Source organism: Hyperolius riggenbachi, chromosome 2, assembly GCF_040937935.1.
Source record: "Hyperolius riggenbachi isolate aHypRig1 chromosome 2, aHypRig1.pri, whole genome shotgun sequence".
In the NCBI taxonomy this organism is placed as follows: domain Eukaryota; kingdom Metazoa; phylum Chordata; class Amphibia; order Anura; family Hyperoliidae; genus Hyperolius; species Hyperolius riggenbachi.
Genome location: NC_090647.1, coordinates 213,948,209 through 214,092,387, shown reverse-complemented (window position 1 = coordinate 214,092,387; position 144,179 = coordinate 213,948,209).

The window sequence follows — 144,179 nt, the reverse complement described above, 5'->3', positions numbered from 1 at the left end:
GGAGGGTGGCTGCGAAGGTGCAAAGGAGAAAGCGGCTGAAGATGCTGCACTTGAAGGAGGAAGAGGAGAAGGAGGGTGGCTTTGCTTTTGTGTGCTGCTTTTGCTCAGGTGCTCTTCCCATTGCAAAAACAAATTTTCAAAGCACTATAGCCAACTGAAAGGACTGGTCACTTTTCAGACCCAACTGACCCTCAGGATGACCTAGAAATAATACTCTGTGATTCCTTTACCAGTACTGGCTTTGAATCTGGTCAGCCACAATTAACGACACACACAGACAGTTTGTGGTTGACAAACAGATTGATTGTATTGCCTTCGAATCATTATATTTATGCAGTAATTTGTACAGTCTGCACAGCCGCAGTAGACATAGAAATTCCAGCAGATTTACATGATACTGATTTACATGATAGGACTTTCCCAGCATAACATATGACATATCTCTGCAGGTGTTATTTTGACAGTTAGGGTGGCACATTAAAAGTTTCCTGTAAATTGAAGAGATAGACAAAGATAGAACAGAATTGGAGAAGTGAGAATGCAGTGTTGCATGACAGGTACAATCTTCAAGCTCTAGCTAGCTAGAAACTTACTACTTTATACATGGATTCTAAGATGGCTGCAGAAGAGACAAAATGGCTGACAGTGTATATGCTTATATACTTATGCTTATGCTTAAAATTCCTTACAATTCCCTCCTTTTTAGACATTTTCCAAAGGAAAAATGGCTACACAGACTATGCTAGTGTTGTCCCCCAAGGATTAGTATCCTGGGGGATGCCAATTCTTGCTTTTCTTGATACAATCTAATTGTATTTTCATGAGAAAAAGATAATCATATCAATGTCAATTATTTAGCCTTATACAGAACTAACATATCAGTGGGCAAAATTCTGGTCACAGTCCTCCAATGAGATAATGGACATAACATGAAAAGTTGTTTGCAAAATTAACTCTAGCACAGTACATGATTAGCAAACTAATCTTGAACAACCACTTAAACAATGGTCAACCAACTCAGACTAATCATGAAAGAACCAAATCAGAAAGTACCTCAGGAAAAAACCCAACAATTATTTTTCCTGATGCAGATCAGACCTAAGAACACCTCTCTTTCCTGATGCAATCTAACAAAAATCTTATGCGTACCGCAGGCGAGGGTACACTCATGTGTATAACCTAGCCTGCGGCAGGAACACTTCTCCCAGATCAATACAAGAAAGAAACTGTCTTATATCAGCACTTACTCCAAGAGAAGCTTCCATCTGCTCCTGTCTAGAAAAGAGCTTTTCTAAATACTAGGCCTTAGGTAGGCCAAGGTCAAAAACCCTTATGATGGCAACTAACTCATGCATAAGGTGGCTATATTTGGGAGATGGTGGTCTTGGCTCGACAACCGTTTGTGAGGCATGGCAGACCACTCATCCTCCATCAGCCACTGTACTCCAAGCTATCTCTGTATCCTTTACTCTAAGTCACACACTCCTGTTAACCCAGTGGGTGGAAACCAACCCAACTACAATCATACTCAGGTCTTAATGCCCAGAGTACAGAGGCTGAGATCAGAAATACAGGAGTACTGCCAGAACTCACCAAACAAATCAAAACCGTAGCTACAGGCCTCAGTCCAGGACATATTTATGAGAGGGAATACAGATCACAGCAGAAATCTAGGGAATAAGGCTACATGAGACCCTCAACATCTCTGGCCTTCCAATTATCCCATATTAAATATACCAATAAGGTTGCTCCTCATCTTCATTTTTCTGTTTTTAGATGTTTCTTTGCTCCAGTTCTTCACTAGTGGGCCTTTGACTAAGTCTCCTGACTAGTTTTGTTCCAATCTGCTGCCACATCTCACGTCTCTCCTCTTCAGAGGTACGTGGTAGAATGTTCTTGTCTTCAAGGTCCTTTTTAGAGGGTCTGTTCCCAAGCTTTATAGCAAGTGTGTCTTTACGACGGATTTTACTAGCCAATGCACTTTCTGTGCTGTCATCATCATCGTCATTATCGTCTGTGTAGAGTATGGGCCCATCTGAGTCAGAGTCACTTGTTTGGCTCCCTTTGCCTTCACTATCTCCATCTGGAATGACGGAAGTGTCAGAAGGCTCATCTGTCATTTCTTGGCTTCTTAGGCTTGAAGTGTCATCATTGCTTTTCAATGGAACATCACTCTGTGTATTTTCTTCATTCACACCAGTTGTATCTAAGCTCTTTTTCAAATATTTTTTTTCTCTTGTACCCACTCCCAAGGTGCACATACCCTGCACATTTGGGGTATGTAGCATGTAAGGAAGCTTTACAAAGCACGAAAGTTCGGGTCCCCATTGACTTCCATTTTGTTCGGAGTTCGGCGCGAACACCCGAACATCGCGGCGATGTTCGGCGAACGTTCGCGAACCCGAACATCTAGGTGTTCGCCCAACACTAGGGAGAGCCCGTGAGAAGACCTCTTTTTGAATATAACCAACTTGGACATGTGAGTGTGATTTTATAATAAAAGTGATTTTAAGGAGACAGTATCACGCTATGTGAGGTTTTTTCTCTGAGGTCTTGCAAACAACAGGATAACGATACAGAGCAGCATTTTGCACCAGGATCCTGAGGCGCCTAGGCTTCCTGGAATCGTGCATGATTGGCCAGTCTAACAGTGGCCAATACGTCCAGTGAGTCCGATCACTAGTGGGTGTCTATGGTGGAGGTGCTGCTGGTATTGATGCAAGACTATGGACAACATGCTGGAGATTTTACAGATTATCTTTTGAAGTTTATTATTTAATGGCGTGCGCTAAACATAATATATACTGACTTGTGAAAGGTTTGCCTAGACCTGGTGGTGGCGCACCCTGGAGGACATTGTATAACTGGCTATAGTGCTTTTGAGAAAATTGATTGTAAAGTTTCAAAGGAAAAACTGTCTTTTAAATGTGGAAAATGTCATGTTTCTTTGCACAGGTAACATGCTTTTTGTCGCCATGCAGTCATAAATGTAATACAGAGAAGAGGTTCCAGGAAAAGGGACCGGTAACGCTAACCCAGCATAAGCAGCAGAACACGTGATGAAACAGGAGGAGGCGCAGGAGGAGAAGGCCACGCTTTTAGAGACACAACATCCCAGGCCTTGCATGAGGACAAATAGCGTGCGGATATAGCAATGCTTTTTGCCGCCATGCAGTCATAAATGTAATAAAGATGAGAGGTTCAATAAACAGGGACCGGCAACGCTAACCCAGCAGCAGCAGCAGCACACATGATGGAACAGGAGGAGGCGCAGGAGGAGAAGGCCACGCTTTTTGAGACACAACATCCCAGGCCTTGCATGAGGACAAATAGCGTGCGGATATAGCAATGCTTTTTGCCGCCATGCAGTCATAAATGTAATAAAGATGAGAGGTTCAATAAACAGGGACCGGCAACGCTAACCCAGCAGCAGCAGCAGCAGCACACGTGATGGAACAGGAGGAGGCGCAGGAGGAGAAGGCCACGCTTTTTGAGACACAACCCAGGCCTTGCATGAGGACAAAAAGCGTGCGGATATAGCAATGCTTTTTGCCGCCATGCAGTCATAAATGTAATACAGATGAGAGGTTCAATAAACAGGGACCGGAAACGCTAACCCAGGCCAGCAGCAGCAGAGGCACACGTGATGGAACAGGAGGAGGCGCAGGAGGAGAAGGCCACGCTTTTTGAGACACAACATCCCAGGCCTTGCATGAGGACAAATAGCGTGCGGATATAGCAATGCTTTTTGCCGCCATGCAGTCATAAATGTAATACAGATGAGAGGTTCAATAAACAGGGACCGGAAACGCTAACTCAGGCCAGCAGCAGCAGCAGCACACGTGACGGAACAGGAGGAGGCGCAGGAGGAGAAGGCCACGCTTTTTTAGACACAACATCCCAGGCCTTGCATGAGGACAAATAGCGTGCGGATATAGCAATGCTTTTTGCCGCCATGCAGTCATAAATGTAATACAGATGAGAGGTTCAATAAACAGGGACCGGAAACGCTAACCCAGGCCAGCAGCAGCAGCAGCACACGTGATGGAACAGGAGGAGGCACAGGAGGAGAAGGCCACGCTTTTTGAGACACAACATCCCAGGCCTTGCATGAGGACAAATAGCGTGCGGATATAGCAATGCTTTTTGCCGCCATGCAGTCATAAATGTAATACAGATGAGAGGTTCAATAAACGGGGACCGGAAACGCTAACCCAGGCCAGCAGCAGCAGCAGCACACGTGATGGAACAGGAGGAGGCGCAGGAGGAGAAGGCCACGCTTTTTGAGACACAACATCCCAGGCCTTGCATGAGGACAAATAGCGTGCGGATATAGCAATGCTTTTTGCCGCCATGCAGTCATAAATGTAATACAGATGCAGTCATAAATGTAATACAGATGAGAGGTTCAATAAACAGGGACCGGAAACGCTAACCCAGGCCAGCAGCAGCAGCACACGTGATGGAACAGGAGGAGGCACAGGAGGAGAAGGCCACGCTTTCAGACACAACAACCCAGGCCTTGCATGAGGACAAGAAGCGTGCAGATAGCATGCATTTTGCCGCCATGCAGTCATAAATGTAATAAAGATAAGAGGTTCCATAAACAGGGACCGGCAACGCTAACCCAGCAGCAGCACACGTGATGGAACAGGAGGAGGCGCAGGAGGAGAAGGCCACGCTTTCAGACACAACAACCCAGGCCTTGCATGAGGACAAGAAGCGTGCGGATAGCATGCATTTTGCCGCCATGCAGTCATAAATGTAATAAAGATAAGAGGTTCCATAAACAGAGACCGGCAACGCTAACCCAGCAGCAGCACACGTGATGGAACAGGAGGAGGCGCAGGAGGAGAAGGCCACGCTTTCAGACACAACAACCCAGGCCTTGCATGAGGACAAGAAGCGTGCGGATAGCATGCATTTTGCCGCCATGCAGTCATAAATGTAATAAAGATAAGAGGTTCCATAAACAGGGAGCGGCAACGCTAACCCAGCAGCAGCACACGTGATGGAACAGGAGGAGGCGCAGGAGGAGAAGGCCACGCTTTCAGACACAACAACCCAGGCCTTGCATGAGGACAAGAAGCGTGCGGATAGCATGTTTTTTGCCGCCATGCAGTCATAAATGTAATACAGATAAGAGGTTCAATAAACAGGGACCGGAAACGCTAACCCATCACAGATGGTCATTGTTCATGTTACTTGGTTGGGGTCCAGGAGTGTTGCATAGTCGTTTCCAATCCAGGATTGATTCATTTTAATTTGAGTCAGACGGTCTGCATTTTCTGTGGAGAGGCGGATACGCCGATCTCTGACGATGCCTCCGGCAGCACTGAAACAGCGCTCCGACATAACGCTGGCTGCCGGGCAAGCCAGCACCTCTATTGCGTACATTGCCAGTTCGTGCCAGGTGTCTAGCTTCGATACCCAATAGTTGAAGGGTGCAGATGGATTGTTCAACACAGCTACGCCATCTGACATGTAGTCCTTGACGATCTTCTCCAGGCGATCGGTGTTGGAGGTGGATCTGCACGCTTGCTGTTCTGTGGGCTGCTGCTGCATGGGTGTCATAAAATTTTCCCACTCCAAGGACACTGCCGATACCATTCCCTTTTGGGCATTAGCTGCGGCTTGTGTTGTTTGCTGCCCTCCTGGTCGTCCTGGGTTTGCGGAAGTCAGTCTGTCGGCGTACAACTGGCTAGAGGAGGGGGAGGATGTCAATCTCCTCTCTAAAGTCTCCACAAGGGCCTGCTGGTATTCTTCCATTTTGACCTGTCTGACTCTTTCTTCAAGCAGTTTTGGAACATTGTGTTTGTACCGTGGATCCAGAAGGGTATAAACCCAGTAATTGGTGTTGTCCAGAATGCGCACAATGCGTGGGTCGCGTTCAATGCAGTCTAGCATGATTTGAGCCATGTGTGCCAGAGTCCTGCCAGAATCCTCATCATCCTCTTGTGAGCGTTGTGATAGTTGTTGTGATGCATCATAGTTGTCACCTTCTTCCTGGTCTGCTTCTGCTGACCATTCGCGCTGAATTGTGGAAGTCCAACGTGCACCACTCTGGCCCTCGTCAGTGGTGGCAGGAAATTCCTGCTCCAACTCCAGCTGTTCCTCCTCCTCTTCTTCGTCATAGCTGCTGGGGCCAGTGTTTCCTGAGGCGGATGGCCTGATGTTGGTACCATCACGCTGATCGTTTTCTCCTTCAGATTCCCCCAGTTGCATCATGACATCTGTTTCCTTGATTTTCAACATTGACCTCTTCAGTAAACACAGCAGTAGTATGGTAATGCTGACTGAAGAGTTGTCACTGCTCACAAGCAACGTGGATTGCTCAAAATTTTGGAGGACTTGGCAGAGGTCCAACATGTTGGCCCAATCGGATCCACAGAAGCTTGGCAGCTGTCCGGATGCGCCTCGGTACTGCGCCGTCATGTACTGGACCACTGCACTCTTCTGCTCGCAAAAGCCGGCTAGCATGTGCAGCGTAGAATTCCAGCGCGTAGGGACATCACACAGCAAGCGATGGTGGGGGAGATTGATGCTCCTGCATCTTGGCGAGTGCCCCCGAAGCAGTACTGGAATTTCTACAATGTTTGGCCACTCGTCGCACCTTCAACAGAAGATCGGCCACGCCTGGGTATGTCCTCAGGAACCGCTGAACTACTAGGTTCATCACGTGCGCCAGGCAAGGGATGTGTGTCAGCTTAGCTTAGCTTACCTTAAAGCGCAAATGAGATTACTCCCATTATCACACACAACCATGCCCGGTTTCAGGTCCAGCGGTGCCAGCCACAAATCCGTCTGTTCCTTTATTCCCCTCCAAATTTCCTCCCCTGTGTGCTGCTTATCCCCAAGGCAGATCAGCTTCAGCAACGCTTGCTGACGCATGCCAACAGCTGTGCTGCACTGCTTCCACGATCCTACTGCTGCTGGGTTAGCGTTTCCGGATGAGGTACAGCTTTGAGATGCGTTGGAGGAGAAGGAGTCAGAGAGGTAGGTGCTGCTGTTGTTATCCAGTGGGAGGGACGGCGGTGCAGCTGTTTGCGGCGTGGGCAACACCCGCGCCGTAGCAGGTGAGGAATCGCTGCCAGGCTCCACAAGGTTCACCCAGTGCGCGGTAAGGGAGATGTATCGACCCTGGCCGAACGCACTCGTCCATGTGTCAGTGGTGAGGTGAACCTTGCAGGCAACGGCATTCTTCAAACTTCGGGTTATTTTGCTGACCACGTGCTCATGCAACTCAGGCACTGCAGAGCGCGCAAAGTGGTAGCGGCTGGGAACCACGTAACGTGGGATGGCCACTGACATTATGCCCTTGAAGCTGTTTGTCTCCACCAATCGATATGGCAGCATTTCGCAGGCCAGAAGCTTGGCTATGCTGGCTGTTACCGCCACGGCCCGGGGGTCATTTGCTGGCAATTTCCTCTTGCGCTCAAACATCTCCGAGACAGACAACCTAACCGTAGGGCTGCACACTGAAGGGCTGTTGGTTGTTGTGTTTGATAAACACTGGGAGACCTCAAGAGCACTACTCCGGAAAGTGACAGTGTCAGCGTCGTCTGATGTTTGTGAATGTTGTGAACCACGCAATGGCTGGGCTACTGCTGCTGCTGAGGCGGGTCTGGTGGTGAGTCTGGTGACCCCAAGGGAGGCAGTGTTGCTGGTACCCTGTCCTGCCGCGTTTGCCCACAGAGTGGGATGTTTGGATAGCATGTGGCGGCTCATGCTGGTGGTGGAGAGGTTGTTAATACTTTTCCCCCTGCTCAGGCGGGTCTTGCACACCTTGCAAATCGCCATAGTACCATCCTCAGTGCAGTCTTCAAAGAAAGCCCAGACTTTGGAGCACCTGCCTTGCTGGCGATTTCTGTTTGCGCCTCTTTTGCCTCTCACTTGAACTTCCATGCTTGTGGTGCCTGAAATTTCGTGCCGCCTACCTTGTGGCACAAGGCGAACTCGTGCAGCAGTGGGTTCTTCAACAGACTAATCTGCGCTGCTGCTACGACGGCGATGTTCTCATTCACAAACAAAATCTGGGTCTATGTCCACATTGTCCATACCCTCCTCTTCCATCTCCTGAAACTCGTCATATGTCATTGTGGGGGGCCGCCGCCGTGGAGTAGAGCTCCACAGAACAACCTCTGCGCAGCTCACTCCAACGTCGTCTTCCAGATCTTGTCGGCCGACCTCCTGCAATTGCAACCTCTCCTGCCCAACTTGCTCTGGGATTTGGGTTTCCGAGTCCTCCTCGGACTCGCCTTGTATTTCAGTGCGCGGTGCATTTCCCACAGTTAATGGTTGTGAATCCGGGCACAACATTTCTGGCTGTTCCTCCATTGACCTTTGAAAGGTGGAAGTTTGTTGGGCTGGGAATAGCTCCTGCGAATACCCCATTGTGTCCTGAGGTAATTCATCGGACTGGTTATCTGGCAGTTGTGTGCGTGGTGTCGTTGCCGGTTGTGTCAGCTTTGTGCCCACTGGCTCCTTGTAACTGGCTGAGGACTCGGACCTCGTGCGTGATGTGCTGCTTAACTCACTGCTGGACGCTTGAGAGGTCATCCAAGTAATTATCTGGTCCTGTTCTTTTGGATTTGTGAGGGTTGTTGTCCTGGACAACATGGGCGGTATTGAGTGGGTTTTCTTGGGTGCTCCCCTGTGGCCTGTACGTGAACCGTCAGGGGAAACACCTCTTCCCTTGCCCCTCCCTCTTTCACCGGATTTCTTCCTCATTTCACTTATCCTTAAAGTACACGCTGACTGGCAGCAGTACAGTGGCAGTACAGAAATGCTATACAGTGGTGGGTGAGCGGTGTACCACTATTCCCAGCAGCGACACAGAGCACAATGCTATACAGTGGTGGGTGAGCGGTGTACCACTATTCCCAGCAGCAACACAGAGCACAATGCTATACAGTGGCGGGTGAGCGGTGTACTACTGTTCCCAGCAGACACAGAGTGGCAGTAAACACAATAATGCTATATAGTGCTGGGTGAGCGGTGTACACAGAGTGGCAGTAAACACAATGCTATATAGTGTGGCTGAGCGAGCGGTGTACTATTGTTCCCAGCAGACACAGAGTGGCAGTAAACACAATGCTATATAGTGTGGCTGAGCGAGGTACACAGAGTGGCAGTAAACACAATGCTATATAGTGTGGCTGAGCGAGCAGTGTACTACTGTTCCCAGCAGACACAGAGTGGCAGTAAACACAATGCTATATAGTGTGGCTGAGCGAGGTACACAGAGTGGCAGTAAACACAATGCTATATAGTGTTGCTGAGCGAGGTACACAGAGTGGCAGTAAACACAATGCTATATAGTGTGGCTGAGAGAGGTACACAGAGTGGCAGTAAACACAATGCTATATAGTGTGGCTGAGCGAGCAGTGTACTACTGTTCCCAGCAGACACAGAGTGGCAGTAAACACAATGCTATATAGTGTGGCTGAGCGAGGTACACAGAGTGGCAGTAAACACAATGCTATATAGTGTGGCTGAGCGAGCAGTGTACTACTGTTCCCAGCAGACACAGAGTGGCAGTAAACACAATGCTATATAGTGTGGCTGAGCGAGGTAGACAAAGTGGCAGTAAACACAATGCTATATAGTGTGGCTGAGCGAACGGTGTACTACTGTTCCCAGCAGCGACACACAATGACTGGGGGGACCCTGGCTAGCGTGGCTGGAGCGCGAACTACCCTGCCTGCCTACCCAAAGCTAAACCCACAGACAAATGGTGGAGATATGACGTGGTTCGGGTATTTATTTACCCGAACCACGTGACAGTTCGGCCAATCAGAGCGCGTTCGGGTCCGAACCACGTGACCCGTTCGGCCAATCACAGCGCTAGCCGAACTTTCGGGGAACGTTCGGCCATGCGCTCTTAGTTCGGCCATGTGGCCGAACGGTTTGGCCGAACACCATCAGGTGTTCGGCCGAACTCGAACATCACCCGAACAGGGTGATGTTCTGCAGAACCCGAACAGTGGCGAACACTGTTCGCCCAACACTAGCTCTCCCCCGTTGCCAGGCTGGGCATGCTGTTGGGCTTGATTTCCACTACCGTCTAGCCACCACTGCACTGACTCCTGCACTGCACTGACTCCACTCACAGGCCAACTCTCTTATCCTGGTACGTCCACCTGAGCCCCCCTGGGGTGATAGCACTATGGTGGCATCAGCAGCTGACGTTAAAGGGCATGTTGGCTGGCGCAAGACACTGCCACCAGCTGTTTCTGATGACGAGCTCCCCCTGCTTCTTTCAGCAACTCGTCTCCTCCTACTCCTCTCTGGCTCCCCCTCTGAACTGTCCCCTTGGTCATCTTGTCTCTTAGGATCCCACGTGGTATCCTTATCATCATTATCATCATAATCATCCTACCCAGCTTTGCTTGCCTAGGCTCAGACACCTCCAAAACTGCACCAACAACAGGTACTTCATCATCCTCCTCCTCACACGTTACGTCCATAGTGTCCCGCCTAACTCAGACATATGAGGTGGTGTAACTTGCTTAGCACCTTCATCTGGTTGTAACAATAATGGCTGTGAATCAGTTAATTCCCCATCAATTAACTCCTGCGAAGTGTCAAATGCAGTGGATGTGGTGCTTGTAGTAGCGCTGGGGGCTGCGGAAGATGAGGTGTTCTGTGTTAAATAGTCAACCACGTCCTGACAATTTTGGGAGTTGATGGGACGTGCCTTCTTCTGAGCACTGTACTTTGGGCCAGGGCCGCACGAAATCACATCAACGTGACCTCGCACAGACCTGCCGGGTGGCCTTCCTCTAGGTCTGCCTCTACCTCTTCCTCTACCTGTTTTGTCCGGGGCCTGCCTCTGCCTTTTGTTTTGTCCATATTGGGAGGGATGAAGTGAAAGGTATGCACTGACTTTACTAATACAATGTGCAGTCACACAGGTGCAGTTAACAGGTATGCACGGAGTGGTATATCACACTGCGTGCACTCACATAGGTAGGTGGGTGCACTGTGAACAACAGGTAGGTATATGCAGTAATGGATATTAAAATGTGCACCTGTCACACACAGACAGGTAGCAGACAGGCACAGTGACACTGCGTGCGCTCAGCTCACATAGGTAGGTGGGTGCACTGTGAACAACAGGTAGGTATATGCAGTAATCGGTATTACAATGTGCACCTGTCACACACACAGGTAGTCACTGAATGTGCTGGGCCTGGCAGTGGCACACACAGTATGAATTATAAAGGCTGTCTATGCAACACAAGTGTCAGTGGGACACACACACAAAAAAACAGATCACAAGAACAAGATTAGCTCTCAAAAGAGCTGTTGAGGGGTGCTTTTTTAGCAATAAGAATCAGCAAGGAGCAAGCTAAAAAGCCTACAAGAGCCTAACTAATCTTTTCCTATGAGAGTCTGCAGCAGCTGTCCCTTCTCTAATTACTGCAGGCACATGATTGAGTGAAATGGCCAGTGCTGCCTGCCTTTTATAGGGGGGGGGAGTGGCTCCAGGAGGTAGTGTAGCCTGATTTTCTACAATGTGCCTGCTGACTGTGATGTAGAGGGTCAAAGTTGACCCTAATGATGTACTATGGGGGCGAATTGAACTTCTGGAAAAGTTCTCCGCGAACGCGAACCACGGAAGTTCGCCGGGAACCGTTTGCCGGTGAACCGTTCGGGCCATCTCTAATCCGCATGTGTATCCACCAACATACAGGGTCTCACAGGTCCTCACCAGATACTATGGCTGCCAGATCACAGACAGCTACAGAGCGCTTTCACCAACAACCATGTGCATATTTTCCTCAAGATATCCAGGTGTCCCCACTCCCCAGCAACAAATGAGGACTCTCACCTTATTGATATGCTCTCCAGATTATAAGACAGCAGATGCGCTTGTTTTGTCACAGAGAATGCTAGCAGCAAACTCACAGCAGAAACTTTCAGCAGATGGATCCTCACAAGAGCAACTTCATCATATCAACCTAGTAACTGAAAAGCTTCTCATAGCATAAAACCATAGGTTTATTAAAATATAAAAAAGCAGTGCACTCACATGTTCAGAATAATAACAAGCATAGTATAAAATCAAAGTCCTCCATGCCAACTCTCCACGCCTCGTAGCGCCACCCTACGCGTTCATGCATGCGCACTCATCAGGGGCTGGAGGCGTGTGGTGAGTCTGCATCTTAAATCACATTACCTCTCGTCCTGATCACCCAATAGGCTGAAGTGCCCTTTGCCAAAATGGCCACTGCTATACTTCCGCCCGTTCCTTGCCAGTGCGCAATTGGACTACTGCCGATCGGACCTTCCTCCAGTCAGTCCCTCCTATGCTATAGCGCCACAACAGAGTGTGCGGGACTGATGTACATCCCATCGCGGTCTCCCACTGGGTTCCATTGGACACCTGATCTCCATTATACGAACGGCAGGGTCCCCCCATCAGCATCACCTCGTGGTGCTTAATATCCAGAGGTTTGCCGATATTTCAGCCCTACGATTGGCTAGCCGCTGTCGGCATTCCAAACTTGAGATTGGCTGAAGCTCGTTTCCTTACCATACCCACAATTTCATAATCACATAAGTGTGGCGGACGCATGTGTACACAGCATGTGAATGGGTTTATGGAATTATTTTCTATGATTGGCTGTGAAACTTTTTTCTGCTGTGTCATATGTTGTGATCTAGCAACTGTAATGGTGGGTATCTATGGGTAATTGAATTGTATTATTACTATTACCTTTTAAATTATGTTAATTATGCTATGGATCTGGATTCTGTAAAGATGTATTGCCATCAGGGGTTTGAGGAGTGTGTACTTCGTTCAAATTTATAATCCTTTTTTTCTATAACCTTTTACATTTAAGGATCTAAATCATATGAAATTGTGGGTATGGTAAGGATATGAGCTTCAGGCAATCACAAGTTTGGAATGCCGACAGCGGCTAGCCAATCATAGGGCTGAAATATCGGCAAAGCTCTGGATATTAAGCACCATGAGATGATGCTGATGGGCGGGACCCTGCCGTTCATATAATGGAGATCAGGTGTCCAATGGAACCCGGTGGGAAACTGCGATGGGATGTACATCAGTCCCGCCCACTCTCATGTGGAGCTATAGCATAGGAGGGACTGGCTGGAGGAAGGTCCGATCAGCAGTAGTGCAATTGTGCACTGGCAAGGAACGGGCGGAAGTATAGTAGCGGCCATTTTGGAAAAGGGCACTTCAGCCTATTGGGTGATCAGGACGAGAGGTAATGTGATTTAAGATGCCGACTCACCACACGCCTCCAGCCCCTGATGAGTGCGCATGCATGAAACGCGTAGGGTGGCGCTACGAGGCTTGGAGAGTTGGCGTGGCGGACTTTGATTTTATACTATGCTTGTTATTATTTGGAACATGTGAGTGCACTACTTTTTTATATTTTAATAAACCTATGGTTTTATGCTATGAGAAGCTTTTCAGTTACTAGGTTGATATGAGGAAGTTGCTCTTGTGAGGATCCATCTGCTGAAAGTTTCTGCTGTGAGTTTGCTGCTGGCATTCTCTGTGACAAAACAAGCGCATCTGCTGTCTTATAATCTGGATGGCATATCAATAAGGTGAGAGTCCACGTTTGTTGGTGGGGACACCTGGATATATTGAGGAGAATATGCACATGGTTGTTGGTGAAAGCGCTCTGTAGCTGTCTGTGATCTGGCAGCCATAGTATCTGGTGAGGACCTGTGAGACCCTGTATGTTGGTGGATACACATGCGGATATCATTTACAGCACTGGGTGTTGTGGGAAGAGGCAATATATTTATTCAGTATTACGCTATGCTATATCTTTTTCTCTTTTTAGAGTGACATCTTGGAAGGTAGGATGAAGTGAAGTTGTGAGCGCAGTGTCCTGGAGGAACATTGGAACTTACATCCTATGCTTGATGATTGATACTGCGATCCAAAGGACATTTAGTTAAGTAAAAGGACTAAAGTTGAAATATTTTTGTATATATTTATTTAGTTTCTTCTCCGTTGTTGGGGGTGCCAGTTTGGGGATACTGATTGTGTGAGCGCACAGATACATTGCAATTTGTAATACATAAAAATTGGTCTCTTAATTTTATATGTCAACTGCATTTTTTTTTTTATGGGGAAAGAAACACTGGATTTTTTTGGCATAACAGTTGCACATGAAATGTTCTCTTAAAAAAATGGTCAGTTAAAATCTGTGTACAAATCAAAATAAATATGAATGCATTGAACAAACTGTGCGCAAGCCACCTTGACCCCCTTTATGCTTCTCTCTCTTGATATAAGAAAGGCTTTTGAAAGTCTATCCTGGCAATACTTGTTCCACCTCCTTCCCCACTGGGAATTTGGGCCCCACTTCTTGGCATGAGTTTGTACTCTATAGGCAACCACAGGCCTTTGTTCAGTACTCAGGCTACAGATTGGATGTTTTAGACATCTCCCGGAGAATGAAACAGGGCTGCCTTTTCTCTCCAATCCTGTTTGCTCTGGCAATGGAATCCTTTGCACGACTGGGGCAGGACTGTGGTGATGTGACTAGACTGGAGATGAGGAGCAGTCAACATAAGCTATGCCTATTTGTGGACGATGTCTATTTGTATATTACAAACCCTTTTCAAACATTACCTAACCTGTCCACTATACTCACAATGTTAAAAGATATGTCAGGATTACAGATCATTAGCAGTTGAAAGCTCTGGACGTTACCCTTCCCCAGTTGACCTTAGATGGACTTAAACACACCTACAACAGGCTACAAGTTTAAATGGGAATCAAGCAAGCTGCATACCTGGGAATGTATCTTAGTAGCAGCTACCACTCATTTTGCAAGGTTAACTTCCCTGTTCTTTATAGTTTCTTAAAGCTTTAATGAAAAGCGGGAAGCGCTATCAGATTTTGTGGCTTGGTCATGTGGCCTCAGTGAAAATGACAATCCTACCAAAGTTGCTGTATGCCTTCCTTCAGGCATATGCAGAGGGGGGTGCTCTGAGTGCCAAGGCACCCCCCGTTTTTAAAATCTTCAAAAAAAAGGTCCCTCTGGCTGTGAAAAACAATTCTCATCGTGATAAGCCTCACCCATGGGAAGCTCCACCCCCGCTGTGTGGGAGCAAGTAAAATGGTGTCTAACTAGCTGCACCCACTATGACCTCTCCCTCCCCCAGCACCCGCAGTTACCTCTCCCTCCACCTAGCACCCACAGTGATCTCTCCCTTTGCACCTAACACCCACAGGGACCTCTCCCTTCCCCAGCACTCACAACCTCTCCATCCACCTAGCACCCACAGTGACCTCTCCATCCACCTAGCACCCACAGTGACCTCTCCCTCCACCTAGCACCCACAGTGATCTCTCCTTCCACCTAGCACCTACAGTGACCTCTCCCTCCACCTAGCACCCACAGTGACCTCTCCCTCCACCTAGCACCCACAGTGACCTCTCCCTCCACCTAGCACCCACAGTGACCTCTCCCTCCACCTAGCACCCACAGTGACCTCTTCCTCCACCTAGCACCCACAGTGATCTCTCCCTTCCCCAGCAGTGACTTCACCCTCCACCTAGTACCCACAGTGACGTCTCCCTCCACCTAGCACCCACAGTGACCTCTTCCTCAACCCAGGACCCACAGTGATCTCCCTTCCCCAGCACCCACAGTGACCTCTCCATCCACCTAGTGCCCACAATGACCTCTCCATCCACCTAGCACCCACAGTGACCTCTCCCTCCACCTAGCACCCACAGTGACCTCCTCCTCAACCCAGCACCCACAGTGACCTCTCCCTTCCCCAGCACCCACAGTGACCTCTCCATCCACCTAGCACCCACAGTGACCTCTCCATTCACCTAGCACCCACAGTGACTTCTCCCTCCACCTAGCACCCACAGTGACCTCTTCCTCCACCTAGCACCCACAGTGATCCCTCCCTTCCCCAGCAGTGACCTCTCCCTCCACCTAGTAGCCACAGTGACCTCTCCCTCCACCTAGCACCCACAGTGACCTCTTTCTCAACCCAGCACCCACAGTGACCTCTCCCTTCCCCAGCACCCACAGTGACCTCTCCCTTCCCCAGCACCCACAGTGACCTCTCCCTCCACCTAGCACCCACAGTGACCTCTCCTTCCACCTAGCACCCACAATCACCTCTCCCTCCCCAGCTCTTGCAGTGATCCTGCCTTTTCCAGCACCCACACTGACCTATCATTCCCCTAGCACCCACAGTGACCTCTCCCTCCAGCTAGCACCCACAGTGATCTCTCCCTCCACCTAGCACCCACAGCGACCTCTCCACCTAGCACCCACAGTGACCTCTCCATCCACCTAGAACCCACAGTGACTTCTCCCTCCACCTTGCACCCACAGTGACCTCTCCTTCCACCTAGCACCCACAGTGACCTCTCCGTCCACCTAGCACCTACAGTGACCTCTCCACCTAGCACCCACAGTGACCTCTCCTTCCACCTAGCACCCACAGTGACCTCTCCCTCCACCTAGCACCCACAGTGACCTCTCCCTCCACCTAGCACCCACAGTGACCTCTCCCTTCCCCAGCACCCACAGTGACCTCTCTCTCTCCCTTCCCCAGCACCCACAGTGACCTCTCCCTTCCCCAGCACCCACAGAGACCTCTACCACCACCCAACACCCACAGTGACCTCTCCCTCCCCAGCACCCATAGTGACCTCTCCCTTCCCCAGCACCCACAGTGACCTCTCCCTCCACCTAGCACCCACAGTGACCTCTCCTTCCACCTAGCACCCACAATCACCTCTCCCTCCCCAGCTCTTGCAGTGATCCTGCCTGCTCCAGCACCCACACTGACCTATCATTCCCCTAGCACCCACAGTGACCTCTCCCTCCAGCTAGCACCCACAGTGATCTCTCCCTCCACCTAGCACCCACAGCAACCTCTCCACCTAGCACCCACAGTGACCTCTCCATCCACCTAGAACCCACAGTGACTTCTCCCTCCACCTTGCACCCACAGTGACCTCTCCTTCCACCTAGCACCCACAGTGACCTCTCCGTCCACCTAGCACCCACAGTGACCTCTCCACCTAGCACCCACAGTGACCTCTCCTTCCGCCTAGCACCCACAGTGACCTCTCCCTCCACCTAGCACCCACAGTGACCGCTTCCTCCACCTAGCACCCACAGTGACCTCTCCCTTCCCCAGCACCCACAGTGACCTCTCTCTCTCCCTTCCCCAGCACCCACAGTGACCTCTCCCTTCCCCAGCACCCACAGAGACCTCTACCACCACCCAGCACCCACAGTGACCTCTCCCTCCCCAGCACCCATAGTGACCTCTCCCTTCCCCAGCACCCACAGTGACCTCTCCCTCCACCTAGCACCCACAGTGACCTCTCCTTCCACCTAGCACCCACAATCACCTCTCCCTCCCCAGCTCTTGCAGTGATCCTGCCTGCTCCAGCACCCACACTGACCTATCATTCCCCCAGCAGCCACAGTGATCTTTCCCTTCCCCAACGACTAACCTCCTGTCCCCTGCAGCACCTCCCATCGCAAAAGCAGCACCTATAGTGACCCCTCCCATCTCTAGCACCAACAGTGACCTCTTCCATCACCCAGCATCCACAATGACTTCTCCCTCCTCCAGTAACCACACTGACTTCTCCCAGCACCCACAGTGACCTCCCCTTCCTCCAGCACCCATACTGACCTCTACCTTCCACAGAACCCACAGTGACCTACCCTCACCCTAGCACCCACACTGATCTCTCCTTCCCTCAGCAACCACACTGAATTCCATCTCCCCTAGCAGCAACTATTCCAGCACCCACAGTGACCTCCCCTTCCTCCAGCACCCATAATGACCTCTACCTCCCCCAAGACCCACAACCCACAGTGACCTCCGCCAAAGGACCCACAGTGACCTCCCTTTCCTCCAGCATCCATACTGACCTCTTCCTTCCACAGCACCCACAGTGACTGCTCCCCCCAGCACTCACAGTGACCTACCCTTCCCCCAGCACCCACACTGACCTCTACCTCTCACAGCAACCACACTGACCTCTACCTACCCTAGCAGAAACTATGCCATTCATATCAGTACCCACAGTGACCTCCCACCCCCTGCACCCACAACAATCCCACCAATATTCAACACCCTCATTACACTCAACAAGTAACCCCCACTATAACAAGCACCCAGTACTTGCAACAAGCACCCTGCACCCAATACTCACATCTGGCCTCCATATGGCACTTTAGCACTTACTGCAGTTTTGCACCTACTAATGCTTAGCAGCCACTTCTTCTTTGCCTGAAAAGAAGCTTGGGTGCTGATCAAGAGGGACAGAGGTTCCCAGTAATGAAAGGTGAGTCCTTGCCTACCTCAGGATCCACTGTGCCCACTCTAATAGTGGGCACCTATCACTGCTGATTTTAGGGTGGTGGCGCCAAAAGACTTGGTTGGAAGGAAACACAAAGTCTGCCTGATGCTGCTATAAAGTTAGGTGTGTGTGTGTGGGGGGGGGGGGGGTTAAGACTGTCTAATACTGCTTTCTGGGCAGGGGGTATTACATAAACAATTTAGCATGATTGATCGATTAGGGCCCCTTTTTCAAATTTGAGCACCCCCCTTGAGGTTCATCTGCATGGCCCTGGTTGTCATAGCATTGCTGCTATGATGGCACCAAGCTTCGGCGCTCAGCACTGAGCGCCGTGCGCCGAGGTAACCTGCTTCAATTGTTGGCCCCTAAACCACGCTGCGGGGAAGATTCATTGAGTAGTTTGTGATTACATTTTCATCTATGGATATCATATATGCCTCATAAGCTATCTTTCTTTGTTGGTATTTCTAGATCCGAGTGGGCACGACTCCATGCTAGCCTTTTTGTGCCTAGCTCCAGATCTGGGCAACTGGCATGGAACCTACCAAAACATTCAACCCGTTAGTTTAAGTAAAGAATATTTTTACATGACGGTAGCTTTGAGTTCAACGCTCATGTGCTTGAGCTTGTTTTATGCTCTTAATCTGTCATTAGAATGGTATGACTGTTTACATCTGCTCCTTCATGTTGTATTATTCTGATATTTTTGTACACGAAACCTGTAAGGTATCGTATGTGCAATTTGGCTATAATTTGCTGTTGTATTGTTAAACTATTGCTTCTTTTTGCCATAAAAACATTTTGAAAACTGAAATAAATATGAATGATAAAGATATAAAAAGCTCACATAACTACAGTAATACCTGCATATTGTATAAGTATTATGTGTGCTTTTTCACAGTCATGCTGTAACTTTTCTCTATTGCTAAGTGAATCTGACTAGATTAAGTTCATACTACTTTGAATAATGAAGGAAGTGATTAGGTTTATTTGACTTGTAGTTATGAAAGAACTATTTTGTCCTACCGGTATTTTTCCAGTTTTGTTTTAGCTGTTGATTAGAAAAAGTTTTAGGCTTGATGAGTGAATTAATTTTCTGACAGGCTTATATTAGACTTTTTTCACCATGGTGTATTATTTCTGTTGCTTGCACATTCATCTGCAACACATTTAAATGCCACTGAAGAAAGCAGATGTGACAGAGTAACACACATATTTTGATCATAGTGAATGAATTGCCAGGAAATCTATTTATGTCCCACTTACAGTAACAAAGGGGGGGGGGGGGGATTCTCACAGTGATTGCACCTCCTGTTGACTGCTTAGAAGATTACACTCATCTGAAAATGTGATCAGTTTTCATTATAAATGAGAATTCTAATCATAGTGCTATAAGTAAAATGTGAACAAGGCTGTAATAAAATAGAGGAAATGTCTGGATTTAGTCATTTTAATCTGAAACATTCATATTTTAAACCACTTAATTTGGCTTCATGAAATGGGTACTTAACAAAGGTCTAAATAAGCATATTCCCCTAGTTATATCAGCTATAACAATTCACCCTTTAATACTGCACGATTCAAAAACGATTTTGGATGATGACCCCAATACATTTTTAACTGATGGTTAACGGGAACAGAATACCTAAGCAGCTCAGGGTGACCCTAAACCACTAGGAAGGTATAGGGCACTAAAAGGCATACATTTGAAAAAGCTGTGTGCTAATTTAGGCACAACGTCAAATAAAAATAATGGTAAATAACAATTTAGGCACAACATTAAATAACAATAATGGTAAATAGCAATTTAATTGCAGTAGTAGGATATCGGTAGATTTACAGATATTGTGTATTGACTGATATATATTGTGAAATATCGACAATATTTGCCAACATTTCACTATAACATAACCTCTACCTACTCTTACACAGAACCCTGCCCCCTGAGCAACTAATAATTCTCCCTCCCTGGGCAACTAATAACCCTTCTTCCCCGAGCAACTAATAACCCTCTCACCCGGACAACGAATAACCCTCCCCCCCCGGACAACTAATAACCCTCCTACCCTGGGCAACTAATAACCCTCCCTTCCTAGGAAACTAGTAACCCCCCCCCCGGGCAACTAATAAATTTCTCTCCCCGGGCAACTAATAACCCTCCCTCCCTGGGCAATAAATAACCCTCCCTTCCCAGGTAACTAATAATAACCCTTCCTCCCCGGGTAACTAATAACCCTCCCTCCCCAGAAAACAATAACAGAAACCGCAAGCTAAATAACAAAAAAAAGAGGTTAATAAAAATTTAACCCAAGTCACCCGCTACATAAGAACAACAAAAAAAGGTAAATAACAATTTAACTGGAGCCAAAATGGTGAATAACAATTTAACTGAAGCCACCCGCTAAATAGCGGTAGTGCCATTTTTGGCCACTCTTTTATTATCTGCTTCTACAAAACCAGACCAAAAAGCCCTCCTACTTTAAAGTAGTGCTCAGTGTAGTTTGCCTTCTTAAAACAGAAGGTATTTGCCATAATTCAGCTTTAAGTGAGTGACTGTGGTCTCCCACAATGCATCACTACTGAATATGCAAATTATCTCTTTATGCCCCTGAAGCCAGGCTTACATCCAGAACCGCTGGTATATAGCAAGACCATAGCTTATACAATTTACAGAGCCACATAAACCCAACATGCAGACAGCCTGTTTCAGTCTGTACTCAGAAAGAATATATGCTCAAAGGGTATTTTTTTTTATACTATTGTCATAAATATAATTGATCCTGCATGTGCTGCATGTGTTTCTGTAAAATATTGTTATAAAAAAAAAGTTTATTTTCAATTTGCAACCCGCTATGAATTTCCAAATTGAACAGAAAACTCAAATGGCACTTTGCAAACTCTGTAACAGAACTCTATTTGGAGAACAGTTAAAGTGGATCTCCATCCTAATATACAAGATCCTGCAGCTTTGCCGTAAGAAAACGTTACATTAACCTCTGGTGTTTTGTTCCACAAAGCCATCCCGAAGACCCCGCATCACTCCACTCCTGGCGCCTGACCCCGCCTACCCTTTCTCCATGGAGAAAAATGCCAAGTTATTTACTGCAGTAAACAGCTTGGCATTTTTTGCTGAGGAGAGGGTGGGCCAGATGCTGGAAGTGGAGTGATGTGGGGTCTTCAGGGTGGCTTTGGGGGGCAAGAAACCGCAGGTAAATATAACTTTTTCTTATAGCAAGGCTGCAGAATCTTGTGTATTAAGATGAAGATGCACTTTAAACACCCACCTTGTTGCAATACAACTTTGAATTACCATTGTAAAAAAAAATGTATAGTGGTAACTTGATATGTTTTTAGTCACACAATCCATTCAGCTATGCAGAGGAATCTACTCCCCACTGATTTGTGCCTCATTTCAAACTTAGGAATACAGATGGAAAAATAAACAAAAAATACACCATGTAGAGTTCTAGTCATATAGTTTATCAAATTATATCTGGTATTCTTTTTGTACACAACTTTTGGTTGCCAACTGAGCACTTAAGAACAGCGTGCCTTTTTAAAGCATATCAAAAGTAAAGGTCCATATACATGCTAGATGAAACTCAGCTGTAGTGGCCACTACAACAGTCCCTGACCCCCCTCAACGATGAACCAGAGATCCGCCTGTAGGATCGCTTTAGTCAAGCGACAGCAAAGAGCATTATTCTCCCCACTTTCCCTGTCCACTGTGTGACTTCACATGCACACTGCTCCATCAACTTACCACCCCCCACATAAGAACAGAACATGCAGGCTAGGGACAGCACAGCCCATGTTTTACTATGTCACCCAAGGGATCGGGACCTGATCCCCACCAGGTGTCATTCCTTGCACATCTGCACAAGGCTTTAGAGTCTGCAGTAATTAATGGGGATGGGTGAGGAAGGAAAAGTGACCAACCAGAGGGAGAGGGGCCATGTCCAAGGATTACTGTGTTACTGTGTTATAGTTATCAGTGGTGAGAAGATGCAGGAGGAGGAGTAACATGATTAGTTGTGAGACTGTGTCATTGGGCCTTAGATAGTAGTTTATGAAATGTCTGATCCAACATATTAAAGGCCCGCACAAACACAGCAATGGGCAGGGTGATGAAGAGGAGGAGGAGCATATTAGCAACATCCTGGCATACATAGCAGGGTTTTTAAAAGGAAGAGAATCATTTGGGTCTTGCTGTTCTTTAAAATATTGTCTTCTGGCCGCGACATGGTCTTTGACAAAATCAAAGTCAGCAACACTTGCATACATGTGTGACACCAAGGCCCCACATAAATAAATAGGCAAAGGATCTATGTGGAGGGCCGCCAAACTGCCAGGAGGAGAGCCCACTAAGCTCAGAGTCAGAGAATGGAGAAGCTTGCTCACTCCTGATGTTGGAACTGCATCATCCTTCTCTACCTCCTATGCCACAGAGCACTGCATACCAACAGAAACAGAGGTACAATTATAAAACATTTTTCTTTTGCATTTTTAAAATCGATTTTCTCAAAAACTAGGTATTTTTGAGAAATTCTTTTTTTACTTGTACCCACCATTCCTCCTGGGTTGTGATAGTTACCACCATCTTCTGGACACCTGTGGTGGGAATGAGCAACTTCTCCCAACCTCAATGTGCATGTTCAGAAGACCCGTAAGTTGGAGTGGCAAGTTAAGCTAGAGAGCCCTGGAGGAAATGGATGTTTCAACAAGTAGTAGCCGTAAGATGAGATCTACCCAGAATTGATGTGTCAACACATGCTATTGGGTTATATATCCACTTCCCCACTGTTTACACCAATCAATGTGAGTTTGTCCACACTATTTTGCTCTTTAATGGACTTGAGTGCATTTGTTTAAGGTATCTGGGAAGACGTTAACTATAACTGTAATGCTTAAACTTGCTCCGGGTTTGCCATAAACTGGAGGCCGAATATGAAGCTATAAGGCAAATTGAATATCTTTGGCTTGTTGTGATTGAGCCTTGATGTTAAAATTTTGATTGACTTTTCATTGTGCTTGAAGAAGGGTCAGTTAAGACCCTAACAGACCCTAACTAGATATATTTAGTGGGATATGGCATATATATTGCTCTGTATCAAATGGATTAATAAAATAGCCAAGGTGTACCTATTTGCTTTAAGTGACTGTAACTCCCTACCACCAGCATGCTTAAAAAAAAACAATTTCCTGTCCTAAGACATCAAAAATTGATAAAATAACTTGGTGTGCATTTTTAAAGCTCCAGAGATCTTCTAGCAGTAAAAAAAATCACCAATTCAACTTTCTCAATTAACTAGAGTCTCTAAAAATACCAGTGGAGTAGCATTATCTGATTATGCATATCCCTGCACATAACCGCTTACATTAGAACCAGCATTCACTGAGAAAGGCAATTTATATCATTTGCTGTTGCTCGGCTGAGTGCCAGGGTGATTTCCAAGTGGGCTAAGATGCTGGGGCTAATGTTGTTGCAATAGGGGTTAGGGGAAAATTATTAACTTTCCCGAAACTGCACTCTTAAACTCCTTATCTTCCTCCATTCCCTATGTGCCACATAGCACAACCCAGGTATGATCTGTCAGCCATGTTCTCACAATTATACCACTCTGCAGCACAGAGGCAGTTTTAATCAGGTGGCATAATTTGATTACACTCATGAAAGGCTATCAGGATTCATTCACACACACTGCCGAGGGTGGTTGCCTGGTTGCCTCAACCCAGACTCTCCATAGAGATTTTTTTACTGCCTTAAAACACACCACCCTCCAACTACTCTCATATTAAATACCTCTTTAACATGAATTGAGTTTCATATTTAAGTTGTTGGAAGGTGGAAATGCTGATCTGTTTACAGCGGGTAAGATACAGTGTCTTTGTAAATGAGGTTTGATACTACTCTAGCTTAATCAGTACACCGAGATCAGAGTGCCATTGCTGAATTTTTCATGCTCATCTCACGTGCAAGCTCTGCCTTCAGATTTCTTCCCAATCAACAACGATTTTGGTTCTAAGCTGTTGCTGTTCAAGCAGGATGCATAAGGCCATGATATAATATGAACTGGCTTTCTAGTTTGTAAATAAGCTACTCTTGCAATGGTGTCGTGAGCGTAGTGGTAGTGCCGGTGAATAGAGCCAGGCACAGGTTAGAGCTGCAATCAAGCAATTCAGATTAAGTTCCGTGCAGAAGATATACAGTAGGTAAATAATAGGATAACAGTGATCTGTAAAAATGGCTTCATTGGGACCAAATAAAGTATAAAGGAGCTATAGTCTGTAAGTAAAGAGAACATGAAAGTACAAATCTCTGTCTCTCAGAAGGTACAAAGCAATAAAATTGAAACTCTATCACACTAAAGATATGTCTACAGGTTTGTAAGCTACGAATCAGCTTCACTTTGTGGTTTAGTGGTTTTCATGAGTATCAGGTTTTTGCTGCTTTACACATCCGAGAAAATGTAATTTTTGTCTGTTCTTTTTAAAAATCAATTTACAGTGTGACATTTAATAAAAAATCTTTTGTGCAGCTAATAAAAATGAGCTTCACTCTCACTCCCTTAACAAATAAGCCACACAAGTCAAAATATGGCCTCTGATACAGTTTATAGCTTAAGCTTTCATGTCAGCCTTTCCTATATATAAAAAAGGCCCATTATTTATTAATAGGCTTCTATGTTTTAAAAGTTTCTTTTTCTTGTCGGGAGAAAAAATCATTTGCCTTTTAATGGGGTGTCAGATTTGTTTTCCAAACCTTCTAAAAGGTTATCATTGTTACACATGGACACATGCTTTTTTTTCAGAATCAATGTAAACTCTGTTACCGTGGTGATTTACGGCTGTCCCCTGGTAGCTGTAGAAAAACTTAATTTCACCATTTTGTAAAGTGGAGGGGTGGGACTCATTCCATGTGGTTAACTATTTTCACATGGGCTAAAAAGAAAAGGCAAGCATCTAACACATACTAAATAATGGATGATGGTTTCTTACAAAGGTTTTAGTTCAGTGCATATTTGCTGTCTGGTATAGTTCATGGCATAGAAAAATGACCAATCCAATTAGATCTGCAGTAAAAATTGTTGACAATTTACTTGGAATTTCCAGAGATTTTAAACTTAGGAGCATGGATGACTTAAGCCAAATCCCTACTCTGTGCTCAGGCAAAAAAGCTAAAAATCCCAGCCATTAGTTATCTTTTCTCCCGACATATTGCATGGTACACATATAAAGTACACATGTAAAGGAATATTGAGGAAAAATAAAGAAAAGGGAAGCAAACCTAAAATAATTTTATTAAGCTCATTTAAATCACTGTTAATTGGAAACTAGATTCAGGAAAATACACAGCGTATGATAATACACATTTGGAAGATATTCCTGACCAGGATCTAAAAAATACATTCTTACTTACTTGATAATGTTTGGTGCAGTACAAAAGTATGCTTGGTGCAGAAGAAGTAAAAGACTAAAAACATTGAAAATATTTAATGTTTTACACTGCTAACTAGGTTTTACACTGTGGTAGATAAAAATATATATATATATATATCATATTTATTTTGATAAGATGCTCTAAAAATACTAAACCTGGTGCATCTATGGTCCTTCTTTGGCACTTCCTGCTTACTTTTCCCCTGTTACTGTGTGGCCTGATGGCGCAAGTGCCTCACATGTCACACCCAACCCTAGTGCACTTGCGCTGTCAGGTCACAAAGTAACAGGGGAAAAGTAACAAGGAAGTACCAAGGAAGGACGCTGTATAACCAGGAAGGGCAGTGGTGGTGTGTGTACAGTACAGCAGAAGGATGTGCGGCGGCTGTAGCTTGCAGACAGAGACTGTTGGAAAGAGGAGCGTGACAACGGGGGTCCTGAAGTGTGAAGGACGGTGCCTTTAAAGGAGTGTACAGCAGCCAGATGACCTGAGACAGAGGAGGAGAGGAGTGCGGCAGAAGGATCGATAAGTGCTTCTCTGATTTTCTGAGTACCCTGCACTGTGTGTATATATATATATATGCCGCATATGCCCGCCGTCTCCTTCAATACATTTCCGCATCGGGAGATGTGAAAGTGACGCAGATGGAAGCGGAAGTGATGTGTACCCGCATCGGCTCCCATCTGCAAATAGAAGTGGGCCCTTACTGAACCCGTTAAACAACTGAAAAGACAGCCCAGAGTGGCAGAGCAGAGCAACAGTGGATGAAAAGTATACTATAGAAGACTTCCAGCATTACAAAAATGTGCTGCACTAGTTTAGGGACACCCTTTCCTTTGCAAAGCAGTCATACTTCACCTCACTCATCTCTTCATAACCCAAAACAACTTTTTAGCATTTTCTACTCTCTACTCTGCCCCCACCTCCTTACCCATCCTCATGTTTATTAGCTGAACATTTTGCATCATAATTTATTAGCAAAATTGATACGGAACACGGAATAGTTTCAAATTTCAACCCCTTTCATCATCTACTCCACCTTCCTCACCTCTGCCTGGTTGTTTACCCAGCAGAAACTGCCCCACCCCCTATCTACCTTGCCAGTCACTCACTCTGACCTCACCCTCTCTAATGGCTTTCACTGCTTTAAATGAACAGCGCCTTTCTTTACTAATCTCTAAAGCTCATCTAACTACCTGTGTTCTGGACCCTATTCTCTCTTATCCTATCCCACAGTTCTCCTCTTCCTAATTGTTGGGAAAAACATTGTCTAATCACCTTTGGGGGCCCTTTGCCTAACTGTGTTTAGGAAAAAACTCAGGTCCCTTTTGAGTTATACTACTATACTATACTATGCCCACATCATGGCCATGCCAATTTTGCCGCCCACACTGTGGCCATGCCCATTGTTCACCTCTACCTCTGTCCTTGGTGCCCCTAGGTACCCCAGACCATTTAGGAACCCAGCAACGCCCCTGGTCTAGAGGTTTCCCGTGTCCACATCACCCCCACAGTTGCCACACATGGACCCTCTAAATATATCTGACAAGAGCTTGTCAGATTTGCTCCCATGGCTATGGCCTCAGCTTCTTTGAGTGTGGCCATACTGTGCTTGCATGGGTATGGCCGTTGCTGCGCAGTAAGCCGAAGCCCCTCATCCATGATTGGCTACATGCTATTGCACCATTTCAGTCTTATGCACAATATGACTGTTCTCATGCAGGAAGAGGAGGAAGGCTGCGAGCTAGCAGAGCAACCTGGGCAGCGGCGGTGGTCTATGAGAAGATGTGAGAAGCCTCTGGAGGATCTTTTTCTTTTACAAATGTCTTAGGGTCACTTTAAGTTCTCTTTTGTATCTTTTTACTTTAGCATATATGTTCCATTTCAGTGGCAATTTGTGTTTTAAATAGAATGCCATTAAAGCAATGAAGCATTAACAAGGACCGAGTGCAGTCCGTAACATGCTGACCTATTTGTATTATTTTTACAGATATGCGTTATATTTAAAATACATGACTTATGAAGTATGATGGAGTGCTGCAGACTTTTTATCCTCTTGATTCTACATAACACAAAGGTAAACATAATCTTTTACCTAGGCCTAAACCTTCTCAATACCCTTTAAATCATACCTGACCATTACTATTATTGATTTATAAAGCACCAATATATTCCATGGCACTGTACAGGGTATGAAACAAACATGGGGTGCATCATAATACAGACAATGGTATACACAAAATATTGACATATGTACATAATTAAGTGAGTCCTGCCCTTGCAAGCTTACACGCTAAAGGAATAGAGAGGAAACAAGAGGTTGGGTAATATACAATATGTTTACCTAGAGGCAGTGTACTTTTAGGTTATGTTAAGTAAGGAGCACAACATAGCCAGAGATTGAAGGGGAATGGCCTAAGTTAGCTCATGTGCTTTTCTGAAAAAGTTGTTTTTTTGGGAGTGCTTAAAGATTTCATAGTGTAGAGTGTGACTGAAAAATGTGTTTTGGAAGGAAATTCCAGAGGAGGAGTGAGGCTCATGAGAATTCTTGTATAAGAGAATGTAAGGAAGTGGTTCTAGAGGACACAAGAAGGCTGTGTACAGAGTGGAGATTGTGGTTGTGTTGGCATTTGGAAACTAGTGAGCATATGTATTTGAGAGAAAGATTGTGGAGAGCTTTGTAGGTTACAGTTAAAAGTTTGAAGTGGTTTCCTTGGTTAATTGGCAGCTAGTGAAGCACTTGAGAGAGAGGAACAGTAGAAGAGGAGCAAGAAAGAAGAAAGATGAATGAGTCAAGCAGCCAAATAAATTAAAGCGGTATAAAACCCAGACATAATATTCAATAAAAACATGTTGTCCTACTTTTTATATACCATACGGTTAGCATATTTGCTTTTGTGCATACTATTTTATTTTATTGACTTTCATTACACTTTAAGTTGCTGAGAATGTTTATGTAGATAGAAAAGGAGAAGTGACCACAAAACCCTGAGATACCCCCACCAATAAAGGATGTGTAGAAGATATCTGATCTGAGTAAGAGTCTATAAAAGACCTTTGAAAGAAATAGGAGGATATCCAGGAGAGAATGAGGCCCTTTACACATTCAGGTGAAGGTATAAAGTATACAAGTAGGTAAGAGTAAAGAGTGGTCAACAGTATTAAATGCTAAGGACAGATCAAGAAGGATGAGCCCGGCAGCATATCGGCCTATATCTTGGATTAATCAAGATATAAAGAAGCACGAGTATGGAATACTTATCTTTGGATTTTACTGCAAGAAGATTATTAGCTATTTTAATGTTTCTGTGGAGTGACTGGAGTAAAAGCAAGAGCGGAACTGATCAAGCATGGTGTTAGAAGATAAATAATTGCTTAATTCAGCATGAATATGGCATTATTATTATTATTATTTATTGTATTTATAAAGCGCCAACATATTACGCAGCGCTGCACAATAGATAAAAGGGTTAACATACAAGGTAGGACATACAGGAAACTCACAACAAAACAAGATCATGCAAATGATTTGATAACAATACAGTGTCATAGGTCAAAATAGAGATTGTTCTAGTCCACAAGAGGGGTGATTGTCAGTAAGATTGCATAATCAAACTGGAAACACTAGGGAGGAGGGCCCTGCCAGAGGCTTACAATCTAAAGGGTGGGGGTGGAGACAATAGGTGCATCTGTTGAGAGGGTGTCTAACAGAACATATTATGGTGCTGGTGTAGGGGGGTATTCGAGCATGAAAGGGTGAGTCTTGAGAGCTTGTGTGAAGGTATTAAAGGTGGCATTCTACCAATTTGAATGCAAAGGGAAGAGGGACACAGGGTGGTAGCTGGAGAGTGTGGTGGGATCTAAAGATACAAAAGAGATGACACCGAGAGCCCAATATAGTGTAGTATCTACCGGTAATAGGTAGGTTATTTAAAAGAGTACAGTATACACTCACAAACCAGGGTTATCTCCTAGGCAACCACTGTATAGGCAGGTGAGGAGATTAGACCTGTCCTCACTTAGGATTAAGAAGTCGCTCTCTGTAGAAAAGAAAAAAAGGGGGCTATACCCCTCCACCTGGGGTGGGTACAAGTGTTTGCGAAGAAAACAGAGGCACCAAGAGGATAAAACAGGCTAAAAGGTTTAAAAGTGCTTGGAAGGCAGTGGTGGACTTACCTCCTAAAAGCAGACACAAAACTGTCAATTTCAACAGGTATAAATGTAATAATATACTCCCCAAAGTGTTCGCAATGCCTTTCACAGCTATAGTCCTGCTTCTTCAGGCAATAAAAAAGGAGCATACAACAGCATAAGGTCAGGAATGCACTTGGCGCCTCTGTGATCTAAAGATGTTTTTTTATTCAGTGGTATCACAACAGATTTCTTTTGAGGGGGGTGGGAAGATGCCAGTGGAAAGGGATAGGATACATTTTAGTGCAGGAATAAAGGATGAGGTCATGATCATAACCTCTTCTCCGTTGGTATGTTCTCAAGACTTTAACCTAACCCTGAACAATGCACTAAACCAGTGCCTTACACTTATAGCACTCCCTTGAATAATATCACTCCCTTGAACCTAAATATTTTTTTATCTTCCTGACCAGAAGCATTCTACTGAATTCATTTGCCTTTCAATAGATAACCAACTTGAAAAAATTACCTTCAAAAACCTGACCACCTCTCCTCCTGTACAGTAAACCAGTAAGATATTGGCCTCAATTCACTAAGCTTATCTCCTGTCTTTAATAACTCTTCTAGAGTTGTTACCATGGTGATAAGGCATATAGTATTCAGGAAACATTTTACCTCAGGCAAACCTAAAGTTAACTCTTCTGTCTTTAAGTTAACTCTTCAATCCTTAAAATAACTCCAGGGTTAAAGACAGGCTGTTTATTAACTGCATGTGAAAATAACTACAGAGGAGGTAAATTAACTACAGAGGAGGTAAAATAACTACAGAGGAGGTAAAAAAACTACAGAGGAGGTAACTTAAGGAATGAAGAGATAAGATAACTCTCTCTTATATGGAGGTAAGTTTTCTCTTGCCTTATTATCTCCAACTTGATCTTAGTGAATTGAGGCCATTGTCTCTTATTTGCAAATTAGAGCATAAAGGGATGACCTTGAGTGCTAACTGTGTGCCTACAACTCTGTCCTTCTTTTCAATTAGGACTTGTTTAGTACTTTAGCACCAAACATAATCAAGTAGGAAAAGTAGTAGACGAATTGTGAGGATTTATCATTTAAAACTCCACTGTCAGAAACAGATAATTTATTAAAGGAGATGTAATGTGAAAAGAAATATAGTGAAAATGTGTTCATTTCAAAAACAGAACACATGTCAATTTTACTGGCATTTACGCAAGTAATGTAATGGGCTCTCACAAATGGTACAACTTGCATGCTGCTTGTAAAATGCTATTTGTCTTACACATGCTAGCAACACTTGCAGTGCGTACATAATGCAAGCTACACTATTTGTCTAACATCCGTGGCCTGTGTTTGTGAATCAGGGTCATAGAAACATTTGAATAGTTATAAAGGCAAAGTTAAAGAAAAGAAGTGAAAACTCACTAGCATTTCATGTATTAGGACCGATGTGGACCCATGAATAAACCTTTTAGGCACCCAACAAGCAAAAAATACTATAAAAAGAAGATAAAAAAATGTGTTATCGAAATTATCAATTTGGAACATCTTATTTTGAGGGTTTTGCTTGCTAGAAAAGTGCTGAAAATAATCATATAGCTAAAATGACAAACAAATAAGGAGAAATAACAAATTTGAAACATTATTCAAATCAACCTAATTTGTTCTTCATAAATACTTTTACAGAGGGTCTGTTTTGCCAAGGTTTTAAAAAGCTGAAGAACACTGGAGAGCAGTGGAGAACCTAAATGTTTCAGAAAATTTGGCCTGGATTTATTAAACATTTTCTGTAATTGATCATAGCTTTTTTCACCACTCCATGAAAGTCTGCCCAGTTCTCCAAGAACCCAAACCCTTCCTTCCAGCACCAACTTCTCAACTACTTATTTAACTCTGTGGCCCTTGTGCAATTCACTTTTTCTCCTGAGTTTTCTCCTGGGTGATGTTTTTAAACTTGTCAATAAACTGCCTTTTAAGCCAACAGCAAGCAAGAAAATACTCAGAATAATTTTGATAGTACTTTCTTCTCCACCTTTATGGTGCTTTTTCAGTTGCAAAGTGCTGAAAAGTTATTTTAAATAGAAGATGAAAAATTATCTCCTAGGAGAAAACTATGGAGAAAAACTTAATTGCATATGGGCCTGTAAGTTCCTGCTGCCTTTCTGGTGAACAACATGGCACTGGCAGAATTTCAGGAACACCACCTTGTTGATTTTTCTATTGAGCTTGTCTCCTAGTTCCCTCAAGTCATTTTTAGGACCTTTCATCTTCCACTAACTTTGTCATTGGTACCAGTGTGCACCAATCAATTTGCCTATGCGATCTGCCACATGCCGAAAGCAAGCAACCGGGAGATAACATACAGTATGGCATGCACGTTCTCTTCAACAATTTACCTTATCTGCCCTGATAATAGTGTTCCTTACTACTGACACCTGCCTAGCCTTAGTTGCATTCCTACTCCCATTCTCATTACAGCAGTTGGTGCCCTGGTTGCTAGAGGATATATCTTGCTGCAGCCTTGCCACCCTAGAATTATCATCCCCAACATCATCCAAACATGCATACAGTATCTCTTAGGATGTGATAACTCAGGACCAGCCTCCCTTAATCTTTTTCCCCTTCTCTTCTTACTGTGACCCAGGGACCAACCTCACTATCCTGTTCCCACTGCATTCCGCCCTTTTCTTCACTGATCCGTGCCAGTAACTGTTCAGTGCGAACAAGCTTGTTCTTTATGAACATGTGTACTTGTGATTTGGTTGAATTGTAGTTGTATTTGTTGCATTTATATTGAACTGATTCTTCAATAGAAAAATATATGATCATAAAATGCATCCCTGTTATACATCTTACTGGGATCATCTGGTTCTCTCCTTCATTAGCAGGCCAGATGCCGTTTTTTCCTATTATATATTATACACTTTGTTTTCAATAAACAACCAATTAACGTTAATAAAAAATAAAACCTCTTTCATGCTTACTATGGAATCTTTTAACATTTAATGAATACTTTTCTATTGATATGTGTTGCAACTAATCTAAATAGAGCTTAAATAAACAAATACATTCTTTTATGTTCTTATATATCCAAGGGACTTTTCATTACAAAATAAAATATGTAAACTTTTAAATTCCTATGTAACTGCTGTTTGGGATTTTCCTTTCAGAAAATAAAATCTTGACCCAAACATCTAATTATTGAAACATTTCACAAAAATAATATCTATTTTCTACATGCTGTACATTAACAGTTTAGTGTTACCATTCATCAAAGTAGTATGGCAGGATGAAAAGGGAAAAAAGATTCTTCTTTTTTTACTTGCTATGAAAAAAAAATACAGCTGATGGATATATCGTTTCAATTAAATGTTTGTATATGTGTTTATAGCCAACACTTTCAAAGGATTCTGCATTTACCCAGCCATCTGTTCTGTGAGGATGACCTCTGATATCAGAATAATGTGTTTTCCAATAGGATTAAAGCCATGCAAGAAAGGGCATCATTACAAGTATAATATTTTAAGACACTAAATGGTACCACCATATATGTGCTTCATCTTTACCCATAGGGATTACATAATCAAAATCACAATTATTGAATGTAGTCAATTAGAATTTAAAAGCAAACATATTTTATCACACCTTTTTGTAACATTGAGACGTGTTTTAAATCTATGAAAAATAATATGTGAAAAAATAATAATAACATAATAAAATAAAAATAATAATAACATAATAAAATAAAAATAATAATAAAATAATAAAAATAAAAAAATCAGTACACAAAACCAATGTTTTCTAAATAGAAAATACATTATGTTGTTATATTCCTGAACTGTATTACTTTCATAGTCGTGCATTAAGAAAATTACTCAAAAACATTTAAATCTTTCATATATTGCATTTCTTTGCTTTTTATTGTTCTCAGTTAATGCCACCCACTTTTTGTATGCAATAAGGCTCTGGTTATATCATCACAAGTTTGTGGTAACTGTATACAGAGATTTGTTTCAACGGTTTCATCAAGTTGTGTTTTTTTTTATTAAAATCAACCAGTGCAGTGATCCGTATAAAGTTAATAAATAGGAAACCATGCCTTGAAAATATAAAGCTTGAAACTATTTTTTGAAACTGGATACTACTTACTTTCTACAGAGATTAAATATTTTCAGGAAATGAGCTGCGGGCATCATACAGAGCCGCTCAAACTAGCTTCATAGGCCTACAGTTGACCTCACCCCCTCTGAAGACAAGTGGTCTCCAGAGTGAAATACTCCAAATATTGAACGTTCATCTACTGCAAGGCCCTCAGGCTTTAAAAATTAAACTTTGATTTTTATACACTGAATTCTGTCTGTGACTGGGTTTTAGGGAGCAGGTAAGCTCTTCCATTATAGGTTATCAAAGACTGAGATTCAGTATGTCAGGAGGAAATGATACTCCTGCCACTACACGCTCTCTCACTAACTGCTAGATCTTTTATCATGCACAAGATGGGTAGTTTTGCTGTTCTGTTCTTTACTTCATTTGATCTCTAAACAGAAATAAAAGAATTGAACACAAAATCATTAATTCTGAGGCAGCAAATACATCTGAAAAAAAATTGAACCAGACATCAAATAATATCAATAAGCAAATGAATGTTTTGTTTACGTGGTAAACCAGAGCCACCACCTCAGGCTACCATGTTGTTCTTAGAAGTCAAACATATACCACAGATAGAGTAGTGAAAGCTAAATCATTGAGTTTGTTGTGACATATACTACTGGATCTACATATATCTTTGACCCCTAAAAATACCTCTTGGTAGTCTGGTAGATTGAGATGGTTACTCTGGTTTTCCACATAATTAAATATCTTCTTTACTCATTATTAGAGATGTCGCGAACCGCCGATTTTCGGTTCGCGAACCGGGTTCGCGAACTTCCGCGGAAGGTTCGGTTCGCGGAAAAGTTCGCGAACCGCAATAGACTTCAATGGGGAGGCGAACTTTGAAAACTAGAAACATTTATGCTGGCCAGAAAAGTGATGGAAAAGATGTTTCAATGTGTCTAACACCTGAGATCTTTCAGTGACTACAAGAGGGGGGGAAAAAATTCAAAAATACCTTATAGTTTTTAAGAAAATCAATTTTACAGTAACTCCTTCTGACCGTGGGAAAATTAAGCGCCCGCCGACTTTAGCAGTTAATAGCAAAGCCGCTTTAAAAGCTAGAAACCCCAAACTTGCAGAAAATGTTAAGAAGAACAGTGGGAATAAGAGGAAAATTTTTTTTTTCAAAAAGACCTTATAGTTTTTGAGAAAATCAATTTTAAAGTTTCAATGTAAATTCTCCTTCTGACCGTGGGAAAATATACCCCCGCCGACTTTAATGGTTAATTGCAAAGCCCCTTTAAAAGCTAGCAACACCAAAATTACTGGGAATGTTAAAAAGAACAGTGGGAACAAGAGGAAAACATTTTTTTTTTTCAAAAATACCTTATAGTTTTTGAGAAAATCGATTTTAAAGTTAAAAAAAAGGAGTCGATTCATAAAAAAGAACCGATTCATTAAAAAGATCCTGCTCATTCATAGTTAGTATAGCAGAGAGACGTTAGTATAGCAGAGAATGCGTCCTCGGAAGGACGTGAAGCTGCTGGCTTCCGCTGTCTCTCCCCACCTGCCTGCACCTGTCAACCCCCACCTAGGCTGGCACCCAGCGCACCCATGGGTGCACTGGGTGCCAGCCTAGGTGGGGGTTGACAGGTGCAGGCAGGCAGGTGGGGAGAGACAGCGGGAGCTAGCAGCTATGCATCCCAAAGGACGCATTCTCTGCTACGTGGGTGGGGGGCTTCGGAGATCTTCAATCAACTTAATAGAAAATCGCAACATAAGAGGATACAGTTCGTTGGATCAATTACTGTGGATATTGGCGTCAGAATTTTTTTTTAAAGGTACAGGTAAGTATTTATGGTTAATTAAGAAAATTAAAGGACTTTTTTCGTGGTTGTGTTTTTATTTCATTTAACCCTTTGTGGAAATGTGTAAGGGGTACTTTGTACCTCTATACTCATTTCTCCTGGGAGGGGGTGGGCATCTGGGGTCCCCTCCTTAAAGGGGACTCCCAGACGCCACCATGAACCCCCCGCCCAGGGAGTCGTCGCCCCCACCTCCTCCTGGGGCACCGGAGTTGGGGAAGAGCCCCTTGTCCATGGATTGGATAAGGGCTCCGGGGGGGGGGGGGAGGGGAAGGCTTGGCTGCCCCTCCCCCCCCGGAGCCCCCCATACCATGGACCATGCGGGCTGGTATAGCTCAGGGTGCAAAGCCCCAGTCGGCCGGGGCTCCGCATTCTGGTTATCCCAGCCTGCATGGGGGACAAGGGGTTACAGAGGCTTGGGAGGGGGGACCCCACATCATTTTTGTTTTCAGATTTCCCACACTCAGCACATAAAAATATTAAAAAAAAAAAAAACATATATATATATATATATATATATACACACATATATATATATATATATATACACAATATCCACATATATATATATATTTATTTATTTTTAAGGACTTACGAGGCCACAAGTATGAAAAAAGTTAAATACCATTTCATAATCCAGATCCATGGAGGACACCATCTGCGCCCCCCCCCCCCCCCGTTCATTCCGCCATGGCACCCGCAGTAATACCGGCCCCGGTCGGGTCCCAACCCCTCCAAACGGGTCGGGTTCTCATTCCCCCCTCAATATGGCCGCCACAGATTGCCGCGGCTGCGCAGTCCGCATAGATGCGATTGCCAGCTGCGCAGCTCTAGGTCCTCCTCCCGATGCATCCGATGTATGCACGCATATTGATGACGCGGCAGGAGGAGGCCCTAGAGCTGCACAGGTGCAATCGCGTCTGTGCGGACTGCGCGGCAATCTGTGGCGGCCATATTCAGGAGGAAATGAGAACCCGACCTGTTCGGAGCGGTCGGGAGTCGGGACCCGACCGGGGCCGGTATTACTGCGGGAGCCATGGGGAATGAACTGGAGGGCGCGGATGGCGTCCTCCATGGATCTGGATTATGAAAAGGTATTTAACTTTTTTTCACATGTGTGGCCTCAGAAGTCCTTTAAATATTGTTTCCTGCTATCTTTTTAACATATCCTGCAAATTTGGTGTTGCTAGGAGGTAAGGGACCTTTGCTATTAACTGCTAAAGTCGGCGGGTGATGATAACCAACCAGAATTATAGGGGTGTAAAAGTGCTGAATTCTGCCATAGGCTTCCATTAGGCTCCCTATTTCACTTTCCAAAATCTCACATCTTTTCAAAGGGCAATTGCTCAGCAGTGGCAAATTTTCTAGCATTGTAGGAACTGTTAGGGGGATCATAACTGGTGAGTTTTGGGCCCCTAGGCCGAAGAGGTCATAGCCTAGGGTCACAAAAACCTGTTTATTTGGGCAATTTCAATGGTGGCGAGTCTGACGTACATAAATCGCAGCCATGGCCGTTAGCAACGTCTGAATCTCACGAAATGTCTCATGCAGGTAGAAGACATAATGTTAGACTTGGGCTCCAAAGATGGGTTCCTTACATCTTTGCAAACCAGAGTTACATGGGTCCAAAATTGGTAAAATCCCCCATAGGCTTTCATTGGGCCTCCTATTTACAGTTCCAAAATCTCACATCTTTTCAAAGGGCAATTGCTCAGCAGTGGCAAATTTTCTAGCATTGTAGGAACTGTTAGGGGGATCATAACTGGTGAGTTTCGGGCCCCTAGGCCAAAGAGGTCCTAGCCTAGAGTCACAAAAACCTGTTTATTTGGGCAATTTCAATGGTAGTGATGCTGACGTACATAAACCGCAGCCATGGCCGTTAGCAACGTCTGAATTTCACGAAATGTCTCATGCAGGTAGAAGACATATTGTTAGACTTGGATTCCAAAGATGGGGTCCCTACATCTCTGCAAACCAGAGTTACAGGGGTGCAAAAGTAGTAAAATCCCCCATAGGCTTTCATTGGCTCCCTATTTCACTTTCCAAAATCTCACACCTTTTCAAAGGGCAATTGCTCAGCAGGGGCAAATTTTCTAGCATTGTAGGAACTGTTAGGGGGATCATAACTGGTGAGTTTCGGGCCCCTAGGCCAAAGAGGTCATAGCCTAGGGTCACAAAAACCTGTTTATTTGGGCAATTTCAATGGAGGAGATCCTGGCGTACATAAATCGCAGCCATGGCCGTTAGCAAAGTCTGAATCTCACGAAATGTCTCATGCAGGTAGAAGACATATTGTTAGACTTGGATTACAAAGATGGGGTCCCTACATCTCTGCAAACCAGAGTTACAGGGGTGCAAAATTTGTAAAATCCCCCATAGGCTTTCATTGGCTCCCTATTTCACTTTCCAAAATCTCACATCTTTTCAAAGGGCAATGGCTCAGCAGTACCACATTTTCTAGCATTGTAGGGACTCTGAGGGGGATCATGACTGGTGAGTTTCGGGCCCCTAGGCCAAAGAGGTCATAGCCTAGGGTCACAAAAACCTGTTTATTTGGGCAATTTCAATGGAGGAGATCCTGGCGTACATAAATCACAGCCATGGCCGTTAGCAACGTCTGAATTTAACGAAATGTCTCATGCAGATAGAAAACATATTGTTAGACTTGGGCTCCAAAGATGGGGTCCCTACATCTCTGCAAACCAAAGTTACAGGGGTGCAAAATTTGTAAAATCCCCCATAGGCTTTCATTGGCTCCCTATTTCCCTTTCCAAGATCTCACATCTTTTCAGAGGGCAATGGCTCAGCAGTACCAAATTTTCTAGCATTGTAGGGACTCTTAGGGAGATCATGACTGGTGAGTTTTGCCACTGCTGAGCCATTGCCCTTTGAAATGGTGTGAGATTTTGGAACGGTAAATAGTAGGCCCAATAAATGCCTATGGGGGATTTTACCAATTTTGGAGCCCTGTAACTCTGGTTTGCAGAGATGTAGGGACCCCATCTTTGGAATCCAAGTCTAACAATATGTCTTCTACCTGCATGAGACATTTCGTGAAATTCAGACGTTGCTAACGGCCATGGCTGCGATTTATGTACGTCAGCATCACTACCATTGAAATTGCCCAAATAAACAGGTTTTTGTGACCCTAGGCTATGACCTCTTTGGCCTAGGGGCCCGAAACTCACCAGTCATGTTCCCCCTAAGGGTCCCTACAATACTAGAAAATTTGCCGTTGCTGAGCAATTGCCCTTTGAAAAGATGTGAGATTTTGGAACTGTAAATAGGAGGCCCAATGAAAGCCTATGGGGGATTTTACCAATTTTGGAGCCCTGTAACTCTGGTTTGCAGAGATGTAGGGAACCTATCTTTGGAGCCCAAGTCTACCAATATGTCTTCTACCTGCATGAGACATTTCGTGAGATTCAGACGTTGCTAACGGCCATTGCTGCGATTTATGTACGTCAAACTCGCCACCATTGAAATTGCCCAAATAAACAGGTTTTTGTGACCCTAGGCTATGACCTCTTTGGCCTAGGGGCCCGAAACTCACCAGTCATGTTCCCCCTAAGGGTCCCTACAATGCTAGAAAATTTGCCACTGCTGAGCAATTGCCCTTTGAAAAGATGTGAGATTTTGGAAAGTAAACTAGGGAGCCAATGAAAGCCTATGGGGGATTTTACCAATTTTGGACCCCTGTAACTATGGTTTGCAGAGATGTAGGGACCCCATCTTTGGAATCCAAGTCTAACAATATGTCTTCTACCTGCATGAGACATTTCGTGAAATTCAGACGTTGCTAACGGCCATGGCTGCGGTTTATGTACGTCAGCATCACTACCATTGAAATTGCCCAAATAAACAGGTTTTTGTGACCCTAGGCTATGACCTCTTGGCCTAGGGGCCCGAAACTCACCAGTTATGATCCCCCTAACAGTTCCTACAATGCTAGAAAATTTGCCACTGCTGAGCAATTGCCCTTTGAAAAGATGTGAGATTTTGGAACTGTAAATAGGAGGCCCTATGAAAGCCTATGGGGGATTTTACCAAATTTGGAGCCCTGTAACTCTGGTTTGCAGAGATGTAGGGAACCCATCTTTGGAATCCAAGTCTAACAATATGTCTCTACCTGCATGAGACATTTCGTGAAATTCAGACGTTGCTAACGGCCATGGCTGCGGTTTATGTACATCAGCATCAAAACCATTGAAATTGCCCAAATAAACAGGTTTTTGTGACCCTAGGCTATGACCTCTTCGGCCTAGGGGCCCGAAACTCACCAGTTATGATCCCCCTAACAGTTCCTACAATGCTAGAAAATTTGCAACTGCTGAGCAATTGCCCTTTGAAAAGATGTGAGATTTTGGAACTGTAAATAGGAGGCCCAATGAAAGCCTATGGGGGATTTTACCAAATTTGGAGCCCTGTAACTCTGGTTTGCAGAGATGTAGGGAACCCATCTTTGGAGCCCAAGTCTAACAATATGTCTTCTACCTGCATGAGATATTTCGTGAGATTCAGACGTTGCTAACGGCCATTGCTGCGATTTATGTACGTCAGACTCGCCACCATTAAAATTGCCCAAATAAACAGGTTTTTGTGACCCTAGGCTATGACCTCTTCAGCCTAGGGGCCCGAAACTCACCAGTCATGTTCCCCCTAAGGGTCCCTACAATGCTAGAAAATTTGCCACTGCTGAGCAATTGCCCTTTGAAAAGATGTGAGATTTTGGAAAGTGAAATAGGGAGCCAATGAAAGCCTATGGGGGATTTTACCAATTTTTGACCCCTGTAACTCTGGTTTGCAGAGATGTATGGAACCCATCTTTGGAGTCCAAGTCTAACAATATGTCTTCTACCTGCATGAGACATTTCGTGAGATTCAGACGTTGCTAACGGCCATGGCTGCGATTTATGTACGTCAGACTTGCCACCATTGAAATTGCCCAAATAAACAGGTTTTTGTGACCCTAGGCTATGAATTCTGCGGCCTAGGGGCCCGAAACTCACCAGTTATGATCCCCCTAACAGTTCCTACAATGCTAGAAAATTTGCCACTGCTGAGCAATTGCCCTTTGAAAAGATTTGAGATTTTGGAAAGTGAAATAGGGAGCCTAATGGAAGCCTATGGCAGAATTCAGCACTTTTGCACCCCTATAATTCTGGTTGGTTATCATCACCCGCCGACTTTAGCAGTTAATAGCAAAGGCCCCTTACATCCTAGCAACACCAAATTTGCAGGATATGATAAAAAGATAGCAGGAAACAATATTTAAAGGACTTCCGAGGCCACAAATGTGAAAAAAGTTAAATACCTTTTCATAATCCAGATCCATGGAGGACGCCATCCGCGCCCTCCCGTTCATTCCCCCATGGCTCCCGCAGTAATACCTGCCCCGGTCGGGTCCCGACTCCCTCTGAACAGGTCGGGTTCTCATTCCCCACTCAATATGGCCGCACAGATTGCCATGGCTGCGCAGTCCGCACAGACGCAATTGCACCTGCGCAGCTCTAGGGCCTCCTCCTGCCACGTCATCAATATGCGTGCATACATCGGACGCATCAGGAGGAGGACCTAGAGCTGCGCAGCCGCAATCGCATCTTTGCGGACTGCGCAGCCACGGCAATCTGTGGCGGCCATATTGAGGGGGGAATGAGAACCCGACCCGTTTGGAGGGTCGGGACCCGACCAGGGCCGGTATTACTGCGGGTGCCATGGCGGAATGAACGGGGGGCGCAGATGGCGTCCTCCATGGATCTGGATTATGAAATGGTATTTAACTTTTTTCATACTTGTGGCCTCGTAAGTCCTTTAAAAAAAAATAAAAAATATATATATATATATGTATATATATATATATATATATATATATATATGTATATATATATATATATATATATATATATATATATATATATTATTTTTTATGTGCTGAGTGTGGGAAATAAATGAAAAAAAAATGATGTGGGGTCCCCCCTCCCGAGCCTCTGTAACCCCTTGTCCCCCATGCAGGCTGGGATAGCCAGAATGCGGAGCCCCGGCCGACTGGGGCTTCGCACCCTGAGCTATACCAGCCCGCATGGTCCATGGTATGGGGGGCTCCGGGGGGGAGGCGCAGCCAAGCCTTCCCCTCCCCCCCTAGAGCCCTTGTCCAATCCATGGACAAGGGGCTCTTCCCCACCTCCGGTGCCCGAGGAGGAGGTGGGGGCGACGACTCCCTGGGGGGGGGGTCATGGTGGCATCTGGGAGTCCACTTTAAGAAGGGGACCCCAGATACCCACCTCCCTCCCAGGAGGAATGAGTATAGGGCCACAGTACCCTTTACCCATTTCCACAAAGGGTTAAATGAAATAAAAACACAACCACGAGAAAAGTATTTTATTATTCTAAATTAACCATAAATACTTAACTGTACCTTTAAAAAAGTTTTCCCACGCCAATATCCACGGTAAATGTTTCAACGAACTGTATCCTCTTATGTTGTGATCTTCAATTAAGTTGATTGAAGATCTCCGACGCCTCCCACATAGAGAATGCGTCCTTTCGGACGCATAGCTGCCGGCTCCTGCTGTCTCTCTCCACCTCCTCACCTGTCACCCTTACCTAGCCTGGCACCCATGGGTGCACCGGGTGCCAGGCTAGGTGAGGGTGACAGGTGCAGGCAGGTGGGGAGAGCCCGCAGCTTCATGTCCTGTTCAGGACGCATTCTCTGCTATAGTAACAGTTCTTGAATCATCCGGTTCTTTTTAATGAATCGGTTCTTTTTTTTATGAATCGGCTCATTTTTCTTTGAAACTTTAAAATTGATTTTCTCAAAAAGTATAAGGTCTTTTTGAAATATTTTTTTTCCTCTTGTTCCCACTATTCCACTTAACATTCCCAACAATTTTGGTGTTTATACTATGTAAGGGGACTTTGCTATTAACCGTTAAAGTCGGCGGCCATTTAAGTCTATGGGGTGAATCGAACTTCCGCAAAAGTTCGCCTGTTGCAGGCGAACGCGAACCCCCAAAGTTTGCCTGGAACCGTTCGCCGGCGAACCGTTCGCTACATCTCTACTCATTATGCAGGGGTGTGGTTTAAAATCCAGTTTTACCCAATAGAGTACTCTTGTATATTATATTCTCAATAAGGGCATGTTCACGCTATAAGTGTTATGCAGCCATTCACATCATCGCTGGCTACAGTGCTGTGCTGCGTATTCACTGTATTTAAATGAGGCTGTACATGCAGAGCACCAAAAGTAAAAGGTTGACTGCCAGTCTATTTTTTAGTGCCCACCACGTTTGTGAATGGGTGTTCTAGACCTAATGCAAAAAAAAAAAATCTGTCCAGTGATTTAATATGAAGGCATGCTCAGACACCAGATTGTTGCTGTTAGGGCCCTTTTCCACCAGCGCGTTTGCGCTGGCTGAATCGCAAAAACGCAAACCGCTAGCGATTTTACAATCGCTACGGTTTGCTTTTTAACATAGGAATCGCGGTAGGTCATTTCCACTACCGCGATTCGTTTTTGCCGGGAACGCGAACGCGCGGCGGAGCGATATTTTCTGCGATTTTGCTATGCAGTGCATAGCATTGCAAAATCGCGGCCGCGAACGTCGGGGAATCGCCGGTAATTGCGATTCAGCAATCGCTAGCGTTCAGCATGAATGCTAGCGATTGCTAGTGGAAAAGGGCCCTTAGAGTCAATTTCTAGTGATTATGAAGGAATGTAGCATCAGTACGGGTGTATGACCACCAGTAGCTACTACTATAATGTAGGCCAAGCAGACTACTTAGCATAGGTGTTCCATAATGTCCTTTCATGATTCTTCCTAACAGAAAGTTAAATGAGCAATCCTATATAATAATAGGCAACTGTCCCTGCGTATAGCAGGGACAGTTGTCTCTGTGTAGCTGGGTCCATGCTTTTTGCTATGGCAGGCATGTGAGCGGGCCGTCGGGTGTGCGGCGGGTGCCTGCGCAGTATATGCAGCGGGGGGCGGCGAAAAACAAAGACCCTAGAGCCCCTCTTTAACCACTTAAGCCCGAAGGGTTGAAATTTTTTTACATCCGAGCAACTTTCACCCCCCATTCATTTGCCAATAACTTTATCACTACTCATCACAATTAATTGATCTATATCTTGTTTTTTCCGCCACCAATTAGGCTTTCTGTGGGTGGTATATTTTGCTAAGAGCCACTTTACTGTAAATGCATTTTAACAGGAAGAATAAGAAAAAAATTGAAAAAATTCATTATTTCTCAGTTTTCAGCCATTATAGTTTTAAAATAATACATGCCTCCATAATTAAAACTCACGTATTGTATTTGCCCATATGCCCTGGGTATTTCACCATTAAAATTATGTCCCTATCACAATGTATGGCGACAATATTTTATTTGGAAATAAAGGTGCATTTTTTCCGTTTTGCGTCCATCACTGTTTAGAAGCCCATAATTTATTAAATCATATTGATATACTCCTTTGACATGAATATTTAAAAAGTTCAGACCCTTAGGTAACTATTTATGTTTTTTTTTATTTTTTTATTATTGTATTTTTTTTTTTTAATTTAAACTTGTATGTGGGTATTTTTTGGTGTGGGAGGTAAACAGGTTTTTTTTAATATATTTATAGGTTTATTCTTAAAACTTTTTTTTTTGGGTGTAATTTGCTATTTGGCCACAAGATGGCCAGAATCAAAAAGTCCTGGGAGCGATCGATCTCGCTCCCAGGCAGAAAAAAGGAGACCAGAGCTCAGAAAAGCCGCAGCGTCTGAAGAGACGCTGTAGGCTTTTCTCCGGGGGGGGGGTCCGATCAGTGAAAGGGATTTATAATCCCTTTCACTGATCGGTGGGCTAGCGGCCAGCAGCGGGGGCGCGCACGGGGGGGGGGGGCCCGCGGGCGCGCGCGTGACCCGCGGGAGTGCGCGCAGCCCAACTGGACGAGAAATCTCGTCCAGTTGGGCTTAAGTGGTTAAACGGGCTTGGGTCTGCTAGTAATAATATAATGTATCCCTCCTCAATGAACAGACTGGCCACACCTGATTGACTGTAACTGAGAAGCATGTTATGTCTGTACAAAGCTCGATCTGAAAATTGCCACCCTAATGTTCACTTCTCAGTCATTTAGGGGGAAGATTGAGTATCTTATATGTAGACGGAGAGAAGTATGTAAGGTGCAAGTGCTGACTTTCTTTTACAAAGGCTGTTTTAATAGCAGTTGCGCTGTACTTTTATTTTTAATGCATTTCCAATCACTGCCCCAGAAAAAGCGTGCAGGTTTAACTCTGACTCATCTCGCGTGCATACTTTTGTAGGGGTGTGATTCAGACAGCATGAGAGGTTAATGGCATTTCCATAAATATGACAGCTCCATGTTTCTATAGGTATCCTTTTAAGAACAACTGTAACGAGAGAGATATGGAGGCTGCCATATTTATTTTCTTTTAAACAATACCAGTTGCCTGGCAGCCCTGTTGATCTATTTGGCTGCTATAGTGTCTGAATCACACTACAGAAACAAGCATGCAGCTAATCTTGTCAGATCTGACAACAATGTCAGAACCACCTGATCTGCATATGCTTGTTCGGGGTTTATGGTTAAAAGTATTAGAGGCAGAGGATCAGCAGGATAGCCAGGTAACTGTCTGGTATTGGTTAAACTGAAATAAATATGGAAGCCTCCCTATTGCTCTCGTTACAGTTATCCTTTAAGTAGAAAGTAGAGTTTGCATACTATGTGTATGTTAGGAACAGAGATATTTTTTTAAGACTTTCTTATGTTGACATTACATTTCTGTAGATATGTATGCTTACACTAAAATCTGAAAATAAATGAACTAAAGATTATAGTTTCCTTCTAATTGATTCCCTACATCTTTATTCTTGTCTCTCAAACACTAAACACACATTCTCTAAATCTAATGCCAATCTATTTTAAAACTGCAGAGAGCAGTTTAAAATATTAGCCAACAGATGGAATTGACAAGCTTAATAGGCTGCAGCTAACATCATCTCCCAGTCTACACCTCTGTATTGGATTTCAAGCAACTGATATCAGTGTGGACATGTGTAGGTATGGGGCATGCATTTAAACACAGAAATTCAATCAATATCCCGACTCTCAACAGAGTTTACTAGATTACATCAGTTAGAAGTCACCATCTGGCCTAATCTCTGGAGTTTCTAGGTATCATGTAGACCTTTTTTCCCACTAATGTCATTTTTATTTGTTTAACATTAATGTGCTGTAGAAAACATTGCTATATAAAATAAATCAATTTGATTTCATAAAATAGAAGTCGAGCATCAATTTCTCTAGGGTCAGTTTACACAGTTGTGAATAGAGCAATACATTTTATTGCAAATTACAGAATATATATAGAGTTATAGAGGGTAGTAAGAGTGTCAGAGTGGTTTGGGGAAATGAAGTTAAACATTTTATTTTCACTTTAATCTCTTTTAAATGTGAACAAAATAATTCGATTGAGTATTTCATGCTGCTCCTCAATGCAGCACATATGAGACGGAGAAGCTGCTAATGGATGAATCCCTGCGTAAAACTAAACCTGAGAGTTCATTGCAAGGATAGACTTACTTTTTTTTCTAAAAGGCATGTTAATTATCTGCTCTAAGCTAAAATGGTGCATCAGTCAAGGCTCTCTCATAGTACTGTGGTGAAAAATGTTTGCCTGCCTAACTAATACTCTGCTGATGGGAACTTCCGCATTTCTTCCCACTTTGCTCCTCCTCACTGCAGAACAATGCTATTTGGAAAAGGTTTCAGTGCAGAAAGTTTAATAAGAACATGTTAAGGAGAATGTGGAGGTTAACCTTTTTCAATCCATTTTCATGATGACTCATACAGTGCAGCCTGGCATCAAAGGAGATCTTTGTCCAACACTTTGATCCAAATAGACTGGCCCCATGCTGGAGTAGATACATCAATGGCGCCCCTACCTGTGAGCCCTAACGCGCCCATGTAAAATTTATATTATGTGATGCAGCAGTGGAGCATGGGATCAGTGGTGATCAGAGTGTTGGACTTAGTCTGACACCTTGATCTAAAGGGGTTGATGCCATGTCTCAAGTCCTGTAATGACATCCCTCATGGTAGCCATGTTTCCTGTGTCCGACACTGTTGCTGAACTAAGAAATGCCAATATCAGATACAGTCTGACACAGGATTGGAGAAGGTTACTATTTCTATCAAGGTTAGTGTATTGACTAGTCTAATGCTTAAGACACATGCCAGGTTTAGTGCACGTCTTGGTATAATATTTGTTTAGTGTTGAAATGGAACTTAACCTCTTGAGCCCCAGAGGTTTACACCCCCAAGTGACAAGGCCCTTTTTTACAGTTCAGCCCTTCACAATTTTAACAGTTTCTTGCTCATTTTCTTCTCACAAATAGAGCTTTCTGTTGATGGTATTTGATTGCTGCTGCGATTTTTAGTTTTTTTTTTAAAATTAATAAAAAAAAGTCCTAGATTAAAAAAACACATACAGATAAGTTAATTGGCTTCCTTCTAAATTGGCCCTAAACTAAGATACATACACTACACAACACATACATAGACATATGGCTATGGCAGGGATTATTGTAAACCCTTGCAAGGGACGGTTAAGTAACAAGACTGTACTCTGTACAGCACTGCGTAAGATGTCAGCACTATATAAATAAATTTAAATGATTAAATAAGAAAGAAGGGTGTCAGCGCTGATCGGTGGCTGGCAGGCTGATCGCTGGGGCCCACTGTGCAGAGTGACAGGAGCACACTCTCATGTGAGCTCCCTTCAAATCTCGTTCCTCATGAGATGATGTACATATGCGTCGTGGAATGAAAGAGCCGATGTCCCGCCGCAATCCTGTATTATGCGGTTGGGAAGCGGTTTAAGTGAACTTAAGGTGAAAATAAACTGATGAGATAAATTACTATATTTATCCTCCCACTCCTAAAAATGACTTTTTTTAAGTATCCCATGGTTTTCTTTTATATTTAAACATTTACAAAGTAGGTTGAGTGTTTTATGGTCTCTAATTAGTGTTGTATTTTATCTCCCCCTGCCCCCAGAAGTTGTATTCTGACAGGAAAACTTCTATGGCTGTAATTTGCTTATCAGTGATGTTTACTATATTCCTGACAAGGTACCGACATGACAAAAGCTGTCACTTCCATGCCTAGAAATTAAATCAGGCAGCAAAATAAAACAAGTAAAACAGCCTGTTTATTGCCGTATTTTCCACCGTATAAGATGCTCCAGAATATAAGACGCCCCTAGATTTAGAGGGCAAAAACAAGGGAAAAAAATATATACTAAACCTAGTACATCCATGTTCCAGGAGCGACTTAAACTTGCTCCCCCCAAATGGTGTCCTCCTGTGTCCTTATGTCTCTCCCATGCGTCCCCATGTGTCCTTCTGCTTGTCCCATGCGTCCTCCTGTATCTTCCTGTATCCCCCATGTTTCCTCCTGTGCGTCCCATGTCTTCCCCATGTGTCCCCCATGAGTCCTCATGTCTCTCCATATGTACACAGCTTTATCTTATGTTTAAAAACTAAAAAAAGGTGATTTATTGTTTTGTCTCAGCTCAATGAAACAGGGTGTCCTGTGTATCAGAGATAAAAAAAAATTCAAATGATCTAACTTTGCAGTTCACCTATACTGTGAGAGTCTTTTGTAGGTCACATGACTGCCATAGATCCCAAAGCACTCAGAGCAACTGTGTCTGATCAGCATCATCCTGTGTGATCTTTGCAAGATAGGAAATTAATAGATGGGGCAGGTAACCAATAAGCTGATGCATAGACAAAAGGTCACATGTATCTTAAAATCACATTAGTGTGGAGTAAGTAAGGCAAAGGGGAAGCAGGGGAATCTGCAAAGCACACAGCATAGTAGATGGTGTACAGACTGCTGGTTAAAGCGGACCTAAACTCTTGCACAGTAGAAAAGGAAAACACATGAAGTTGATGAGAACTTTACTGTGTGTGTCGTTTGAAAGATTAGCCTGACTATTTAGGTCTTCTCAGCAAGTAATCAACAAGCGTAAAGGTACGTACACACGTCTCATATTTCTGAACAACTTGTCGTTCAAACAACTTGTCGTTTGGATGACAGCAGCAGTTTTGACTGATCTGCTTGGCGGATATGTGTACTACCTGTTGTTCAAAATGTACAAACGACTTGATGTTTGAAAGTCTATTAGTTTGAAATTAATAGACGTTCATATAACAAGTCATTTGATCAGTCATTTGATCTACTCCATTATTCTATCAAGTCCATTGACCAGTCAAATGACATGTAAATTAGCTGTAATAAGCATTTTAAACATTTTGTCGTCTGTGTGTACAAAGAGTCTGAACAACTTTTTGTTTGAATGACAATTTGTTCAAACGTCCGGGTTGAACGACAAACGGGCATAAAATCAGACATGTATATGCACCTTAAATCAGAGTCATCAGTTGTGTCTGAACTGTGCCATTGTTCTGGACCAATATGTAAACACCGGAGGTTAACCTTTACTGTGCTCCCAGGAATTACAGGAAGTAAACACTGTTGTTTTTTTTTTATTTGTTTTTTTAGATTTCTGTAAGTTGTTGTAATGAAGAAATGTTTTTTTCTTTAACGGTTATTACACTGCTGCTTATCTTTTAGAGCCGAGAGTAAGTTCTGAGTTAAGGTCCACTTTAAGCATAACTACCATATAGAAACAAAAGTCAATCTGGGATATTCAGGTCTCTTCAGACCCCCAAAATCAGTAAAACCATATAACTGCAAGATTTAGCAGGGTGGAATAAATGATTGCTTTGGAATAATGATGTTATGGGATCACTTATCCCTTAAAAAGATGTGTGTTGTTTTGAGTGTGCAAAGTGTTTGATAAACTGCTCCCTCCTCCGACACCCGTATAAAAGTACTTATGCAAGAAGTTATACTCCATCCCAAACACCAACTGCGTGGGGACTGAAACTTTTATAAGAAGTGCAGGGAAATGCAGTGAAGGGAAACTGTGTTCACTTTGGACATGCATCAATCCATATGCTCGGGAGTTCAAAACAAAAAAGCCTCTTTTTACATGTTTCATTTCTGTCTTTATTGCATTTTTTTCTCCCCTTTAGGAAATCACCCATGTGGTCTTTCTGTTGCATGTGCTGGACATTAGTTTTCATATTTTTTTTTCATCAAGATTTTTCTTTGTTTGTTTTTAAGTATAATTTCTACAATTATTTAATTATTTATTGCATGGATAATTACTTCACCACCAAAATCCATCAACTATTTTCCATCAAACAATTAGGATGGAAACTTAATTTTATGAGATGATAGATAACAATAGATGTTAATGACTATGTTAATAGCTTTGGTGCTGTTCAATTTGAGGTCGTAAAAAGTCATAAGTCATTTGAAATGGCTTATGAAAGATTTTATTGCAGCCCAGCCATGACAGCACCATAAATATTGTTTCATATGTAATGAGGAGGAAAAGGGAAGCATTATGTTAGTCTAAATATTTATGTAGGATACAGTTTGAGGGATTCTGTCATCATATGATTCTTGATAAACAACTACTCAGCCAGGGCCAATTGCCAGAGTAACAAATCCAAAATGTGGGCCGTATTAAATGTAACATTGATTGACTTTTACTGCACTGGATTTGATACAAAGAAACAAAGACAGTGATAAAAATGAGTTTATTTAAAAAGTAAGTTATGTCATCACTGGACAATCTAGGTTAGTAATTATACAAAGGAAGTGCAGCTTATCACACATGTACAGTATCTTTATTTGGCATGAAAACATAATGAGAGCAGAAACAATGTTGATCTAGTACAGTTATACCTGATAAATCTTACTTTGTTTTGTTATTTACTAAATAGATATAAAAGTAATTTAAGAGAGTCGTTTAGCGGAAACCTGAAAAACTATAGTTATAACACTGTCAAGCCGTCCATGAAAGAAAAACTGCCACTCCTGAATGGTAAACAGATCTATGGAAACAAGTGTGGGAACACAACTTTTCAGAGCAGAACCCATGATCCTGTTCAAATAGTGGTCAATATTCCATGCTGTTCAATTATTTTTCAGTTGACTGATGCAGAGCTATTAACACCAAAATGTAACCCTAAGCTTTCTTTTTTGTCCCATCAGCCATTCTGTTGTTAAAAACTCTAAACTAAACTCACAATTACCTTGACCGGTGACCTATATATAACACTAAACTCCTCCCACCATTTGTAGTGATAACAAGCCTCCCAGTCCCCACTATCTGCCTTTTTGAAGTCAAGATTCACCTTACATTTATGTAACCCCTACTAACAAACCTTCTGGGTAGGCCTTGGCTTTGACTTAAAAACTTGTGACGGAATGTATTGTTCCTCATCAAACTGTCCATAGGGAATGAACTTAACAGAAGACAGGCAGTAACAATAAAAGTACAAAAAGATCCTGTAAGGCCTGACAGGTTATGTTCCCAATCAGTCTCTATGCCTCAATCTAGTGCTGCAGATCTGAGCTCAGCCCACATCTTCACCTATAGACAAGTCCCCGCTTGAACAGGACACTAAATATGTCTCCTGACTTCGGTTACCCCCAGGTCTTAACGTGAAGGCATACAAACTGAAGTAGAGAGAACAACAACCTGTTAGGACCCCACTAAGGCTAGTAACACAGTTCAGGTAGTTCATAAGTATCACACAGGGCAATTACCTTGATTCAGGAGGATGAGGCTCTCCGCTTCAATTGCCAGTAATGACAGGTGGATGAGGATCAGTCAGTGAGGGACCCAGGCAGATTTAGGAGAGGTCATGCAAGTCCCCATGCAATATTATTCAACAGGTAGTGAATGCTCAAGGCAAGGAGTTAGTTCAAGCAAGGATCACACGCAAGGTTAATAAGGTTATTCAATATGCAAGGATTAGTTCAGGCTTACTTAGAGTGTCCAGTAACTTAGCAATGGTCAGTCCAGGCAGCAGGCAAGGGTTATCCAAGAAACAAGGCAGAGGTTGGTCCAGGCAGCAGGCAAGGGTTATCCAGGAAACAGGGTAGAGGTCAGTCCAGGCAGCAGGCAACGGTTATCCAAGAAACAAGGCAGAGGTCAGTCCAGGAAGCACACAAGGGTTATCCAGGAAACAAAGCAAGGGTTAATCACAGCAGACAGGAATTGTCAATACAAGCCAAAGGTCAAGATCCAGTAATATAAACAAGTGAGTGCGCGCCCAGCACCTAGCCAAAGCTATGCTTATTACGGGTGATGACTGGGAGCACTCTGTAGGTTTAAATACAACTTTCAACCAATCAGTGGCCGGTCACACTCCGCACATCCAATCACACAGCGTTCAGCCTACCTAGGTGTCAGCTGTAATGTCAGCTGAAACCGTGCTGTCAGCTGACTATTGCTTACATTTGTGGAGGGCGTATTGCGAACACGTCCTCCGCCTACCAGCAAGTGCGGGTTGTGTCTCAGCCATGACGTTACCAGTGGAGAACAAGTGCCGAGAGCCGGAAGCGATGAATTCTGCTCGGGTCTTGGCGAAAAAAGTTCAAGATCAGGCAAGTTCCTTGTAGTTCCAACACTTTTTTTTTTTATTATTCCCCAATAGCTGACAAAATTAACTCAGTGATACAAACTAACTGGCCTTTTCTTCTGGCAAACCCCAAACTACAAAGGATGGTGATGGCCAGACCTCTTATTTCCTTTTGTAGGGCCAAAACAATAGGTAAGATTGTAGTTGAGGCCGTTTTTTTTCACTTGAGGACTATTTCCTGTCCCTGTATGCAGGTTTATATTGGTTAAATGATCCACCAGCTCTGTCATAGATTTCAGGAGCATGTCATTTTACTTTTGTTCTTTCTTTGTTTAGCCAAAACAGCTCCAGTCCACTCCAGCTTATGTTTACCTTACAATTGCTTAGCAGCAGGATACTGCAAAGTCTGAGTGTAATGGGTCTGCCTGTACTGAAGATGACCCAGTTGAATTGAGTGGAACGTCCTGACTGCAGGCATGCACGATTGGTATGTGTAATGCCTGGATGCAGAAGACTTTGACACATTCCCCAGTGCACTGGCTTTCAAAGTGCTTGGTGAGTTTACATTTGACCTTAAATTGGTTGTTCCATGAAATGGCTGTTATGCCGTAACCTCATTCTTTCTTCCTCCTGCTGCTGCCTTGATGTCTGTATCCTATATGTGATTTTGAGGATCAATTAACAAAGTACCCACTACCAGGTTACCTCTATCACATACAATTGGACGCTTCCTTCACTGTGAGCACAGGTATGGCTTTTTAATTCCCTGTCTGCATTTAGTACAAGCACTTTCTTTCTTGCTTTGTGGAAATAACCTTTACCCAGCTGTCACCATTCTGCCTCTTTCCCTGCCCTCTTTCCCTACCCACTCTGTAACTCAGCCAAACAAAGAATTTCTCTCTTACATACCGTCCATTCAGTCCACCCATCCAGCTCTCTATGCTCTCTCTGCACTGGCCTGATTTTAGCCTGTCTATCATGTATAGCACGTGATAGGGTAAGGAAAAGAAAAGGGTTCAGAGCTTTAATGGGTAAACCTCTTGTTGTGTGATTTAGTGTACAAATGGCAAACCAGCAAGCAAGCCTTTAGAGAAATGCTAACTCGTGGAATTCTGATTCAATTGTGGATTTGTGAACCTATTTGTCACAGAAAATCACCATCCCTATTGTACAGAAAAACAAGCCTCTTACTGGCCAATCAATTGTTAGGAGGAGACAGCAGTGATGCTTGGATACCCCCCAATCACGGTTTAGACTATTCGGCCGTGGTTGAAAAAAAATCCGGAAATGGCGTAGTTGACCATTTCAGCCGCCTATTAATCCTGTTAAAATGCATTTATAAATAATCAATTCTTAGCAAAATGTACCACCCAAAGAAAGCCTAATTAGTGGTGGAAAAAACAAGATATAGATCAATAAATTGTGTTAAGTAGTGATAAAGTTATTAGCAAATTAATTGGAGGTGAAAATTGCTTTGATGCACACGGTGAAAAATCCCTGCAGGCTGAAATGGTTAATTTCTGGATTTGAAATGGACTCACGAATTCAACCCTGATTTTTCCTGTGAATGAAGCAATCACGGAAATTCACGGCCGTGATCATGGAGAAGCATTTTAGCTAATAGCAAAACCCCCATACATGCTACAATCACCAAAATTGCATGGATTATAAAGGTGAGATGTGGCTACAACTTAAAAAAAATTCAAAAAGAACTTTTCGTTTTTGAGAAAATCAATTTTAAAATTTCAAACAAAAAAGTATTCGTGATTAAAACCCAAAACCAAAACCCACCGACTTTAGCAGTTAATAGCAAAGCCCTCTTACATTGTAGGAACACCACATTTGCCAGATGAACAGTGGGAACAAGAGGACATTTTTTTTCAAAAAGACCTTATAGTTTTTGAGAAAATCGATTTTAAAATTTCAAAGGAAAAAAGTATACATTTAAATGCGGTAATGACAATTCTTAGCGAAACAATTTACACTGACTTTAGCAGTTAATAGCAAAGACCCCTTACATCCTAGCAACACCAAATTTGCAGGATATGTTAAAAAGATAGTGGGAAACAATATTAAAAAAAAACATTTTTTTGTGCTGATAGTGGGAAATTTCCCCCAAAAATGACGTGGGGTCCGCCCTTGCCGAGCCTCTGTAGCTTAGGGTGACCATATTTTGATCTCCAAAAAAGAGGACGACCGAGAATGTATGTGGGAAATTTTCTTTGCAGTTCATCGGTGAAGCTGCACTTACGCTTCGCCATTTTTCCTGCTATACTGCTCTGCTCTTTGCTCTGATCCCTGGCCTGTCTGTCTGCAGTCTGCACTGCTCCCTGTCTGTGTCGCTCTCTGCTCTGATCCCTGGCCTGCCTGTCTGATCTGCAGTCTGCACTGCTCCCTGTCTGTGTCACTCTCTGCTCTGATCCCTGGACTGTCTGCACTAGTCTGCACTGCCACTGCTGCTCCCTGCCTGCTTTGTGTCGCTCTCTCTCTCTGCTCTGATCCCTGGCCTCTGGCCCTCTGCAGTCTGCACTCTCTCAGCACTACTGCGTCTGTGTCGCAGCTATAATTCGTGCTCCCACAGGCCACACAGCACCAGCGTGACTTCTCTTCACTGAACTCAGGCACTAGCCTAAACTCTGCCCCTCACCACTACCCCTCTGCTCCGCAATTTGCTCTCAGTGGATGGGGGCAGAGGTGGATCAGAGCAGCAGGGATTGATTGCCGAAGAGCCGTTCGGAATGAGCCGGCTCTTTGGGAGCCGAGCGGCCGAGCCAGAAGAGCTGATGCTTAAAGAGCCGGAATTCCAATCACTAGACTGAGTCTCAGTCTAGTGATGGGAATTCTGGCTCTTTAGAAAGCATCGGCTCTTCTGGCTTGGCTGCTCGTCTCCCTTTAAAGCAGGGGTCGGGAACCTATGGCTCGCGAGCCATATATGGCTCTTTTCATGTCTGCATATGGCTCTCTGGCTCGCTAAAACACGTGTGACAGAGCGGCCAGAGAGCCTGTATTTACTTTTGCAATCTGCGCCGCCGCCCCCTCCTCCATGCCTGGTCTTTATAGTTACGTGTGCCTCCTTGATCGGCACCGCCTCCCACGCCAGAATTCCGCCTTTTCTCCCCGATCTCCTCCGAGATGGATGATGCTGGCGCTGGCTATAAAAGTGATGTCACACGTTACGTGTGACACGTAGACGTCGGCGCAGCCAGCGGGAGCAGGGGCAGCTTGGCGGGGGGGAGGAGCCGACCCGACGACGTGCGACCCAGAGGCAGCCGCACCCATAGCTACGCAGCAGCCACTACTCCTTCCTCCGGAACGTGTACTAAGCAGCAGCAGCAGTGAGTGAGAGCCTGCCGGACTGCCGCCATCGTGGTCACTTCAGGAGGCCACTCCAGGTCCAGGAGGTCACTCCAGTCCACTCTCCTCTGGTAAGTTCATTGTGGGGAAATCTTCTGCCAACAAGCTTGCATGTGTGGGGAAATCTGCCAATGAGCTTGCATTTGTGGGGAAATCTGCCAATGAGCTTGCATTTGTGGGGAAATCTGCCAATAAGTTTGCATTTGTGGGGAAATCTGCCAATGAGCTTGCATTTGTGGGGAAATCGGCCAATGAGCTTGCATTTGTGGGGAAATCTGCCAATGAGCTTGCATTTGTGGGGAAATCTGCCAATGAGCTTGCATTTGTGGGGAAATCTGCCAATGAGCTTGCATTTGTGGGGAAATCTGCCAATGAGCTTGCATTTGTGGGGAAATCTGCCAATGAGCTTGCATTTGTGGGGAAATCTGCCAATGAGCTTGCATTTGTGGGGAAATCTGCCAATGAGCTTGCATTTGTGGGGAAATCTGCCAATGAGCTTGCATTTGTGGGGAAATCTGCCAATGAGCTTGCATTTGTGGGGAAATCTGCCAATGACCTTGCATTTGTGGGGAAATCTGCCAATGAGCTTGCATTTGTGGGGAAATCTGTCAATGAGCTTGCATTTGTGGGGAAATCTGCCAATGAGCTTGCATTTTTTGGGAAATCTGTCAATGAGCTTGCATTTGTGCGGAAATCTGCCAATGAGCTTGCATTTGTGGGGAAATCTGCCAATGAGCTTGCATTTGTGGGGAAATCTGCCAATGAGCTTGCATTTGTGGGGAAATCTGCCAATGAGCTTGCATTTTTTGGGAAATCTGTCAATGAGCTTGCATTTGTGGGGAAATCTGCCAATGAGCTTGCATTTGTGGGGAAATCTGCCAATGAGCTTGCATTTGTGGGGAAATCTGCCAATGACCTTGCATTTGTGGGGAAATCTGCCAATGAGCTTGCATTTGTGGGGAAATCTGCCAATGAGCTTGCATTTGTGGGGAAATCTGCCAATGAGCTTGCATTTGTGGGGAAATCTGCCAATGAGCTTGCATTTGTGGGGAAATCTGCCAATGACCTTGCATTTGTGGGGAAATCTGCCAATGAGCTTGCATTTGTGGGGAAATCTGTCAATGAGCTTGCATTTGTGGGGAAATCTGCCAATGAGCTTGCATTTTTTGGGAAATCTGTCAATGAGCTTGCATTTGTGCGGAAATCTGCCAATGAGCTTGCATTTGTGGGGAAATCTGCCAATGAGCTTGCATTTGTGGGGAAATCTGCCAATGAGCTTGCATTTGTGGGGAAATCTGCCAATGAGCTTGCATTTTTTGGGAAATCTGTCAATGAGCTTGCATTTGTGGGGAAATCTGCCAATGAGCTTGCATTTGTGGGGAAATCTGCCAATGAGCTTGCATTTGTGGGGAAATCTGCCAATGAGCTTGCATTTGTGGGGAAATCTGCCAATGACCTTGCATTTGTGGGGAAATCTGCCAATGAGCTTGCATTTGTGGGGAAATCTGTCAATGAGCTTGCATTTGTGGGGAAATCTGCCAATGAGCTTGCATTTTTTGGGAAATCTGTCAATGAGCTTGCATTTGTGGGGAAATCTGCCAATGAGCTTGCATTTGTGGGGAAATCTGCCAATGAGCAGGGTAAGAAGTACTTTATTTATCAGGTGCTAATGGTAAACAATAAGTATCTGAATTCTTTTTAATAATGTTATGCAGTTGCTAACCATTAGCAACTGCATAACGTTATTAAAAAGAATGCAGACACTTATTGTACTTTAAAAGTGTTTGTTTTGCATAAAATTTACACATTACCTTGTATTTAGTTTTAAACATATTGTATGGCTCTCACAGAATTTAATTTTAAAATATGTCGTGTTTATGGCTCTCTCGGCCAAAAAGGTTCCCTACCCCTGCTTTAAAGAGACGTCTCGTTCAGCTCCCAAACGGCTCTTCACTACCCGGACATTTCTAAAACCCGCCAGGATGCCCCGAACAGGTCGGAAAAAGTGGACCTGTCCGGGCAAAAGCGGACGCCTGGTCACCCTACTGAAGCCCCTTGTCCCTCATGCAGGCTGGGGCCCCCATTGGTCTGTTTAAGAACCAATGAGGAGCCTTGGAGCCAAAATTTAAAGTTGCTTTTCAGCTATACACTTTAGTATAGCTGAGAAGTTCGCCTTATGAGGACATATAGCTGCTGCCTCCCGCTGTCCTCCCCGCCTGCTTTCATCTGTCACTCTCACCTAGCCTGGCACCTGGTGCACCCATGGGTGCACCAGGTGCCAGGCTAGGTGAGAGTGACAGGTGAGGAGGCGGGGAGGACTGAGGGAGGCGTCCAAAAGGGTGCTGTGGTGTATGATATGTGAAATGTGATATATAATATGTATTAACCGTATGTTTTGCTTAATGTATTTTGTTCCTGCTTTGTTTGTTTGCAGTGATTGGACTCTGCATTGATTGTGTTACTGGAGTCAGGTTGGAGATATACTATTGTTCTGTTGCGTGTCAGCAGACTGGCCTTGTCCTTATCACTTGATAACATTTGAGGTTTGTTTGTTGACAAGCTGATATACTGTCTGGTAGAGAGGGAGAGACATTCAGTTTTGGTGTGAGACAGCTAGGTGAAAGCTGTATGTTACGGTATGGATGGAACTTCGCTTTTGTATGGATCACAATAAAGCGTTCATCATTGGATTCCATGTCTGCTCACGGTTTATGGACAATTCTCATGTCATATCATGACATATTGGTGAGTAGTGGTGGGACAGAGCAGACATTGGTACACCAGAAGCATGGAGGAGATGCTGCAGGAGCTGGAAATTGCAACCCTTCAGAAGTTATGCCGTAAGAGGGGCTTACATCCTGAAGGGCTGAAGAAGTCTCAGCTTGTGGAACTCATGATGGACAGGATACAAGCTACCAGTAATGGTGGGACACCGAGTGAAGGTGGAGACGTGCAGACTGATGGAAGTTTGGAGGAACAGTCTCAGGAACAGACCCAGGAAGGTGTTCCCAGAGGTGAGGACATGCTTCACACATTGCTCAGGAGGGTTTGTGAAATGATGACACAGATTGTGAACCGATCTCAGGGGGCAATGTCACAGCCACAAATGGAAATTTTCAGACTGTATTCCTTATTCCCCATGTTCGATGAAAGTAAAGAGCAAATAGATGGCTACTTAGAAACTTTTGAGCTGATATGTGAGACACATTGGCCCATATGCAATTCACTTTTTCACCTGAGTTTTCTCCTAGGTGATCATTTTAAACTTGTCAATAAAATGCATAATAAGCCACCAGCAAGCAAGAAAATACTCAAAATAATTTTAACCACTTTACCCCCGCCCGTACAAATTTCTCCGTCCCTTTTTCCATCCTTTAACCCCCAGGGACGGAGAAATCCGTACTTTCCACGCTCTCGCCACTGCCCGCGCTCCCGCTCGCTCTAGCGCGCATTCCCATGAGTAAACAAGCCGCCAGCCGCTCGCCCGGAGATCAATGAACGGGAAAATCCATTCCCGTTCGTTGATCTAAGCCCCGCAATGATCGGCTGCTTTTCCGCTAAGCAGCGCGATCATTGTGAAAAAAAAACTTACCCAGCCTCCTACTACTTCCTCCAAGTGTCCAGAAGGACGCATTAAACAAAAAGTTACTGGTGCCATCTTGTGGCCAAATAGTAAAACTACACCCTAAACATTTTTCACATACAAATGAATTAGTTATACACAAAAATTTAACTCATTACCTCCCACACTCCCCATTTTTTTTTTTGTAATAAAAAAAAAACTAAAAAATTTACAATTTAAAAAAATACATAAATAGTTACCTTAGTGACTGAACTTTTTAAATATTTATGTCAGGAGGGTACAACACTGTTACTTTATAAACTATGGGCTTGTAATTAGGGATGGACGCAAAACTGAAAAAAATGCACCTTTATTTCCAAATAAAATATTGGCGCCAAACATTGTGATAGAGACATAATTTAAACGGTTTTATAACCGGGACAAAACGGCAAATACATTTCATGGATTTTAATTACAGTAGCATGCATTATTTAAAAACTATAATGGCCGAAAACTGAAAAATAATTAATTTTTTCCCACATTTTTCCTATTTTCCCATTAAAACACATTTAGAATAAAATAATTCTTGGCATAATGTCCCACCTAAAGAAAGCCTAATTGGTGGTGGAAAAAACAAGATATAGTTCATTTCATTGTGATAAGTAATAATAAAGTTATAGACGAATGAATGGAAGGAGCGCTGAAAGGTGAAAATTGCTCTGGTGGTCAGGGGGTAAAACCCCTCAGTGGTGAAGTGGTAAATAGTACTTTCTCACCTACTTTTTGGTACTTTTTTAGTTGAAAAGTGCTGGAAAATTATTTTAAATTGAAGATGAAAAATTATCTCCTAGGAGAAAACTCAGGTGAAAAAGTGAATTGCATATGGCCCATTGTATCCCGACCAGTGAGTGGCATCGCATTCTGTTAGGAAAGCTGACAGATCGTGCCAGCGACACTCCCTCTGGCACAACGAATGAACTTTACTGAATTGAAGTGGGCATTGCTTGCTCGGTATGCCAAAACTCCAGAGACTTACAGACAGTCTTTCCGTTCATTGCATAAGACCCCACAAAACTCTTTTACTGAGTTCGGAGTGAAGCTGAATCATGTATTTAATCAGTGGATTCAGGGCAGTGGTGTCAGGATGTTGGAGGACTTAAAAGAACTTTGTTTGAGGGAACAATTCCTGAGCTGCTCTCCTCCAGAAGTGAAAATGTGGGTGCTGGATCGGAACCCTCCAACAATGAGGGATGCTGCGAAGCTGGCCGATCAGTTTGTGGAGAACCGGTCACAGGTATGTCATCTACCAGAGGATTTGTTTGTCTGTGAATCATCCAGGACAGCATCTTGTGTAGAGCCCAGGCCCCCCACTCCAGAGAGGAATTCTGCTACTTCAGCTGTTACAAAGAACAAGGTAAGGAAGTCATGTTTTGGCTGTGGGTCGACTGAGCACCTGGTAGCAGCATGCCTGCATGTCATCAGAGATAATGGAGCTGCTCAGTTTCCTCAGCCCACTGGTAGGAATGTGGCAACAAACTCCTCAAACTTTTCTCAAGTTTTGGGAACAGTAGCAGAAAGAGAAGATGCCAGAGGGATTAATTATGTTTGTCTGTCAAATAATATCTTGACCAGTGAAACATCTGACTGTGCCCGTCCCATTGTGCTCGCCAAAAGAATTCAAAGGTATACATTGGACACTTGGGAAGCCAAAGCAGCAAGTGGGAGTTGAGGCAAGTGTTTGGCTGCTATGGACCTGTGCGACACATCTGGGTCTCGACTCAAGGAGTCCACCTGGGTTCGGTTTTGTGGAGTTTGAGAATACGGATGATGCAGCAAGGGCTGTATTTGAATTGAATGTACAAATAATATGTGGACAGCGAGTCAAAGTTTAACTGGCACGTATGAAAACAAGGACAATTAATTATGAACTTCCCCCTAGACTGAGAAGGAGCAGATGAACAGATTTGCCACGGACCTGTACCTCAGTCTCACTCAACTAATGGGTTCACCTGGTGATCCAGGAATGTATGGGGGGAAATGTGATCTATAATATGTATTAACCGTATGTTTTGCTTAATGTATTTGGTTCCCGCTTTGTTTGTTTGCTGTGATTGGACTCTGCATTGATTGTGTTACTGGAGTGAGGTGGGGGATATACTATTGTTCTGTCGTGTGTCAGCAGACTGGCCTTGTCCGTATCACTTGATAACATTTTAGGTCTGTTTGTTGACAAGCTGATATACTGTCTGGTAGAGAGGGAGAGACAGTCAGTTTTGGTGTGAGACAGCTAGGTGAAAGCTGTATACTACAGTATGGATGGAACTTTGCTTTTGTATGGATCACAATAAAGCGTTCATCATTGGATTCCATGTCTGCTCACTGTTTATGGACAATCCTCATGTCCTATCATAACAGACGCATTGTCAGCTATACTAATTAGTATAGCTGCGCGGGGGGCGTCGTGTGTGGCGTTGGGGCGGCGGAGATCTGCAATCAAGTTAATGAAGATTGCAAGATTAGAGGATATTGGTGTGGGACATTTCCGAGGATATTGGCGTGGGAATTTTTTTTCAAAGGTACAGGTAAGTATTTATGGTTAATTTAGACTAATAAAATACTTTTTTCATGGTTGTGTTTTTACTTCAGTTAACCCTTTGTGGAAATGGGTAAGGGGTACTTTGTACCCCTATACTCATTTCTCCTGGGAGGGGGGGGGCGTGCATCTGGGGGTCCCTTTCTTAAAGGGGACTCCCAGATGCCACCATAACCCCCCCCCCCAATGGGACTTGACAGGGGCTCCGGGGGAGAGGGGAAGGCTTGGCCACCCCTCTTCCCTGGAGCCCCCAATATCATGGACCATGCAGGCAGGCTCGGGGTGCGAAGCCCTGTTTGGCCGGGGCTCCGCATTCTGGCTATCCCAGCCTGCTTGTGGGACAAGGGGCTACAGAGGGGCTACGTTATTTTTTTTGGGGGGGGAGGAATTTCCCACTACAGCTAAAAAAATTAATTAAAAAAAAATATATTGTTTCCCACTATCTTTTTTACATACGCTGCAAATTTGGTGTTGCTAGGATTTAAGGGGCCTTTGCTATTAACTGCTAAAGTCAGTGGGAATCGCTTCACTAAGAACTGTCATTTGCCACATTTAAATGTATACTTTTTTCCTTTGAAATTTTAAAATCGATGTTCTCAAAAACTATAAGGTCTTTTTGAGAAAAAAAATGTCCTCTTGTTCCCACTGTTCTTCTTAACATATCTGGCAAATGTAATATTCCTACCATGTAAGGGGGCTTTGCTATTAACTGCTAAAGTCGGCGGGAGATAATCACGAATAATTTTTACTGTGATCCCTGTGATCATGACCGTGATTGCATTCCGAATATTTGTAATCACGGAATTTCCATGGCAGATTTCCGTGACCCAAAAATCGATCACGGCATTGAATACCGAAGCCGTATAGTGAAAAAATGCTTGTGAATCATGGGTTATCCGTGATCATGGAAAATATCTGCTCATCACTGGGGGACAGACCTCCTTTTAGATTTAGTTCCTGAAAATCAACCTACAACTATTCCCCTCACAGAAGACTCAGCCACTGAAAGTGATGAACACAAACAGTCACACTTTCACAAATGCAGGTGGATAGGAAGAGGGAAGATGAGGAGAAGCTGCAATTGGGGGGCTTTCAAAAGAAGAAAGAATTGGACCACCTAATTCTGTGTGGAACACAGGAAGCAAAGTGCACCACCACTGTATACCCAATGCCTTTATTCTTTGGTTTTTCATTTGTCACTTCTTTTGTCTTTTACTTCTTTATTCTTCCTTCCTTCTTATTTAATTCATCTGTCACTTCTTTCTTCTCCTTTAATTCATCTGTCACTTCTTTCTTCTCCTTTAATTCATCTGTGACTTTTTTCTTCCTTTTTCTTTAATTCTTGATTGATTGGTCCTCCCCGCCATTCCCAGTTGCTGCCCGAGGTTCACGCATGTCATTCTCGAACGGTCACAGCCCATGGGACCCGCCATGACCAATGCCAGGTAGCAGTGCTGTAGGGCTGAAGAACAACACCACAGCACAAAACCTCACTCCCATCACTCAGGATATGGGAGCATCACTCAGGCCTTCGCCTGAGTAATGCTCCCTAGTGATTGGCCATCGCACGAGTGAAATCGGCAATAGGATTTGTTGGTAATCCTCGGGCGGTTGCCAGGTGATAAGTAGCTCACACATGCAAGCTACTCATAACTTTGAATAACGTCAGTCCCAGTGTCTTTCTGGCAGCTGAAAGCAAAGGCAGGAGAGGCATCAAACTCAGGTGCAGTGGTGAGCAGGTGCCAAACAGGAGAATCCACTCTGAGGCAGTTCTTTATTGCAACATTGACAGGGACGTAATGCTTCTTTTCCAAGGTATGCTGCAGATGAGACCCCCTTCATTATAGGTAGTAAGATGGTCCCCCTTTTTCAGTATAGGTAGCCAGATGACCCCCCCCCCCCTCTTCAGTATAGGTAGCCAGATGACCCCCATTTAATATAGATGACACCCCTTCAGTATAGGTAGCCAGATGACCCCCATTTAATATAGATGACACCCCTTCAGTATAGATAGCCAGATGACCCCCCTTTCAGTATAGATAGCCAGATGACCCCTCTTTCAGTATAGATAGCCAGATGACCCCCCTTTCAGTATAGGTTGCCAGATGACCTCCCATTTAATATAGATGACCCCCCCTCCCCTTCAGTATAGGCAGTCAGGTGACTACTGTCTCCTTTTTAATCTAGGTAGCCATATGAAGCACCCCTCCTTCAGTATAGGTAGCGAGAAGCTCCCCACTTCAGTATAGCTAGGTAGTCTGAGGTTTTTGGGCAAACCCTCATTTGTGGAAATATGGAACCAGTGAGTTCTGTCTTTTGGAAGTGTTATGTGTATCCTCTAACTCACAGGTGTCAAACTCCAGGCCTGATTCATGCCAGTGTTTAGGATGAACTGAGAAAGAGAGGAATGTGTTCTACCTGATGAACCACACCTTTCCTGATTCAGACCCATCAATTAATTTGAGCTGTGTCAAAAATGCGTGAGGACCTTGGCCCTTGAAGGACTTGTTTGACATCCCTGCTCTAGCTTCATGTGAGTTTGAGAAAAGGTCCCTTTAAGTTTTGCCCTATAAAGTGAGAGTTGCAGATTTGTATTACCGTATATACTCGCATACAAGCCGAATTTTTGACCCCCCAAAAGGGGGTCAAAATTTGGGGGGTTAGCTTGTATGCGAGTCTTTCCTGGTGGTCGGGAGGTCCGCGCCCCACTCCCCCCTCCCCCCACGGCCACCGCTGCTATTACCTGCTTAGGCAGTGGCCGCTTCCTAATCCACGTTCCCCCCTCATGTTGCATATAAGTGTATCACAGCAGCGCGCCCGGCGCTGCTGCTGTGACGATGCAAGGGGCAGGAAAGAGCGGTTCCCCTGGTAACGGCGATACAGATCCCCGCTCTTTCCTGCCCCCTGCATCGTCACAGCAGCAGCGCCGGGAACGCTGCTGTGATACACTTATATACAACATGAGAGGGGAACGCGGATTAGAGGAAGCCGCTGCCTAAGCAGGTAATAGCAGCGGCAGCCACGGGGGGGAGCGGGGAGCGCTATACTGGCCACTACCTACCTATACTGGGCACTATACTAGCTATACTGGGCACTACACTAGCTATACTGGGCACTTTACTAGCTATACTGGGCACTTTACTAGCTATACTGGGCACTATACTAGCTATACTGGGGCACTATACTAGCTATACTGTGCACTATACTGGTTATACTGGGCACTATACTGGTTATACTGGGCACTATACTAGCTATACTGGGCACTTTACTACCTATACTGGGCAGTATACAAGCTATACTGGGCACTATACTAGCTATACTGGGGCACTATACTAGCTATACTGGGCACTATACTAGCTATACTGGACACTACCTACCTATACTGGGCACTATACTGGCTATACTGGGCACTATACTAGCTATACTGGGCACTTTACTAGCCATACTGGGGCACTATACTAGCTATACTGGGGCACTATACTAGCCATACTGGGGTACTATACAAGCTATACTGGGCACTATACTAGCTATACTGGACACTACCTACCTATACTGGGCACTATACTGGCTATACTGGGCACTATACTAGCTATACTGGGCACTTTACTAGCCATACTGGGGCACTATACTAGCTATACTGGGGCACTATACTAGCCATACTGGGGTACTATACAAGCTATACTGGGCACTATACTAGCTAAACTGGGCACTTTACTAGCTAAACTGGGCACTATACTAGCTATACTGATGCACTACCTACCCATACTGGGCACTATACTAGCTATACTGGGACACACTGGGGGCTGCACCAATCCAGCATTTCCTACCCCCGGCTTATATGGGGGTCAATCATTTTTCCCTGTTTTTTCAGGTAAAAGTCGGGGGGTCAGCTTATATGCGGGTCGGCTTATATGCGAGTATATACGGTAATTTATTCTGTATCTACTCTCATTGTGTCATTTCCATGTAAAACCTATGCTGATTTCAAAGGAGTCATGCACAATGCAGCAGCAGTGAGGTACAGCTCCAAAAGTGTAATAGTCCACACTTTTGAATTACCATTGCTGCAGGCTTTGTGCTTAGGTGACTGAGGCAGCACCAGTGACATAGCAATAGCGGATGCAGAGGTTGCAACCACACTGGGGCCCCTGGTCCTTCATGCATCTTATTAGATTTTCATTGATGATATGCTGATAATGAATACCTCTATATGTGCATTGCATAGTGGTAATCCTTACACTGTTTTATTAATCTAAATACACCTTTCTGACACTGCAGCTGTCCTTGATAGATTATGGGGCTCCATATCAATAGAGTGATTGGGGCCCCATCCTCCTTAGTTATTCCACAGGGCAGCACAAAGCTGAGGGATAGCAATCTATTTGCTCTGTAAGTGACCCCCATAGTGTTATTGTTGAGAATCTCAGAAATTACCACTATTTATTGTTTAACAGTGTATGCAGCAATAAGTGACCCCAGTAAGAAGTAAATTGACGGACTGACATCTTTTCAGTCATCTCAACCAGAGGCGGCCTTAGCGTACACGGGACCTGGGGTGAGTGTCATTTTCGGGGCCTAGAGACACTGACATGCTGTGGATACACACACAGATATGCTGTATATGCATGTGCACACACACACACACACACACACACACACACACACACACACACACACACACACACACACACACACACAAATGTTGTAGATGCACACATATACATACACACACACTACCACCCCAGGGTCTGTCAGAACAAGGTAATTTGTCCTCTGCTAGCAGCCGAACCAGCACATGACCTTTCACCTTCCCTACACAGTAGCTGTTCCTGTCTTTTACCTTATGGGTGGAAGGGGAGGTCAATATCTCTGCCTTTCTTTTTACACAGGTGCTTCCTCCACATTCAGAGTCCCTCCACCCTGATCTCACCTCTCTGCTCTGTCCTCGCTGAGGGCAAGGCATTCTGTCAATTATAGCAGCCCTGCAGACTCATTGCCCAGCAATGTAAACACGGTAGCCAGGAAGCACACGTCTGCAGCATGGCTGGTCATCCCTCTCCTGCTGGATCTCCTCCTCGCCTGAAGCACAGCTGGGGGTCTCCTTTTTGTAGCATGAAGATTGGCTGGGCAGCATGGGGGCAACTCTTTATATGTACTACTTGCAGGCTGCTGCATATCAGCTGAGCGGCACTTCTTTAAATGATTGTCCATCCCTCCTCTATGATTGGATGGCCACAGCAGCACCAGCATTGGCTAATAGGAAGCTAGTGCTGCTGCTATTGGCCCGTCTCTCACTGCTTGCTGCTCCGTGAGAAGATACTGTCACAGAGAAATCTGAGGTCCCTGCAGGGGACAAGGACTGGGGTGATTGCCCCACTTGCCCTTCCAAAAGCCTCTTCTGACCTCAACACTATCTAAAGTGTCCCTTTCTCACTGCTTTATGCATTTTTCTTGCTTGTTTGTCTGTTCTTTATCAATAACACATTCCACAGACATTTGGCGGGCTTCCTATATCTTATTTGTAGCATGTGGTTATTGTAGTTGCCCTATAAGAACCTAAACAAATCACCCAAAAAATATAGTTTGGACCATTCATCTGAAGTGCCCATGAACTTTACAGAGGCATATGTGAGCAACATTATTGATCACACAAGTTACGTTTCGTTATCACTTTATGTATTTTTAATATGGTTTAGGTCTCTAAACATAACCATTATATAAATAGTTTACATCTAAATGTTTAAACAACACATACAGATAAAAAAAAAGTATCAGGAATACATTACGCTCACATGTATTCACTGGAGAGGTATATGCTAATACAATATAATTAATTCAAAAAATAATGGTTATTTTCTATTTAAATGCCCATGAGTGTTGCCGAGAATCCGATGCCAGTAATATGACACAACATTCCACAAATGAAATTCTCTGTTTCACTCGCCAGTAGGAGAAGTGTTTCATACAATGGGGCTTAGCTCATTTACTAGATAAGTTGATATGACAAAAAAGAGGAATAATTTGAATTCAAGCGCTTAAAAAAATGAGAAGGAAAAACTTAATAGGATACAGATTTTTCCCTCCTTTCATTACAGCTATTTTCCCGCTGCAACAACAGGTTGAATCTATTACATATTCCTTTTTGCTTTAAACTGTTGTAATTTCCTTCCTCATGTTGAGGATTTTTTTATTCATTGTTTCCTTGCTACAGTGATTGATGTCCTCCCGAGCTGCTAATCTCTCTGAATGATAACTATTTTCATGTACGTCCATGAGTCTCTGACATAGGACACTTGGCCCGGTCTAGTGCTGACTACTTATTTTTGCCTCATTTACATTTCAATCTCAGCCTCATGAATGTAAAACCCAGGTTGCAAATTAATAACAGGGAGAATATGAGAACGCTATGGCGTGTGGAGCACAATGCAAATGCACCAGAGAGCAAGCCACAGCCATTGTGTTCCAGCAGGCCCTCATTTATCGCTCTGCACTGAATGACATTACATAGAATGGCAAATCCAGAGTGACACAAATTTATTTTTTTCCACTGACACAGTATATTTTCATGGAATGAGGTGCTATCTATCTAGGGACAAATTAGTTTCCATGAAAAATTTAAATGGTTTCTGTGGAGAGAGTGGAGGGAAATTTAATTTGTTTCTCATTTACTGCAGCAGGTATGAAAAGGAGAAAAATTGGATGTCTGATGGGTTGAAATTGGTGCTGTCCCTTCATACTATCCCCTAAAGGCCTGTGGGCCTATATATTATTATTCTGGAGTCTAGAGCCCCCCTCATTCTCTGTCCCTCAGCTTATTCACTAAACCTTAAGCCTAAAACAAGCTGAAAAAAATCTTAAGGGAGACTGCCAATCACCTTGAAAACAACATTTCCACCGATCCTCTGTCTTTGTGATTTATTGCTTCATTTTACGGTAATTGAGAATTAGTGAGAAGATTAGCAAGGCTCAACACTTTGCCTTGATATGCACACTAAGCACAGCAATTTGTCACTACTGGTTGACGGCCTCCTTTTTTTTTCTTAACTTCCACAGGGTTCATGGTTAATTGAATTTGGAGATAACATGAAAATTAATTTGACACAGAAATGTTTAAATACAGACCTCTAACCCATAGCAATGTACAGAGCTCAAGCTACATCAAGAGGCCTAGATATTGATCCTGATCACTTTCAATTGTAATGCTGTGACAGACATAAAACACTAAATCTTATTTAAGTTCATATGAAAACAGTTGATCTGCAGCAATCCACTGCAGATAAAGAATATTAGCTTTCATTTCGTCTGACTGGATCAAGATGAAGTTTTCAAAATTCACTCGTGCTGAAAATATACCAAATAGCCTAGAGTCAATCTCAATTGAGTTACTGAACAGGTTGCACTGGACAGACACTCAGTGGATAATTTGCTGCATGATAAAAAAAAAGGAAAACAACAAATGAGAAGAGAATATACTAAAATAGGTAAGCGTGGTAGAATGAAAGAAAATTGCTAAGATTCATTTGAAAATTCCAATTTATGCAATGATGGCTAGCCTTCATCAGAATGACTAAAGGGAATCTGAAGTGAGAATCATTTGGTGGCTGCCATGTTTATTTCCTTTAAATCTAGACCAGTTACCTGGCAGTCAGTGCCGTAGCTAAGGAGCTGTGGGCCCTGATGCAAGTTTTACATTGGGGCCCCCCAAACACTCTATACGTAACAATTGATACGGCGCACCAAAACCTACCAAGAAGGGGATGGGAAAAAGTTTGGTAAAGATTACCACTATTCAAAGTATCTAAAGAAGTGATTATTATACAATACAATAATACAATACAATAACATTTCTATAGCGCTTTTCTCCCATAGGACTCAAAGCGCTTAGGCTCTCTCAGATTCAGTAATTGGTAGTAGGATGAAGTATTCACACAACAAAAGTTATATTTCTGCAAATGCCAAACTGAACAGGTGGGTTTTCAGTCTGGATTTAAACACGTCCAGGGATGGAGCTGTCCTGATCTGTTGAGGTAAGGAGTTCCAAAACGTAGGGGCAGCATGACAGAAGGCTCTGGGACCATGAGGATTATGGGATTATGAGCAAAGGACCAATAGAGAGCTAATACTGAAGTTGAGGGAGGGCCCTTCGGGGCCCCTCTGGCCCAAGGGCCCCGATGCGGTCGCAACCTCTGCAACCCCTATTGCTCCGCCCCTGCTGGCAGTGCCGCTGATCTGTTTGGCTGTAGTTCAGCTCCCTTATTGCAAAGATTAGTTGCTAACATTATTTCAACTTGATAACTGTTTTTATGTGCATATAAAAAAGCATAATTTTTAGGGCTGATTCAATCTACTTTTCAAGTGCTAGAGATTTTAAAACCTCTTGCTAATGCAATGCTATGGGGGGGGGGGGGGGATTTTTACAAAATTCCATTGCTCCAGTGTGAACACACACATAAGATAACATTAGCAAGAGCTTTTAAAATTACAAAGCGCTCAGAGAGGCTTTTGCAGTGTAAATTGGCCCTTAAGGTGGCCACACACGATACAATAAAATGATTCCGATTTTATGGCAATTCAATAAAAAGATCGGATTTCCAGAAATATTAAAAGCTTTTTTTTTTATTTGAGCAAGAAGTCTGATTTTTCTGATACATTTTTACGAAAATTTAATGGTGTATGGTAGATTGTCAATTTATTAATATATACAGCCGATCATTTTTTTCTGAGTTTTCAATCTCTTTTTCATAATTGGGGAAAAATTGAACATATGTGTGTGGTACATTGGTCAGATTTTTGAAATCAGAAAAATTGATTGCTATTCTTGAATTGAACAGATATTAAAAAAAATTGTATGGTGTGTGGCCACCTTCCTGGGTCATTCACACTAAGGGCATTTTTGCCCTTTTTACAAGCGCAGGCGATTTTCCAAATTGTGAATTGAGCCCATTGTATTTATTATTTTCCAGGTCAAAGGGTTCACTTCCTGACTTGCGCTCTGGAAAAGCGCTTAGAAAAGCTCTTTTAGCAAAAACGCACCGCCCACCCAAGCACTGGGAATTGCAAAAAAAATTGCATCAAAAAACGCCCAATGCAAACGCTAATGCGATTGGAATGCAATGTGAACAAAGCCTTAGAGAGATTCTATGATAAATTGGCAGATGGGAATGACATAATTTGCTGCCAGCCAGTGGATTAGTCCTGATGTTGTAAATTAGTTACAATTTTTGCTTGGGCAACTAACTATTCCTGCAGCAGGGGGTCCTGGTCATTCTCCTGGCAACAGGAATTTAACATTTTTTGTGGAATCTCTCTTTAAATTGGACTTGAATACAGGAGTAAAATGAAACTAACAGGCTGCATTACATACAGCCTTTAGGTGCGTACGCACATGCCACAACGTCTTCCGAAATGGCCGATAACGTTTGTTTCAGCCAACAATTGTCCTGTGTACACTGCAGCCGCCAATCCAACTTGCTTGGGAATCGGGCATCGTTAAGGATCCATCCTGTCCAATTCTTAATAACCCCCGATGCCTGAGCTGGGCTGATGTCGATTTGTGTACCAATCGACATCCCTCCACCCCTTTCTATAGCAACAGAAGACATCAATATCCTCAAGGCTAGGAACATGTCTATACAACATTGTTCCCCAAATTATCACCTGAGGGATTGTTTCCTATTCCCCGATGGGTGACAATTATTGGAGGAATGGATGTGTGTACATAGCTTTACTTACCATTACCTGTGTTGGCATGATAAAAAGCTATTCTATTCCCCTCAGTGGGTCCCTCATTTTTGGCCAGCACTTTGATATGAGACTGCACCTATGCTGTCATTAAATTATATCCTCCGGCCTCTGAAACAACAGACAAGTCAAACCGGAAGTCACAAGGGTAAAGTTTTCATTTCAATCCTTTAAATTTTTATATGAATACAGTGTGATAATTTGCATATTCATCAAGATATTTCATTTTCATGGAATTATCAAGTTAGGAAACTATTAATCCTTATAAAATTATCTCTATATTTTAAAAATATTTGAACAAGTGACATTGATATATTGGTGCTCACCTGCCCTGACTTCTTCATTAGCTTCACTGGAAAAGTTACATTGCATGGCCACCAGCTGTTTCTGATATGGGAGTGATTAGTCCGAAGGCTCTGCATATCCAGCATCCAACAGATGTGAACATCTCCTTTCCCTGTGGAATTCTAGATTTCTTCATTACAAACCTGTACTATGGGTTGCAGCAGGTTTCCTTAAAAAAAAAAAAATTAGCAGATACATGCTGAAGTTAAAATATAATATTTAATGGCATTCAGTTATCAAATTATTTGAACCGTTTTCATACATCTTATATAGATTTGTACTGAAGTGCATAATGATGCATATGGGATGCTGATCAAAGAAAAATGAGGCCTCAATGTATGGATGTAGAATGGGAAAGGAATAAGAGGGATACACATGGAATGTGCCTATGTCAAGCTTTTACATGGAAGACAGAGGCCACTGTAAATGAAAACATTCTGAATTAGAGTATAGGAATCACACTCAATGGCTACCAACGGTAGGGTGGGGTGTGAAGACTTCATTCCAGATACTCAGGTACTCAACAGCGTAAAACAATGTAGAAGTCCACCAACTCTAAATTTACTTTAGAGGTGGTGTGAACTTCTACAATGAAAACAAGCTGCACATGGAATGGAAAGGACATGAAGGAAAAACAAGAAATAGACACTGATGCTGTATATGGCTGATAAACATGTAGAGGGCAATGCTGCTGTACATTGGAAATGTGCATGGAAGAATTACTATTGCATATTGAGATTGGCTCTTCTTCGATGCCTACTGACCCCTGCCACTTATCTTATCCACCTCTACCTTAATTCTGGTTCTCTTTGACAATCCCTCTGTGACTGCCAGTTACCAAGTGAATACAGTTTAGAATTCAAACCTTCTTTTACAAAGTTATCCAAAAGCTGTGTTTCCCATACAATTCCTTCCAAAAAACCTTGAGGTCCCCGAGGAAGCTTTTTTGTTTGTTTGTTTGTTGGGTTTTTTTTTATATTAACACAAAAGTTAGAAGTTAGTTATGTGTCAGTAAGTTGTGTTTTTTGGGGGGAATGTTTGTTTGTTTTTTCTTTATAAGAATTGGTGGTTAAGATTAGGCTTCAGGAATGAGGGTTGGGGAGGTTATCGTTAGACATCAGGAAGGGATGTTTTTTTAACCAAAAAGGGATCTTTCAGCTGATCAGGAACATCAATGAGGGTTAGGCAAACAATAAAGGATTAATAATAGTACACATGAAAATGATCAGCCATTATGTAGTGGACAACCAGCACTAGTTCCCTAATTCTATCACACCATAACCATAGGTACCCCCAGTCAATCCTTACAAATTATATGAACAGACAATCTATAGTAGTATCAGATAAACTGGTATGCATGTAAACATCTGTAACACCTTGAAGTATATTTTTAAGTGGCAATTTTATTTGCCCATGATTCAGTAAACCATTATTGCAACATCTGTTCTCTATCTTACGCTGCACCTCCTTTACTGTTTGTGCTGTTTACATTGGCTCACTCTACCATATATGGTTGCTGATAAAGTTTCTTGAGAAAGTATTCCTCTGGATATAAACAGGCCTGGTGCCCTTTTAGCTATCACCATTGGTTTAGAGTTTGAGTGGCATCTTCTGTTTTACATACAATATATTGGAAGACAGAACAATGATAATGCAATGATGGTTTACTGAACTATGGATCAATAGCATTGCCATTTGTGAGTATACTTCAGGGTGAGCCAGATGTTTTTATAGAAGATTTTGTGTTGTTGGGATTACCAATAAGAGCAACTGCTATAGTCATTGCTGCAAAAACTGTGCTCTGCTTGTACTTGCACATTTCCCATGATTTTTGCAGCATTACTCTGATCTGATCATGAAGAAAAGTGAAAGAATTATAGTTGACAGATTTTTGTTGCCTCAATGACTGATGGGTGAAGTTAAAAATTTGCCTGGCCACTGCACACTCCCCAGATAACGCCACACATCTCTGGTGGAGATATCATGAAGGATCCAGAAATCCTGAATAATAATAAGTGATAAACTATTATGCCTAGATAGTACTACAGGTCTGCAACATAGTGGGGTTTCCTGAAAGAGACCAGGAGGGCTCTATAGGACCTAGAGCAGGGGTCCCCAAAAGTTTTCGGTCAAAGCCCGAAACAACATACTTCAGACTGCTGGAGGGCCAGAACATACATAAACTGATGTTGAAAAACATTACATTGAATCTAGGTATTAATTTCCCCCAGTCATGCTTGGAGGAGAACTCCCAGCAGCAGCCATTCAGTCATGCGGCACCCCGAAGAACGTTGTTGTGCACCAGACAGTGAAGCATACCCAGGTGGCAACCTGCCGTTCAGTTGGACAGCAGTGTCACCTGATACAGAATTGGATTGGAAGCCAGCAAATTACTGCCCACTGGCTTCTACAGTATGTGGATGGGTGGTGTCAGCACTGCTATTCTTTATGTGGGCCGCCGATATTTAAAGGTGCAGTGGGCAGCATCTATAAGTTATACATTTTGTGTTTGGAGGGCCAGTGAAAATGGCTCCGCATGAGGACCACTGACCTAGAGTATCTGTTTCTTATTTTTAATTTCACTTCAAATTCTCTTTAAGTATATTATTAAGAGGATAGAAATTGCAGTTTACTGAAGCTTGTTAGTGTAAAATGAACTAAACAAACTGGTTTATTGCTGCTGCATGCATATGTTGTACGTCACGTAATTCACCTCTTACTTTAAGGTATGTTAGATTAACTTATAAACAACATCAGAAAACTTTACAAATGCAATTAATCAGATAGGCTTTCATACTACCACTCATCTCTTAACTTATTCTATTTCCGTGCAGCATTATTATTGTTATTATCATTATCACTATTATAGTTTATTACTTGTAGAATATCATACATTCATTATTTTAGGAAACCAAAGCACAACAGGACTTATTCTACTTTTTATTTGAAATTTTATCTCACAGCGTTTTACTTCACTTTTTATTTTAATTTCAGCATAAATGTCTTGGGGAAGTGAAAAATGGCACTGTCTTTTCTCATAGAATATTCTATTTCTCAGTTTCTCAGTAGTTCCTGCCCATGCATGGTTGAAAGACTGATAGAAACACTCTGACAGCTGCAATGAGCCCTTCATATATCTATCATGCCTTAATTTGCAACAAATTTAACATGCATCAGTTTAGTCACACCACAATGTATCTGTCTTGTCATGGTATTAGAATGAATAACACTTCAGGGTAGTGTCACAGCTGACCTCTCTGACCCTGGCATTGACATTGCTTTTTCAGCTTGACTGGCTTGAAAAAGATACAAAGATGTCATGAGAAAAGAGACGTCAGTGTGCTGTAGTGAAGATTAAAAAAACACAGCAAGCTTGCTCTGCGCGCAGTTGGTGTACAAGTATTCACTGAACAGCCACAACACATTGAAGTAGAATTTACACAGGATGAGTAGAAAAGCTTAGCATTAGAAAAATGTATCGTTAATGTTCAACATAGATACATTGAAATGGATTACAGCAGGACAAATTAGTGTGTGTGTGTGTGTGTGTGTGTGTGTGTGTTTGTGTGTGTGTGTGTGTTTGTGTGCGTGCGTGCGTGGGTGCGTGTGTGTGTGTGCGTGCGTGCGTGCGTGCGTGTGTGTGTGTGTGTGTGTGTGTGTGTGCGTGCATGCGTGCGTGTGTGTGTGTAAGATTTTGGCAGGGAAAGCGGTGACAACTGCAATGTCTCTAAGGATGTCTGATATCTCCCTCCCCGGCACACAGCCTGGTAATGTTACTCACTCTGGTGTGTCCCGGGTGCAGCGACTCTTCTCTCCATACTCTGTAAGGCATGATTCCGTACTGTGTCTTTAAGGGTCCCTCGCTTTATGACCTCATCAAGCAAAGTCCCTTAGCTACAGTATGGAATCATGCCTGTCGGAGTATGGAGAGAAGAGCCGCTGCTCCCGGGAAATACCAGAGTGAGTAACATTACCAGGCTGCCACCACTGTGTGACGAGGGAGGGAGGTATCGGGCATCCCTGGGGACATTGCAGCTGTCACCCACCACTCTCGCAATGGAGCATGCTGGATGAAATGCCGCTGTAATGAAAAATTTTGCAACCCATCATATTTTGCAACTTGTCATAGAGGACAGTGTATGACTGTGTAGGCGTGGCTCCTCTCTGTTAACACGTCTGTAATTTTTTGCAACCACGGATCCCATTGAGCTAGAAGGGGGATTGTTCCCTCCAGGGGGGGTTATTAGTTGAGCACGAGGGGGATTTTTCCCTCCGGGGGGGTTATTAGTTGAGCAAGAGGGGGGATTGTTCCCTCCAGGGGGGGTTATTAGTTGAGCAAGAGGGGGGATTGTTCCCTCCAGGGGGGGTTATTAGTTGAGCAAGAGGGGGGATTGTTACCTCCAGGGGGGTTATTAGTTGAGCACGAGGGGGGATTGTTCCCTCCAGGGGGGGTTATTAGTTGAGCACGAGGGGGGATTGTTCCTTCCAGGGGGGTTATTAGTTGAACAAGAGGGGAGGGTTCTGTGTGAGAATAAGGTTTGATTGGGTTGCATTTTCTGATACAGATAGGTTGAACTCAATGCTTAGGTTGCACTTTCTGAAAGCTATACCTATAAATAAGTGCAACCAGTTGCAAAATCTGATAAAGTTGCAAAAAATTTCACTACACCGCCACTGCGTGGGGGGGGGGGGAGGAAGGGAGGTATTGGGCATCCATTGGGATATTGCAGCTGTCACCACTCCCGGGATGGACCATGCTGGGTGACAGAATTTAGCTTCCCTGCAGTTGTAGTGTAGTTCCCTGCAGTTTAGTTTCCTTAGTTAGTTTCCCTGCAGTTGAAGTGTAGTGCAATGTAGTTGGTGGGAGGGGGCAGCAAGGGTTAGTATAGTGCAGTACAGTGTAGGAAGGGGGGGGGGCAGCAGGAGTTAGTGTAGCTGGGCAATGTAGCTTAGATAGAGTAGGTTAGAGCAGTGATGCTCATCTGAGCTAGGATATCCGAGTTACTCGGATATCCTGGCTCTTTTTTCACTATTCGAGCTTGAATACCGAGCTCGATTAGTATTAGCTATCCGGGCGCACTCGGATAGCAAGCAGCTATCCGGAGATATCCTAGCTATCCGAGCTCGGATAGCGTCACGAGCTCGGATAACGTCACGCCAGACGTCACCTCGAGTCCTCACAAGCGAATCAGAGGGCTCCCAGCCCTCTGACTGCAGCCAATCACAGAGGGGGAGCCTGGCCAAGCCCCCCTCTATAAATAGCGGACGCCATCTTGCCTCACTCGTCCTGCTTGCGACTTACTGACTGATTGTACTGAGAGAACTGCTCCAGTGCTTTTTATCTGTGTGCAAGTGCATTGCTATTGTTCTAAACTTAGCATTTTTACACTCCAACACTTGATCTTCAACTGTATTGCTTTGTATTGTAGATAGATTGTATTTTAGGCAGTTTAGTTTGGGTGATTACTAGGGGGACTAGGGAGGGAGAGAGACTGTCACTGGTGCTGCTTCAGGCCTGCAGCCAGCAGCTAGGCCCTGTGCCTAGGCAAGGCAGCCTGCCCTGCTCTGTGCTCTAGTCTCTAGTTACCTTACCTGTGCTATCACCTGTCCTACTCTACTCCTGTACTACTACTTCTTCTGTGTTAGATAGATTTGTACTATTTTGTAGTTAGCAAGGCCCAGCTTTACTGCTATACGTGTCCTGCTGTATCTGCTCTCTGTAATCTAGTCACACCTGTTGTATTATTTAGCTAGATTCTTCTATTGTTTAGTTAGAGTACTACTGTAGTGTACTGTACTCTAGTCTGTGTATAGGTACCGTCCGTCACCGCGTTACCTAGGGTCTTTGTGTGCGCAGTGCACGTCTGCGCTGTCCGCACCCTCTCGTTAGTGCTACACCCGTCCTATTGTTTATATATTACTTCTATTGTGTATTCGCTGACTTGTACTGTAGTCTGTGTATAGGGACACCGTCAGTCAGTGTCAGCTAGGGTCTTTGTGTGCGCAGTGCACATCTGCGCTGTCCGCCGCACCCTCTCATTAGTGCTACACCCTTCCTATTTTTTTTATTACTTCTATTGTGTATTTGCTGACTTGTACTGTAGTCTGTGTATAGGGACACCGTCAGTCAGCGTCAGCTAGGGTCTTTGTGTGCGCAGTGCGCACTCTCTCGTTAGCGCTACACCGATCTCTGCTGTAGAGTACACCTGTCCGTCACCTCACAACACCCACCACCACCAGTCCCACCCCATTAAAGTACCCCACTTGTCCCACCCGCCTTTACATACATAAGTTTTTTTTTTCATTTGTATAATATTAAAAATATACAATGTCTGGCACTGGCAGCCGCGGTTTGGGCAGGGGCAGCAAGGGCAGCAAGGACATCGCCAAGAGAGGAGGTCGTGGGCGTGGCAGCCGCGCCACTACCACCACCACCATGCGCAGTTCTGCGTCTGCACCAGTAGCTATTCCGCCATTAGCCACTGGCCGTGGACGCCTTGGCAGCCCAACAGCTGGGAGTCACGCTGCAGAGACACAGCAGCAGCAGCAGCGTGTGGCCCAGATGTTCCTCCCACCGCCAGGTCGTAGCCGTCCTATTGAGGAGAAGGACGCAGACGCTGTGGTGGAACTGATGGTGGATGAGCAGGCCACCATTAGCTCTGGAACCGAGTCCTCCACCCCCGCCACCACTCCTGTTCGCAAGAGCAGCAGCAGCCGCCCAGCACTGCCTGGGGAGCAGGAGGAGTGCAGTTCTCCAGCCCCAGCGGGCGACACCAGCACCCTGTCACTCAGCACCTTCTTATCCCCAAGCACAGTGGGGTTATGGAATGCTGTTGCGGAAGAATTGGCGGAGGAAAGAATGCTCATGGGCACTTTGGGGGAGGATGCTTTGGACAGTCAGACAGTGGTGACTGTCCATCCGCCCATGCATGCAGAAGGGGAGTTTGGGGGATCCCAGCAGGACATGTTTGCGGAGGGGGAGGATGATGATGACACTGTGAAGGACAAAGACTGGTTGCCAGGTCCTGGGAGTGGGGATGTCATCAGCTCTGAGGAGGAGGATGCGTCTGCGGGCCTTGCTAGAAGGATCAGCATCACAGGCATGGGCAGGATCACAAGTGGGCGTGGTATGCAGGCCACACAGCGCGCTGATCAGGAGACGAGTTCTGCCAGTGCCACCACCAGCCGCACCAAGAACCCCCCCCCCCCAACCACCACAGGGAGACCAGCGGCAGCAGCACCTTCCAGCCGAAGGGGCAACTTCACCTCCCCAATATGGAATTTTTTCACCCTTCCATATTTGGAGTGCAAGTATGCCACCTGCAACCAGTGCCGCAAGCAGCTCAGCAGAGGGAAGGAGCCCTCTGCGTTTGGCACCACCTCGCTGGTCAACCATCTTGCAGGGAAACACTTTCACGAGCATGAGGAGTTCGTGAATTTGAAGGAAGCTGGCAGTGGCAGTGGAAGACCCGCCACCACTGCGAAGCCGTCGGCAGCAGGAGTGTGTCAGCAACGCACTGCTCCTCCTCCCTCTGCAACTCCTGTCGCCGACACTGAGGCCTGTTCTGGCAGCCAGTCCTCAGTGGCCTCCTCTGCTCCCTCCACTGCTTCCCGTGCCAGCAAAAGGCCTCGCCAGACCCTGCTCAGCGACACCTTCCAGGGGGTGGTCAGGGTTCTGCCCCCCAGCAGCCGTCGCGTGCGTCAGCTGAACGGCTTGCTGGCACAGGCCATGTGCTCCCAACTCCTGCCTTATTCCCTTGTGCAGGAGGGGAGCGACATGCGTGCGCTCCTGATGTGTGCAGCCCCCGATTGGCCAATCCCCAGCTGACATTATTTCGCACGCACGGCCATCCCTGCACTTCACCGCTCTGTGATGGCCAATGTCGGGAGAGGGCTGGAGCACGCGGTGGGTCAACGGGTCCACGTCACCATGGACTCGTGGAGCAGCCGGTTTGGGACAGGCCGCTATCTGTCCTTCACCGCCCATTGGGTCAGCTTGGTGGAAGGGGGTGAGGAGGGGAGAGCAGCATCGGGCACTGTCAGAGCAGCAGCACCAACAACGCAGTGGGTGGTGCCACCATGCAGGGTCAGCGGAACAGCAGCAGGTTCCTCTGATCCGCTTCCATTCTCCGGCACACCAGCCCAACCCCCCCCCCCCCCGCCTCAGCAGCAGTGTGAAGCCCCGCCACTGCCAAGCGCTGCTGGAATTGGTCAGCCTGGGGAAGACCAAACTGACGGCGAACCACGTCCTGGCCAAACTCCGAGAGCAGGAGAGGAATTGGCTGACCCCCAGAGGCCTCAGAGTCGGAGAGGTGGTGTCCGACAATGGGGCAAACCTGGTTGCTGCCATCAGCAGGGGAGACCTGACCCACATCCCCTGCCTGGCACACGTCCTAAACCTGGTAGTCCAAAAGTTTCTGCGGACCTACCAGGGGATGGACCGACTCCTTGAGGCGGCAAGGAAGGTTGTGCGTCACTTCCGGCACTCGCCTGCAGCCGTGGCGAGCCTGGAAGAGGTGCAGAAGGAGCTGCACCTGCCACAGCACCGGCTCATGCTCGATGTTCCAACTCGCTGGAACTCCACCCTGGCGATGTTGGAGCGGAGGCAGGCTGTCAGCCAGTACATTGCATGAGCAACAGTTGCCTCCCTCACTGCAACTGCGCGTGCCGCCATCAACCTCCCGTCCATCATCTCCACGGAGGACTGGGGGAACATGCAGCAGGTGTGCTCAGTCCTGGCACCCTTCCTGCAGGCCACCAGGGTCTACATGAAAAGGGCGCCGGTAAAAAAGGGCGCCCTTTTCAACCGATCCCGGCCACCAACATGGTGAGCAGGGACCATGCAATGGTGTGTGAGTGGGTGCCCATGGTGTGTGTGCTGGACAGGGCCCTGTATGCACTGCTGGAAGAGGGAGCGGCAGCCTTGGACCAGCAGGAGCTGCAGGCAGCTTCACAGGCCACCTCTGAGGAGGAGGACTCGGAGTTGGTGGAGGTGCCTGACCTTGCTGCTGATGAGGGGGAGCAGCAGAGCGCAGCTGGACTGGTGTGGGGGTGGAGAGAGGATGAGGTGGAGGGGGCAGAGGAAGAGGAGGACAGCACTCTCGGCTCTGGGGATCCCGATGATGTGCCAACAGACGTGGCCAGACTCTTCCCAATGTCAGCGCACATGCTGAGGTGCCTGCGCAAGGACCCAAGGGTGATCCAGATGAAGCAGAGGGAGGACATCTGGATCTGCATGATGCTGGACCCACGTCTGAAGGGGAAGCTCAGCCAGTTCCTGAACTTCCTGCCTGCAGGAGGAGACCGTGCGCAACAAATGAGGGATTTGCAGCTGTCCCTTGTTGAGCACTTGGAGGAAGCCTTCCCTCAGACATCCACCCCCACTGTCCAGCCAGCACAGAGGCAGCAGCAGGTGCCTGCATCCACCAGCAGCAAACGCACGCGCACCACAGCCCTGCTGTCTCTGACCCAAGAGCTCTACATGAGTGTAGAGCTGCCAAGGACTAGAGAGGAGGTGCCTGCAGCAGCATCCTTCTCCAGTCACAGGCAGCGCTTGACCCGCATGGTGGCTGACTACATGGGGTCCTTCAGCGGGCTTGACAGCGTGGCCCCTGTTGATCCCATGGAGTATTGGGTCAAGCACCTGCCGATCTGGAGCGAGCTTGCGCAGTACGCCCTGGAAGTGCTCTCCTGCCCCCCTTCCAGCGTACTGTCAGAGCGTTGCTTCAGTGCAGCCGGTGGAGTCGTCACTGAGAAGCGATCTCTGTGGACAGACTGACGTTTCTCAAAATGAACCAGGCTTGGGTGGAAGGCGAATTCATGGCCCCTGTTGTCGGCGAGAGGGGGACATGAAGTGACGACTGGCACACACACATACACCTGCTGCTGCTGTTGTATTTCATCCTGCTGTCTGTGTCTCCACTACCAGGGAACACATTACAAGGTGCTGCTGCCCATGCGCCACCAGCTATTACGCTCAACAATAGCTGCATTAATTTGAAAAAAAAAAATTGTAATTATTTAAGAGGTGTCCGGGTTGAAAACTGTGCTGTCCCAATTGTGTATTGGACACAATGTGGGCTTCACGACCGCTGTCTGGAACCTCATGCTGTGTATTTACGGCCCTGGAACCACCGCTAGGACCCAGGGCCTACTATGTCTCGCTGCCTGCCCTCCTGTCTGCTGCCAAATGCCAGTCTGCCACACTCTTATCCTCCTCACGCTGCCTGCTGTTATATTTCCTCCTGCTGTCTGTGTGTTTCCACTGCCAGGGAACACATTACAAGGTGCTGCCGCTCATGCACCACCAGCTATTACGCTCAACAATAGCTGCAATAATTTAAAAACAAAACAAAAAAAATTGTAATTAATTTAGAGGTGTCCGGGTTGAAAACTGTGCTGTCTCAATTGTGTATTGGACACAATGTGGGCTTCACGACCGCTGTCTGGAACCTCATGATGTTCATTTACGGCCCTGGTGATACCACCGCTAGGAACCAGGGCCACATCACATCACACTGCCTAACACACATTACTCCTCCTCCTGTAGCTGCATTAAACTTCTGCTGTTTGTGTGCTGCTACCACTGCCAGGGAGAACAGAAGAAGAACTATATTCTGCTGCCACCTTCCCACCCACTCTCCTACTGAGTAACGACCGACTATTACCACACACTACAAATAGCTGCAAGCCTGCAACTACTTCCTCCTCCTGCTGATGTCTGTGTTTTACCACCGCCAGGGTACACAGAAAAAGGCGCTGTGGCTTGCAATGTTCCACTACCTACCTATTATGCCATCAACACAAATATAACTATGGTGTTAATAAAATAAAATATTTCCACAAATGAAGTAAAAAAAAATATTACAAAAGAAAGGAAAACCAAGACACATAGTATAATGATAGAGAAGAAGAGGAAGAAGAAGAAGAAGAAGAAGAAGAAGATATAGAAGAAGATGAAGAAGATATAGAAGAAGAAGATATAGAAGAAGAAGATATAGAAGATATAGAAGAAGATGAAGAAGATATAGAAGAAGAAGATATAGAAGAAGATGAAGAAGAAGAAGATATAGAAGAAGAAGATATAGAAGAAGAAGATATAGAAGAAGAAGATATAGAAGAAGATGAAGAAGAAGAAGAAGAAGAAGAAAAAGAAGAAGAAGAAGAAGATGAAGAAGAAGAAGATGAAGAAGAAGAAGATATAGAAGAAGAAGATATAGAAGAAGAAGAAGAAGAAGATATAGAAGAAGAAGATATAGAAGAAGAAGATATAGAAGAAGAAGAAGCTATAGAAGAAGAAAATATAGAAGAAGAAGAAGAAGAAGAAGAAGATATAGAAGAAGAAGAAGAAGAAGAAGAAGAAGAAGATATAGAAGAAAAGAGAAGAAGAAGAAGAAGATAAAGAAGAAGAAGAAAAAGAAGAAGAAGATGAAGAAGAAGAAGATATAGAAGAAGAAGATATAGAAGAAGATGAAGAAGATATAGAAGAAGAAGATATAGAAGAAGATGAAGAAGAAGAAGAAGATATAGAAGAAGAAGATATAGAAGAAGAAGAAGAAGAAGATATAGAAGAAGAAAATATAGAAGAAGAAGAAGAAGAAGAAGAAGAAGAAGAAGAAGAAGAAGAAGAAGATATAGAAGAAAAGAGAAGAAGAAGAAGAAGATAAAGAAGAAGAAGAAGATATAGAAGAAGAAGATGAAGATGACGTAAATGAAGACTGTTACAACAACCATTTTGGACACACCTTCTCATGCAAACACTTTTCTTGAAGCTAATTTACTATTTTTGAGACCTTTTTTACAACTACTACATCACCACATAATCACTTGATGTTTTTCTTCATAAAAAAGGCTGTTTCATGCATCATTGACCTCCAATACAAGTTTTACAAGCTATTTAAGGCCAGCTCGAATATTTTACTCGAATACAGACTCGGATAGTGACGTCGGATATCCGAGGTCGAATCGGATATTCGATTACATCGGATATTGAACTTCGAGTGAATTCGGATAGTTTACTATCCGAATTCTACCAAACTCGAATAGGATAATGAGGTATCCGAGCAACACTAGGTTAGAGACAGCTTGGGGGGAAAAGGTCTACAAGATGCCCCTGACCCATAGACACACCAGGTTTAGTATAATTTTTTCCCCCTGATTTTGCTCTCTAAACCTAGGTGTGTCTTATAGTCCCAGAAATACTGTATGTACTCGGTACAGCAATCCAGAAAATGTTGATGCTATATAAATGCTAAATAATAATACTGTGTAAAGAAGCACTAAACTGGAGGTCAGAATCAGTGGTGCTCATCCGGATTCCGGATATCCGGGTAACCCGGATATCCGAACTTTTTTAGCTATCTGATTTGGATTCCAGATTTCTGTGGAAATCCGGATGGCTATCTGCGGATATTTGGTCGCATACCCAGATATCCGTGGACATCTGGCAGATATCCGGATCCGAATACTGTAACTAAGGAGATGGCATCATTGAGCCAATCAGAGGGCTCCCAGCAGAAGCCCTAGCAACCAATCACAGAGGGGAACCTTGGCCAGCCCCACCTGACCTCATTGAGCCAATCAGAGGGCTCCCAGCCTAAACCCTGGCACCCAATCACAGAAAGGAACCCTGGCCAGGCCCCCCTGTATAATAAGGAGGGCTGCTATGATGAGACATATCGTCCTTGCTTGTGAATGCTCCCTGAGAGACATGCTCCAGTGCTGCTGGCCTAGCAAGTGCTGTACACAGTGATAAACCCAAAGCTGTTCAGTGATTAACCCATTCACTATCACTACACTATTGTTGTATTGTTAATTAGCTTGATTTCATTGTGTGACAGTCAGAGTGTGTGCTGCAGGGCTGCTGCAGCTGCTATGTGTCTGTGTGTGTGTGTGCTGTGCACAGACCATGTCAGCTGCTGCCTGCTGGTCAGCTAATAGCCTTAGCTAGCTACAGTATAGGTTAGGTTAGGGATTAGGGAATAAGATTACTGTGTTATTGTGTAGTTAGTACTGTAGTACTGCAGTCAGTGCTAGTAGTTGTTAGAGTAGTAGTACTACTGTGTTAGCTTACTACAGAACTGCAGTGCTGCTGAGCAGTGCCAGTGTGACAGTTAGTTTCTTATCCTCTGCTGTCTGACTGTCACTCGGCACTTGGCCCTTGGCACGTGGCCCTTGGCATGTGGCCTTTAGCACTTGGCACGTGGCACTTTGCAAGTGGCATTTGACACTTGGCACATTGCACTTTGCACGTGGCACTTTGCACATGGCACCTGGCACGTGGCACTTGGCACTTTGCACGTTGCACTTTGCATTTTGCACGTGGCACTTTGCACATGGCAGGTGGCACGTGTCACATGGCACATGCAAAGTGCCACGTGCAAAGAGCCACAAGGCTTGTGCAAAGTGCCATGTGCAAAGTGCCACGTGACACATGCAAAGTGCCAAGTGCCACGTGCAAAGTGCCACGTGTAAAGTACCACATGGCACGTGCAAAGTGCCATGTGCCAACTGCCACGTGCCAAGTGCAAAGTGCCACGTGCCAAGTGTCAAGTGTCACCTGCTTTTACTTCAATACTTCTTCAGTTGCTGAGTGCTAAAAAGTTATTTTAACCAGAAGATGAAAAATTATCTCCTAGGAGAAAACAGGAGAAATAAGGGCCAGCATGTTTTGGGAAAAGTGATAACAGATGGAAAATGTGACCCTTAACATTTAAATACTTCTGATCAAAGAGGATTTTAATGTCAAAATGTTTATCTCATGGAATATGGTTGATTGTTTTTGGGATGTGCACCTTTTGGTATTGGCACTTGTTCTATCCAACTTTACATAAAAATCAAGATAACTAAACTGAAAGCTGTTTAATCAATATATGTGTGCCTTATGCCTTTACATGGCTGTATATTAGTATTTAAACCTGCCCCTCCAGTCATGTCTAGTGTAGGCTATGATGTCATGCTTCAGCCTTCTACCCAAGAAGACTCAGGGGGACTATGTAATATTACCGTTCACTTCATATGGGGGGGGGGGGGGAGGGGGGATTATACAGTAAAGATGCTTATGGCTTTGATATATGTAACTATATAAATCAGGATGATGTGAAATTTTGCAATTCACTATTACTAACAGTGACTAAATAATTTACGAAAGGAGAGATTTAAAAGTAAGCAAGTTTATTAACAAAGTTTTATAAAGTTCCGCTTTAAGTTTATCAATGCTTTTTAAGTTTCTCCTAACCTTGAAAGTGAAGTATATGGAAATTAATATTTAATACGAGTTATGGTTATGTTTCAAAATGATGCTATTTGTTACTGAAGATGCCATCTTCAACATTAAATGAAAATGAGAAGTGGAAATATTTTCCCTGCTTGGATCCTAGCCAGTGAACTGTTTTATGTGTTTATTAAAATAAAATCTGCTCTGATTGCTCTGATGGTGGCTCTGCCTTTTTCTGCATGAGATAGCAATGACCTCAGACTCCCTTTGAAAGCATTTAAAAACTCCTATAGTCATAAATTAAAAATAAGGAGAGGGAAGTGTAAAAAAATCAGGAAACTGAGTTGGTGCTGTCCATTATGTCTCTTCACCCCAGATAAAAGCAACTCAAACAACAAAGAGGTATCTCCCCAACTGGAGGGAATTGCCAATGTGGTACTATCATATATGTCCTTCAGACCAAAGCAGGTGTTTCAAAAAAATGCCATAGAAATATGCTCAAGATAATGAAGCTCTATACTGAAGAAGACAGTAGTCAAGAGTTGCTGGGCAGTGTGTGCACTAACTTCTTGGCGGTAGGCTTCCTATCACAAAAATTAAGTAAAAATGACATAGTGGAAATGGTGGAGTGTGGATCCTCAAGAAGTATTTCCTGCTGCCAAGAGGCAGCTTCATGAGTACAATTTAGGATGCATATGAAGGAAGCTAAGTATTGTCACTGTACAAATTACTTGTAAAACCATGTTTTAGATACAGTTCTAAGCACCACACTGTAAAGGTCATATTTAAAATTTAGACAGAATTCAAAGGAGTGTGACTACAGTAAAAATAGGGAAATTATTTATGGTATTTTCTTTCAGTATAAAGTTTATTTAGAGCTGAGTGCATTAAGAAGTACCGTAGGTATATATCCAATTTCAGTATAAAGACCTGTCAGATGACCCTTTTATTGCAATGAAAAGGTGAACATCAGCTGTGTATGAAGAAACAATGTTTCACCATAATAAAAGACACATGAGTTTTTTTTTTTGGTAATTTAAATCAGTAAAATGTATTAAATGGGCGCATAGAACATGATTTCTCATACAAATTATTATTGTAACATTATTTACGACAAGTAGATAAACCCTTTAACCTGCAAGTTACTGTACTTGTGGATGATTCCAAATCATAGAGGGATAGAGTGACATGGGAAACAAAATGTATTCAAAACCCACCTTTTCCGACAAGCATATTCTCTAGCTTAGGCCATGCACCCACTAAATAACCTAATTACACACTGCCTGTACATATGCTGTATACTTCCCCACCTCTTGTTTCCACCCCATTCCTTTAGATTGTAAGCTCACAAGGGCAGGGCTCTCACCCTTTTGTGTCATGGAATGTTATTAATTTAATTGCTTGCACACTGTTAGACATTTATACATTTTAGTCATCATGTTAAATCAAATTGTAATCAGCAGTACTGTATCTTGTATCAGTGTTCATATTTGATGTATATCATTGTCTGTATCATTATGTATCCCTTGTTTGTTTTCTTACATTGTACAGCGCCACAGAATATGTTGGCGCTTTATAAATAAATAAGAATAATAATAAATAATAATACATAAGTTCAATACTTTAGATCTAGAACTGAATAGAGAGCCCAATTTGTGTTAGTTCCCCCGGCCATAAATAATATTGTGTTTGAGCTGTTTAAAGGAAACCTAAATTGAGGGGAGAAGACTTTAACTTACCTGGGGTTTCTACTAGCCCCCTGAAGCTACCCTGTGCCCACACTGTCTTTAAGTGTTCCTTTAGACCCCGCATTGACCCTCTACCAGCCGACTGGCAAGTCAATAGGCCACTGCGCATACGCAGCCGCTTGTTTCCTTGATCAAGCTCTAATTGCTGGGTGTGTTTTGAGCATGCACAGTAGAGTTTTTTGTACTGCGCATGCATGCGATCAGGAGGTGCACCAACCAGGGCCGCGCATCAAAATGAAACTAGGTAGCTGCATGGAACCAGAGGATTCATGATGGTGTGATTCAGTGATAGTTCAAGCACAGGGCGGCTGTAAGGACCTGGTAGAAGCCCCAGGTAAGTTAAATGGTTTTGTTCAGTTTAGGTTCACTTTAACTACTTTAACTGGAGTTATGGTCTTTTAAGACTAGGTCAGACTTTCCAAGACATGAGGAATTCTTGGAATGTTTTATCTGCTTGTCATACATAACGTACAAACCTTTCAGTTCCATTGATTTATATAAGCAAACAAGCTTGATGCTTCCTTTTGATGTTCAGTTGTATTTAATACATCTTAATGACACTGATTTATACTAGCAGAGATCTGTATGCCTCATTGGAATTTGTTGTAGCATGTATTTTCCAGCAGCAAACTTCTATCCTATAAAGCATAGCATGACCTCTGACCTTAAACCAACTGGCCAGTAGGAATGGAGTTTGCTATGGTGACCAAGTTTGCAAACCCACATTTCCATTTTAGGACATGCAGGTTTGCGATTGTGACTAGCCAGCTGACTTCAGGTCAGAGGTCATGCTGAGTATTATGGGATGAAAGTTATGCCACAATGAATTCCATCCCTATTTTTTATCTCATAAAGCTACTCTTTGGAACTTTGAAAGTCAGCCAAAAAATGTTATAATCCAATTCAAAACTTCCCACCATGAAAAAAAGTAAATGGTTCCTAACAGTTGGAGGAGTTAAACTTCAGTCTTCCCTTCTCCATGAGCTGATAATGGAAATATCACTATCAACAATTTTAAAAAGACCTATCATATTAAATAATGGTAAAGGAGCTTTGATCCACAGAATTGATCTGAGTGAAAGTAGTATCAGGTAGGAAAATTAGCAGCAGCTTCTATAGATCTTCCAACTAGCATGAGGGTGAACTTAGGGTAAATGTGTATTTTACAGCCTATGTGTAATGATAGGCGTAAGCGCACAGAGAGAATCTGATTATTGGTGATCTGCAGTATCCCCAACAATCCAGACGTATACCCGATTATTGATGACCTGCAGAATCACCAATAATACGAGTATGACTAACCTCTGGACACCTAGAACAGTGATAAGAATAACGACAATGAGTATTCACGAGATCTTGGAAATATCCACCACACAGCAATTCCTCAGAGGTGTGGCTACCTCTGAATGGGAACCCCGTGTGTGAGATCCTCTAAAAGGCTAAAAGAGGAATCTCAGCCACAGGCAGTAACAATCTGCTAGGGCAGGCGTCTCAGAGAGGCAAGCCTCAGAGATAGCCCACCAGTGGGAGACGTTCCACTGGAGGGAGAAAGGTCAGACAAGCAGAGGTTCGGCAACAGAGAGGCGGCAGCAGTACAGGAACAGAAGGCTGATTCAGAGTCGGTAAACAGGCAGGGTCGGCAACTTGAATCAGATAGGCAGAGGTACAAGATCGATTAGAATAAAGAGTAGTCAAGGATAGCCAGAGTCAAAACACAGGTAATAATACAAATACAATCCTAAACTAAGGTGTGACGTCCTTGGTATCAACACCTGGGAACTGGACTAACACCAAAGTATTCACGACAGCAGACAAAGATCAACTGACAGGCAGGGTCTAAATACACTTGGAACACTCCCAGCTCCACCCCATTCATCAACCAATCAGAAGGGCAGCTGGAGTCAGCTGACCGGCCGGTCAGCTGACTGCCCTTCGACAACCATAAAGGTCCTGTCACCTTGCGCGTGCGTGACCCTGAGTCTCTGTACACCAGAGAGGCCAGGCCCCAGGTCCGCACGCGAACGCGCACCAAAATCCGCCGGCCGAATTGCGGGACCCGCCGCCATGCTGCCTCTTGCGGCGGCGGTGTCCCCACTGCTCCGTGATACCAGCGCCATGCTGGAAAAAGGCTGCACGGCGGAAACCGCCGGCTGCGATGCGGAGACCGCCGCCGTGTTGCCCAGCGCGGCGGTGCCTCTGCCAACTCATACACTATGTAACTTTATCACTCAATAAGCACAAACCCGAAACAGGAAATATAAAAGCAAAAGACTCTGTAGGATTATCTTGTAGTTAATCCTGAATGGAAGAATTTTACAATAAAGATGTTGAAAGCAGGTCTTAGTTTCCCCATCATCTTTTCCGAGCTTCCTGCTTCTAAGTGTCTGTTAAATGTAATTCTCAAAAAAGGAATATGTGCTAATTGCATATGCGCTAATTGTTTACTAATATGGAGCAAGAAAAAAAATGATAACACACATCCTTTGCTAACCAATTCTGCACCAGTCTGATAACAATATCAGGTATTCTTCTTATGAAAACCAATGTACATATACTAAACAACTTTGGATGCAGTAATTGTACTCTTAGTTGTATTATTAAAGCTCACCTTTCTTGGTAAAAAATAAAATAACAATAAAAATATGTTATGAATATTACCAATATAGAAACAATGATAATCAAACCTCTGTGCTATTCATACAGTGATCAGTCTCCAAGTGTGGGTAACATCTTTCCCATCAATGGCACCACTGCTGAACATGTTGCATGACAAAAGCACTCTCCTGTGTACTACTTTAGAATCTGCAATTCATGTAGCCCCACTGTTGTGGGTTTATGGCTGCTGGCTCCCTGCTCACTGACAATGGAAGTGATGTGCAGTATATACATTGTATACAACTGACAAAGCTAAAATAGAGAAATTAGGAACCTACATAGCCACAACGTGAAAATTTGGAAGCCATAAGTGCAAGAGTGTGGGGGTTGCACATTTTAATGTAAAATTGCCTCAGATGTGCTTCTGGCCCTCTCAAACTAGGTTTGGCTGGCTAGAGGACATATCCTAATTTAGCAACAAAATTGCAGAGATTTTTATCACTGCTTGTGGGGAAACATAGATGAATGTTGTCCCTAGCCAGTTTGGTAATAGAAGGGGATTTTTGATATCTAAAAATAGCTTCTCCTTAAATAGCCCGTGGCCAGCATTTGACATAGGTATACCAAACAAAAATGGCACAGTTTCTCATGGGCTTAAAAAAAATCAGTCTTAAAGCTGTATCAAGCTTTTAAGAAAAGAAAATGCAGCAACCCACATGCATCCACATTTGACCCTAATCCAGAATCAAATACTCAGTTTAGCAACCTAGAAATCAAACTCCCTGAACCTAACCAATAACAGTAATTTTTTTCAAACCCGGTGATTTTCCAAATCTACCTTCAGACGGTGTCATCCTCAGCTTCACCCTATATTATACTTCAGAAATACAGACAAGAACATCCTCACAATTGACATTAAGATTAAGGGTAAAAGAAAATGTCACCTGCCACTGCTTCTCACATACCCTGTCTGTCAGTAATTGCTGCCAGTACACCTCTGTTTCCTCCAACTAACCAATGCACAGATTCACAAGTACAAATTAAGCATCTACAACCACACATTCCTATATATACTATATATAGTGAGCCTGAATCCACTCTATTGGGCAGATTGATTGTTTGCTCCGATGCAACCTGTAACTCTAAGGGTAGGAACACACTAGGCAGAATTCGCATATGCTTTTTCCATAGCACATAGTGGAAAACACATATGCGATTCTTCCTGGTGTGTTCCTACTCTAATATGAACAAAGTATAATCATTGTAAAAACCATTGTTATACTGCTGCTAAGCTTTACAGGTATGATTTATGTGGATACAATTTCTGATCTCTGGATAGTTATGGATTTGCATGTGCTATTGTTGAAGTGCTTTTTATTAAGATGTGCCTCTCTATAGGTCTTTAAAGGGAACCAGAGACGTTGGGGGGATGCTTTTATACATACATGGGGCTTCCTCCAGCCCCATACGCATGGATCGCTCCCACGCCGCCGTCCTCTGCTGCCTGGATCTGCCGGTACCGGGTCCCGTCATTGCCACAAGCCGGCCAGTCGGCCGGCAGACGCAGCCAATTGTCCGCATCACACGGGGCTCCCTCCATATACGTACACATGAGGCTGCCTACTGCGCAGCCTCATGCGTACGGGTATGGAGGGAGCCCCTGTGATGCGGACAATTGGCCGCGTCCGCCGGAAGTGACGGGACCCGGTACCGCCGATACAGGAAGCGGAGGATGATGGCGTGGGAGCGATCCAGGCTTATGGGGCTGGAAGAAGCCCCAGATATGTATAAAAGCTTGTTCTATTTTTCATTACCGTTCCTCTCTGGTTTGGGTTGCTAGGCGACCAGGCATACAAAGCGGGGAACCTTCCAGAAGCATCGTGCGAGCAGAGCGGGGGACAGGGCAGGTGCGGTAGATGGAGTGGCGCGAGACACATGCTGAGGGAACTGGTTTTAACCAGTTCTCCTCACAGAGCAAAAGTGAGTCAGGCGGCAGTGAGCGAGGGGAGCAGAGGCCCAGACCGGAGCAGCCGTAGCAGCCACCCCATGAGGCAGAGTGGAGGCCCAGCAGCAGCTAACCGAGCACACACAAGAGAGAGCCCAGTCAGATGGGACAGACACCAGGTGGCAGCTGAAAGCATTAAAGAGACATCAGGCCAGATACAAGCCAGTGCAGAGAGAGAGAGAGACACTGTTGAGACAGATGAGTATATGCATTGTGACTATTGCCACAGACTGTGATCAGAGTAGTAGCCGGTATCAGGTGAAAAGAGCCAGGATTCAGTGATGGTTATCTGAGGAAAAAGTGACAGTTAACCACCGCATACTGAATTTATCCTCTGATGAACATGGTGAGATTAGGATCTGCCTGCTTGATATATCCTTAAAGAAGCAGTAACTTTGTGAGGATAAACAGTTCATTTCTGCAATCCAGCACTGTATTGCCTAAAGAAACAAAGACTGTGTCCAAGTTACAGCTAGTGTGAGTGAACTTTGTCGCCTAGAGAGTAAAAGGCCTCTGTCAAGCCCCTCATTTGATGTAGAGCTCAGCCGCTAGAAGTGATTGTGATTCAGAGACATATTGCCTGTCAGTCTGCAGAAGTTACTCAGTCTATGTACCAACAGTAGAGTTGTCCCGAATGGTTTGCACGCAAACATCGCTGGTTTGCGTTCGTTATATCGAGCGCAACCTTTATGGCGAGTTCAACCTGCCCCTATACTACATCATTGGGCTAAACCTTGACCCTCTACATCACAGTCAGCAGACAAATGGCAGACAATCAGGCTGCACTCCCTCCTGGAGCCCCCCCCCCCCCCCCCCTTATATAAGGCAGCAGCGTCGGCCATGATCTCACTCTGTCTGCTGCTGTAGTGAGAGAAGGGAGAGGAACCTGCTGCAGAGATAGGAAAAGCTTAGTTAGACTCTTGTAGCTTGCTCCTAGCTGACATTTGTTGTTGAAAAGCACCACAAAAAGAGCTCTTTTCAGAGCTAATGTTCTTGTGAAGTTTTTTTTGTGTGTGTGCCACTGACACTGCATTATACAGTCCTGTGTGTCGCAGCTGACCCTTGCTAATTGCTATACTGTGCCAGGCCCAGCACATTCAGTGTATACCTTTCACTGGCACTGGATCTGTGTATGTGACAGCTGCACATTGTATTGTGTAATACCAGTCCATGCATATATGTAACTGCACCTGTGTCCGGACATTGTATTATATACCAGCATTCATTTTCACTGGACCTGTGTGTGTGACAGCTGCACATTGTATTGTGTAATACCAGTCCGTGCATACCTGTAACTGCACCTGTGAACGCACATTGTATTATATACCAGCAGTCAGTGCATTCATTTTCACTGGACCTGTGTGTGTGACAGCTGCACATTGTATTGTGTAATACCAGTCCGTGGATACCTGTAACTGCACCTGCACATGTGACCGCACATTGTATTATATACCAGCAGTCACTGCATACCTTTTACTGCACGTGTGTGACAGCTGCACATTGTTCTACCAGAAGTCACTGCATACCTTTTACTGCACCTGTGTGACAGCTGCACATTGTTCTACCAGCAGTCACTGCATATCTTTTACTGCACCTGTGTGACTGCACATTGTTCTACCAGCAGTCACTACATACCTTTTACTGCACCTGTCTGTGTGACTGCACATTGTTATACCAGTTATACCAATGTTATACGCATTGTTATACCAGTCCGTGCATATCTGTTAACTGCACCTGTGACCGCACATTGTATTATATATCAGCAGTCAGTGCATCCATTTTCACTGCACCTGTGTGACTGCACATTGTTCTACCAGTAGTCACTGCATACCTTTTACTGCACCTGTCTGTGTGACTGCACATTGTTCTACCAGCAGTCACTGCATACCATTTACTGCACCTTTGTGACAGCTGCACATTGTTCTACCAGCAGTCACTGCATACCTTTTACTGTACCTGTGTGACTGCACATTGTGGCCACCAGTAGTCACTGCATACCTTTTACTGCACCTGTCTGTGTGACTGCAAATTTTTCTACCAGCAGTCACTGCATACCATTTACTGCACCTGTGTGACTGCACATTGTTCTACCAGTAGTCACTGCATACCTTTTACTGCACCTGTCTGTGTGACTGCACATTGTTCTACCAGCAGTCACTGCATACCATTTACTGCACCTTTGTGACAGCTGCACATTGTTCTACCAGCAGTCACTGCATACCTTTTACTGCACCTGTGTGACTGCACATTGTTCCACCAGTAGTCACTGCATACCTTTTACTGCACCTGTCTGTGTGACTGCAAATTGTTCTACTAGCAGTCACTGCATACCATTTACTGCACCTGTGTGATTGCACATTTTTCTTCCAGCAGTCACTGCATACCTTTTGCTGCACCTGTCTGTGTGACTGCACATTGTTCTACCAGCAGTCACTGCAACCTTTTCACTGCACCTGTGGGACTGCACATTGTATTCAAGTCAGTGCATACCTTTCACTTCATCCCCCCCCCAATATGGACAAAACAACAGGCAGAGGCAAAGGCAGAGCCAGAGGCAGGCCACCCGGCAGGTCTGTTCGAGGTTGTGCTGACGTGATTTAGTGCGGCCCTGGACTAAAGTAAAGTTCTCAGAAGGCACATGCCATCAACTCCAAAGATTGTCAGGACGTAGTTGACTATTTAACACAGAAAACCTCATCTTCCGCAGCCACCAGCACTACTACAAACACCACATCCACTGCATTTGACACTTTGCAGGAGTTATTTGGTGGGGAATTAATTGATTCACAACTATTATTGTTACAACAAGATGAAGGCACTAAGCAAGTTACACCACCTCATATGTCTGAGTTAGGCGTCACTATGGACATAAGGTGTGAGGAGGAGGAGGATGAAGTACCTGCTTTTGGAGCAGTTGTGGAGGTGTCTGATACAAGCAAAGCTGTGGAGGATGATTATGAAGATGATTATGATGATACTGTCATGGATGTCAAGTGGGTTCCCAATAGAGAAGATGAACAGGGGGACAGTTCAGAGGGGGAGTCAGAGAGGAGTAGGAGGAGACAAGTTGCTAAAAGAATCAGGACGAGCTCGTCATCAGAAATAGCTTGTGGCCGGTGGCATATATCTCCACCTATGGACAGCCAGCCAACATGCCCTTCAATGTTAGCTGCTGACGCCACCACCAAAGTGCCATCATCCCAGGGCTAAGCGGTGTGGAAATTTTTTTGTGTGCCTGCTCAGATGAGAGCAATGCCATCTGTACTCTCTGCCAGCAAAAATTGAGTCGTGGAAACAGCAAGACCCGCATAGGGACAACTGCCTCACGAAGGCACATGGTGAAAAAGCACAAATGGCAATGGGAAGACCACCTGAGGAAAAGCAGCAAACAAATGCAAAGCCACCTTCCGCCTCCTCTTCCTTCAGGTGCAGCATCTTCTTCAGCCGCTTTATCCGTTGCACCTTCACAGCCACCCTCCTCCACTCCACCTCTCACCTTGAGCGATTCCTGCTCCTCTGCCCACAGCAGCAGCCAGGTGTCCATGAAGGAAATCTTTGAGCGGAAGAAGCCAATGTCTGCCAGTCACCCCCTTGCTCGGTGTCTGACAGCTAGCTTGGCGGAACTGTTATCTCACCAGCTGTTACCATACCGGCTGGTTGACTCTGAGGCCTTCCGAAAATTTGTGGCTGCATATTGGGTCAACTTGGTGACCGCTGGCAAGCAGGGAGTATGTGGCTGTGCAGCAGAACTAGTTGTGACACCTCCACGTTATAATCCAAAGATTTGTGTGCAAGTACCCAGGCTTACAGGAGGTCCTGAAGCAGTCCAGGAAGGTGTGTGGGCATTTCATGCATTCTTACACAGCCATGGTGTGCTTGGCCGATATTCAGCAGAGAAACAACTTGCCGGTGAGGCACTTGATTTGCGATAGCCTAACTCGCTGGAATTCAACGCTCCTGATGTTTGACCGCCTGCTACAACAGGAGAAAGCCGTCAAAAAGTATCTGTACAACTACAGTAAAGGACGTGCTTTGAGGGAGCTGGGGATGTTTTGGCCGAAGTACTGGACACTTGTAAGGATCGTTGTCAGCACACAGAGAGAATCTGATTATTGATGATCTGCAGAATCATCAACAATACAGATGTATACCTGATTATGGATGATCTGCAGAATCACCAATAATACAAGTATGACTAACCTCTGGACACCTAATAAAGTGTAAGTGTTTGGTGTAACAGTAGGCTATCTCCTGTGAGGCGGGAGATACAGGCAGCTTAACCAAGAACCACCTGAGGGGCAGGTGGCCCTGGGAAGTGCAGGAACTATCCCCTAGAGAGAGGGAATAGAGAGGACCTGGCAACCAGGGATATCTGGAGATTAGATATAGACTGTACTGCAGCCAGGGGACTCCAGGAGAAGAGGCCACTGGCTGCTAACAGGCCAGACTCCCTGAGGAGTCCTAGTTGCAACTGACACTAGGTGGAATTGTCTCACTGCTAGTACAGATAGACTGAGCACTCAAGGAGTGAGTGACAGCATGGAAGGTCGGGCAGGCCAGGTCGGCAACACACGAGCAGATAAGGTACAGAGACAGAAGGCTGATTCGGTAACCGAGTACAGGCAGGGTCTGGCAACAGGAATGCGGATATGCAGGGGTACCGAATCAGAAGGCAATAGAGAGGTCAACAGAGCAAATAGTCATAACAGAAATAGAGCAGAGTCCTAGTCTGGGGTGTGAGGTCCGTGGTCTCGACACCCAGGAACTAGTCTAAAGTATAACACAGCAATGACACAGTAATCCTAAGCTTGGGTGTGAGGTCCTTGGTCACAACACCCCAGAACTGGTCTAAAGTATAACACAGCAATGACACAGTAATCCTAAGCTTGGGTGTGAGGTCCTTGGTCACAACACCCCGGAACTGGTCTAAAGTATAACACAAGCGTAATCTGGCTAAGTGTGAATTTCCAGGTCCACCTGGTTCTAACACACTGTGGGATCTGACTATGGTCTAAATGCTCACACGTATATATTCGCAACGGCAGACAACCTGAGACTGACCAGTGAGATCTATATATAGTGAAGCGCTCCTCAGCGCCACCCAGCTCTCTTCAGCCAATCAAAGCCTGCGCTGGGATCAGCTGATAAACCTGATCAGCTGATCCCTCTCCTACTGGCATAAAGGTCCTGCCTCCCAGTGCGCACGCGCGTAGCTCTCCATCTGTGTGCACTAGAAGGCTCAGACAAACCAGATGCCTGCTGCTGTGCGAAAACCGCCGGTCTGAACGCGAAGACAGCCGCCCCGCTGCCAGACCACATGGCGGCATCTCCGCAATCCATTACAACACTCATGCGTAATGCCTGCAGGCTCATGCGTCTGTTTGAGGAAGTGAAAAACCTGGGTGCGCAGGCTTGACCTGTGGCCAGAGCTGTCACAATTTGCCATCCAACTTCTGGCTTGCCCTGCCTCAAGCGTCCTGTTAGAAAGGATTTTCAGCGCAGCTGGAGGCATTGTCAGTGAGAAGAGAAGTCACCTAGGTCACAAAAGTGTTCAGTACCTCACCTTTATCAAAGTGAATGAGGCATGGATCCCAGAGGGCTACTGCCCGCCCGAAGACTAAGTCAGTCCCCACACACAGCATCTCTGCCTGCACGCCATGTGACTGCCTGCCCCAAGACTAAGTCAGTCCCCACACAGCATCTCTGCCTGTAGGCCGCTTGACTGCCTTCTCCGCCACCACCAACAGGGTCCAGGACTCCAGGTGGATTCCTGAATTTTTAAGGCCGCTGCTAGCAGAGGCCGCTATAATAGTTTTTCTGGTGCGTGTACATGCCTGCCTAATTTGTATGGCTGCACTGCAGCTACAACAACAAACAAAAGGCATGTACATGTGTCAATTCCCCTTTGTGATCATTACCTTGCCGCGGTGAAGGGGCTTGCGTATCACAATGAAGCAATGACCAGCTAAATGAGTGTGTTGGGGTTGGGGGGCACACCTGACCCAAGAAGATAATAAGGTCATTGCTTCATTGTGGACAAACCAAATTTGATCAGCTGGACACTCAGTCACTGTTGTTCTGTCATGAGCTACCTCAGCCCGACCATATGGGCTTGAAAACCGCCATCACCTGCACTCCCGCCATGTTGCGTACCAGTCCAGCAGGGCCATCACTACACAAACAGCTGTTTGCGGTGCGTTACACAGTGAGTTTAGTCTGTCAGTGTGAAGCAGTACACTAATTACACTACCTGATTGATGTACACACATGCAAGATGTTTTAAAGCACTTTAGGCCTCCAATTTAGCAATGCAATGTGATTTCTGCCCTTAAACCCTGCTGTGCGTCAAATCCGTATTTTTCTCTGGGACTTTTGGCGTGTATCTCACTTCGCCATGCCCCCCTACAGGTGTTAGACCCCTTGAAACATATTTTCCATCACTTTAGTGGCCACAATTAGTGTTTGTAGTTTTGAAGTTCGCCTGCCCATTGAAGTCTATGGCGGTTGGCGAGGTTCGCGCAAACATGAACTTTTGCGGAAGTTCGCGTTCGAGGTTCGACAACCTAAAATCGGAGGTTTGAGACAATTCTAACCAACAGCCTAATATTCAAGTGAAACCTAAGTGATATCTGTTCTACTTAAGTCCAAGATTTGTGCAGGAGAGAGAGAGAAAGAGTGTTTAAGATAAAGAGAACTGTCAGTTAAACATAACAAGTTCTGTTAACCTGTCAGCAGAAAAGGAGAAAATGTGTGATGGAGTCACTCTGCATCCAGTGATAGATACTAAAGAGAACTACAGTAAACAAGAAAGTAGCACCTGATAGACAAAAAGAGTCAAACAGAGTTGGTGATTCAAGTGTTGCAATTGCATGGGCTGGAGCTTTGTTGAGTGTGAAGTCTAAACAGCCTAAAGAGAGAGTGATCTTATTACATAGAGAGATTGTAACGGTTGGGTGTAGCAACTAAGATCTCTGATTATATGGTGATCTGCAGAATCACCGATAATGCAGACGGTATACCTGATTATGTGGTGATCTGCAGAATCACCAATAATACTAGTATAGCCGAAGGGGGCTAAGAGTGTAGTGCTTGGTGCAACCGTAATGTAATAGTTTGGCGAGACCTCACCAGAGGGGCTGGTGAGGTACAATCAGTACACTGACTGTATAATAGCGTACAAGCCCCAGCAAGCTGGAGATACTGATACTGAAGAGATAGAATCTCCCGAGGAGCGGGTGATTCAGACTGTACTGCAGCCTAGTGATCACCTGAGGAGCAGGTGATTAAGACGGTACTGCAGCCTAGAGGACACCTGAGGAGCAGGTGATACAAACAATACTGTAACTAATGATCACCTGAGGAGCAGGTGATTAAGACTGTACTGCAGGCTAGTGAACACCTGAGGAGCAGGAGTTACAAACAGTACTGCAGCCTAGTGATCACCTGAGGAGCAGGTGATTAAGACTGTACTGCAGGCTAGTGAACACCTGAGGAGCAGGAGTTACAAACAGTACTGCAACTAATGATCACCTGAGGAGCAGGTGATTAAGACTGTACTGCAGGCTAGTGAACACCTGAGGAGCAGGAGTTACAAACAGTACTGCAACTAATGATCACCTGAGGAGCAGGTGATTAAGACTGTACTGCAGGCTAGTGAACACCTGAGGAGCAGGAGTTACAAACAGTACTGCAAATAATGATCACCTGAGGAGCAGGTGATTATATACTAGAAATCCCTCACCAGAGGCTAGGCCCACTGGTGAGGACAGAGTGGTCAGACAGGCTAAGTTCGGCAACAGAGAGGTAGTATCGGTACAGAATCGTGAGGTAATAGGATAACGAGTAAACAGGCAGAGGTTCAGCAACAAGTCAGAAAGGCAGAAGTACAGAATCAATGAGCGGATGCAAGGTCAGAGTATAGCCAGAATCATACACAGATAATCAATAACAATATAGAAATCCTAGTCTAGGTGTGAAGTCTTTGGTTTCAACACCTGGGAACTAGTCTAAGGTCTGAGCGCTAACACTAAAGTATTCACAACAGCAGACAGTTTCCGAATGAAGCCCGGAGGCTTAAGAAACAGAGGAGACCTCACTGGCACGCCCCCAGCAGTCAGCCAATCCTGGGCGCCGTGAGACTCCTCTGACGTCAGCCGACCAGCAGGTCAGCTGACGAGCCTCCTCCTAGCATAAAGGTCCTGTCTGTGCACGCGCCCGCGCGAGACGGTGACCCTTTGAGGCAACGAGCCTTCTGTCCTCGGCGTCCTAGACACCAGGAGGACGGGCAGAGGCATGGTGGCAGCTGCGGCGGCGGTGCTGTTTGCCGCAGCTGCCATGTTGATCATTACAGTACCCCCCCCTCTAGGCGTGGACTCCGAACACGCACCACCCGGCCTATCTGGATGCAACCTATGAAACTCCTCCCTGAGTTCCTCCGCATGCATGCGAGAGACGGGTACCCAAGATCTTTCTTCTGTACCATACCCTCGCCAGTGGACCAAATACTGCAAAGAATTACGCACTCGCCGGGAATCCAAGATCTGTTCTATTTCGTACTTGGGATCTCCATTGACTACCACAGGGGGGGGGGGGGGAGTGGAATCCACATACACAGCAGGTTTTAAAAGTGACACGTAAAACGTCCTACCACCCCTGAAACTGGGTGGGAGTGACACCATGTAGGTAACATTATTCCCTTTCTTAGAAACAGGATAGGGCCCTATAAATTTGGGACCCAATTTAACAGAGGGCTGCCTTAAGAACAGATGCCGAGTGGAAATCCACACCAAATCTCCTGGTGCGAACTTCCATTCCACAGAATGTCTTTTGTCAGCATGCTTTTTCTGAATGGAAAAAGCTTTTCTCAAATTTTCCTTCACCTTTTTCCAGATATTTTTCATGGACACAGACCAGAGTTCCAGAGCTGGAAATGGTGATGTCACCACCGGCAGTGGTGAAAATTTGGGTGACCTCCCCGTGACAATCTGGAATGGGGAAAAGCCCGAAGGTACACATCTCAAATTATTGTGGGCAAACTCGGCGTAGGGCAAAAACTTAACCCAATTGGTCTGGGCATCAGCCACGTAACACCTGAGCAACTGCTCAAGGGCCTGATCTACCCTCTCGGTCTGACCGTTGGTCTGTGGGTGGTAGCCGGAGGAAAACGATAACTTCATCCCCATTTGATGACAGAAGGCTTTCCAGAAGCGAGAAGTGAACTGGACTCCCCTATCTGACACCACATCCTGTGGAATCCCATGCAGTCTGAAGATGTGGAGTATGAACAGTTCTGCCAATTCCTGTGCAGAGGGGAGTCCGTTCAAGGGGAGGAAGTGTGCCATCTTACTAAACCCATCGACCACCACCCATAAGACCGTTTTACCCTCAGAGAGAGGCAGTTCGCCCACGAAATCCATGGACACATGGGTCCAGGGTTCCTCGGGTACCGGAAGAGCCTGCAAGGTGCCTGCAGGAGCCCGCCTAGAAGTCTTGCTCCTGGCACAAACGGTGCAGCTTCCCACAAACTCTATACAATCAGAACTGATTGAGGGCCACCACACACTATGACTTAATAATTCCTGGGTACGAGCCACCCCTGGGTAACCAGCACTTTTATGGGCATGAAATGTCTGTAACACCTTGAATCTAAACTGGAGGGGAACAAAAAGAACCCCCTCTGGTTTGCCTTCAGGGATTTCCTGTTGAAAAGGGGCCAATTCCGATGCCCAATCCAACTCAACCTCTTCCCTGGAGGGTTCCAAATCCTGCTCAACGGTTTCAACTACTTGTGCTTCAGTAGCTGTGAGGGGAACCTGCTCTAGACAGTGTATATGGCAGTATGGTGACCAGCTTATTAACTGTCTGGTACTCCAATCAATGTCCAGGGAGTGCTTCTCTAACCACGACATCCCCAGGATGACCGTGGATGTGAACATCTCTAACACCAAAAACTGCATTTGCTCCCTGTGCAGGGCCCCAATCTGGCATAACAATACAGGAGTCTATGTGATGGTGGAGAATCGCCCACAGCTGTAATCTTAATCTGTTCCCACACAGGAGTCAACGGAAACCCAAACTGATCAGCACATTTTTTAGACATGACATTAACAGCGGAACCTGATTCTATAAAAGCCTGGGTAGTGTGAACCTGACCCTCCCAGGTGATAGAGCATGGAAGCAACACACGTTTATTATTTAGAGGTAAGACTGGATCGCCTAGGGTAGTACCTCCAGCTACTCCTAGGCGATAGAGTTTTCTGCCTTCTTGGGACAAACGGAAACCATATGCCCTTTGTCAGCACAATATAAACATAGTTTCTCTACACGCCTTCTATTTTTGTCGACCTCTTAAAGCTTGGCATGTCCAATCTGAATTGGCTTGTCCGCGGGTGAAGAGGAAGGCGTAGGAGCTGAGAAAGTACACGAAGGGAACCTTCCTGGGGCCTTAGCCCGAGTTTGCTTTTGATAGCAAACTCGCCTATCAATTTTGATAGCCAAGGATATGGCCTCATCCAGGGTCTTGGGCTCTGGATGACCCAACATGAGATCAGCCACGGCATCAGACAATCCTGATAAAAAGCAGTCCAAGAGTGCGTACTGCCCCCACCTGGCTGACCCCGCCCATCTCCTGAACTCAGCAGCATAAACTTCAACTGGACTGTGTCCCTGCCTGAGGGTCTTTAACTTCCTCTCAGAAGTTACTGCCAAATCGGGATCATCGTAAATCACGGCCATAGCCTTAAAGAATTCTGTCACTGAAACCAAGGCCTCATGTCCAGTAGGAAGACTATAAGCCCAGGACTGCGAATCTCCAGACAACAATGTCTTAATGAAGGTGACCCTCTGACTTTCTGTACCAGAAGAGACGGGTCGTAATTCAAAATACGATAAACATCTATGCTTAAAGTTACGAAAATCCGAGCGATGCCCCGAAAATTTCTCAGGTGGGGGCACCCTCGGTTCGATCACAGAAGGGGGTGACACTTGAGCATTAGGGTCTAGCAAGCGGTTAACTGACTCAGTCAGTTGCTCAACCTGAGTCTGTTGCACGTTAACCATTTTAATGAGTTCATTAACAGTAGTGGCTAACACATCGACCCGATTGCAGAGTGTCTCCATATTTTTCTGGTCTGCTGTCCTGTAACGGTTGGGTGTAGCAGATGTCTGATTATATGGTGATCTGCAGAATCACCAATAATGCAGACGCTATAACTGATTATGTGGTGATCTGCAGAATCACCAATAATACTAGTATAGCCAAAAGGATGCTAAGAGTGTAGTGCTTGGTGCAACCGTAATGTAATAGTTTGGCGAGACCTCACCAGAGGGGCTGGTGAGGTACAATCAGTACACTGACTGTATAATAGCGTACAAGCCCCAGCAAGCTGGAGATACTGATACTGAAGAGATAGAATCTCCCGAGGAGCGGGTGATTCAGACTGTACTGCAGCCTAGTGATCACTTGAGGAGCAGGTGATTAAGACGGTACTGCAGCCTAGAGGACACCTGAGGAGCAGGTGATACAAACAATACTGTAACTAATGATCACCTGAGGAGCAGGTGATTAAGACTGTACTGCAGGCTAGTGAACACCTGAGGAGCAGGAGTTACAAACAGTACTGCAACTAATGATCACCTGAGGAGCAAGAGATTATATACTAGAAATCCCTCACCAGAGGCTAGGCCCACTGGTGAGGACAGAGTGGTCAGACAGGCTAAGTTCGGCAACAGAGAGGTAGTATCGGTACAGAATCGTGAGGTAATAGGATAACGAGTAAACAGGCAGAGGTTCAGCAACAAGTCAGAAAGGCAGAAGTACAGAATTAATGTCACACTCACCACTCTGGGGTCCTACGACGCTCCCGCGGCCGTCCTGGGGTGCGCACGCACAGGGGGTCCTTAGGGCTGGTGTGTGGGCTTCCTGGTTGGCGGCGCGCGGCATTGGGCGGTGCGCGCATGTGCGCAGGCTGCGGTGCGCGCGCGTGCACAGAGTCTTGTGCGCGCGCGCGTCTGCTCGCGATTGTGCGCCCCGCTGCGCGTGCGCGCGCAGGCGCGGTGCACTGTGCGCGCACTGCGCATGCGCAGGGCAGTAATTTGGCGCCCAAGATCCTGTATAAAAGCAGCACTGGCCATTACTCCAGTGCTGCTCGTTCTGACAGCTTGGCGTAGTCCGTAGGAACTTTGTTACTCTGATCTCTGATTGACTCCTGGAATTGACCCTTGGCTTGTGACCCCGACTCCTGCTGTTTGCCGCCTGCCCCTACTCTTGGATTGTGACCTCGTTTCTGCCTGCCTGCCGCCTGCCCCGACTCTTGGATTGTGACCTCGTTTCTGCCTGCCTGCCACCTGCCCCGACCTTTTGCCTGTGACCTAACCACGCTGCTCTCTCCTGTCCTGGACCTCTGGAAACTGCCTGACCACGTCTGCTTCTCATCACACATTAGCGTCGCTGTTCTCCTGACCACTTGCTGAGGTTATCCCAGCAGTGACCTGGCTGGGCACTAGGCAGCTAAATCCTGCACTCCCCTCAAGGGAGTGTGGGCGAAGACCCGTGGTCGCTTAGATCCACTACTGGGTAACGCCTCTTCCTTCAGTGGGAAGGTCAACAGTGTCCGAAGACTTCAGGAAGAAGTTAACAGTAACGAGCAGCCAGTATGGACGCTAGTGATAGTCGCTCACCAGTGGGGATTCTTTATGAACTTGTCACACAGCTACGCGTATCGGTGGATGAAGTACAAAAAGGTTATATGGAGATCCGAGACCAACTACGGCCTCCCGCTACTCCGCCTGCAGGACCCGCTGGGCTTGTTCCTGCTGCTGCTCCTGCCCTTGCTCCTCCCGTCAATCCTGATCCCGTTCCAGCGCAAGGTGCTGTGGGTCCGGCACCTGAACCAAGGTTGCCTCTTCCTGAGCGGTTTTCTGGTGACCGCACGAAGTTCCGCTGGTTTCAAAGTGCCTGCCGACTTCACTTCTCTTTACTCCCAAGGACCTATTCCAATGAGGAGATTAAGGTGGGCGCCGTCATCTCTCTGCTACAAGGAGAACCACAGGCCTGGGCACTTCGTATGGTGGAACAGCGGCATCCTGCGTTGAGCAACTTGAATACCTTCTTTACTACCATGGCGGAACTATATGATGACCCAGGAAGAGCCTCATCTGCGGAGTTGGTTCTGGAGACCCTACGGCAGGGAAGAAGGCCAGTAGAGGAGTACGTCACGGATTTTAGACGTTGGGAAGCCGATGTCTCATGGAATGACTCTGCATTAAAGTTCCGGTTTCGGCAAGGCCTGTCGGAGGCAATCAAGGACGAACTCACCAGGGTGGGAGTTCCGGACACGCTAAAGGAACTCATCCGTCTTGCCATCCAAATAGACAGACGTCTTAGAGAGAGACGAGCAGAGAAGTCCGGAGGTACTCGTCCCTTAGGAAGTCTTCCCACTCCTCCTAGCTCCTTTGGTCCGGTCTTTGACTCTGCTTCCGCGAGCGAAGAGCCTGAACCAATGCAATTGGGGTTGGCCCGACCCGCTATCTCTCCTGAGGAAAGACAACGAAGGAGGGCATCCAACTTGTGCCTATACTGTGGAGCATCTGGCCACTTCCGGTTGAACTGCCCTGTTCGTCCTTCGGGTGAGCCTGATTCTACTGTCTGTATCAGCAGAGTTCCCTGTCTTCCGCCTGCATCTACTCATGTTCCCCTTATGCTCTCGTTGCAGGGTCCCAAAGGAAGGACAATCGAAGTTAGAGCCATCATTGACTCTGGTGCCTGTTCCTGCTTTCTGGACTTGTCTGTGGCCCAAAGACTCCAGCTCCCTACGCGTCCCAGACGCCAACCACTTACCATTCAACTGGCTGACGGATCCAGTCTTGGGTCTGGTCCTATCATCTCTGAGACCTTACCCTTACTCGTGACCATTCAAGGGGAGCATCAGGAGTATCTAACTTTCGATTTGCTCCCATCACCTCTGTTCCCTGTAATTCTGGGCATGCCCTGGCTACGTACCCATGACCCTGCTATCAGTTGGACTACTGGAAAAGTATCCTTCCTCTCCAGATACTGCCTACAATATTGTTTTCCCTGAGCCGGGGCTCTGTTTTGTTTGAGTTCTCCCAAGAAGGACATTATCCCTGCTGTGTACCATGACTTCTTGGATGTCTTTGATAAAGCTGGGGCTGATTCTCTTCCACCTCATCGGCCATACGACTGTCCCATTGATCTTCAGCCAGGGGCGCCCATTCCTTTTGGGCGGACCTATCCTCTCTCGGAACCGGAGACTATGGCCCTAAAGGAGTATATTGAAGAGAACCTCCAAAAAGGCTTTATTCGTCCTTCTACTTCTCCTGCGGGAGCAGGGATTTTCTTTGTGGAGAAGAAGGATGGGTCTCTCCGCCCTTGTGTGGACTATCGGGAACTCAACAACATCACCGTGAAGAACCGATATCCTCTTCCTCTCATGCCCGACCTGTTCCGCAGACTCCGTTCGGCCTGCATCTTCTCCAAGTTGGATCTGCGAGGGGCTTACAATCTGATCCGGATCCGGAAAGGAGATGAATGGAAAACGGCCTTTCGTTCCCGGTTCGGCCACTACGAGTATCTGGTCATGCCGTTTGGTCTCTGCAACGCTCCTGCCACATTCCAGCACTTCGTGAACGATATCTTCAGGGATTTCATTGACGACTTCCTAGTAGTGTATCTTGACGATATCCTTATCTTCTCTGCCTCTGAGGAAGAACATCATGGGCATGTGAGGAGAGTCCTCGCCCGGCTACGCACTCACAGACTTTATGCTAAACCCGAAAAATGTGAATTCAATAAAGAGAACATTCAGTTCCTAGGCTTGAAGATTTCTCCAGCTGGTGTAGAGATGGACTCTCAGAAGGTCTCTGCCATACAGGAATGGCCAGTACCCACTGATCGGAAGGCCATCCAGAGATTTGTTGGGTTCGCTAACTTTTATAGAAGATTTATAAAGAACTTCTCATTGATTGTGGCTCCCATCACTCGGTTAACGAGTACCCGCACTCCATTCCGATGGACTCCACAGGCTCAAGAGGCTTTCGAGAGGCTTAAGACCAGCTTCATTTCTGCACCCATCCTCAAACATGCTGAGCCTTCCAAGTCTTTCATCTTAGAGGTGGATGCTTCCGAGATAGCTATCGGGGCTATCCTTTCCCAGCGTTTCGGCCCCAGCTCCATCCTTCATCCAGTGGCCTTTTTCTCCAGGAAACTGAACTCAGCGGAGAGAAACTATGATGTGGCCGATAGGGAATTGTTGGCCATCAAAGCTGCACTGGAGGAATGGCGGTATCTCCTGGAAGGGGCGGAGCATCCCATACTCATACTCACCGATCACAAGAACCTTGAGTACCTTCGTTCAGCAAAAAGACTTAGACCACGACAAGCACGATGGTCCCTCTTTTTCTCCCGTTTTAATTTTCATTTAACCTACCGGCCGGGGTCCAAGAATGTCAAGCCTGATGCCTTGTCCCGGATGTTCCATTCAGAGAGAACCCCTAGCCCCGAAACAGATAACATCCTGTCGCCTCAGCACTTTCTTGTTCTCCAATCTGATTTCTTGAACTCCCTAAAGCAGTCCGAGGTACCCCAGGATCTGCTCCCAGACCTAACTAAACAAGATGGACTGTACTATTTCCAAGGCAAGCTGTTTGTACCTCCCGAGAAACGCCTCCTTGTCCTTCAGTCCTGTCACGATAATAGACTGGCAGGTCACTTTGGTGGAGACAGGACCCTTGACCTGCTCCGAAGGAACTTCTGGTGGCCTGAAATCTCCAAAGACTGCAGACAGTTTGTGGCCTCATGTGAGGTGTGTGCCCGCTCTAAGACTCCTCGTACAAAACCTTGGGGGCTCCTGAACCCTTTGCCAATACCTGAGAAGCCCTGGGAAAACATTGCCATGGACTTTGTGGTCGAGTTGCCTGCCTCTCAGGGGTTTACCACCATCCTAGTGGTCGTAGACCGCTTCTCAAAAATGGCTCACTTTCTCCCTTGCAAGGGGGTTCCATCTGCCGCTGAGACAGCTGATCTTTTCCTCAGAGAGATTGTAAGGCTACACGGCTTACCCTTGGATGTGGTTTCTGATCGTGGAGTACAATTCACGTCCCGCTTCTGGCAAGAACTTTGCAAGTGTCTTGGAATTCATTCCTCATTATCTTCTGGGTATCACCCTCAATCAAATGGTCAGACAGAGAGGACCAACCAGACCCTCGAACAGTACTTAAGGTGTTTCATCTCGGCCTCACAAGATGACTGGGTCCCTCTGTTGGCTACGGCTGAGTTTGCTTATAACAACTCTATCCATTCAGCTACCCACCAATCTCCCTTCTTTGTGAATTATGGATTCCATCCCTCCTTCTTACCTGGCATTAACTTTATGGTCACTGTTCCTGGAGTACAAGAGAGAGTGACGGCGATCAAGGACAACTTCAGCACGGTCCAGAAGATTCTCAAACAGACTTTGGAGAGGGAGAAGAGAGCCGCTGACCGGTTAAGAAGTGAGGGTCCTGAGCTACATCCTGGAGATCTGGTCTGGCTATCTACTGCCAACCTAAGATTACACTGCCCTTCCAAGAAATTAGGGCCCAAATTCGTTGGCCCTTTTTCCATACTGACCCGAATTAATCATGTGGCCTTCAAGCTTTCTCTTCCTTCCTCACTGCGAATTCACCCTGTATTTCATATTTCCTGTCTGAAGAAGGTAGTTCCCAGCGATTTCCCTGACCGTACAGTTGCTCCTCCCCCACCAATTGTAGTGGATGGGGCCGAAGAATTTGAAGTTGAAAGAATATTAGACAGCAGAATAATCAGGAATTCTGTTCAGTACCTGGTAAAATGGAAGGGGTACGGTATGGAGGAAAACACTTGGGAACCTACCCAGAATATTCATGCCCCGAGACTGATCAGACAGTTCCACCAGAGGTTCCCTGAGAAGCCAGCTCCTAGGGGCACCCGGAGGTTGCCCTTAGGGGGGGGGCAATGTCACACTCACCACTCTGGGGTCCTACGACGCTCCCGCGGCCGTCCTGGGGTGCGCACGCACAGGGGGTCCTTAGGGCTGGTGTGTGGGCTTCCTGGTTGGCGGCGCGCGGCATTGGGCGGTGCGCGCATGCGCGCAGGCTGCGGTGCGCGCGCGTGCACAGAGTCTTGTGCGCGCGCGCGTCTGCTCGCGATTGTGCGCCCCGCTGCGCGTGCGCGCGCAGGCGCGGTGCACTGTGCGCGCACTGCGCATGCGCAGGGCGGTAATTTGGCGCCCAAGATCCTGTATAATAGCAGCACTGGCCATTACTCCAGTGCTGCTCGTTCTGACAGCTTGGCGTAGTCCGTAGGAACTTTGTTACTCTGATCTCTGATTGACTCCTGGAATTGACCCTTGGCTTGTGACCCCGACTCCTGCTGTTTGCCGCCTGCCCCTACTCTTGGATTGTGACCTCGTTTCTGCCTGCCTGCCACCTGCCCCGACCTTTTGCCTGTGACCTAACCACGCTGCTCTCTCCTGTCCTGGACCTCTGGAAACTGCCTGACCACGTCTGCTTCTCATCACACATTAGCGTCGCTGTTCTCCTGACCACTTGCTGAGGTTATCCCAGTAGTGACCTGGCTGGGCACTAGGCAGCTAAATCCTGCACTCCCCTCAAGGGAGTGTGGGCGAAGACCCGTGGTCGCTTAGATCCACTACTGGGTAACGCCTCTTCCTTCAGTGGGAAGGTCAACAGTGTCCGAAGACTTCAGGAAGAAGTTAACAATTAATGAGCGGATGCAAGGTCAGAGTATAGCCAGAATCATACACAGATAATCAATAACAATATAGCAATCCTAGTCTAGGTGTGAAGTCTTTGGTTTCAACACCTGGGAACTAGTCTAAGGTCTGAGCGCTAACACTAAAGTATTCACAACAGCAGACAGTTTCCGAATGAAGCCCGGAGGCTTAAGAAGCAGAGGAGACCTCACTGGCATGCCCCCAGCTGTCAGCCAATCCTGGGCGCCATGAGACTCCTCTGATATCAGCCGACCAGCAGGTCAGTTGACGAGCCTCCTCCTAGCATAAAGGTCCCGTCTGTGCGCGCGGTGACCCTTTGAGGCAACGAGCGTTCCGTCCTCGGCGTCCTAGAGGGAGGACGGGCAGAGGCAGCTGCGGCGGCGGTGCTGTTCGCGCAGCTGCCCCATTGATCATTACAGAGATCTTGGTATATCTGGGAGCATTTGTCTTCTTTGGTTATTTTCATTTCTTTTATTTCTGTTATCTCTTATCTGTTGATTTCATTATTTTTATTTTGTTTTATTATTATTTCATTTGGGATCCACAGTATATAGGGAGAAAGTCTGAGAAATCCTCTGAGCCAAAAAAGTGAAAGATCATTTCAGTGCCATAAACCAGCAAAGGAAAGTGAGAGCTGCTTCAGTACCACAGCAAATGAGAAACGTTATCACCCCACGGTTTTGCTAAGCAATATAGCTTGGACTTGGCAACAAGGGACTGAGACTGTATAGAACTTGAATTGCTCAGTAGACCGGTTCTTTTTACCCAAGCCCCTATACATCAGCGTATGGTACTGCAATAACAAGTGTTGTATTGAGTAGTGGTTGATGATTGTAAGGAAACATAGCTCAATTGTGTGTATAAGTAACCTGAATTTAATTCCGCTGTGAAGAGAAGATTTTTCTGACATTGTATTGTGAAAATTATTTATATTTGTGTTTAGAGCTATTACTGGTTGAGAAAGTTACCAGTTGACCATTGTTAGGTCACAAATAAATTCTTGATATTCTTGATATTCGCATTTGGGTCAGTGTCTGGTGGATTCCTCTCAGCCGGGGCAGAACACAAGGATAAATCGGGTTACAGGTGTGAGTGGCCCAATCGATTTGAACCTTGGTGGGACTTGGTTGGTCCATTTTCAGGCTGTATGGAGTTGCATGCAGATTTGCATGGTACAGCATGGACTAGGGGATGCTTCGGTCTTGTTGGTAATCCCTACTGATGTTATTTATAAGATGTGAAATATCACCTAGGAGAAAACTTGGAGAAAAAGTGAATTGGATCAGGACCAATGAGGCCCTCTATAATGTTGTTTTTGTATGCCTAATTTTATTGAAACCTCAATTCAAGTTTATGTCATGACAATAGCGTATATTAATTTGTGGTCACAGTTCAACCTTTAATTGTAATGTTTTGTGCCTCCTAGTTACTCCCCTATTGTCTGAGGAAGCGGGCGTGACTCACAAAATGCGTCACAGCAAAGTGGAGTAAAATTCCCAAAAAATTCTGTTGTATATTGAAAGAAACCCATTGTGTCATCTGATGGGACAAAAGTCCACCAGTATCTCCCACTTTTAACTTTGTTTCTAGCATATTTTATTCTTTCTGGTGCCTCTGTTTTTCCTATATCAGTCTAAAATCAACACCTGGTCTCCCAGAGTACTCCAGAACAGAAAGCTGTGTAACAACAAATCCTCGGCTAAGCATCACTGGTAGGGCAGCAATATATACTGTAAATATATAAAGTGTTTGTGATGTTGTAACCAGGACAATTAATGTAAAAAATGAATGTTTTACATTCTACTATATTATGGTCCCTCTTTAACCAATTTTGAACCACCCTAGCCTCCAGTCTCTTTAAGGACCAGAGGCTTTTTTTTTTCTTTTTTCACTTCCTGATTACTGTGATTGGCTCACAGTGATCTGGCGGTCAGGAACCAATGAAAATGTCTCCTGACTAAGGTACAAAACTCTGCTGACTTTAGTGGGCAGCAGGGATAAGCTGTTGCATCCCGTGCACAGACGGATCATTAAAACTATACTGCATCAGGCTTAGGCAGCCAAAAGAGCAGTGTAGTTTTCGCCGAACCGGTTAAATGACAAATAATGTATGCTTACTGATCAGACAGAGGCATAACTAGGGCCCACCGGGCCCCCCTGAAGAATTTCAGAGTGCCCCCCCCTGGGGCACACTCGTGGCCGTTTTGTGGGGGCTGGAGGAGTGGCAGCATGAGGGGAAAGCCTTGGCCACAGTCGGCAGGGAGAGGAGAAGTTCCCCTCCTCTTCCTCACCTCGGGGCTCTCCCCTCTGCGCTCCACTCCAGCTAGTTACAGTGTGTGGGCAGCGGCGGACTGATACATACCTTCTTCCGTGCGTTCCATCACAGACTCCTGGCTCTAGCAGTTGACGTCACTTCCGGATGTGACGTCACTTCCGGAAGTGACGTCAGCCGCTAGAGCGAGGAGTCTGCGATGGAATGCACGGAAGAAGGTATGTATCTGCCCGCCGCTGCCCACTGCCCGCTGCCCACACACTGTAACTAGCTGGAGGGGAGAGCCCCGAGGTGAGGGAGAGGGGGGGACTTCCCCTCTCCCCGCCAACTGTGGCCAAGGCTTTCCACTCATGCTGCCACCCCTCCAGCCCGCACAAAATGGGCCAGAGCGGCCCCCAGGGGGGGGACGGGCCCCCCCGCGGGAGCAGGGGCTGCAGGGGGCTATTGTTACGACACTGTGATCAGTGTTGCAGGTTGTGCATAGATTCCTTGCAAAAGCAGTGAGTTTGCCAGGGTCTGAGCAAAATTTCAATACTTTTGACAGGATCTTGAACATTTTGCCTACTCATCCCTAATGAAGAAGGGAAAAAAACACTTTATGAGCTTGGGCATCTATGATCCTAGTTTACTAAGGTAAAGCGCTGTTCCTCCCAATCATGTTTGAGCAGCACTTTGCAAGTAACAGCACACAGCCAAAAGTGTGGCAGCTACTACTGCCCCGTGCCTTCCTTCAATTAATTAAATAGGAAGACAGTGCGGTATAACTTTTGACAGGCACTGTTCATGAATATGCCTAGTGTGTCAAAAGTGGGACCATTTTTTTAATTTAAAGGAAACCAGAGCTAAACAACTCTAACAGTGTTATACATACCTGGGGCTTCTTCCAGCCTCATGCACACGGATCGCTCCCACACCACCATCCTCAGTCTTCTCCCTCTTTGATATCGGGTCCCATCACTTCAGCCAGTCGCAGCCAGTCTGAAGTGAAGTGCGCTATATCAGTGCTGCTTGTAATGGAAAAATCTACGCTTACGGATCATTACGCGTAATTTTATGCTATTACGCATTACGCAATTACGGTTACGGCGTAGGAAATTATCTACGGTACATTACCGTAATTACACGTAAACGTACGCAATTACGCGTAAGGATACCGTAATGAAGGCGCTTACACTACGATGTTACGCGTAGTACCGTAATACCCATTAATGCGTATTTTTTGACGCATGCGGACGATATGTACGCAATAGCCGTCAATGTGACAGTTATTGCGTACATATCATTCTTATGCGTCAAAACGTACGCATATACTGAAGGGCGGGAGAAGATACTATTGGTTGCTTAGGATCTTGACTGATTGGCTACTCTTAGAAAATGGGAGATTTTACGTTAGTAATTACGCGTAAAATTACGCGTAAGTGTTCGTAAAATTACGCATGCCTAGCAATTACGGTAGACAGTGTAATTACGATACTACTTACGGTCTTACGCGTAAATAATTACGCGTAAGACCGTAAGTTACGCGTAACGCTTACGCGTAAATTTACATTGAATTACGATGCGTAATTACGCTCATGCGTAATTTTGGCCCAGCACTGCGCTATATACGTATCTCTCCAGCAGCCGCTGGAAAGATACGTAGAGGATGCCCTTCTTTTGCGCAGACTGGCCGTGACTGGCTAAAGTGACGGTGTCATAAGACGACAACCTGACCGCATTCAACAAGCGGAACGCGGAGGTTTGTCCGCGTTCACATCAGCGGCACCATCCACCGCAGGGTCGCATGCGGAACGCGGAGAAACGTCCGCATCAGCAGTGCGATCCACCGTGCGGTCACAGGCCTCTCGGCGTACTTTAAGTCGAGGCTGTGGTCCGGTTCTTCCCTCACAGGCCTCAGGGCCTGTCACACACCGAAGCTATCCTCAATCCAGTCCGGACCCCGTAGGGGCTGCGCGCGTGTGCAATAGAGCCTTTTATACTCTTAGAAGGAGAGTCAGCTGACCGGCTGGTCAGCTGACCTCAGTAAGGTCCTTGAGCTGTGCTGCAAGGTCCTTGAGCTGTGCTGTGATTGGCTGATTGGCTGGGCGGGCTGTTGGAGCCCAGCACAGTATAAAAGCAGGCATTCTGTCAGTTGCAGGTTGTCTGCAGTAAGCGTTACTTTGTGATAGCCCTCAGACCTTAGCTAGATCCGAGAGAGACAGTCCTAGCTGGAGCAAGGCTCCTGTCTCTCATCAGTCAGTCTTTGGTGTTTTCCTGATTATTGTATATCTGTATGTAACCTGATCTCTGTTATAGTCAGCCAGTCAGTTGATCTAATAGTCAGCCAGATAGCGATCTGACAGTCAGTACCATCGTGGGCCAAGTGCGGCATGCCGTAACTAGCCCACAACAGTCAGATTTGTTACTTTCCTGATCTGCGACATATATTGCTTTTGGCCAATATATTTGCAAGCACTATTGTTATCTGTGCCATTTTCTGATCTCCCATTGCCGAACCTCTGCTTGTCTATTTTCTACGAGTTCGGCTTTCTGACTTTGTACCGCCACCTATCTGATTTCCGTTACTGACCTTGGCTAGATTTCTGACTCTGCTCTTTGTTTCACGATTTGGTACCTCGCAGCCAATTTGTTACTGAACCGTTTCCGTCTGACTTTGCTCCCTTAAGTGGTTCTCCCACTAAAGGGGTTATTCTGCTGAAACCCTCCTTGCGGAGGTCTCAGTGGTTCCCCAGTATATCCTTGCTGCTGGGGAACGTGATTCTGGCGTTACGTCATCTAGTCGCAGAATCGCACACACTGCGTTCTCTTTTAGAGGTGGTCAGTCCTCTTAAAGATATCAGTGTGGTGGGTTTTCCACTGTCGTTATACCCGGTAACCAGAGTTACGTATAAATATCTGCATTATTGGTGATTCCGCAGATCACCACATAATCGGATATATCAGCATTGTTGGTGATACTGCGGGTCACCAATAATCTGAATACTCTGAGTGTGCACCAAACACCACACATTGTTACAGACGGGACCCGGTACCGAAGAGGGAGAATACTGAGGATGGCAGCGTGGGAGCGATCCGTGTGCATGGGGTTGAAGGAAGCCCCAGGTATGTATAAAACTGTTAGAGTTGCTCAACTCTGGTACACTTTAAAATAATAAAAAGTAGTTTGTTCTCAACCTCCAAAACTCTATTAACGCTTTCCAATCCTATTTGCAGATTACCTATGATCCCCAGCACTTCATTTTACATTTGCTCTGCAGGGGGTATGTGGTTGACCTGCCTGTGTTGTTGCAGGAGGAGCCGGTGGGGTCTTTACCTCCTTGCACTAGTAAGGCAAAGACCCATTCATCAGTGGGCAGGAGTGTGGGGCTGGCACTAGCTCACACATTGTAACTCTGCCCCGCAATGCACATATGCCAGTGTAATGAGTAATTGCTCAGTGCAGCACGGATGGGTATTCCAGCACTGCAATGACCCAAAAGACATAGCCAATGCAACAAGGGAGTGAATTAAGAAGAAGCACATGAAGGTCCTGGAGTGGCCTACACAGTCTCCAGACCTCAATCCAACAGAAAATCTTTGCAGGGAGCTGAAGGTTTGAGCTGCCAATAATCAGCCTTGAAACCTTACTGACATATAGAGGATCCAAAGAGGAGTGGGCAAAAATCCCTCCTGAGACGTGTGAAAACCTGGAGGCCAACTAGAAGAAGAACCTGACCTCTGTGATTTCCAACAAGGGTTTTGCCACCAAGTGCTAAGTCATCTTTTAAAAGGGGATCAAATACTTTTACTCATTGCAATGCAATGTAGAAAGTACATCAACCTTTAGGCACTGGGTTTTTATAGAAGAGTGATGAGATAGAAAAGAGTCAATAGGTAGTGAGAACTGTGGGAGAAATGTGGCTCAAATCTGTTTCACTGCCTAATGTTGACCTCAAGGCTTATTTACCTTAAAGCACTGCAGGCAGGGGCGTAGCAATAGGGGGTGCAGAGGTAGCGACCGCATCGGGGCCCTTGGGCCAGAGGGGCCCCGAAGGGCCCTCCCTCAACTACAGTATTAGCTCTCTATTGGTCCTGTGTTCATAATAATCACTGCTATAGATACTTTAAATAGTAGTAATCATTATCACACTGTTCCCCATCCCTTTCTTGCACCTCTGACACTGTAGTTGCCATTGGCAGGTTTTGGTGCACCGTATCAATTGTTATGTATAGAGTGCGTGGGGGGGCCCGTGTAAAACTTGCATCGGGGCCCACAGCTCCTTAGCTACGCCACTGACTGCAGGCATGTGCCTTGAGGAACCTTATGACAGAAAGGTGGCTCACTCCCTCCCTCCCCTCCCTTCCTCCTTCCCTTTGCAGAGTCCCAAGCAGAGCATGGATGAGCAGTTAACCACTTGAGGACCGTGGGCTTTACACCCCTTAAGGACCAGCCACTTTTTTTTCATTCAGACCACTGCAGCTTTCACGGTTTATTGCTCGCTCATACAACCTACCACCTAAATGAATTTTGGCTCCTTTTCTTGTCACTAATAAAGCTTTCTTTTGGTGCTATTTGATTGCTCCTGCGATTTTTACTTTTTATTATATTCATCAAAAAAGACATGAATTTTGGCAAAAAAATGACTTTTTTAACTTTCCGTGCTGACATTTTTCAAATAAAGTAAAATTTCTGTATACATGCAGCGCGAAAAATGTGGACAAACATGTTTTGGATTAAAAAAAACCCATTCAGCGTATATTTATTGGTTTGGGTAAAAATTATAGCGTTACAAACTATGGTGCAAAAAGTGAATTTTCCTATTTTCAAGCATCTATGACTTTTCTGACCCCCTGTCATGTTTCATGAGGGGCTAGAATTCCAGGATAGTATAAATACCCCCCAAATGACCCCATTTTGGAAAGAAGACATCCCAAAGTATTCAATGAGAGGCATAGTAAGTTCATAGAAGATATTATTTTTTGTCACAAGTAAGCGGAAAATGACACTTTGTGACAAAAAAAAAAAAGTTTCCATTTCTTCTAACTTGCGACAAAAAAAATGAAATCTGCCACGGACTCACCATGCCCCTCTCTAAATACCTTGAAGTCTCTACTTTCCAAAATGGGGTCATTTGTGGGGTGTGTTCACTGTCCTGACATTTTGGGGGGTGCTAAATTGTAAGCACCCCTGTAAAGCCTAAAGGTGCTCATTGGACTATGGGCCCCTTAGCGCAGTTAGGGTGCAAAAAAGTGCCACACATGTGGTATTGCCGTACTCAGGAGAAGTAGTACAATGTGTTTTGGGGTGTATTTTTACACATACCCATGCTGGGTGGGAGAAATATCTCTGTAAATGACAATTTTTTATTTTTTTTTACACACAATTTTCCATTTACAGAGATCTTTCTCCCACTCAGCATGGGTATGTGTAAAAATACACCCCAAAACACATTATACTAAGGGGCCCAAAGTCCAATGAGTACCTTTAGGATTTCACAGGTCATTTTGCGACATTTGGTTTCAAGACTACTCCTCACGGTTTAGGGCCCCTAAAATGCCAGGGCAGTATAGGAACCCCACAAATGACCCCATTTTAGAAAGAAGACACCCCAAGGTATTCCATTAGGAGTATGGTGAGTTCATAGAAGATTTTATTTTTTGTCACAAGTTAGCGGAAAATGACACTTTGTGAAAAAAACAATAAAAATCAATTTCCGCTAACTTGTGCCAAAAAATAAAATCTTCTATGAACTCACCATACTCCTAACGGAATACCTTGGGGTGTCTTCTTTCTAAAATGGAGTAATTTGTGGGGTTCCTATACTGTCCTTTCATTTTAGGGGCCCTAAACCGTGAGGAGTAGTCTTAAAACAAAATTTCTCAAAATGACCTGTGAAATCCTAAAGGTACTCTTTGGACTTTGGGCCCTTTAGCGCAGTTAGGGTGCAAAAAAGTGGCACAAATGTGGTATCGCCGCACTCGGGAGAAGTAGTTTAATGTGTTTTGGGGTGTATTTTTACACATACCGATGCTAGGGGGGAGAAATATCTCTGTAAATGGACAATTGTGTGTAAAAAAATCAAAAGATTGTCATTTACAGAGGTATTTCTCCCACCCAGCATGGGTATGTGTAAAAATACACCCCAAAACACATTGTACTACTTCTCCCGAGTACGGCGATACCACATGTGTGACACTTTTTTGCACCCTAACTGCGCTAAGGGGCCCAAAGTCCAATGAGTACCTTTAGGATTTCACAGGTCATTTAGCGGCATTTGATTTCCAGACTACTCCTCACAGTTTAGGGCCCCTAAAATGCCAGGGTAGTATAGGAACCCCACAAATGACCCCATTCTAGAAAGAAGACACCCCAAGGTATTCCATTAGGAGTATGGTGAGTTCATAGAAGATTTTATATTTTGTCACAAGTTAGCGGAAAGTGACACTTTGTGAAAAATAAAACAATACAAATCATTTTCCGCTAACTTGTGACAAAAAATAAAATGTTCTATGAACTCACCATACTCCTAACGGAATACCTTTGGGTGTCTTCTTTCTAAAATGGGGTAATTTGTGGGGTTCCTATACTGCCCTGGCATTTTAGGGGCCCTAAACCGCGAGGAGTAGTCTTGAAACAAAAATGACCTGTGAAATCCTAAAGGTACTCATTGGACTTTGGGCACCTTAGCGCAGTTAGGGTGCAAAAAAGTGCCACACATGTGGTATCGACGTACTCGGGAGAAGAAGTACAATGTGTTTTGGGGTGTATTTTTACACATACCCATGCTGGGTGTGAGAAATAACTCTGTAAATGGACAATTGTGTGGAAAAAAATCAAAAGATTGTCATTTACAGAGGTATTTCTCCCACCCAGCATGGGTATGTGTAAAAATACACCCCAAAACACATTGTACTACTTCTCCCGAGTATGGCGATACCACATGTGTGGCACTTTTTTGCACCCTAACTGCGCTAAGGGGCTCAGAGTCCAATGAGTACCTTTAGGTTTTACAGGGGTGCTAAAAATTTAGCACCCCGCCCACTTGCCAGGACAGTTAACAAAACCCACAAATGACCCCATTTTGGAAAGAATACACAACAAGGTGTTCCATGAGGGTAATGGTGAGGTCATTGAATATTTTATTTTTTGTCACAAGTAAACGGAAAATGACACTTTGTTAAAAAAAAAAAAAAATTCTGCTAACTTGTGACAAAAACTAAAATCTTTTATAAACTCACCATGCACCTCACATAATACTTTAGGGTGTCCTCTTTCCAAAATGGGGTCATTTGTGAAGTCTGTCATGGCATTTTAGGGTCTCTGCAATCATTACATGTATGGCCAGTATTAGGAGTTTCTGCTATACTCCTTATATTGGGTATACGGGTAATGCACTCTGGGCTGAAAGGAAAAATGAACGGCAAACATACCTTGCTCCACATCAATGGCAGATCTTCCTCCACATCAATGGCAGTGATAACCTCAGGAGAGAGACACCCCGTGCCACCCTGCACTCAGGGTGAGCCACCAACTTATGTGACTGGGCCTCAGAACTTTAGTATACAGCATTATGCCTGTAGGATACAGCAATATGCCTGCCATTAGAGATGACTCTGTGTTGCATTAAAGCATCATCATAGGCCCAAAGTAAATCACATATAAACCGGGGGTGTCCACACTCAAGGGAAATTCAAATATGCCGTCTTATATCGCCAACCCAGGACAGATCAGCAATATCAAGCATGGAAACCGATCCTTCTTCCGACTTTTATGCTTACCCGTTTTTTTTGTTTTCAAGCTCACCTCTCCTCCACCTGGGACAACATGCGAAAGACCACTGAGTGTGTGCCTACTCCTATGTCTGGAGTTCCCTAGGTTCTAATAGTGTACCTGCTCGTGGTACCTCTCAAAGCACTCCCCTACGCATAGGCCAGGCTGGTCAGGACATTTGGGACAAAAAATACCAGTGTCAGTCCTTCTTCTAGCACTGCTGCAGACACGACATTTTCTTCGGATGCGTTGACCTGGGGTACTTGGAATCTGATAGGCGTAATGCCTTCCATGCAGTCGGCTAGTTGCATCTGGGGGGGGGGGGGGGGGGGGGGGCTGGCACCTCCTGGATACAGGATGTCCAGAATGATCTGTTCCTGAAATTGAAGGAAAGATCCAGTTCTCCCAGCCTTACTGTAGAGAACAAAGCTGTTGTATACTGCCAATTGAATCAGATAAAAAGACACTTTCTTATACCAGCGTCTTGTTTTCCGGGTAATTAAATAGGGCGCTAATCTCTGGTCATTGAAGTCCACCCCTCCCATGTTGACATTATATTCGTGGACGACAAGGGGCTTTTCAATGACCTTAGTTGCCCGTTGAATTTGGACTGTCGTGTCTGTGTGAATGGTGGACAGAAAGTAAACGTCCCTCTTGTCCCTCCATTTCACCGCGAGCAGGTCGTCAGTACGCAAGGCGGCCCTCTGCCCCGTTCAAGTCTGGTGGTAACGAGCCGTTGGGGGAAGCCCTGGCGACTAGGCCGCGCAGTGCCACAGCATCGGATTCCTTCTAACTTTAAGTGCTGAAAGAGGGCCACACTTGTGTAATAATTGTCCACAAAAAGATGGTACCCCTTCTGGAACAAGGGTGACACCAAGTCCCACACAACCTTTCCACTGCTCCCCAGGTAGTCAGGGCATCCGACCGGCTCCAATTTTGAGTCTTTTCCCTCATAGACCCTAAAACGACATGTATAGCCTGTGGCCCTTTCACAGAGCTTATACAGTTTCACCCCATACCAAGCGCGCTTGCTTGGGATGTACTGTTTGATGCCAAGGCGCCCGGTAAAGCGTAAGAGGGACTCGTCTACACAGATGTTCTGTTCAGGGATATAAGCATCTGCAAATGTTGATGACAGGTGGTCTATGAGGGGCCGAATTTTGTGGAGCCGGTCATAAGCAGGGTGGCCCTTTTCATTACAGGTTTTGTCGTCGTTGAAGTGCAGGAAGTGCAGGATGGACTCAAATTGTGTCCTGGACATGGCAGCAAGGTACAAGGGAACATGATGTACTGGGTTCGTAGACCAATACGACCGCAATACACTCTGTTTCATTAGTCCCAAGTGAAGGATAAGGGCCAAAAAGATTTTAATGTCGGAAACTTGGACTGGTTTCCACCGGAAAGGCTGGGCATAGATGCTCTCCGGGTGCTCGGTGATGAATTGTGTGGCTTTACGGTTGGTCTCAACCACAATTAAGTCCAAGAGAACCTGGGTGATGAACAGCTGCAAAAAGTCTAGGGCCGTTCCTAGATGAGCTGTCGCCACCTGGACTCCAGACTGGGCGGTGAAAGGGGGCACTACGGGTGCGGCGGAATCAGGGGATTGCCAATCTGGATGTGACAGCACCTCTGGGAGTCTATGGGTACTACGGGCCCGTCTTCTTCTTGGTGGCTGCGACGGGGGTACTACTGCATTTGCCACCGTACCAGTTTCAACTTCCATGCTGGCGCTCACCACTTCACCAGGGTCTACGGAAGTACTGGTACCAAGTCCAGGAGATGCTGCGCTGCTGGTGCCTGCCTCACCAAGAAAACTATCATCAGCGCTAGCACCACCCTGCTGCCCTTGAGGCGGATCCTGCGCCACCTGCGGTCTAAAGACATGGGGTGTGGTACGCCTGGCTCTAGCCGGGACCAAAGCCTCGTCATCACTTTCGGTCAGGAAACCACTGCTTTCCACAGGTTCAAATTCGGACCCTGATGATTCGACGGATGATTCCTCCCAAAAGAACTCATCCGACTGGTCCATATACCTGTATACCTCCTCATCGGAAAGCCCCCTTCTTGTCATTGTGGATTGCTAAATTTATGGGGTTTTCCTCCGAGACTACCCAGAAAAAAAGAGCACCTACCTAGCAAAAGGGAGTATTTGAGAGGTATTGGGGTTGGTGGGAAGTGGGGTCTCAGAGGCAATCAAACAATCACGGGACAATCAAATACAATTACAGCACAATCGACTCCAATCACAGCACAAGCAAATCTGATGCATTTGGAAGGTGGTGGTTGGAGGTGGTGGGGGGGAGGGTGGGGTTGGGTGTGGTGGGGGGGGGTTGGGTGTGGTGGGGGGAGGATGGGGTTGGGTGTAGCAGGAAGTGGGGTCTCAGGCAATCAAACAATCACGGGACAATCGAAGCCGATCACGGGACAATCAAATACAATTACAGCACAATCGAATCCAATCACAGCACAATCAAATCTGATGCACTCGGAAGGTGATGGGGGGAGGGTGGGGTTGGGTGTGGCAGGAAGTGGGGTCTCAGAGGCAATCAAACAATCACGGGACAATCGAAGCCGATCACGGGACAATCAAATACAATTACAGCACAATCGAATCCAATCACAGCACAATCAAATCTGATGCACTCGGAAGGTGATGGGGGGAGGGTGGGGTTGGGTGTGGCAGGAAGTGGGGTCTCAGAGGCAATCAAACAATCACGGGACAATCGAAGCCGATCACGGGACAATCAAATACAATTACAGCACGATCGAATCCAATCACCGCACAATCAAATCTGATGCACTTGGAAGGTGATGAGGGGTGGGGGTGGGGTGGGGGGGGGGGGTTGTTGGGAAGTGGGGTCTCAGAGGCAATCAAACAATCACGGGACAATCGAAGCAGATCACGGGACAATCAAATACAATCGCAGCACAATCGAATACAAGCGCAGCACAATCGATACAATCACAGCACAGTCAAATACAATGCACTTGGACGGTGATTAAGGGGGGGTCTGATGGCGATTTGAGGGGGTGGGGGGTTGATCAGGAGCCCGCACGGGGCAGACTGAGTCCTGATCTGATGAGAGGCAGACACAGGGGGTTACTGATCGCAGATCAGTTAGTGATTGCTGGGGAGGACAGATGTAAACAAAGAGCAGGGGATGTAATCAGGAGGGGGGTATGAGGGCAATCGAGGGCCTGGGCAGGTGATCGGTTTCCCCCGCGGGGCAGTTAGGGTCTGCTCTGATGGGTGGGGGTGCTGAGGGGTGATGGACAGGTGATCAGAGGGGGATCAGAGGGGGATCAGAGGGGGATCAGGGGGTAAGGTAGCTGTATACAGATGTATACAGTATACAGGGGGGTAGTCTGGGATGGGGTCTGGGGGTGATCTAAAGGTAGGGGGGGGATCAGGGGTGACTAGGAGGCAGTTAGGGACCTAAACTAAGGGACAGCATCGCTAGTTAGTGGCAGGTGGGGGGATGGGGGTTTTATAGGGGTGCAAGGGTGCTGGCAGGGGTCTGCTGGGGTGATCGGGGGGGGGTATGAAGGCTGGGGTGGGAGATCAGGGACTCAAAGCAAAAAAAAGCAATGTGTTGTGGATACTCACAAAGTGGTTCCTCCTCGCTGGTGGTCTCTGCAACAATGAGACCACGAGGCGAGGAGGAAGCACGTATAAGGCACTTTGTTTACCTAACAAAGTGCCTTATACTCCGTGATTGGCTATATTTGCAGATTCCTCTGCTCGCCGGCGCTGCTAAGTGGCCGGCGAGCGGAGACAAAATGCCGGGCTATCAATCCCGGGCGGAGGATCGCGTCACGGATGACGCGATCGCTCCGCCCATGCCCCTACAAGGACCGCCGCCTTTGGGCATGAGCTGGTCCTTGTGGGGTCCGCTTCCCGGCCGCCTCTGTGCGTTAGGTGGTCGGGAAGTGGTTAATCACCTGGCTCTCAAAATTCTATGATGAGATCTCCCTTCAGCCGGGGGCATCTCTAGCTATCTAATACTTGGGGGCATCTTTAGCTACTTAAAGCGGTTTAACACCCAGCATTACAACTTTGCTTTAAAAGATTGTTTACAGCTTACAAACTATTATGCCAGATTTTTTTTATAAGCAGAAATTCACTGAATGGGTTAAACATGACATGTTAGTGCTGGATTTAACTAGGAATCCGCATCCGTTCTTATCTGTAGTTACAAATGTATCTTTATTTGATATACAAATAGACCTTTGAAAAGCCTGCCTGGGAAGCCCTCTTTGTTCTCTCAGAGCAGTGTTTGTTTGTTACATTGTAGATAGATACATTGGTAACTAAACAAGCAAGCACGAGGAGCAGTTCTAGCTAAATGCAGCACTAAAATGTCATGTTTAATCCATTCAGTGAATTTCTGCTAAAAAAAAAAATCTGGCATAATAGTTTATAAGCTGTAAGCAATCTTTTAAAGCAAAGTTGAAATGCTGGGTGTTAGACCACTTTAATATTGAGTGTACTTCTTGTTACCTTACACTGAGGGGCACCTGTGGCTTCCTACACCAAACAGGTAGTAGAAGTAGGGGGGAGGTAAACGCTGGGAAAGCCAGCACACTTGCAGTGTGGTTTGGTGGGAGTTTGTAGGTTCATGGAGGACACCGTGTATGGTGCCGGGACACCTGTGCCTATAGGCTTCTGTGATGCCCCTTTGGCTATGGGTGTACATTTTTGTCTTCTACTCATTACATGGATATTGCATGCAGAGATAATGTGTGCCTGTGACATCACTGAAGGTGTCTACCTTTAAAATGTGCTCCATGCACTATGAATGTGCTAGAGTAGGTACTGCTGATACTGTTATTTTGTTCAAGCTTTTGGAATGCTGTTCTTCCTGCCAGCTCCCTGTGTAAATCCCTGTCATTTGGGGCCATGGTGAGCAATAATAAACTGCAAATCCAATTGTAATAACAAATTACATTTTCTGGAGGTAGCATAGTGTCCCTTACTGTGTTTATATTTATAAGGCAGCTGTAAAAATGAATGTGAAAGAGATTTTTGTATGATAATACTGTAGCTTAATAATGGCTTATGGGAGCTTTTAAAGGAATTATATGTAATAAATTATGGTTAAAGCCTTTTTTCATTTTTGAAAGACATATTTATAGTTTTATAAATGTCCTGCAAAAGTAAAGTATACATTTTTTACCAACCTATGTATAATGTTATTCCATAAAATTAGATGCTAAGAATTTGTATGAGATAACTGTATTACCCTAGTGTAATTTAGCCAATGTTTCTGAAGTTAGTGCATGTGGCTTCTTAATAAAAAGTGTCAGTTAAATGAAAATACAGCCCAGGTAATTAAATTTAATTGGATCTTGTCACTTTAAATCCTCTTTGTTTTTGAGCATTTCTACAGAATTACAGCTTCTAGTTTGCTAATTTCTTTATTGCAAGCTGTGCCTTGAACATGACTGGCTTATTATAAAGCACACAATTGTTTATACAGAGGTCTTTGAACCACGATTGTAATAACAAATGCTGAAACAGCTAATTTGTTAAAAGTAAAATAAAATTAACTTGTATTTCTGTGCAGTGCAGCCTAAATGATCGTTCATTTTAAAGCCAGAAGTAAAGAAAAATCCATGTAAACAGTAAAGTCACAGCAGGAACAATGCGTAAAGTCCACATAGTACTTTAAAAAATGAATCAAATAAGACTCTGTATAGACAGATTATCTCATGAGTGTATAGCTCCTGTCATGGGGTTTAGAGTATTCCTTATGGCCACATACTGTTTTACTCTAGGATTGACAGGGAAAATCCTACACAAAGCATAGCAGATTTAAATTGCTGTGAATTTTACCTGTTCCGTGCACAGTACTGACATGCAAAAAATAATAATAAAAAAGCCCACAGCAGAAAACAGACATTAAAAGAAGTAGCAGTGGAAACATACTGTAGTAGGAAGTCTGTTAACTCAAGGTTCAGCTACTGTCATGTTTATCAGAAGTTACCCTTAAAGAAGGGCTATGACAAAAATCTGTAAAATACACATGTACACATATATTAGAACTGAATTAAGGCAAAATGGGGCACTAAGCAAAGTAGCAGATTTGGGCCTCCCTCCTTCAACTCCCTTTGCCCCTCCTCCTGCACTCCATGCAGCTGATTAAGGTCTCTGCCTTTAACATGAAAGACCAGGGTTCGAACCCTGGCTAGGGTCAGTACCAATTCAGTATCCCTTCTTTGCCATCACTGTCCCCCATCATGCCACCCGGGTCCTCCTCTAAGTTTACTCACAGCCAAAAATGTATTTTTAAAAAAGTGGATGTTGATTGATGTGGGGGTTACTGAAGAAAATGTCAAAAACCAAAAAGTTTTATCATGCCATTTTGCCGGTAAATATTCCTTAATTAATGCTAAGCTTAGAAAGGTGTACTGTATTTGAAATAGAGTTCCTCTGCAGGGCTGCAGGGGCCTATGATGTTTGGAGAATAAAAGTGGAGGAGACCTGATAATGAGCAGAATTTGGTAAGTGGAAGCAAGCCAACAAATGAAACCAGGTTGAGGTGGCTGTTCAGGTCCATTGGGGCCTAGAATCTTGGATGTTTAGAGGTGTCTTCAACAATGTCTAAAGATCCAACACACTAGATTCTTAATGACACCAATGTCTGAGTATATTGTTCCCCTCCTCATTCTACCCACCAGGTGAACACGAGGAATCCAGCACAGGAGATTTGGGCGCAGCCGGCACCACCATAGACCGTAATAGGAATTATGGCTATAGCAGTGCACAGTGAGTAACTTTGGCGCCGTCAGAAGATGGAGCTGAAGTTACTTTAAAAAACACTGTAATTCGGCCTCCAGCAATAGCTGGCCACCATCCACGTTGTCCTGGAGGGGGAATAGTAATTAGCGCCACCGGGACTTGTGCAGAAGCAGTGTAAGCCGTATATCGGCTGTATTCTGCGCCCAAGTCTCCCGGCAGCAATGTCCTTTGTACTTCCACCAGTAGCTGCTCCATTGTACACTGCACCTTTGTCCCCCTTCCCTCCTCCATAGAAACAGAAGCATTCCTCATCTGTAGTCATGGAACACAGCCATACATTGCTGGAGCACCACAAGCTTAATCCTGAAGGGCAACACTTAATAAGTGTGTGTCCATAGCTTTAATGCAGCTCAAAATGCAAATGTGGCAATTGTTACAAAACACTTTTTACAGCTCAATATGTTTACAACAAGCTGAGGAGATGAAACCATGATTTAGAAATAATAAAAATACATTCAACAGCTTACTTTCTGCTAGCCTGCAAATACAGAACATTTTCTGGGCATAACTGAGCTAATTAGGGAGCCTGGATACTGTTGGATTTGAAGGTAATCCATTCTCTCTCCCATTACCTATCCCACTATGTGCCATTATGATAAGTCCTTCCATTGTTGTATACTACTACTTCTAACCCAGTTTTGATACTATTACCTTATCCTTCAGTAGATCAAGCACTGATAAGGTTAGATGTAAAAGGCAGGGTGCCAGGGAAGTCCAGCTAAAGGATGAGATATATATATGCCAGTTTCCAGTTCCCTCCACTGACTTCTGCACTGGGGTTGGGGTAAAGACGGAGAACATGTTGCAGGGGAAACACTAACTATACTTGTTATGGGGGAACATGATGGTTGCTGGTTGACGGTAGGAAACTGTTTGGCTGGATAAGCTTTACAAGGCACATTTTTAATATTATTTTGGCACATGCTATTTGTGACAGAGAAGGGCATATTGGTAGAATATACTGAGGAACACTTGTTATGAGGGTATAATGGCTGTACATGTTTCAGAGGGAGGGGGAGTATTGTGGATGCATTAGTTACAGTATATGCAGACATTATAGTTGCACTTGCTATATGAAGGAAATAATGATTGTATAAGGAAAATAACAGGAGTAAAGGTTGTGTCAATGGTGTCTTGGTGTTGTCCTTGTAACACCAAAATGGTCAGAAGCAGCTATGTACAAATGGATGTGGAAATTTGTAATTGTCTTAATTGTAAGTAAAAATAAAGATCTAATTTGCATATATTTGCAAGGTAAAATAGATCAAACTATAAGACCCTTTCCAAAGTCTCTGTCCAGTTTATATATTTTTGTAAATAAAACAGCTCTAAACAAGTAACATTTTTTTTCAAGGAGAGTTTAACGTTTCCATTTTAAGATAAAAATGAAACATTTGAAATTGCAAATAAAAAATATGAAGCCTATGGAAAAAAAGTGTTTAGATGAATTGCACTGGCAAAGCTGTATTTATTTCATTGGAAATTTAATTTAGAATTTTATTCCACTCTCGAGCTAAACTGGGAAATGAATGAATACAAGAGAAGCTTGCTGTTAACTCATATTCCCTTTCAATCCATTAAACCATTCATTCTCCAGGTTCTCATCACATGGAACCCTAATTTGACAATGACAAAGAGCTCTGCTGTGATTTTAAATTTCATAATTTTAATCTGTCAAGAATGACATTTAATTAGTGCCCTACTAACCTGTGCCCGCGTGTTTGAAGGTTACTGGTGGTTTTCCTTTAGAAAATGTTCTTCCTGAAGAGTGGATTAATATGTACATATCTGGCAGGGGTAAAGACAATGCTCACACAATGGTCTATTAGTTCCAAATCTAGACAGATGAGGTTAATAATATCCTCAAGTGTTGCTTTATTATATTAAAAGTGATTAAGCCCTTGGTTCAACCCTGAACAGTTTGTTGATTGAAAACATAAAATACAGCTTGCACTGCTCAAAATGCAGTGAAAATATTAAGTCTAAAGTAACACTGTATTAGTTCCTTACATTACAAGGTTGACAGATGCTCCACTCATTATCTGACCGAAATAAAATCACACATCAAGGAAAATATGTTGTCCAAAATTAAGTGAAAAAAGGGATTGAATACTATTAATAAGATTTAAACTTTCATAGCAGTGATGGTTCTATAAACTGTTTCTCTGAACAGTGATTGACAAATGTGACAGTTTTTTTTTCTAATTAACTCATTGGTTCCTGTCATACACCGATGAAACCTTTGCACTCAAAGGTTTAATTTTTCTCTTGTCTGAAGAGATCCCATTATACTTTTCCTCTTCTACTAACCAACAAGGTACACAGGTCAATATGAATCAAATTTGAGGTTTTAAACAATTAAATTAAATTGTATAAATGGCATTCCCTTTCCTTTGTTATTAGTGTCACGAGCCTATATGCACTTACCCCTTTTAAACGTCTGGATAACATTACGATGTCTCTTTACATGAACTATTAAATCATCTGACTAATTGTATATCAAAGCACAGAGTTTTAATTTTCCAAAGCACACATCTCCATTTGATTACTAGATGATGTCCCAAAGGGATTAATGATTCATTCTGAATTGAAACAACCTTTAAAAAAAATACTTCCTAGCAATTAATGTTCTTGTAAAATTCTTGGATAACATTACATTTCATGTGTTACAAAATATATCTGTTGTCTATATGTACTGTTTTTAACAAACTTAATAAAAACACGTTGCTCAAGTTGCTGAATCTGTATAATCTTTGGACTTTTTATTGGGCCTAAACTAGTAAACTGCAACCTGTATTTATTGTCAGATGCACACATTATAAAACGTTTCTTACTCTTCCCTTGCTTTTTCCAATAACATTTCTCACAATTAACTAGAGATGGGACGACGAATCCGGCGAATCCACGAATCCCTCGAATATTGGGAAATATTCGAGATTCGTGGATTTGAATCCCGACGCCATTTTCCACTTTACGAATCCGCCGAATCCCGACGCTGCATCGCCGCGCATCCGCCGCTCGCACTCGTCCTCCTCCGACCCGCGCCTCCTCCGACCGCCCCGCGCCTCCTCCGCCCGGCCGCCCGCATACTTTGTATCAACTCACCCGTCCAGTGGAGCGCAGACAGAGCGGCAGACCTCTCGCTGACTTCCTGGTTCCCTCTAGTGACGGCTTTTACAATGACGTCATCAGTAAAAGCCGGTCCGGCCACTAGAGGGAACCGAGAAGGAAGGACGAGGTCTGCCGCTCTGTCTGCGCTCCACTGGACATGTAAGTTGATACTTATGCAGGGGTGAGCGAGGAGGCACAGGGGACGGAGGAGGCCATGGGGGTGAGCGACACCTACCTACCTACCTACCTACCTACCACTTTACCTACCTACCTGCCACTATACCTACCTAAAGGCCCCCTATACGTACCTACCTACCTACCTACCGGGCACTATACCTACCTACCTACAGGCCCCTATACCTACCTAAAGGCCCCCTATACTACCTACCTACCACTATACCTACCTACCTACAGGCCCCTATACCTACCTAAAGGCCCCCTATATGTACCTACCTACCTAAAGGCCCCTATACCTACCTAAAGGCCTCTATACCTACCTACCTAAAGGCCCCCTATACGTGCCTACCTACCTAAAGGCCCCTATACCTACCTACCTAAAGGCCCCTATACCTACCTACCTATTTACCTACCTATACTTAAGGCCTTATACCCTGCTACCTATACTGAAGGTCCCTTTAACTACCTACCTACCTACAGGACACTATACCTACCTACCTACCGGCCACTATACCTACCTACCTACCTACAGGCCACTATACCTACCTAAAGGCCCCCTATACGTACCTACCTACCTACCTACCTACCTAAAGGCCCCTATACCTACCTTCCTACCTAAAGGCCCCTATACTTACCTACCTACCTACCTAAAGGCCCCTATACCTACCTACAGGCCTCTATACCTACCTACCTACTTAAAGGCCCCCTATACGTGCCTACCTACCTAAAGGCCCCTATACCTACCTACCTAAAGGCCCCTATACCTACCTACCTACATACCTACCTATACTTAAGGCCCTATACCCTGCTACATATACTGAAGGTCCCTTTAACTACCTACCTACCTACAGGACACTATACCTACCTACCTACCGGCCACTATACTTACCTACCTACCTACAGGCCACTATACCTACCTAAAGGCCCCCTATACGTACCTACCTACCTACCTAAAGGCCCCTATACCTACCTACCTAAAGGCCCCTATACCTACCTACCTACATACCTACCTATACTTAAGGCCCTATACCCTGCTACCTATACTGAAGGTCCCTTTACCTACCTAAAGGCCCCTATACCTACCTACATACCTACCTATACTTAAGGCCTCTATATACCCTGTTAACTATACTGAAGGCCCTATACCCTGCTACCTATACTGAAGGTCCCTTTACCTACCTAAAGGCCCCTATACCTACCTACATACCTACCTATACTTAAGGCCTCTATATACCCTGCTACCTATACTGAAGGCCCATATACCCTGCTACCTATACTGAAGGCCCCTATACCCTGCTACCTATACTGAAGGCCTATATACCCTGCTACCTATACTGAAAGCCCATATACCCTGCTACCTATACTGAAGGCCCATATACCCTGCTACCTATACTGAAGGCCCATATACCCTGCTACCTATACTGAAGGCCCATATACCCTGCTACCTATCAGAGGCGGGACAAGGTCCTCCAGCACCCAAGGCTGAGACACCAAAGTGCGCCCCTCCATCCCTCCCCCCCAGCCATCACACACTGATTGCTATTAGACTAAGAGGTGCCACAGGGCCCACAACCTCCCCAACACCTTAATATCTAGTTATCTGGCTTGCAGTCACTGCTATGTATCCCCTTGTCTTATTTCTTTCTGCTTCAAACACAATTAGGAATGACAGCTAAATGAATTGTGCGCCCCCTCCTACACTGCGCCCTGAGGCTGGAGCCTCTCCAGCCTATGCCTCGGCCCGGCCCTGCTACCTATACTGAAGGCACATATACCTTGCTACCTATACTGAAGGCCTATATACCCTGCTACCTATACTGAAGGCACATATACCCTGCTATCTATACTGAAGGCCCCTATACCCTGCTACCTATACTGAAGACCCATATACCCTGCTACCTATACTGAAGGCCCATATACCCTGCTACCTATACTGAAGGCACATATACCCTGCTACCTATACTGAAGGCACATATACCCTGCTACCTATACTGAAGGCACATATACCCTGCTACCTATACTGAAGGCCTATATACCCTGCTACCTATACTGAAGGCCCATATACCTTGCTACCTATACTGAAAGCTACCAATATTGAAGGCACCCATACCTAGCTAGCTATACTGAAGGCACCTTTACCTCGCTACCTATACTGCGGGCAACTATACCACGGATCGCACAATTCGTATGTGCAGGATTCGTTAGATTCGGGATTCGAAAGGTTCGAGATATTTGAGAACCTTTTTAGATTCGGATCCGGATTCGGATTCGAAGAAATTGTGGATTCGTCCCATCCCTACAATTAACATAGTCTTAGGATGTGGAATAATTAAAAAATTCTAATTGGTAGTGGTAATATTGATTAATAGTTCCAGCAGCTTTCACAGTGGCTAATATAGTTCACATCAATACATTTTTCCTGCTTTGTATTAGTAACTGTAAATGTAGCTTACATGTTTTTTTTTTTGGTTTTTTTTTACCTTTCTAACATGTTTGCAAAACAGAATTTTGCCTTCAGAAAACAGAAGGTATTTGCGATCATTCAGGTTGGAGTGAGCATATGAGGTGTCCCACAATGCATCACTGCTGTATCCAATTCATCCCTTTGTTGTCCCTTAAAGTTAAACCTACTTCCAGTTTAATATTATAAAGCCATACTAATCCAATATGCATACAGAATGTTTCATACTGGTTGATACCATCCCTGCATGGCATGGATTAATGTGGCTATATAGGGTAGGACTTGAAACACCCAGAGTTACAGATTGCCCAGCAAGCTCATGGTGAACCAGAACTCATAGGAGTGTGTAAGGGGCTTAAAAGGACCAAAAACCCCTACCAGTCAAAAACAGTCCATATGACTGTTGGATTAGAATGGATCTGTAATTTTAACAAGCTGACACATCATTGCACTCTAGCAGTTCTGGATTGTGTTTAACTTTCAAGACCAACAAAGGGATGATTTGCATATTCAGCAGTGATGCACTATGGCAAAAGTCATATGCTCACTCCAACCTGAAAAGTTTTAAGAAAGCAGATTTCTGTTTTGCATAGCATTTTATTAGGATGGCGCTTTGGTCCTTTTTAGCCCTTTACAAACTCCTAGGAGTTCAGATTCACCATGAGCTTGCTGGATAATCTGTAAGGGCCCATTCTCACACTTGGGCACTTTTGACCCGCAATTCACGCTTTGCTGATTGCTGGTGATCAGCAAAGTACTGCCGCACAAGCACTGCACAAGTATTTCTATTGGATTATGCTCACTGCAGTAATTGCTGCGCATTTGCAATTTATGCCAATCACAAACGCACTGTATGCAGCATTTAATTGGCATCTGCGGTGCGATTCTCATTAACTAGAATGATAATTGCAAAAGGCAATTGCTGAAAAATCACCCAAAAAAAGTAATGTAAATTCATGTACATAGGGCCTAACATATGTTTGCAATTAGTTTACTATCAGTCTGAAAACAGCCTACTCAGGGGTATCAGTTTGAGAACAGTATGATCAATTGAACATCCTTTATAATAAAACCCCTGTGTCTCTGCTTCCCGTGTCTATATATGTGTGTGTGTGTCCCAGCGTCTACGCAACTGTGCATGTGCTGCAGGGACACCCTTTGGACAGGGGTGGATGTGTGCATGCACGCGGCGAGCAGGCGTTTGCAGCAGATAGGCAGGTATGCGCATGCGGCGGGCGGGGCACGCGCTCGCGCGCTGGCAGGTGGCAGTGACGGACTTAGCCTGTTTTTAAACAGGCTAAGGTCACTAGTTTATTAATATATCTCAAATAATACATTGATGTAAGAAGAACATCAAGACCCTATGAACACCAACCTTTGCTCTAGCAACACATTGCCGTATTCAATTAACTTTTTCTCCTGTGTGATATTTCTACACCTTATCAATAAAATGCCTTATAAGCCATCAATAAGTAAGATCGCACTAAGAATAATATTGACTGTACATTTTCTCCTACTTTTTGATACTTTTTCATTTGCTGAAAAGTTATTTAAAGGAACACTATCAAACCAAGTGTTCTAAAATGGCAATGTACAAATAATGTCTAAGTAGCTGTGTAAACATTTTCCTACTTTTCATGTTAAATATCAGAGACAAACGCTTTAATTCATTGTGTGTAGATTTTAGTTCACTTAGAATGTTTAATTTGCAAAGGTTTGCTTAAATATTGCACTGCTCTTTGCATGTCACACTGCATATGAAAAGGGTTGTCAGGTTTCCCATACGATTACAAGTTACATTTCCTCTGGTCTCTGCAGACAGCTCGGTCAGAGACTGGTTGTGAGAGCTTTCTCTCACATACAGGTTTACAGATGCAGTGTGAGGGAATCCCCCTCCTTTAATGAATTAGTAGTCCTGTCAGATTTTGCTTCAGATGCAATCAGTAAGTGTGAACAGAATTTGATATAAATCCCTGCCAAGTACTGATGAGGACCAAAAGTCCGAAAAGGGCTGTCTACATGTGGGATTGATGTGGCTGTGTATTATTTAAAGCTATAGGTTTGATGTACACCAACGGTTCTGGAGAGATCATTTGCATATTCAGTAGTGGTGCATTGTGGGTAACCACAAATGTTCACCTATAGCCTAATTATTGCAAGTTTTCTTCTGGTTTAAGAAGGCAAATTTAATAATAACAGTAAACAAAGAGATAAGCATTTTAAAGTATACACCCATACTTAACTATTTCACATTCCTGGACGTGAAACTCACGTCCAGGAAGCCATGTGCGCTCCTGCGCGTCCACGCGGCCGATCGCGCGCGTGCACGCGCGCGATCGGCCGGCGGTTTGTTAGCCAGTGAATCAGTGAATCGGGCAACGGTGCCCGATCACTGATTCCTCTCCCCCGCAGAAAAAGCGACAGCTTCTCTCGGAAGCTACGCTTTTTCTGCCTCCTATGTCGCTCTAAGCGTACGTGGTACGCTTAGAGTGACGTCACTGTAAACAACTCATGGCTGCCATCTTGTGGCCAAAAAGTAAACTACATCTAAATGTTAAATAAAAATAAAAATACACATATATTTACAAAAAAAATACAATTTCAATCCCACCCTCCCAAAAATACCCACATAAAATGTTTAATTAAAAAAAAACAACAACATTACAATTAAAAAAAAAAAAAAAACACAAATATTTACCTAAGGGTCTAAACTTTTTAAATATCTATGTAAAGATGAAATATTTCTTTTTTTTTTATTATTATAAGCTTGTAAATAGTGATGAATGCAAAACGGAAAAAATGCACTTTTATTTCCAAATAAAATATTGTCGCCATACATTGTGATAGGGACATAATTTAAATGGTGTAATAAACGGGACAAATGGGCATATACAATACGTGGGTTTTAATTATGGAGGCATGTATTATTTTAAAACTATAATTGCCGAAAAGTGAGAAATAATGATTTGTTTCCGTTTTCTTCTTATTCTTCCTTTTAAAATGCATTTACAGTAAAGTGGCTCTTAGTAAAATGTACCCCCCAAAGAAAGCCTAATTGGTGGCGGAAAAAACAAGATATAGATCAGTTCATTGTGATAAGTAGTAATAAAGTTATAGGCTAATGAATGGGAGGTGAACATTGTTCGGATGCATGAAGCGAAAAACGACTGAATGCGAACTGGTTAAAGGACCACTATCACGAAAAAGTGTAAACATTTTAATAAATGTAAACACATTCAAATAAAAAATATGTTTCTTCCAGAATAAAATGAGCCATAAATTACTTTTCTCCTATGTTTCTGTCACTTACAGTAAGTAGTAGAAATCTGACATTACAGACAGGTTTTGGGCTAGTACATCTCTCCATAGGGGATTCCAGCACGGTCTTTATTCTTTATAAAGACACTCCCTGAAAAAGATTTATACAAAGACTCCCTGCTCACCATACACTTTTTTGGCAGTTGGACGGATCAACTGCCATTCACTAAGTGCTTTTGAAAATAAAGAAAACACTGAGAATCCCCTATGAGGAAATGAGCTGGTATAAAACCTGCTGGTAATGTCAGATTTCTACTACATACTTTAAGTCACAGCAACATAGGAGAAAGGTAATTTATGTCTCATTTTACTCTAGGGAAAATGTACTTTTTATTTGTATATGTTCACATGTACTTTAAATTTTACCATTTTCATGATAGTGGTCCTTTAAGAATATTTCCAAACTATTCCTATTTCAATCGAAAAAACATGTTAATAATGCACAAGTTCCTTTAAAACAGAGTATGAAAAATGTTCTGATAAGAGAAAACTTGGAGAAAAAAGGAATTGGATTAGGCCCATTGTCTAATTTTTCTTAGTGGTCTGCTAGATAGAAAAGCCTGAGCAGTACTCACTTAGCAGGTGCTGAAAAAATACATAAAAACAGGATATCTTCGGTGAGAATGACATGTCTGGATTTTCATCAGTACTTTAAAAACAAATAGTTGTTATTGACAATGTTTATTTGAAAGTGAGCTGAGTATCTTAGCTTTCCTATTCATCAGTGAAATCACATTAACAAACAAAAAAGGTTATCTTAGACTGTAGAAAAGATGGCCAAAGCTTGAATTCTCCAGTAAAATGTCAATTTTGTCTTGTTTTTTGTTTTTCAGCACTGATTCAGTAAAATTTCCATCTAATTTGAGACGTTTTCCCAAATTATTGAAATTTGAAAATTAATTTCTAGCAAGAAAAAGTACAACAAATAAATAAGACAATTATTATCAAACGTATGTTATTGTGGCACCTAAAGTGGCCTGTTACAGCTTACATGTTGGGTCATAGCATTTAGTTTCTGCGAGGTGCCCTTCACATGTGCCTGGGTGGCTATCAGTAATTTTTGTGCACTGTGCATGTGCAGTCTCTCTCTGTGTCCCGTGCACAAGGCAAGCACCATAATTCTTTGCCAACAAAAATGTTCATGTGCAGCCCTATCAAGCACATATGCCCTAGTCCTTAAGGGTTTTCCCTGTAAGCTGGAGGCTTATGTAATGTATGCATCTGTGTCAGTTTACTGTAGTTTATATTGTTCCCTATTGACTGTCCTGGCTTCAGTCTCAACAACATTTATCAACCTTTACTGCCTGTCCTAACTTCAGCTTGTTATGTGACCACCATTGTCTGCTGCCTACCTTGACTTTCCAGCCCACGGCAGAGAGTGGGCATCCTTACTGAGCATTTTCATGTGTGAAGTAGTACCACTGAGGTGGGAAGCATTAACTGCCAGTAGGTTAGGACCCCCAGATGTTACTTATTTATTTATTTATTGTATATAAGTGCTAGAAGTTAAAAAGCCTAAAACACTGATATCTGGAGGTCCTAACCCACTGGCAGCTCAGTGGTACTACTTCACACATGAAAATGCTCAGGAAGGATGCTCGCTGTCTGCCGTGGGCTGGAAGTCAAGGTAGGCAGCAGACAATGGTGGCACTTCAAAGAAATAAACATATATAGAAATCCACACTTAGGGACTCCCTCCTATTGCTTTATGTCTCCGTGTGTATGAGCAACCACAGGATTGGAGGCGATAGCAGGGTGGGTGGAAACAGCATATGCTATGCAAGGGACAACCAATGGAAAGTGGATTGAAGTTGGTACTATCGAGTGTACAGTACTACAGGCCCTATTCTACATTTTCAGCAACTGTGTTCTGGGATGGAATCTTCCTGTTAGAAGCTGTATCTAATATTTAATCTGGTATAAGTATGGAAAATGTAAGGTGCCCTGGCTTGTATATCATTGACTTAGTGGCAATGGTAAGCCTGTGAGTATGTGCTCCAATTTTCAGGATGTTGGGATTGTGGAGTCCTCTGCTGCATTCCAACCTCTACCTCATGTAAGCTCCCACCATTACCACATATGTGTCAGGAGGTTATTTAAGGAGCCATTAAGCCTCCTGACATATACTTCCATCTAGTTGGCCAGGCAAACATGACTACCAGATGACTCTCAGTGTACCTAGAGTTAAGAAGTCATAGTAAGAAAAGAAGTGTAAGGGAGCTGCAACCCAGACAGCAAAGCATACAAGGGCCCTGCTTTATGTAGGCTGTGTCTGATCACCAAGTAGTCCAATGACATGGGCTTAAATAGAGTTGCAGGGAGCAGCAGCCAACATATGCAGTCCTAAGACGATGCTTGCCTAGTAAAAGCATCTGTGGTGGGTTGGACCCTGCCACAAACAGCATTATCCTACAACAGGAACACACATGAATAGTTGGCTATGGCTTCTTGGTTTCCTGCTCTTTTATTTTCTTATCAAGTTTAGTCATGAAGTCATGATCAAAAGACGAAGAAGTTTTCTTTATATCCATACACTTTTGGCAACATCGTCTAATTGGGCTGACAATAGTAATCCAAAGCTTTAAATTCTATTTTAAAGGTATTCTTGATGTGTGCCAGAAAATCTGCTACCCTTTCTCTGAGTCCCTCTCCTATGTGTGTTTCATCTCACATGTTTTAGGTTTGCAAATAATGGATGGGCTTTTCTTTCTGGATCACCAGCTGTTTTGTTTTTGACTTTTTAACACTTGGGCATTAAAAATATTTTTGCACAGTACTATAGTGCAACCCATCAAATTCTACGAGCACGGAGCACCTGTTGTAGATTTAAAAGTACTCCACGCTCGTAGAGTTTTTTTTTATTGTTCTGAGGAAGTGGACAAAGATCTGTGAAATGCATTATATTTCAAGTGTCTGAACTTACAATAAATTTCACTTACCTCTCACAAGCTTTGTCCTTTTTAGAGGTATGATTTTTATTTCATTTTTTTTGTCCACCTGTCCGCTTTATTACTTGAGGCACCTCCTCCCCTTTAGTCATAGCTAGACAGTCCCCCATCCTATTAAGGGGGTAATACTACTTAGCATTTAGTTCTTTGAACTTCAACTAATTTTATTGCCACGCGACCCACTTGAACCTAAAGAAGCAGGAACTTGAGCTTTCCTTACTGGTGTTTGCACTATGGTTGCTGGTCTTGCAACCCTTGTTTGTGAGTACCACTTATCAATCTATTTTGATGCAAGATTCCATCTCTACATACTACAAATACTATACAAGGGGCTCCCGGGGTCTCTGTGTTTTTTCTTGGAAGGACCTCGGATCCCCTCAAAGACAACACAACTGCTACAGGCAGGTGATCTCTCCACGTCCCTCACAGAACAAGCCCTTGGGATTTTTAATCAAAATCAACAGCAAGGCTCTGGCCACGCCCATATGCACCCCAAGCTCCCTCAGCTGCTGCCTAATTGGTGGCCTCAGCAGTCTTGGAAAACAGCAGAGGGCCCCTCCCATCCATCCTCATTGAGATATAATTTTAGGGTTAAGCAACCCACAACCCTAACTTAACCCTAACCCTGTTTTACCCTAACCCACCACTCCCATGATGCCTAACCTTAGAGAAAAACAAGCTGACGCTAGCCTAACCTTAACCGCCCCCCTTCCACAAACCTGTCCCCAAAAATTTAAAAACTATAGGTGCCTATAGTAATTTCGACTACAGGGGAAAATGTAGGTACCTGCTATTTGTAGCTGCAGTTTGCATAGCGGATGGCCCCGACATACACTATTTTTTTGGGCCCAAATTTCCCCCTGTAGGTAAAATTACAATGGGGGCCTATGGCGCCTCTGGCACCTACATTTCCTGCTTCCATTAGGAACACCAGTCTGTGTGGCAAACATTGAGTTAATAAACTTAAAAATAAAATTAACTTAAAAAATAAACTAGAAGAATGTTATCTAAAGATTTGAACCTAATGCTTTGCTGATATATAGTAACCGTGCAACAAAATAGCAGTATATCATAGGCAAAAGGGGGAAAAAAAGCCTTTTCTAATTTAACATTTTTTTTATATACAGCTCAAGGACTTGTAATTTGTAACTAAAATGTGGAACAATAACAATAAATAACAGAGCAGTATGTTAAGGTGAATTGTATCGCTGCACAATAGTATAGTTGGAAGCATGCCCGTGCCGAAGCACTAACTCTTTAATGTCCAACTTTGATTTATAAAGATTCATAAGCAGAAAAAAAAAGCCTGAGCTTGGTTTATCTAATTTGCATAATTGCTGCTCTCACAAAGCACACTTACAAGAACAGAATAACTCCCACTGGTTAATATCCTTTTGTGCACCACTAAGAGCATTATCTGTGTTAGCTACATTCTGAACATTAATCTTGTTTCAAAGGAAATCAACTGCTATATTTTTGTAAATATTGAATTTTCTATAATCTTCTTACACTATCAAACCACTGTAGGGTGGTTTTAACATCTCTACTATGAAAATTTACATTTCCCCCATTTATATAGTAGTAGATCATTCAATAAAATCAAAACAGCAGACCCAGTCATACAAATTCTTTCTGCACCTGTTGTTGCTTAGATGTGCTCAGCCCAAAGGACAATTTGTATTAATGCAATATGTGATATTATAATATATAAGCATTAGCAGCTGTTATTTATAATGAATGTGGGCCAGAGATACAATTAAATTTAGTTTGTGTTACCATACAAAAGCAATAATTTGATGAGGATGGAATTATTTGATTGAAACCCCAGGGGATGAGAGTATGCAATCACATCTGAATCCCTTTTTTTCGGTGGGGAGGTGGGAGAGGGGGGGTATTAGAAGAGCTGTGCACATTCTACCTTATTTTGCTGCAGGACCACATATAATTTTGCCCTGTAGTTAACATGGCAAGTAGCACCAAAATGTAACATCAAAGTTATTTCCTTTTCAGCATTTTTCATGTAGCAATGGAATGTGCCCCAACTCTGTATCTAGACAATTTATAACTTATAGCAAGAAAATGTACTGAAGGTTCCCAGTTCCAAGGAAATTAGGGTAGTCTAAAGGACAGTCTCATTATTGTGATCTTAGAAATGCTGAATTATTATCATACAGGCTTCATCAATTCATTTGGGGTTCAAAGTATCAAAAAATATGTTTAAAGATACTAATAAGAATCCATAGAGTCTAGCTTAGGCTGAGTAAGGCACTGATGGGTGTCTGCACTGAACTGCATTAACCATTTCCGGACCAAGGTGATAGAGATCTACGCCCTGTTTTGATGGGCTCCTGGCTGGCAGGGCGTAGATCTCTATCACCGGCGCCGCCGCTCCCTGCCGCAATCGTACGCACCGAACCGGCTGCACTTAGCTGTCTTATGACAGCTAAGGCTTCCGGGTATCGGCAGGAGCCGTCACTGATTGGCTCCCTGCTGTGTGATCGCTGTGAGCCAATCACAGCGATCACCCTCCGAAAGGCAACATAGTTGCCGTTCCGCCTCCCTCTCCCTGTCACTGTGGATCTTGTGTGACAGGGAGAGACGCACAGCCTGCAGCCGTGACAGGCTGTGCGATTTTAGTGTAAAAAAAACTTTTTTATCCAGATCTCCCCCCCATGTATCCCTTGATCCCCTCCCAACCACATATATATATATATATATATATATATATATATATATAGATCTATATATATAGATCTATATATATATAGATCTATATATATATATATATATATCTATAGATCTATATATATATATATATATAGATATATATATAGATATATCTATATATACTGTATCTATATAGATATATCTATATCTATATATATATATCTATATGTCTATATATATATATATATATATATTGTGATTTTAACCACTTGCCGACCGCCCCTACCTAGGGGTGGCGGCAAAGTGGAGCCCGCAACGACCGCAATACGCCGATCGGCGGCGGCTCGTTGCGGACTAGCTGGCCTGGGATCGCACGCTGGATGTGCCCACCCGCGACGTCAACCCGCCAGCCAATTAGCAGCAGCGGCGGGTTGTTAACCCCCGATCTACCGCATGTAAAGCGGATAATACGCTTTGTAATGTATACAAAGCGTATTATACAGGCTGCCTCCTGCCATGGTGGTCCCAGTGATTGAGGGACCACCAGGGCAGGTTGCAGCCCTCCTAGTAAGTACCCAAGCACACTGATCCTGCCCCCTGATCGCCCACTGCACCCATCAGACCCCCCCCTGCCCAGCCCTCAGACACCTGTTTGCACCCAATCACGCCCCTAATCACCCATTAATCACTCCCTGTCACTATCTCAATGCTATTTTTTAGATTAGGTCTTAAACTGCCCCCTGGGGGCTCCTGAACACCCCCCCCCCCACACCCTCAGATCCTCCCTAGACCCTCCCCCCTGTGTACTGTATACATCTATTCTTCCCTATAATCACCCCCTGTCACCACCTGTAACTGCCACCCATCAGATCAGACCCTAACCTGCCTTTTGTGGGCACCTGATCACCCACCCACACCTCATATTGCGTGCAGACCCACTCTCAGATCACCTCCGAAAGTGCATTGTTTACATCTGTTCTCCCCTCTAATCATCCACTGATCACCCATCAATCACCCATCAATCACCCCGTCACCACCTGTCACTGCTACCCATCAGATCAGACACTAATCTGCCCCTTGCGGGCACCCAATCACCCACCCACACCCTCAATTAGCCCCCCAGACCCCCTCTGATCAACTCGTCAGTGCATTGCTTGCATATATTCTCCTCTGTAATCACCTACTGATCACCTATCAACCACCCCGTCACCCCCTGTCACCACCTGTCACTGCTACCCATCAGATCAGGCCCTAATATGCCCCCTGCGGGCTTCTGATCACCCGGCCAAACCCTCACCCGCCCCACCGCAGTGACAGAAATTTTTTTTCTGATCACTGCTGGTACGACTTAATTGCCATGTCCAGGTCACGATTTGAGAACATTCCTGCACTTCAGTGCCAATACAACCTGTCATCTAAGAAGCCACCCTGCTTATGACCTGTTCCACAAAATTCGGCCCCTCAGACCACCTGTCATCAAAATTTGCAGATGCTTATACCCCTGAACAGTCATTTTGAGGCATTTTGGTTTACAGACTACTCCTCGTGGTTTAGGCCTTAGGGCCCCTAAAATGCCAGGGCAGTATAGGAACCCCACAAGTGACCCCATTTTAGAAAGAAGACACCCCAAGGTATTCCGTTAGGTGTATGACGAGTTCATAGAAGATTTTATTTTTTGTCAAAAGTTAGCGGAAATTGATTTGTATTTTTTTTTTCACAAAGTGTCATTTTCCACTAACTTGTGACAAAAAATAAAATCTTCTATGAACTCACCATACACCTAACGGAATACCTTGGGGTGTCTTCTTTCTAAAATGGGGTCACTTGTGGGGTTTCTATACTGCCCTGGCATTTTAGGGGCCCTAAACCGTGAGGAGTAGTCTAGAAACCAAATGCCTCAAAACGACCTGTGAATAGGACGTTGGGCCCCTTAGCGCACCTAGGCTGCAAAAAAGTGTCACACATGTGATATCGCCGTACTCAGGAGAAGTAGTATAATGTGTTTTGGGGTGTATTTTTACACATACCCATGCTGGGTGGGAGAAATATCTCTGTAAAGGGACAATTGTGTGTAAAAAAAAATCAAAACATTTTAATTTACAGAGATATTTCTCCCACCCAGCATGGGTATGTGTAAAAATACACCACAAAACACATTATACTACTTCTCCTGAGTACGGCGATACCACATGTGTGACACTTTTTTGCAACCTAGGTGCGCTAAGAGGCCCAACGTCCTATGAGTACCTTTAGAATTTCACAGGTGATTTTGAGGCATTTGGTTTCTAGACTACTCCTCACGGTTTAGGGCCCCTAAAATGCCAGGG